This window comes from Neomonachus schauinslandi, chromosome 13 (genome assembly GCF_002201575.2).
Source record: "Neomonachus schauinslandi chromosome 13, ASM220157v2, whole genome shotgun sequence".
Taxonomy (NCBI): Eukaryota; Metazoa; Chordata; class Mammalia; order Carnivora; family Phocidae; genus Neomonachus; species Neomonachus schauinslandi.
The window spans coordinates 4,734,424-4,878,602 of record NC_058415.1 but is presented as its reverse complement, the minus strand read 5'-3'; the positions used below and the strand labels follow the sequence as shown (position 1 = coordinate 4,878,602).

General features: G+C 42.1%; 2 pseudogenes; both read right to left on the bottom strand.

The window, feature by feature from the left end:
* Positions 1-81,619: 81,619 nt before the first annotated feature.
* On the bottom strand, positions 81,620-132,748 carry LOC110584420 (annotated as a pseudogene).
* LOC123326596 lies at positions 102,796-102,990 on the bottom strand (annotated as a pseudogene).
* Positions 132,749-144,179: the final 11,431 nt, after the last annotated feature.

Sequence of the window (144,179 nt, the reverse complement as noted above, 5' to 3'; positions counted from 1 at the left end):
ATAGGGTGCGCCCGGCAGGGTAGCACCTCCCTCGGCGAACGTGGGGGACACGGTTCTCCGGCTGGACGTGTGTCTGCGCGGTCTTTCCGCACTCACTGTAAGGGTGTCTGCAGCTCCCCCTCACACCTCTGAGTCCGAGACTGGACGCGCCCCCACCTGCTCCCTGTGGCTTCCACGATCTATGCCGTTTACTTCCAGTGACTGCTTCAGCCAGAAGTCCAGCCAGGTGGACCTCTTTCAGCTCAGGCACTGCCCTTAAACCTCAGAAGCCAGACCACCATCCTTCCTCCTTCTTACACCTGCCGTGACTTTATGCCGCTAACCCTTCCCACGCCTATGTCCAGGGTCAGTAAATCGTCTGCAGAGCGCGTACATTTATTCTGCAGTGTGTGTCCCCGGAGTGAGCTAAACTTTCCACTTACCAGTTCTGTGACTTGGGCAAGTCACCCAGTGCCCCCAAACTTCATTTCCTTGACCCGGAAAATGGGGATCCAAGTTAATAGCGCTGCGGCCAAGGGGAAATGAGTTCAAATTGTAAAACACTTTGCTTAGCAAGTATTGAATGATGTTGCTGTTATTGCTGTTTTTATGTTTTCGTACTATTATTTCCAAGTCATTTTTATTTGTAAAACGAAGTACACACAATTAGTTGTTTTTTACAGAATTAAATATTCTCACACAAAAGCTAGTCTTATTTATGTATTGAAAATCAAAAACCCTCTCTGAGAAATTAAACAATATTCTTCCAAGTAATCTCCAAATCATTTTTTGCGACACAGTGTTTAGTAGGCCTTTCCTAATTCATTCTGATTGTAAAGGACTCTGTAACCCCAAAGCTGTTCCTTCATTTGGTAGTTCAAAACCAACTCTGTTCTCTCCATCTGCCTGTTCACACCTGCTCCTGGGTGCTGGTCCCCCCGCCTTGGGTGAAATCGGGGGGTCCTCTGGTTATCTTCAGTAACAAGAGAAGGTCTGGTTTCAGGCATTAAATCACACGGTCCCGGGTAGGAGTCAAAACGCCAAGCTGCATCTCAACACGAAGCTTCCGTCCTCTGGGAGAGCAGCCTAACCTCGATGGGACGCTAGTGTGGAGCCACAGAAACGCATGGACTTCTCCAGATGCTCTTGGTGCTGCTCCGTCTTCCCAGCCATGCCCACCACCCTCACCTGCTTACCCATCTCGGGTTCGGGCTGCTCATCGCAGCGGTGCCCCCAGGACTTGGCAGGGGGTCAGAGTGGATTTCCTCTCGTAGGCATTTTGTGCTGTTTCCAGAGCCCCGCACCTGCCGTTCCTCGCAGCAAGGACCAGCGCCTCGTCCAGCCAGCCCCCACGGTGCCCCCATCACGGGGCAGTGGTCTTGCTCTTCCCATGGCCTCCCCTCTCGAGCGGGGCCACGGTGGTTCCTCTGGATCGCCCTCCACCCTGGGAGAGCACTTACTCCCGAAAGCAACCCCTGGCCCCGGATGTCTCGAGGATGGTCAGACAGTCATGCCCTGGGTCCCCAAATGCCAAGGGGACGCGAGCAGATTCCCAAAGTTGGTTCCTGGATGCCCCCTGTTGTGACAGCAGTTGAGGGTACATTCCCAGCCCTAAAAACTCTCTCTAGAGAGTAGGTAGAGGTTCACATTCGACCCACGCCTCCTTTCCAGGTGCCGCTGGGTGGATTAGGGCCTCACTTTCTCATCTGGGAATCCTCACCTCCTGGAGATTGTGTCAGGCCTTTATGCTGCTGCCTTAATCTCAATTTATTCTTATTTTTTTTCTTAATCTCGGTTTTTAAGATTTTTCTTTTCACTTTTAATTAACCTTGTTCCACCTTTTACTAGTTCATTGAAAAGAGCTTTTCTTATTCTCAATAAAAAGAATTAAGATGTAAGCTTATGAAGTTTTACATTATTTGGAAATTTATTTATTTTTACTTATTTGTATAATACTGAAATATTATAAAATATTGTATTATGTAATATCATGTAATGGTTTATTTATGTAATGCTGTCACTTACCTACAAAAGTACTTGTCAGTTTTTCTTCCTTCTTTACAAAAGTCAGAAAATATGTTAAGAATTAGCTGTGGGGGGGCGCCTGGGTGGCTCAGTTGGTTAAGCGACTGCCTTCGGCTCAGGTCATGATCCTGGAGTCCCGGGATTGAGTTCCACATCGGGGTTCCTGCTCAGCAGGGAGTCTCTTTCTCCCTCTGACCCTCCCCCTTCTCATGCTCTCTCTCTCACATAAATAAAATAAAAATCTTTAAAAAAAAAAATTAGCTGTGGGGGCGCCTGGGTGGCTCAGTCAGTTAAGCATTGGACTCTTGGTTTCAGTTCAGGTCATGATCTCTGGGTCATGAGATTGATCGAGCCCTGCGTCAGGCTCCAGGCTCAGCACAGAGCCTGCTTAAGACTCTCTCTTTCTCTCCCTTGGCCCCTCGCCCCCCAAAGTAATAAAGAAATAAATTTTTTAAAAAAATTAGCTGTGAAGATGCCAATATTTTTCACTTGTGCATTTATTTTTATGTTAAAATCTCTCTTCTGAGAAAGCAGATATGAAGCTTTTGGGGGGGAAATCAGACTTAAGGACATACTAGGTGGAATCATTTAGAGTTGAGGGCCACCTGACCTTTTCAAGATGTTTTCACCAAGTTGGTGAAAAGCTCTAAAAGCTTAGGAACAGGAACAAATTGTGAATTAAAAGCCAAATCGTCAAAATGAAGAGCCGTCTGACAAGCTCATGATGCCCTCTGACACTTCTGGTGAGTGGGACCAGAGCCTGTGTGGAGGTTTCTGGGCACTTTAGAGAGGCCAGCAGGAGAACAGGGTATCCCCAGAATGGAGCTGGGCCTTCTCCCAGTGCTTCTCAGGGAGATGCTTGACTGCTGAGAGGTGACCAGATTTCACAGGGGGACCATAGAGAAGAAGCAGAGAGAGCTCCCAGGGGCCGTTATCCCTGCTGTGCTTGGCTGTGTTTTCCCTTGGATAATAAATATGATTACATTTCATTACTCGGGTACTAAAATCACATTCAAGCACCTCTTTACCTGCTGGTGAGTTCCTCGATATCGTGGGTTGGAGGACGTGTTGAGGGACACTGGTCCAGGGGACGTGTTGGCAGGATGAATATTTTTCTGAGTGATTTGACAACAATAAAAGTTCATCCAACAGAGAGACTAGGAAAACAAATTTTCTAACTTTCTAGTAGAGAAAGCATCCAGTATTATTTTTATTGAGGGATAAAAATATGTATTTGTTTAGAAGAATTTAGAAGAGCAGTGAGTGGAGGAAATGGTGCATGTGGGCTTGGCTAGAACATTCCTCCTCGGTGACTTGGTCGGGGCTCCCAGACCATCCTGGTCTGTGGCTCAGGGCAATCCAGGGGGCTGCTTGTCTGAAGGCAGCACTCCTGTCCACTCCTGTCCCTTGCTGACCAGATGGACACACAGCATCATCCACAGCTGAGAGCTGTTTATTAACTAGCTCTGTTTCCTCCAGCACAGTTCATACATCCTGTAGTCCTGTTATCACCGCCTTCTTTTGCAATCTCAGGGTGAAAATGGATAACCAATGTGAAAATCATCCTACTTGAACGACAACACACATGAAAATTTTTCCCATAATAGTGGTCTCAGTGTTATAGCCACCAAGTCTATCAGTCTGTTTCAGATTGGCTTCTTTCTCTTAGTATTATGCACTTAAGTTTCCTTCATGTCTTTCCACAGATTGATAGCTCATTTCTTTTTTAGGACTAAATAATATTCCACTGTCTGGTTGGACACCATTTATTTATCTATTCATTTACTGAAGGACAGCTCAGTTGCTTCCAAGTTTGGGCAATTATGGAAAAAGCTGCTAAAAACATGTGTCGAGGTTTTTGTGTAGATACAAGTTTTTGACTCCTTTGGGTGAAAAGGAGTCTGCAGTGGGAGCGCTGGATTGTAGGGTAAGAGTATGTTCGGTTTTGGGTGCCTGGGTGGCTCAGTCGGTTAAGCGTCTGCCTTCGGCTCAGGTCAGGATCCCAGGGTCCTGGGATCAAGTCCCACATCGGGCTCCCTGCTCAGCGGGAAGCCTGCTTCTCCCTCTCCCACTCCCCCTGCTTGTGTTCCTGCTCTCGCTGTCTCTCTCTCTGTCAAATAAATAAATAAAATCTTAAAAAAAAAAAAAAAGAGTATGTTCGGTTTTGTAAAAAACCGCCAAAGTGTCTTCCAATGCGGCTGCACCATTTTGCATTCCCACCGGTCACAAATGCAAATTCTTGTTGCTCCACATCCTCGTCAGTATTTGGTGTTGTCGGTGTTCTGGATTTTGGCCATTCTCCTAAGTGTCTAGTGGTGTCCCATTGTTGTTTTAATTTGCAATTCTCTAATGACATATAATTGTGAGGATCTTTTCATATGCTTATTGGCCACCCATGCAACTTCTTTGGCGCAGTGTCCAGATCTTCTGCCCATTTTTTAATCAGTTTGCTAGCTTGGTTCTCTGTGTATTCTGGATAACAATCCTTTATGAGATGTGTCTCTTGCAGATATTTTTTTTTTAAGATTTTATTTATTTATTTGAGAGAGAGAGAATGAGAGACAGAGAGCAGGAGAGGGAGGAGGGTCAGAGGGAGAAGCAGACTCCCTGCCGAGCAGGGAGCCCGATGCGGGACTCGATCCCGGGACTCCAGGATCATGACCTGAGCCGAAGGCAGTCGCTTAACCAACTGAGCCACCCAGGCGCCCCTTCTTGCAGATATTTTTAAGTCTGTGTCTTTTCTTCTCATTCTCTTGACATTTTTTTTAAAGAGCAAAAGTTTTTAATTTTTATGGTTTCCAGCTTACCGATTGTTTCTTTTGTGGATTGTGCCTTTGGTGTCGTATCTAAAAGTCTTGCCATACCCAAGGTCATCAGGGATTTTTCCTATGTTTCTTCTCGGAGTTTTATAGTTTTACACTTAGGTCTGTGATCCATTTTGAGGTGTCTTTTGTTTTGTTTTGTTTTGTTTTTGCATGTGGACGTCCAGTTGTTACAGCACCATTTGTTGAAAAGATTGTCTTTGTTCCATTGTGTTGCCTTTGGTCCTTTGCCAAAGATCAGTCAACTTGATTTATGTGTGTCTATTTCTGGACTCTCCATTCTGTCCCATTCATCTATTTGTATATTCTCTTACCAATACCAAACTCTCTTGATTACTGTGGCTTTGTAGTAAATCTGAAGTAAGATAGTGTCAGTCTTCCAACTTTGTTCTTCTCCTTCAATATTGTGTTGACTATTCTGGGTCTTTTCCCTCTCCATATAAACTTCAGAACCAGTTTGTCAGTATCCATAACATAACTTGGGATTTTGATTGCGATTGTGTTGAATCTATAGATCAAGTTGAGAAGAACTGACATCTTGACAATATTGAGTCTTCTTATCTATGAACATGGACTATGTCTCCATTTGTTTAATACTTCTTTATTTTTTTAAAATATTTTATTTATTATTTGTCAGAGAGAGAGAGCAGAAGCAGGAGGAGCAGCAGGCCGAGGAAGAAACAGGCTCCCCACTGAACAAGGAGCCTCATGGAGGACTCGATCCCAGGATCCCAGGATCATGACCTGAGCCAAAGGCAGACACTTAACAGACTGAGCCACCCAGGTGTCTCTAGTTAATTGTTCTTTGATTTCATTCATCAGAGGTTGGAAGTTTACCTCCTATAGATGTTATACGTATTTTGTAAGGTTTTTTTTTTTTTTTAAAGATTTTATTTATTTATTTGAAAGAGAGAGAATGAGAGAGAACACATGAGAGGGGATAGGGTTGGAGGGCAAAGCAGACTCCCTGCTGAGCAGGGAGCCCGATGCGGGACTCAATCCAGGGACTCCAGGATCATGACCTGAGCCGAAGGCAGTTGCTTAACCAACTGAGCCACCCAGGCGCCCTGTATTTTGTAAGGTTTATACCTATGTATTTCATTTGTTTTGATGCTAAGATAAATAGCATTGAGTTTTTAATTTCACATTCCACTTATTCATTGCTGGTATATAAAAGCAATTGACTTGTCTAATAAACTGTGATTTAAAAATACCAACATTCCTTCAGAAAAATTCTCACTCTCTATGGAATAAGTCAAACAGGTTGGTGAGAAGCTGAGTCCCTGTGTCAGCAGAGATCTGTCCCCACGGTCACCATTATCCCTTCACCACACCACTGGGCTGGATGCTTGAGAAACAGAACCATAAACATGTGGCTTCTGGCCCTTATAATTTATAGTCCCAAGGCTTCAAAAAATGAACTTTATTTAGCGCCTGTTTTTCATAAGTAATAAATGCTGACACATTTTCAAAATATAGAAAGCATAGGAAAAATATTTACTAACTATAATAAATTAAACTAACTAAATTATGAATTCAGTATTACATTCATCAGTTAGAACTGATGGTGAGACATTTAAATTTTTCCCAGAAAAGTCTTCTCATTCTTCACGGCAGTAAGGAAAAGATTACGACAGAGAAGACAAAGAGGAGAAATTAGGGCACTCAAAGTCTAACGTAGGAAAGAACACAGGAATACATGTCCAACCTTTCTCTTTGCAGTGTTCTCCTTCTCTGTCAGTAAGACCCAGACAGGAACACACCACAATTTGAGGAACCGCTAGGTGTCAGGCACTGTGTTAAGACTAGGGATGCAGTAGTGATTTAAAACATAATTTTCTGCTTTCATGAAGCATATAGTCCAGGGTAAAAGGCAGACAGAAAACAAATAATGTCACAGCCATAAAACTGCAAGCGTAACCACAGACCACGACCATTGGATTAAACTAAACGGCTGTCAGAACTGCCGACCTGAGACATGAATCTGCTCTCCGTCCACCCTCAGGAAGTGTGGCCGGTCAAGTTCTGGAGCAAACTGTGGTCTGTGGGTGAGACGGAGGAAACCGTTCAGTGTCCCACATCCGAAGGTGTGCAGCTGGAATACCAAGAACAAAAGTGGGGGACGGAGCCCACCAGATCCTCCGCCCGCAGTCTCTTTCTCCAGCTACTGCAAAAACCTCCTATCAATGGCCCTGTGTCCTCTCCCTTACCCCCGGCCTGCTTGCAGAGCTGCCAGTGACCCCTGCAAATGTAAGTCTGACTGTGCCATCCCCCCAAATTATCCAGTGGTGTCCCATCTGATCATAATACCCATATATGGCCTGGCCCCAGGCCTCTTGGCCTCATGCTCACCTCCTTCCCTTGCTCCTTGCACTGCAGCCTTGCTGGGCTCTGTGCTTTCCCTCAGATGCTCTGGATACTCCTTCCGAGACTCTGCACTCTGGCATGTTCTTCCCACCCACAGCACACGCTTCCATCACTCACCTCAGTGGGGTCTCCTGAGTGCCCATCCAAAATAGCTTCCAAAAGGTCTCTGTTGTCCTTGCTAGCTCACATCCCTGCCTGACACAATATTAGATCTAGTATTTATGAGTTCATAGTGGGACCCTCCTCATGAAGCCCACCAGCGCTGAGCTGACGCCCCACCACCCATGGGCCTTCCCCTGTCTTCATCCACTTTTTCCCATGTCTGCATCCTTGGAGGTTACTGTGATCGTCTGTTGATTGCCTGTGTCTAGGAAAGACAGGACCCAGTCCAGAGCCTGCCTTGGGGCCCCTGGCCTCTGGACAGAGACACGTCTGGCTGCTGGCCATCCAGGCACAGCAGGGAGCGGCTGGCTGGCCAAGAACCCGGTGCATGGGTGAGTGGGTGGGACAGGGCTGGAGGGCAGGGAGCCTTGGGGAAGACTGGGGCTTGGCAGAGCCCAGGTCACCCCAGAAGCCTTCTACACATTCTTTATAGAATGCAGTCTTATTTGCCTTTGGGCTGTGGTCCCAAACGTCCAGGCAGGGCCATGCTCAGGGATCCAGCCCAACCTTGGCTCCTCTTGCATGCCCCAGGACCTGGTCCAGCCAGGGTCAACGAAGGGGACAGTAGACCCACTGGCAAAGATTCTCTCCTTGACCAAACATTGCTCAGGCCCCTCCCTTGTGGAGTCCCATTCTGGCAAGAATCCTGCTGTCAGTTTGGCCAGATCACCCTGGGCCCTTGGTATCTGATAAGGTTCTGAATCCTCCACCATCCCCCGGGGGATGTCTGCTCTCCCTGGCCTGCCCTCAGCAAGAATCCTGGTAGGACAGTTTTGCCAGAAGCTCCTTTACTCCTGACCTTTCCTCTTAGTGATTTTCCGTCTACTTGCCCTCCCCCCGCCCCACTTTGGCTATAAATCCCCCTTTTCCTTGTTGTGTTTGGAGTTGAACCCAATCTACCCCCCCCCACTATAAAACCACATCGCAGTAAAGCCCATCTGCAGGCAGTCGGCCTGGCAAATGTCATGAATAATCTTTTCTTGACACCCCAGAGCCAACCCTGGCTTTCTCTCCGTGTCCGCGAGGCAACTCAGTCCTAAGGACCAGTCTGTGAGCATGTGGCTGTTGCAGACCCCCTTGTTCCTTCCCACAGGTTCCAGGGAGCTGGGGAGCAGGCCACGCAGGGAGTGTGGCTGCAGGCCAGCCCCAGGAGAGGGTGCGCTCTGGGGGCCTCGTTCCCACCTGGTACCGTGGCGACCTCGGTGCTGGGAGACTTTGGTTTTGTTCAGTTTTTTCCTCATTTACTCCACAGAGTTTCTGTTTCCTTAGGGGGGGTTGTCTTTGTTTCTTTTAAAGATTTTATTTATTTGAGAGAGAGAGAGCAAGAGAGAGCACGAGTGGGAGATGGGGAGAAGGAGAGGGAGAAACAGGCTGAGCAGGGAGCCCGATGTGGGACTCGATCCCAGGACCCTGGGATCACGACCTGAGCCGAAGGCAGACGCTTAACGACTGAGCCACCCAGGTGCTCCTCTTAGGGGTTTTTGATACACTCCTGCAACCTAGGCCAATCAATAGTCTTTCTTCATCCTATTCATTGTTACCATTTTACACCATACTTGGGTTCCTGACTACTTTTTATAGAAACTCAGTGGCTTCAAAGATTCTCCCTCAAAGACTCTTGTTAACATTTCTCTAGAGAAGTGTTGGTCTGATGCAAGCGTTGTTTTTTCCATCATGTCGTCAGTGGCCTCCCAGACTCTGTCCTTGGCTCCTGGGTCACACAGTCGGTGAAGTCTGCCCCTCTGTGTCCTCAGCGTATGGCCCTTGGCCTGGCAGTCGTGCTGGGCCAGCCGCACTGTCATGCTGAGCCAAGCCTCCGAGGACGGAGCACCTCAGCCCCCAGAGCCAAGGCCTCCGATCAAAGAATTTTGCCTGGATTGTATGTCAGAGGCCTCAAATAAATCAGAACGACACACTACAATTAACTCTGCAATCTGTGCAGACGGAGGGCGGGGGCAAGAAAGTGACTAGCAAAAGAAAAAAAAATGTTCCAGGCGAGGCTGCTCTCTAGGGGAAAAACGAGGGGTCTTATCATGAGATGACCTCATCTTTCTTTGGGGTGTGGAGAGGGCCCACGTGGTGGGTTCACTGGAAAGTTCCTGACTGACTAGTTAAGGCAACGTTTCTGGGGGACGTTGAAATTGAAGTTTGATTATGTATTAAGCACAAGTTTATGAACTCCATGTAAGTGACCCCATTTGGGGCCTGTGTTGTTTTTTCCTAAACAATCCAAAGACATGTACACTATCTTTATATTTAATGTCTGAAATAAATACCCTACCTACTCTTATTTCTTCCTCAGTCATTTCTCCTAGGAAAGAAGGTAAAGACAATTTTTGTGGAATTACTAGCAATTATAATGAAGTTTAGGCAATGATTCAGGAACGGACTTGAATGGAAAAAAACAAAACTAATTAAAGACATCTTTAACAACTGTAGAAAATATCTTATGAAATGCAGTATCATTAGTAATCACAATTATATTTATTAAATTTCTATGTATTTAATAGAATTAAATTAATGCTATTTATTAAATTACTGAGGTGTGGTAGTAGCCATGAGTATAAGCAAAGTATAAATTCTGTTATCTTTCTCCTGTTGACGTTACAAAAAAATCATGAATAAAATGAAAAGGAAAGATGCAAATATGAAAAATGCAAACATTTTGATCTCTTTTTATAATTTCCCTGTAACTGCCAAAGGAATTCAACCCTTGGCTCCAACTGACTACATATATTTGCAAGATATTCTCCACAAAATTACTAATGTCAAAAATCCAGAAACAGTAAAAATTAAAAGCAGATCAATAAAATAGCATTTAGTAAGAGTTTATTGTGCATATAAGAACCGTTCATATGCAACCTGGGAGTTTTCAGATTCAAAACTTTTATGAAGCTCAGGGGCATGACGGTTTGGGATGGCTTATACAGCAAAAACGAGGGAGCTGCTCACCCTTTACGGTGGTTGGTCATTACAGTGGGGGTTTCCAGACAGCAGGGGATTGGTTAAAAGTGATTGTCTTATCCATTTTTAGGACGATGACTTAAGGTTTTTTTATGATCACCAGAGACATTTACAAGAAATAACCTAGGTTAAGTATTGCTTGTGTTCAGGAAACAAGCTAGATTTGTTTTGATTAGGTGGCTTAAATGGTTGTGTCTCCCGGGGGACCCTCAACGCTGGTCTCCATCTCATTTTTTTAAGATTTTATTTTTATTTATTTGAGAGAGAGAGAGAGCGCACGCGCACAGGCAGGGAGAGGAGCAGAAGAGAGACAAACAGACTCCTTGCTGAGCACAGAGCCCAACACGGGGCCCAATCCCAGAGACACAGGAGTCCCCCTGTGCAAACTCCCCGCCATGGAAGGCCCCCAGGGCACCTGCATGGAGGCGGCGCTGGTAGATACTATGTTCATGGCTTTACCGAGGACGCCTGGAAGTCATCCCTCACTTCCGCGAGCTCGTGGGGACTTCTCACTGATGGCATTAACGATCACGGGGTCAAAGAGCACTCTTGGTATCCTGGCTCTTGAAACGCAATCTCCTATTGCCCCATGCTCATCAATACCTTTGACAACTACAATGGAGATTGCTTGTTTTGCAGAAGGAAAATTGCACCCTTTGGAGCCTCAGTTCTCCCCACCTAAAAACGGGGCTTCGGCACTCCACGGAGAACTCGGCATTGTCTGGGCGGACACTTGAGACTGGTGACAAGTCTGACCTCCCAGGTGGGCACCTGGGCAGCTCCTGCAGAAAGGCTGAGAAGCCACCTGTCAGTGGATTACAGCTGCAGCTCAGTGTGGGCCTCAGGGACACATGGGCTCTGCAGTGTAGGATGAAGCAGGCTGAACTGCATTAGGCATTTGAAGAGTCTGCTGCAGGGCTGCACGTGTGCACGGAAGGGAGCTGGGCCTGTGATGGCAGGGTCTGCGAATCAAGAGAGGCTCTGGAGCCTTATTCTGTGGCTCTGCAGCTGAGTGACTCAGGCAAAGTCACCCACCCAACTCCTCTGACAGGTTCCACACCTGTGTCCTATGGACACCGTAATTCACTTGATCCAGGACAGCATCTGGCTATTTAGCGAAGCTGTTCCCTTACCAAAACCTCAGCCCAGGGCTCGCACTCAGTGAATTACTGTCACTGATGGTGACAGCGAAATCTCCCAGGTGTGTTTGAGTGAAAAAGCACTGATCGCCACTGCCTGAGATCGCACCCCTATGGACTTCAGAATCTGGTGCCCATCTGTGATGGACTCAGGAGTGCCCCCAGCCTCGATGTGCGGAGAGTCTTTGTGCCCACAGTAAAGGCCCATGGAAAAGGGTTCCCGGGGGTGCTTGCAAAAGCAGGTGGGGGCCCCTGCACTGTAATGTCCCCCGGGGGCTGGGGTGATGCTGCACTTAGGCAGGGAGGGGCTATCCCAGAACCACGGGAGTCAGTAAGTCTGCAGGCCTTGCTCTCCAGAACGGAGCTCCAAAACTGTGATGGATTGTTCCCCATCAGAAACAAAAGACCCCCTTGCATGTGCGTATTTACTTACGCATACTTACATAAACCGTGGTATGATACACAGAAAGAAGTGCTGAGTACTAGATACAAATAAAGAAGACAAGTTGCTCGTTGCTCCAGCCGCGTTCCTCAGCGTACCACCGGCCCCAGGACCACAGCTCGCTGTGGCCAGAATAAAGACATAAACATATTTAAAACAAAAGCACAATATAAAATATTAAGCTGTCTTTAGGACTTTGATCTCTTAAAAGAAGGTGAATTTTAATGCAAAGTCTAGGAAGGGCATAATCTCAGAATGAAGGACAGGCCTTTTTAATTGAACAGGTTTGATTTTGTGAGAAACCTATCACGTCCTCCTTCCTGTCCTGATTTCCCTGAGGACCTGGACGCGGGCTGCCCTGGGGCGGGCATCCGGGAGCCACTGGGTAAACAGGGCGCGGCCAGTGTGGCCAGGAACTGGCTGGGAGTGCGTCCCCAGGTCATGTTCCTCATACTCTCCTCCTTGAGATGCGTCCTCAGCATCTTCAGAAGACATTTGACAATGGATTGAAGAGTAGAGGACCCCAGGGGCGGGTGGGATTAAACCTTCAGTTGGAAAGTGCGGACACAAATGACCTGGAATTACCAGAGGGGCTGCAGGCGGTGCATTGGGCTAGGGGCACCTTTAGTGGGTGGGGCAATAGTCCCAGCTAGGGAGAAGTTACCACTGACTGAGCACCACTGTGGACCTGCTCTGCCCTCTTTCTTTTTTTTTTTTTTTAAGATTTTATTTATTTATTTGACAGCGAGAGAGAGTTAGCAAGAGCAGGAACACAAGCAGGGGCAGTGGGAGAGGGAGAAGCAGGCTTCCCGCTGAGCAGAGAGCCTGATGCAGGGCTCGATCTCAGGACCCTGAGACCCGAGCCTAAGGCAGACGCTTAACGACCGAGCCACCCAGGCACCCCCCCCCTTTATTTCTTATTACAGCGCTCTCTTCTGAACATCCAAACATAACCTCTTTTAATTTTCTTGAAGTGAACCAGATCCAAAATAGACCATGAGGTCCATAGTAACATGTCAGAGTCATCAAAGTGACCAATCTTGCATTCACTGTTTGGAGACTCCTTTAAACAATTAGAGTAGAACTGGGCTTTTTTGAGATCTCTTTTGGGCTGCCCCAGATAGAGAGCCAAATTACTCAGTCATCCGAATGCATCAATGGTAAATAACAGCAGAGTAATGACATATTCAACAGTCTAACTTATTTTGTATCTTTGCACATAATGTACAATTCTGCAAAATGGACGTCTTTGTGGAAAGACCCTCCCCCTAGGGACATAATTAATGCTGGTGGTGGATAGCGCTTCAAAGAATAGCGATTTCATTTTCTTTCAGAGTCAAAGAAAATTGCATCAATACATCAAGTAAGTGACTCCTAGAGGCATTTTTATAATTGATAAAGATAAAATTGTTCTGAGATGGAAATATTATCATGAATATAATTGAATTGGGGAATATAATAAAAATGTTCATCCCAAACCTTCCTCACTCCACTGGTATCGATAAACATTCATGATTAAACTTAAAAGTTCTAGAAAAGCATACAACAGCCCGTGTCTGAGAGACCAGCATGTTCTCAGAGACTGTTACCTGTTGCCTTTCCAAGATTCACAGAAAAAGGAGGGTTGGATTCAAATTTTAACAGATGACATGAACAACGTGCTCACTGGAGAGGGGACTGCTCACAGGGGTGAAGGGGACTCTGAGGGATGTGGGCACCCGGGAACTGGAGACCAGCACCAGCAAGAAGATGGCTCACCCCCAGGTCTGAAGGGGCTGGAGAGGGTATGTGTTCCTGGAGCTGGACCAGAATCTGCTGTGGATGAGCCCTTGTCCCTCCATAGCTGTGGCCATATGATCCAGCCACTGCCCAGTGCTGCATACAAGCAAGGACTAGAGGGCACGGAGTGAGTGTCCTGGTTCTCTGCTCCTGCCCTCCTGACCCCCAGCACCTCCCATTGGCTGACTGAGGTCCCAGGGGCTGGGAGAAGCTCCATGGAGGCCAGCTCCCGACAGTGGGATTGGGCAGGGAATGCAGGTGGGGTGGCCGAGGAGTGCAGCATGGAGAATGTCCAGACAATGTTCCCATTGAACCATCGAAACTGCCATATATAAGCCAGAAGGAAGGCACTCCATGGCTCTGACGGGTCCCTCTCCTTAATACAAAGCCTTGCAATTGTCCTGCGTATTTAGTTTATTCCTGTGTTTGGAGCATCGCTAAGCTCAGATGATGGTTGCAACTCAGTGTGATGAAACAAAACAAAACAAAACAAAACGCCAAGAACAAGAGGCGGCATCTGATGGGGAGACATCCAGAGTTTATGAAAATGAAATATCATAAAAAGAAGCAAGAAAATTATGTATCAAAAGGAGCAGATTGTCTGGCAGATTAAGAAGATAAAGATGGAGAATTGCTTTTTAGCGAAGTCATTAATGAGAATTAACAAAAACAAGAAGGAAAAAGACAAAAGAAAACAGATTCTTTTTTTTAAGATTTTATTTATTTGAGAGAGAGCAAGCGGGGGGAAGGAGCAGAGGCAGAGGGAGAAGCAGGCTCCCTAACAGGCGGCTGGATCCCAGGACCCTGAGATCATGACCTGAGCCAAAGACAAACACTTAACTGACTGAGCCATCCAGGCACCCCAGAAAACAGATTCTTATTAACAAAGGCAGTGGATATAGTAACTGGAACAATTAACAAGGAAAGACTTTATAATATTGGACAAAATTAAACATTAGGACTGTGGATCTCCCCCAAAAAGATGTTAAAGATGTTAAAGCCTGAATTTAGTGCCCATGAATATGACCTCATTTGGAAATTGGGTCTTTGATCAAGTTAAGTGAGGTCATTAAGGTGAGCCCTAATCCCGTATGACTGTCCTTGTAAAAAGAGGAAGTTTGGACAAGAGACGGACATACGCCCAGGTGAACACCATATGAAACTGAAGGTAGAGATCGGAGTGAAGCATCTGCAAGCCGAGGATGCTGAAGACACAAGCAAACCACCAGGAAGGGGGACAGAGGCTGGAGCAGATTCTCCCTCCCGGCTTCAGAAGGAGCCAACACCCTGATCTCAGACTTCCAGGCTCCAGAACTGGGAGACACTGAATTTCCATGCTACTTTGTTACAGCAGCCCTTAGTAAACAAATACACTTCCTTTAGTGAAAAACAGAGTCAGCAGGCAAAATAGCTCTCATTAGCTTCTGAAGCACTGGGAGACCTGAAATACCTTTTCTGCCATTGTATGACTATGGAGGGGCTAAGGTTGTAAGTCATCCAGGAGAGAGGTGTTCGATCACTGGTCAAGTGATTGGCGAAAGCAGCATCTTCAGCCATCAGCAGGTGCCATAATGCAAGACAATGTGTGAATAACTTGTCAAGACAGAAACTGCTACCAGAAACTTGAATAAAGTGTCACCTGCTAGTTTTGAAAGAAGATTCTGTTTTCTAGAGCGTGCCATTGGTTATTGGGATTACCATGTTTTTGTTAGTGTAACACTTCCTTTTTCCTTTACAAGCCTATGAATAATTTAGCACTGGTAAAATACTGGCTGATTAAAACTTTGTATTCAAATTCTGAGCAGACTTTGAAGTGTTTTCACAGTGGAATATACTCAATCAGATAACACATGGTTTGTTGGCATTAGTATAACATAAAAATGCACAATTGCCATGAAAACGCTTGAAAGGGAGAAAGTAAGATCATCGTCCTATAATGTAATCATATTGATAGTGTAGAAAATGAAGGAAGCTGACATTGGTTTTAATAGAGCTACTCAAGGAGATGAGCTCTGTTATAGTAAATCCCTACGTGCAGAAACATTTGGCTGCAAACAGTGCCTTGGAAATCATTAGTCATGTAACTTTGGGCATGATAATTAAGACCACACTTAGTTTTATTTTCTTCATCTGCTAAACTGGGGACAATACCCAGAATATATGTAAGACTCTAAGTTATCGTGAAGGGGGAGAAAAGCAGATAGCATTAGGTAAAATAGAAAATGATGTCAACGAATATATGACAAATATATTCTATATTACCAACAATCAGGAAAATTCAAACTAAAACCATGTATAATTATGTTTTATTTAGAAAGTGAGCATGATTTTTAAAGTCTGGTAATATCAGGTATGCTTGGATCATAGAGAAATAGAAACTCTCATATAGTGACCCCTTTGGAGTCAGTTGAACGATGCCTATTGACACGGAAAATGTGCATATCTTACTCTAAAACAATTACATTCCTAAGTACTAACTCCAGAAAAATTACTTTTCTCAAGTGAGACGTAACATGTGCTTGTATACCTTTCTCAAAAAATTAACTTCCTATTATTGCAACAAACAGAATGTTTAATGCCTGGGAAGTATTGCAAGAGATTTCCATCCAAAGAATCATGCTGCCTTGCTGATTAATGCTACTGCCCAAGAATGTTGCCATCTAGGCTGATAGCAAAGATAGAAGGCAACAAATTCAGGAAAGGAGCACAAAGGAGCAGAAAACAAATTTACTCTTTGTGGTGTAGAGTTCTAAGTGTCTGGACAAGTACATTGAGTAGTATATCTGCCCTCAAGATTATCATGGAGAGCAGTTCCATCACCCCTCAAAATTTCCACCTGTCACCCCTCACCCACTCCCACCCTCATCAACCAGTAAGTTCCCAGCTGTCTAGTTTTCCAGAATGTCTATAAGTGGATTTCTATAGTACATAGTCTTTTGAGTGTGGCTTCTTTTGTGTAGTAAATGCTTTCAAGTCTCAGTGTGAATCCAGTCGGTTCCTTTTCATGGCTAAGTAGTATTCCTTTGTGTGGACATACCAGGATTTGTCCGTTTACCCATTGAAAGACATTTGGGTTTTTTCCCAATATGAATAAAGCTGTTATAAATATTTATGTAAAAAAACGACAGAAACATATCCAAACACATTTGGCATGGCATGCTATATTTTGTGGCAGACTCTAGTAAAACATTAAGAATCTGAAGCTGGTTTGCGTGGTTAGGTGCCACCATGCCGTTTTGGGACTGCAGAAAAAGAGGTCAAGAAATGAAAAGTACTGTGGAGTACAGACCGGCAGGGAGTCAGCCTTCATGTATATGCTCCTGCTACTGCCGAATTTGACTTTAAAATGAGTTTTGTTTACCCACTCCTTACTTAGACATATGCTTTCCATAGTACAATTTGCGCAAGCAAGATTTTTAAAAAGATACTCAAATATGTTCTTTGCAGCCTGGAGAGAATTAAGACGCTAATTAGTAAGAAAAATGGATCTTTGTTACAGGAAAAAGAATAGTTATTTCATATGATGAATTTTTATTTGATTTTTCAAGAAAAGTAATAAATTGGAGTTATGGAAATAATCAGTGTTAATAGACTCTCGTTTTTAATTATCAGGAGGAGAAAAATAACCTCTCTCAGTGTGTTAATTAGCTGTACTTTAGCATAACTGTTATAAGTATCGAGGAAGGTCGTACTTTTTAAGGTGGTTCCAGTAGCAGTACAAAGATGTGAATTACTCAGTAGGAAAGGACAAACGGAGAACAAAGACAAGGTAGATTTTCATGACGGGCGGGGGTGTGGACAACTGGGGCGGTCTTTGGAGTGATGGGGCAGACAGATGACATAGGGACAGGGGACAGATATGGGAGAGAGACCAAGACAGAACTGTGGAACGGAAACAAGGACAAACTGCCACCGACCAGTGGGTTTAGGGTCTGATTCAGTGAGACACCCCCCAAAATGGTCTCTTTTAAGTCTGTGGTGGGCTGCTGAATTTTCACATACTATCTGCACTGCAAACTTCTGTTTTTCCACCTCTACCCAGCCTCTCTGTTCAAATATTCCCGTTCCTGTCTCCATACGCCCAACACCTGCCGTCCGCATCTCACTCTCCCAGTGATGGGGCTGGAACTCGGAAGGGAGAAGGAAGAAGGCAGAATTTACTTCTGCAGCCTCTTAACTGGAGAAAGTGTGCCACAACCTGATCTCATTTTCCCCTTTCTTCATGTCTGCTCATCTCTTACTTCCCTCTCCCTCTTAATGTATCCTTAGATGCAATGACTTCATTTTGTTCCTTTGACCTGGTAGTGACCTAAACAAATAACGTGTCCTGCTCTCTAATTACTGCCGCAGAGCCCCTGTTTAGGATGTTAGCGGTCTGTCTAGGGTAGGCTTGCTCTTTGTGGAGTTTACAGAAAGCATCCTCCTGAGAACCACTTCTATAACAAAAGCTTCACCAAAACATTTTATGATGCTATGTGATTTGCCCACTATTGCCCTTCACATGACACCAAAAAAAACCCTGGGCATTGAGAAAGTCAGGGCAGTGAGGAGGCCTACAACTTGACGTCTTAATAATACCTCAGAAAGACTTTATGGGTTTAGTGTCTGGAGCTGAGTAGCTCACAGGAGCTTTGTCAAGACGGTGTAATCCCTGAGATGTAGAATTGGTGGGAATAGTGAGGTGAAGATTTTGAAGTGAGTCTTCCTAAAGAAACCCTTTTCTGATAAGCAAGCAGTTTGTGGAACGAGCAAGCTATTGCCCTAAAACAAGATTTATTTGTCCAGATAAGTTGCTTTGCAAAATTTTCCTGAAGGAAACAGGAAACTGGTTTTGAATCTTATACCCCTGGGCAAGGACTTCCCTGAGCAAATATAAAGTTAGGTTGCCAAGGGAGGGATCTTAGTTCTCACACAGTTATCTTTTTATATGTATTTGGGTGGGAAGTATGTTTCAATGTGGGGTGACCGGGAGGACATACATGGGTCCCCGTTACTGTCTGCATTTGTGAGTGTGCATGACAAGGGGAGGGCTTACGGCCACAAGAGCCCCCTTCTATTAATTAGGTCCTTGGGAAAACTAAACTCATGAAATCACCAGAAAAGGAACTTGATACTTTTTTTCCTCAACACTGCATTGGGCCTTATTTCAAAGAGAACAAGAAGGATCCCCAAACACCCATATTATTATTATTATTATTGTTATTGTTATTATTATTCCTCTATGGATGGAGGCTCTGAATTGGAACCTTGAACTATGTTTAATTCCCTTTGATAGCTTTCCAGGGTGTGTGTGGGTATAATGAGGGGGCACCGAGAGGGGCCTAAAGGCAGATACCATTGATTACACGAGGTCACCCAGAATTATCCAGTAGCCTCATGTCACCATACTCTGAGCTGGCCACCAAGAGAAACAACGTCCCATGTCTTTTCTTTAGATACCTGTGCAATATCTAAGCTGATTTTTTTTTAAAAAAAGACTTCAAAATGTTACTTTCACACTTGTGTATAGGGGCTTTCTACGTCCAAGAAATCATGGTGATTGGATAATTAAAATACTGACAAATACTAACTTGCAAAGATTCCATTGTGATGGTCTGCATAGAAATGTCTCTCAGGACGCCTGGGTGCCTCAGTCGGTGAAGCATCTGCCTTTGGCTCAGGTCATGATCCCAGGGTCCTGGAATGAGTCCCGAGTCAGGCTCCCCGCTCAGCCTCTGCCCCTCTGCCTCTGCCCCTCCCCCTCCTCGTGTTCTCTCTATCTCTATCTCTCTCTGTCTCTCAAATAAATAAATAAAATCTTTTTTAAAAAAAGACACCTCTTTCTTGAGCTTAGGATATTACCAATATTGTCATGCCAATTCACTTGCTTCCTGGGGAGCTTGCAAATATTAGAACTTGCATTCTGTGTCTTATTAAATTTCAAATTGCCTCCTCTTCCCTTCTTTCCCTGTTTTGACCATCCTTCCTTGTGTTCTCATTTATTAATTTATGAGGGAAAATCAGTAGACACGGCGATTCTGGTTGTAACCATGGTTTCTACTTTTGTGGTGAAAAGAAATTTTCACCTCAAATGAAATGACATCTACCATGCTTTGAACCTTCTAACATTAGCTTTTGACCTTTGAGTCACAAAATTCTACAACCAGAAGAAGCCTCTGTGTTCAATGTTCGTTTAGGGAAGTTTCCTGCACCCCAGAAAAATATAGAGAAGATACCAGAGGAATGTACTCTATGTGTTCAGTTCTAAGAACCTATCGATGTCAAGACAATCAGTTTCCTAACAGGGTTGAAGGAAAGGAAAGAAGCATTAGACTGAGTATACCCTTCAATGTTAAGACTCACAATGACTAGGGGCGCCTGGGTGGCTCAGTCGTTAAGCGACTGCCTTCGGTTCAGGTCATGATCCCATGGTCCTGGGATCGAGTCCCACATCGGGCTCCTTACTCAGTGAGGAGCCTGCTTCTCCCTCTCCCTCTGCTGCTCCGCCTGCTTCTGTTACCCTCTCTCTCTCTCTCTGACAAATAAATAAATAAAAATCTTAAAAAAAAAAAAAGACTCACAATGACTATAGAAAATAGTGTAAGACACATGCCTGACCATTGAAGGAATGGTCAGGAGGAAAGAACTATACTTTCTCATGAAATCCTCCATCCTTTATCCTCCTTAAAAATTTAAAGGATCTCTAGAAAAAAGTTAGAAGTTATTATTTTAGAAACAAAAAACCACAAAAGAATATGACATCTACCATTCATTGAACCTTCTAACATTAACTGAGATAAGATTTTTCTTTGTTTTAAATTTGAAGGGAAGGATTTATATAGAACCTAACAGTAGAAAATGAGTAGCATAGTGGACAACAAATTGAATAGCAACTTCCTGAAAGTCACAAAAACATTTTTAAAAGATATGCTTCTTGATGTCTCCTTATTTACTTATTTTTTCTTTACCTGAGGGTGATTCGTCAATTGGACTTACCTGTCTGCCTAGGAGGAGGGAACTCAAGTAAGGTAAGTACTTGAAGGCAGGACCTGGGGCCATGTGGTTTACTTCCTAGTTGTTTCTAAGCCTTTCTGGAAAGCGTTCCATAGATGTTTCATTAAGGAAGGTTCGAATGAAGAAAGCAGGGCTTCACACGCCCCACCTGGGTCCCAAGGCAGGAAGACCCTCAGCCTCACCCCGGCTCTCAGAGTGAGTCACTAGGTAGAGTTCCACAGCTCTGCACTGGGGCTCCTGGTCCCTAGAAGGAAGGGATGGGAGCATTTGGAAGCTCTCCAAAGATATTTTAGTAAGGACAAATCCAAATTCTCAATGTGGCATCATCTGACCTTGATCTATAGTCCTTTTCAATCACTCGCCAATGATTTAAGATCTCAGCAAGGGTGAGTTCACCTTGTCATCATTATTATGCACAGCATGAGACCGCCCCCCCCGCCCCGGCTTTCTGGCATCTCTCATGTGCTTTTACCCAGATGTGTGGAGATATTTAGCTGGTATGTCTCCCATCCCCCCATGCTCTAACGTGTCAGCTTCTGCTAGGTGCCCGGATCCAAATCTAGACAAGGGTCATTATAAGTGTAAAGGAGAGGAGGGAAGGCCAGGCACCAGAGTCAGAGAGATGCTAACGGAAAATACTTCATACAGATTTCTCTGTAACGAATAAATGAACAATTACACATTATCAGGCCTCCTGCTTGTGCATCCATCCCACCTGTCAATTCCCACGACCACTTCTCTTCCTCCTCTTAAATGCTCCCCCCCTTCCCCTCTCCCACTAGACATTATTGCAGATGAGTTTCCCAGAATACACCAGGTCACTCTTGAGCTCGGAATCTTCCAAGGTAACTCCACCTCGAGCCCGGGCTCCAACTTCCGGGTCCTGCTGTCCCTGCCCAGCCCCTCCTCCCAGCTCCTCTTCCCGAATCCCCAGGTTGGCCAACAGAACAATTCACAAGAACCTCTACACACGCCTCACAGTGACTGCTCTGCCCATTGGGTCATGGCACTAACTCCCTTGAAGGGTACCATGCCATCCAAGGTCAACAAATGCTTCTTCCTTCAATAAGCTTTCCTCTATGGCTCCAGCTGAAAATGTGAGTCCTTCTTTGCACTTCCTTGGTGTATGTGTTTCCTATTTGCTGCCATAACAAATCATCACAAACACTGGATTAAAACAATTTACAATGATTCTCTTCAGTCAGAAGTCCAAATAGGTCTTACCAGACTACAGTCAAGATGTTGGTGGGGCCACGTTCCTTCTAGAGGCTCTAGAGGAAAATCTGTTTCCTGCCTTTTACAACGCATAGAAGTGTTGGCATTTCTTGGCTGGTGGCCCCTTCTTTCACCTCCAAAGACACAGCATAGCATCTCTCTGACTCTGATGCCTGACCATCCGTCCTCTCCTTTTCACTTAGAATGACCCTTGTGATTACGTTGGATCCATCCAAACAATCCAATATAATCACCTCCTCTAAAAATTCTTAATCAAAGCTACAATCCCATTGCCATGTGTAATAACAGATTCTCAGGTTCCGAGGATCAGAATGTGAGTATCTTTGAGGGTGTTGCTATTTGACATCATAGTAATACCACCCTCATGGTTCATAGGAAATTCCACCTACTATTACAATTACTTTTGTGCACGTTTTATCTATCCTACAAATTTCTGTAGGATAAGGACAAAAATTAACCTGTACTTATCTTTGTGCTCATGGCAAAGTGTGCAGAATGAGAACCATGCCCAGAAGACGGAGAAGCTTATGGCCAAGGGAAAAGCTCTTTGGGGTGAGCTAGAGAATCATGAGTAAATGCAAGACCTATTTGATAGGTCCACTGATCCAAAGGCCCATGCAAGCAATGTTTCTTCATTAGCTGCTATTTTTAACCCCTGCCATCAAAACCCAATGCACTTGAAGTGTAGTGGTCTTCCTAAGAGCTAAATAGCAGCACAAAAGCACATTATCACTTTGTAGGTTTGTCCTCTCAATTAAATTACGAGGAACACCAAACACATTTTTTCTGTTTATAGAAAACTATGCACTCTCTATGCACCTATTATCCTGCGCCCTGTGGAATGGGATTTATATAGTTGAAAATAAGAAGAAGTGCTTCCTCACAAAATTTGGAAATAATACTCTCTCAAAATTCAAGAATTTTTCCTTTCTACATTTGATCGGGGCCCAATTTCTTGGGTCTATTCAATAGCTCTTCATCATCTAAATATTTTGTTCCTTTCTGATCACTGCTTTTCATTCATAATAAGGGTCTTCCTCTGAAAGTGTGTATTTGGCTGAATCTAAGTTATAATCAAGTGTCATATATTAAAACTTATACTTATTTACATGGTTGTATATGAATTTTTAACTATTTTCTATTTCACCTTGAGATCATGACCTGAGCTGAAATCAAGGGTTGGATGTTCAACCAACTGAGCCATCCAGGTGCCCTGATAAGTTATCACTTTAATACCCTCCCTATGTTATCTCCAAAGTTGCTTTTTATACTGTTCCACTGCACTTTCGTTCTGTGGTACATTCATGTTTATGGTATTTTGTGCACAATTGCTGTTGCAATAAATGGCATCCTAGTGGCTTCTAAAATCAAACAGGCCTTTGCACTTTTCTAACTTAGAACCAGAGAGTAGTCTTTCATTAGAGGCATAGAAAAGATGTTTTTTCTTTTGTCCGAGGTGTTTTCCTTAGGCTAGCATGTCTTTACTGAGTTTTTAAAAGCCTCTACTAATTTTTTTTTAAAAAGTTAATTCATCTAATTTCAAGTATATTCTGTAGAAGTCAAAATTATCAGGAACATCAAATGATGCATGCTTCAAAAGGTAACCATAAAAATTAGCTTCACTGGTACAGAATATACCCACAAAAAGATGGCCACTGCCATCAGCCCTGCCAGAGAGGTCTGTCTGCCTCAAAGACAATTTTCTTTTCACAATCTGTTAGTTTCCATAGTCCTCAGTCAAAGACCATGTTATTAATGCCATTTTTTGGTTCTGAACCAAAAGGAAGAGATTTAAAGAATCAGGATATGGAGTTTTATGTCCATATTCTACCATATATACTTAAAATGTATATATTTTATTTAACATTAAAAAAGTTAATCTCCAGAGTAACCAAACATATGTTTACTGAACCTTAACATTATTAAATTACAAAAACAAAGAAGAGAAAACAATATGGAAATATATAGGAAACAAAGGAAGACTTTAAACAGACCACAGGAATACAAATAAATATATCTGTCATATTAGTAGATAAAAACAGGATAAATCTGCCTCTTACGAGAAAAGTTCCTCACAAGAGACCACAGAGCAAAACCCGACTATGTCTGAATGAAACTCTAAAGACTATGTGAGTTGGAAGAGGTCAAAGATAAAAGGGTGAGAACTGCTATAACCAGTGGAGGGGAAATGGAGACAAATAGAAAACAAAAAGACAACAGAAATAAAATAATAACAAAAATAAAACAAAGTACGTTTATATTCAGGATAAAACTCAGTCACAAGATAAAGAGGAGTATTTCATAAAGACTACCATCACCCAGGAGACGGGCTGCTAGATATGAGGATGTAGAGTATCCCCAGTTGTCCCGTTATGGGGCATCTGCAGAAACCTCATACCCAAGGCTCTTGCTGGAATATTCCAGCTGCCTGATATTTTCTGGCTACTGTGGTGAGGAGACATCAGTCCACCATACGTTGGTTACCGGGATCTTGCCATGAGGACCTGTGGCATCTGAGATGACACAAGAATTACTTACAAGCATCCCTGCACTAATATTTGATGCTGTGTCTTACTTCCTGATACTCACCTTCCATGTCTTCAGAGGGGGCTGGGTCCCATGCCCAGCTCCACCGGGTAAACCACAAATAGTCTAGTCAATAAATAGATCTGGAAGAAATGGTGCCTGGCCTCCTTCTGGCGTCCTGTATGCTTGTTGATGCCTGCTTGTGAATGCCCAGAGCTGTGGCAGCTATATTGGGACCACGAGGGGGGTTAGTCTGGGTAGGACACACTGAGGATGGTAAAGCAGAAAGGTGGAAGCAGCCTGATGCTTGATGACATCGCTAAGCCACTGAATGAACCAACTCTGGAGCTGCCCTACTCTGGACTTCTTGTTATGTGAGCTAACTTTTCCTATTGTTTAAAGTTATTTCTAACTGGATTTTCTCTTTCTTCCAGCTGAAAACATTAAAACTCATACAGAGCCCTGGAGAGGTTCGTCCTCCACAACATTCCATACCAGGCACACAGTGCGTCCTAGTCAATAGATTAAGGGGACAATTTTCAATGCATGCATCTAATTGTTATCTAACAGATTTTTTATTTTTTAAAAAAAGTCTCTTTGTAAAAGGGTTGCCTTCTCCCTGTCTCTCTGGCAGGGTGGCCATCTCCCTAACTGGTACTTTCTTTTTTTTTTTAAGATTTTATTTATTTATTTGACAGAGAGAGACACAGCAAGAGAGGGAACACAAGCAGGGGGAGTGGGAGAGGGAGAAGCAGGCTTCCCGCGGAGCAGGGAGCCCGATGCGGGGCTCGATCCCAGGACCCCGGGGATCATGGCCTGAGCCGAAGGCAGACGCTTAACGACTGAGCCACCCGGGCGCCCCCCTAACTGGTACTTTCTAAGTTAGCCTGTTCTTATTTCACATCTGCCTGTTTCTGTGTTGCATTTTTTTATTTTAATGGATATTATTGATTTGTTTATCTTCTTGAGGCTCCTATACATTGTAATGTTAAAATCTTTGTCAAACTCTTATAGAGATTCAACTCCTATGCCTTCAGCTAATTCTCTGGTATTAATTTTGCTGTTATTTTTAGCATGAGATTTCTTTATGAGTTTAATAAATTTAACTTGTAGGCTCCTATGAGCAGAAGGATCTTCAACCTGTAAACTGTGTGTGTGTGGTATGTGGTGTGATGTGGTGATCTGGTGTGTGTGTGTGCGTGTGATGATATGGTGTGTGTGTGTTTATGTGATAAGGTGTGTGCAAATCTGAGTGTGTGTGCTTGTGTGTGTTTATGAGATATGGGGTGTGTGTGGTATGGTGTGTTCGTGTGTGTTCCTGGCGATATGGTATGTGTATGTGCACACATATGCATATGTATGGGGGGCGTTACCCCCAGGCTCCCAGCCCCCTCAGTCAGGACCAGGTTTTGCAGTGGTCCAGAGCTCCTGCCCTTGGTGAGGTTGGGGACTGCAGACCAGCATGGGCTTCACTCAGCTCTGGTCATGAGCCTGGTCTTTGCATCCCTGCCGCTCATGTCTCTTGCTCCATACAAGCTGTAGGCTCAAATGTCATTGGCAGCAGCCCCCCTGCTTCATCTCGGGGTGAACAGTCTCACCTTAAGCCCTGGTGTCAAGTCTTGTCAAACACACAGTCCCTGTTGCCCACATGGGGGAACCTGGTGAACACAGCCTGAGAGCGTTGGCTCCAAGTCTTCAGTTTCACTCTTGGCTTTCCCCCTTCCTGTCCATGGCATGGTGGATTTCAAGAGCACGCCCATTTATCTTTGCTTTATCCTTATGTACTCTGTCCATCAGAGTTGCATATTTGGAGCACAAAGCGTTCATCTAAGTGTTAATCTACGGATTCATTTTTATGGGGATTCCCTTTAAACTTTCTAAAAAATATATGATCACAGTTATTACCCTCCTTAAAAATTCTCAATGAGTTGTTTTGATATATAAAAACAACACTTCTTATAATGATATAAAAGGGCTTCTCTATTTTTATTTTGCAAGAACCTCCCTTGAACCTTTTCTGTCTCCCATGTTTTAGAAAAATCAATACCTTTGAGTATATATCAATACCTTTGAGTATATATAACACATGGCTAGACACAGGAACTCATCTAGAACAATTCCTGACGTGTCATGGCCACTCAATAGATGTGAGTGACTGTTGCTGTTTTCACATTTAGCCAACTGTTATTATACAAGACATCTCCATTAAAAAATTGAGATTTGAATTCATGTCACTTCTTTTCCTTTTTTTCCTCCACTAGATATTAGGATATTCTTCTAAATCTGTCAGCGCTGATGGTCATAAAATAAACAGATTGCAGGCACATTTTCAGGCACTGGTAATAAAGACAACTGTCCAAAATTCTTCTGCCTTCCACACACACCCCATGCCAGGCAGACATGACTAGTCAATCACCGCGTTCTTCTCCTCCGAGTGGAGATGAAGCTCCAGGTAGCCACAATCGATCCATCAGATTTTGTAAAAGGAATGAAGGCAATTTTCCATCCCTGCCCAAAATACATGGCCATGGACTGACTGCATGAGGGAAGCAAATGGTTTCTTTTCGAGAGCCTCTCATTCTCAGAAAGTTTAAACCTGTGGTGTACTTTCAAAAGAATAGAAACTGAAATAATGGATTTTACCAATGAAATGAAAAGTTATAGTTCAATCATGAATTCTTACTTGGAGAAAATGCTGTCTAATTTGCTGTCTAAAATTACTGATTATTTTAAACATATTTGAAGTGAAGTAATTGGTTCCATTGTCTCCCAAATAATTGTCGAGTGGGAAGTGTTGCTTGGAAGGGAAAATTAGCCAGGTTACTTGGTAAGACTAGATCGTGATAAATCGGTGCAAGCAAAGACTATGTGTAGGTGAGGAGGGATGTTTTAGAAAATCAGAATTACAAGGAAGAAGACGCTGAAGAAGGGCAAAGCTTTTTCGTTTTTGCGACCAATCGGGAATGTGTCCCACCCTTGCCCCAGCGACTGACCTGCTCACCTCCACCTAGGATTTCCACCCCTAACGTGTGAGTGTCCCAGAATCATTAAATTGTATTTTCTGTCTCTATGAACCCACCCTGATACATTTTTCTACTTTAACCAAACCCATTCCCTTCTTATGTTTGCCGCTCAGCAGTAAGAGAGAGAAATAGGAGAAACGTGGAGTAGGAAATATAGTTATTATCATCCCCAGGCTAAGAAATTAATTTGTGCCATAAACACGAAATCATGTTGTTTACAGAAAAGCAGAATAGCCAGAAAGTACTCCAGAAGTTTGAAGCAGCGACAGATGCCCCTGGAGTGGCAAGAGAGTGTTCACAGAGGAGATAGAATTCAAGCTCAGGAGAATGGGATCACTGTTGTCATGAAGACCGGTCGCCAGAGGCAGTCCCTGAAGGAGGAGGAGACAGCTTGCAGGTCTGTGTCTCTCCTAGCACAAATATGTGCCCTGGGAGCTGCGTCCAGGCCATTGCTAGAAAGCTGTAGCCACAAAGATGGTCTGTGCAGCTGGAAATTATGTGCAGGTGGAAACCATTGTACTTGCCGAGTTCCCTACTACTCAGTGTTTTATAACTTTTATGTTCTGTCTCTGTTCTTGGCATTGCCCTCTCATGGGCTTCTAAGCCCTGGCTGGAATTGGTTTTGCTGGATGCTTCCAGGAGAGCCAAATCAAGGGGAGAATAAGGATATTGATCACCCAATGGGACAAAAAGGAAGGAACGGACACAAATGATATCATGGATCACTCCTCAGATTGTATACCCGTGCTCAATCCAAATATATCTTTCCCATCTCCTCTACTGCAATGAAGAGGTAGACTCGCTGCTCCACGCACCTTGGGGCTGGCTCCGAATTTGCATTAAAAGCCCCGAGCAGTGCTTTGTGTCCTCCAGCTCAGGATAGCACCGCTGCGTCTGTCTGTCATCCTCTAGTAGCTCTCTGATGGTCCCGAGACTCAGCCTTTGAAGCACAACCTGAGCTGGAACTTTGCAAGAACATCGTAAAAACTATTTTTTTAAAAGGATATAAACCTTAAAATGAGTTTGATTTTTGTTTTTTGAAGGATGTGCAATGCAACATGACTGAAGGCATGAGAAACTCGGGAAGCCATTCCAGCCCCAAATGTCCAAAACGAAATAAATGAACGTGAATTTCATGATGTGAACTATGATTTCGGCATGTTTGAATATGCTCAAACTTGATACAAAGAAACAAGAGTCCTTGGTCATTTTAGAGAGAACTAACTCAACCTCAGAGAACGGTGCACCACCCTGTTTCTGTTTTGGTTTTGCTAGGAATGAAAATAATAAACCCCGAAATTCCTCACAAGTTAGAGAAAAAAATCCAGTCAGCATGATTGCCTTGGTTCTACCTCTTTAAAAATATGTGTATATGTGTTTGCTTTCAGATGAAAAGAAGGCAAAAACCCAGAATGTCTAAATGATATATGAGAGAATACACACGATGGCTAAGTAGCCCATTTCAGAGCTGACGGTTCACTCAAATGGCATTAACTCACTTAGGAATTCAATAAATGTCACAGGCCAACTGTCTCAGTTTTCTCCTGGCAAGTACCACACACAACCTTAGTGGCTCAAACAGCGTGCATTTCTTATCTCGGTTTTGTAGGTCAGGCGTTCAGGAGGGCTGCACTGGGCTCCGCTCTGGGTCTCATGCACTGAAACCAGGTGTTGGTAGGAAAGTATTTACTCAGAGGTTCTGGGAAACAAGGACCGTTCAGGCTTATTCAGATCGTTGGCAGAATCCAGTTCCTTTGGTCTCAGGACTGAGGACCCTGGTATCTTACTGGTTGTCACCTGGAGGGGTCACACTCTGCTCCCTAGAGGCTACCCATACTCCCTCCCACCTGGCATCCTTCATGTTCAAGGCCAGCGACGGTGGGTCAAATCCTTCCAGTGCATGGATCGTCTGACTTCTCCTTTTGCCTTTGTCTTCTGCCACCAGCCAGAGAAAGTTCTCCGCTTTTAAGGGCTCTTGTGATTGGGTCAGGCCCTCCCAGATAATCTCCCTGTTTTGAACTTAACTATGCCATACAGCATGATCACAGTGGGTCATGCGGTCATGCTCAAGATTCTGGCCCTTCGCGTGGAACCTGGGGGCCCTTCCCAGACCCACATCAGAAGCACAGAATGCCAGCATTGAAGGGAAACTTGGAAAATACAGGTTTAACTCTTCACCTAAAGCATAAATCCTGCACATGGAGAAAAGATCTTTCATTTAAATACATCTAATAATAGTGGGGCACCTGGGTGGCTCGGTCGGTCGTTAAGCGTCTGCTTTTGGCTCAGGTCATGATCCCAGAGTCCTGGGATAGAGCCCCGCCTCGGGCTCCCTGCTCAGCGGGAAGCCTGCTTCTCCCTCTCCCTCTCCCACTCCCCCTGCTTGTGTTCCCTCTCTCGCTGTGTCTCTCTCTGTCAAATAAATAAATAAAATCTTTAAAAAAATAAAAAAATAAATAATAAATAAATACATCTAATAATAGAAAACGCATTATCTCACTTTTTGACTGATTTGATGATTAAAAAGCAAGAAATACTATAATGACATTTGTTCCTGATAAACTTTAGTTTTCAAAATCTAATCTAATTTTCTTTTTTGACATATAGTGGTCTTACACTTTTTTCTATGTTTTAATGATCCTGTGACTTTGTTTCTAGACAGTTCACTGTGTCATGTCGCCCTAGTAATACCCAGTATCTCTTGTAAAATACAGCTGACAAGGAATCCAATCCTCTAAATGTGGCCTTGTTCTATATAGTTTATAGACGTTTATCCAGGTGTTTTTTTTCCTGTTACTAAGATGTCTTTCCTTTGAAATGAAACTTACTTCCAATTCAGGCTCATGCATTCTCATGAGAAGCTAGTTTTCTGAATAGATTTCTAAAGGTTTGGAAAGCCCACTAAAAACCAAAAACAGAAAAAGTATAATTTTTGTAAATGGCTTCCTGTGATTGAGTATAACCACATGATTACCACTATTTGTAGGATCGTTGAATACTCCAGAAAGCATTCAAAAATACCACAAGGGCTCCCAACACTCTGGGCTCTTTTGAGACCCTTAAAAGCAAACATATGTAAGTAAGCAAATGGAAAAAAATGTTGCGTGGGAGATTTCTGTGAGCACAGGTGCACCTGTGGGTAAACATCTGAGTATCCAACCATCCAAGAGGCCCAGGGGGAATTCTCCACCGCCCAACACCCGGGTCCTGAGCAGACGGTGCTGTGCTGGGTAGAGTGGGTTCCTGCAGGCCTGGGGATTGCCAAAAGCAAGAAAAAAACCAAAAACAAAAAAACAATAAAAAAGAAAAGGCCTGACTTCCAGTGGAGAATTAATAATTCAGGATGTTTAAAAGCTTTTGGCACATTTTATTTTTGTTTCTTTGTTCACTTTGGTCGTGAGCAATCTTAAAGTTCATCGGAAATATTTGTGTCCGTTACATTTTGAGTTGAAATACCCAGGGAGGGAAAAACAGCTTTCTGGAGGTGAAGCCATGTCCTGCAGCCCCAGCGGGGCAGCCTGCTGGTCTGTTTGTTTTCATCTGGTTATTCAATCAAATACCAGGTTATAGTCCTTTCGATACACGCTTACTCTTTGTAGAATAGCAAGAACATATTGTTGCCATGCTGAATATTATGACAGGTCGTTAGTGTTGGTGCTCTCTGAACTTGAGAAGCACAGCACATTTCCTTTGGGTGAAATCCATGTAGCGCTTAAATAATTTTCACCGGAAATGTCCAAACCTGTTTCTGCAGTAAGTAGATAATTTTTTTCTTGATGTCATGTGATGACTCCATCTAGATGGGACTTTTCGTGACAGAACTGGGAGGAAGTCCCTGCTTCCCCCAGGGTGTACCATCCGGGTCACATTCTGTGAATACGCAGAGTGTGTCGGAATCTATCATATGTCTAATTCTGAGTTTATTGGGTGATAACGAAACGGATGGGAGCAAGAAGAAGGTATGATTTATTGTCACTTGGTGAACTTCCCAGAAATCGTTAAAGCTTATGACTCCGGTGACTGGAGTCATCCTCCCACAGTTCTTTTATGTTCACCAAATGTCAGTTGATAGAGCATTAAAAGTCTGTTTCAGATCACGCCATGAGGTTCAGCATGGAATTTGGAAGGAGTTAGAACAATGAAGTGTTGTTGTCATAACGGAAGTCCTCGGTCTCCTTCAGGTTGTCTTAAGTGACTCCGAGGTTGCTGTCCTTAAAGTACTGGTGGGAAAATACGAAGAGAGCCCAAGCCCACACGCATTGCTTCACTAAGTAATTGAAATATCACCCCCAGCCCTTCCATCGTATCATGAGATGCATCTCCAGTGAGTTTTACTTTTGTTTCATGCTCCTTTTCCCTGGTACCCTTCACTACTGGATTTGTGGAGCCTGGCAGAGTTTTTTAAGGAGGAACATAACCTGCCAGGAGGAGGGACAGACAGCAGCTTTGGGACAGGTTCCCTGAGGATTGAGCGCTGCGCTCTGTTCTCTGTCAATACGGCCACATGGACACCATGCAGAAAAAGAAAAGCTCACTGTTAACAAGACCACCAAGCATTACACTTCATATTTTAGTAGAGAGGCATTATTCATTTATTTTTGGAAAAGGGGTGTTTAATTGGAGGTGTTTAATCTGGGTAAGTCCCGAGAGGCTGGCTGTTAGGCTGGCAAGGACTTAATAACTGACCGTCATTTGCTTCCACGTATGACTTGGGGGGCAGGGGGACACCAACATTCAGTCCACAGCACCTGCCCATCTAAACCTGTCCAGGGATAAGGTCACAAGCTCTAGGACCTTCCATAGCAGTGTGTCTTCAGAGGAGATCGGAGCACGTGAGTCTTTCCCTCTCGCCCGGCCAGGTGATCCGAGTTTGTTCCACGCTTTTCCCTTCCTCAAAGCCAGTCTGGACCACAAGCCGAGGAAGAATTTTTCTCATATAATTCCACACCTACAGCTAAACGTCCCAACACTTCAGCCACATCGGGTTCCGTAGATACTGCCCTCACGCGTTGACTTTCCACACTGATTCTTCCTCTGTCGCACGGAGGCTTAACAAGAATATATGTCCCCACTCTTGTGTCTACCACACGCTGTGATTTTCACAATGCAATTCACCCCCGAGCCTGTGGCACTGCCTTGCTAAACTCCAGGCGGTGCATAGCCTCACCGGAGCTGGAGGGGGGAGAGGAAAATCAGTCTCCATTACTTAAGGGTGAGAAGAAAATAAATCCACGTGAAAATTACTTTTAAAAATCTCTTAGGAGGTAAATCAGACTAATGCATGGAAGACATAAATGTATTCGTTGGTCCATCTGAGACGCGGGTCCATCTGAGAGTGGTGGAGAATTCGGACCACACTTTTTTCAATGTGTTTACCAGGAGGGAACAGCGTTCAAGGGGTGGCTGCCTGTTAGCTGGAGCCGTGCCCCACAGACAGCCTGAGCCGTGCCCACTGCCGAGGTGTGCACAGGAAGCCAGCAGCTACATGCACACCCCAAAATCACAGCTTCAAGCCCAGATTCTGCAAAATGCACCAAAGTTAACCTGTTTCCCAACTGAAAACCTAGCTTATTTGTCACTCGTTCCGTCGCCCCCTCCTGTCTGTCCGTCCTTCCTAAGCTCCCCGAGAGTGACACTGGTACAAGAGAGAAAATCCTGCAATGAGAAGAGATGACATGCAAACAGAGGACGTGCAATCTCACATTTTTTAGGGGAGAAGAAAGGGCTCGATTTTAGGTAGGACAAAGTCAGAGACAAAGACAGAAAAACAGCATTTCCCCGGTGAATTTCCAGTACTCCTTTCCGTGGGAACGTCACAAAGGTACCAGGGCACCAGGAGACGTGTTACGTACCTAGGCGCAAGCTGTTTCTGATCTTTTCAAAATAATATGTGAACAACGTTGACAAGCAAGTTTAACTCAAGCAGCCAAACCAGTGATGTGACCAGTTATCACCGTGGCATGGGAGGGCTCGGTTCCGGCTGTGCTGGAGCTGGGAGGGAAGAAGGGCAGGTGTGACTTTAAGAAGGCTCCCGCATCCACTCCTTGGACAACTATCATGGGTGCCCCCTTCTCCCAGGCTGTACCGACGTGTGCTGGGTGGTAATGCGGAGACCCGGGCGCACGCAGGTGACCCTCGGGAAAATACTGGCTGCACATAAATGTCATGTAGGTGCCCCAGCCTGGACTTAGCTGAGCTGGGCAGTGGGATCTCGCTCTAAAGGGGAAGAGAACCAATGGCTTGCAGGAGAAACACTGCTCCAGAACGTGGACATCACGGTCCCCAAGGTACAAAAGGATAGGAGCTGCTCAAGATCAAATGTGTCATTTAGCTGTTGGAGCACCAGCGTGCAGTGCTCGGGCCCTGAGCCTCCAAGGGGAAGGTGCATCAGCCAGGGGACACTTTCTCAAAAAGAAACAGAAACCAACATACACTCAGGATTTTTCTGAAAGTAGAGGAAAGAGAGGAATCAAGCTTATTGCATGTAAGAAGTCCATTCCAATCCACTAAACGTTATAATAATCCCAATACATAAATGAGCAGAGAAAAAGACACACCACAAATTTGTAATAAAAATGGCAAACATATATTAAAAATATTAAGTCTCAAAAAGGTAAGCAAAAGCATCTGTGGTTTATTTATTTATTTATTTATTTTTGGCAAGCAGGTCAGGCACCATTGGTTCAGGTGTCTGGGACTGTCCTCGTCTTAGCATGGAAAGCCCTGCGTCCCTCCCTGGCATGAGAAAGTCCTGGTGCTCAGTAATGGGGCGGGGGGGTGTGGAACTTGAGAGAAAGTATGAAGTTCCTACACAGCCCAAAAAAAGTGAGGTTGAAAGCAGCAACAGGTTTGGTGTGGAAGGGTTGCGGTAAAGATGACCACTGGCTGACATCTGGAATCATGTTCATACTTCGCGGTAGTGATCATGCATTGTTGGTTCAACCTACATGTGTTGTCATCCTCCACTATGAAAGGACTTGTTCTAGATGGAATTAACTGGCCCTAATTCTTCAACCTTCTTTGTGTCCATGCCCTTTGCCCTACAATTTTATTGTCCCTCCCACAAAAGGTGGCATGCTTCCCCATTCTCTGACAGTGGGCTCAGCTAGGTGACTTGCTTTGGTAAAAGAGTGAGCGTGTCCCTTCTCAGTCTAGACACAAGTGGTCCCCCATTTTGGCTTGCCCTCTTGTGTCTCTGAGATTGTCAGGCAAAGAACATGCCAGAGCAGCCTGCTCATCAGAAGACAGTAACTAGATTCTTGGAGGAGATGTCGATTCAACCCACATGAGTGGTCTATCAGAGCTTGAGCCACTCGGCTGAGCCTGACCTGGGCTCAGAGGACTTCTTGTCTGCCCTGACAGTTGGTAGTTGGCTCATTCTGTGCATAATTTTGGCAGCCACAAACTGATGTTAGGTAGACTGTACCAGTCCTTGACCAGGTTGCCCTCAGATCATCCCTCAACTTTCTCAGCTCTTCCTCTGTATTGTGGGGGCTAGCTCCTGTCACCTGCATTTCCTAGGCATCCAGGGTTGGTTTCTGGAGGGTTCTACCAGTGGACACATTGGTGGGAAATTGGGAAGCAGAAGGAAAGGAGAAGCCTGGTCCTCTGCTCTTGATTCCTTCGTTGCTCTAGGTCCTAGGGAACAAGTCCGCTCATGGCACCAGCTTCTGGTCACAGTCCCTGCTTCCTGGAAGCTGGGGAACACTCCCTCCTGCCTGGGCCTTATGATTTGGGGGTGACAATCCCCAGTTACTCATCTCCAGGTGGACTCTGTTTTCCATCTGGCTCGTCAGCTCCTTTGTCACCCATGTGTACCCTATCCCTGCGTGGAAGCCACTCTTTAATTTCCTTGGTGTGCTTACAAAATTTATCTTATGGACATCATGCTGTATGTTGGGTTTTGTTTTATTTTAGGGATCATACACAATACTACCACCTTCCCCAATAACTTAAATTTCCTCCGTTTTGCTTCTTTTTTTTAGTAAACTCTACCCCCAACAGGGTGCTCGAACCTACGACCCCAAAATCAAGAGTCGCACATCCTCTCTCGACTGAGCCAGCCAGGCTCCCCGAAGTCCCTGTTTGAAAGTTGAGTTGGTTTCTGTTTCTTAGTTAGGCTCTCGTTAAGCAGGGCATGCTGATACGGACTGGCATCCCACACTCCAGGAAAGAGAAAAATAAGGTGCACTGCGACTGGACTAGATCATTTGGATCTACCGCCTCAGAAGTGGAAAGAAGTGGAGATATCATCACCCTCACCTGATGCCCAGAGTACGAATGCCCCCTCTGAAGGGGGCTGACGAGTATGGCCTGAGTCCTTGTGGAAATAGGAGCTCAGCACTAGTGGAGGAAACACGTTTGCTGGCTGCACTTGAATCCTCCTCATAAACCTATGATGTAGGAGGTATTGCTTCCTCACTTTACACATGTTTGTGGTGTTCAAGAAGCTAAGTGTGAGGCCAAGACTCCACAGTGGGCCCGGCAGTCGGGCTCTGAAACCTGACTCAGCTCTGCCCTCTTCACCTTCCCCCACGTTCACCAGCTCAACAAATGAGATTGCGCTGAACTGAACTGAGTTGATAATATTCTCCAAAAATGTGAATAACTTGTTTATGCATAGAACTGAGTCAACCATGCAATCTAGAAATCTAAGAGAAAGCACACAGTGGTTTTCTTCTTATTCTAAAACTAGTTTTGAGTCTAGCTCTTTCAGAGAGTTGAACTACACTTACAAATTACCGAGCCTTACGTTTTCCTGGGCCAGTAATAGACAGACCAAGAGGGAACCATAGAAAGGGCATGGGAATGCCTTGGGCTAACTGGGTCTGATAAGAAGTAGACAGCTGTGTTTGAATGGAGTTGTCAGGGCTGCAAATTCCACCTTCAGCTCTCAAGGCTCTCCGTCTTTATGTGCAGGTCCTGGTAACATGGGCTCCTATTTCAAAAGTCACTAGGAGAAAAATATATTTTGCAGTTTAAAAAAAATACAAAGTTACCGTTAATTATTTGGTTGTGAACCAAAATAGGCAACATCCTCAAAATTCTTTTTTTTAAGATTTTATTTATTTCTTTGAGAGAGAGAGAGAGAGAGACAGCACGAGCAGAGGGAGAGGGAGAAGCAGTCTCCCCACTGAGCAGGGAGCCCGACATGGGGCTGGATCCCAGGACCCTGGGATCACGACCCGAGCTGAAGGCAGACACTTAACTGACTTAACCGCTTAACCCAGGCACCCCAAAATAGGCAACATCACCTCAAAAACCAAGACTCTACCCTACTGAGGCAGAAAAACAATGAAAATCCTAGTGCATTTCTTTCATGCTCCCCGTTCAAGCCCAAATCATTTTTTAAGAGACTGCTGATTTGTTCAGAACTAAACCTGACTCATCTGACCACACGGTTTGGTTTCTCTTCATTAGTTTTTGAAAGAGATTAAGTGACGGGTGCTCAACCAGGACCTTTTGTTTTACTTTCGTGATGATCAATGGCACCTTGGTACAGGAGTGGGGTTTTAGAAAAGGAACAAGAACTGCTCTGTTGAGCTGATAGGGAACACCTTTGCACCAGGATGTAGGGATCACTTCAGAAAGGAACCTGTGTCTGAGAAACACTCATGGAAACAAAATGCAGAAGCAGTCAAAGAAAGGCAAGTTGGGACGACTACTGCTGACATCATAGTTAAGATGGCGTCAGACGTGCCCTCTATTCCCTGACGGGATGGCTGATACCTGACGGCAAAACAAAAGCACGTGCTGAAAAGACTCTAGTCAATTTAACAATGTCAGTGAGTTGTTCGGTGCATGGTAAAACTGTGCAGAAAGCCTTTTATTGCCTCAGAATGTAAGTTACTGTGACCTTGCTGGAGCCCATGACAGTGCCTCCCAGGCAAGCCTGAGTTGTCGGGTGAAGAATCCAGAGGAAAGAAAGACTGATGTAAGCTCATGAGCTGGAGCCTCCAGGAAGAACTGTCAAGGGGTCGGTTCTGACCGGGGCTGGGAGGTGGAAAGAGCATCCCAGCCAAGGAGACTCACAGGACCATAGGCGGGGCCAAGAGAGGTGGGTCTGAAAGGGGGTCGGTGACTAGGACCCCTCACCTCTGAGGTCAACATGCAGCCCGATAAAGAAAGTCTTACCAGAGGGCTAGCGAGGTACAATTCCCTCTCCGAAGAAGCAACTTCACAAATCACTCCAGCAAGGAGAGCCTGTGTGATATTGTGATTTATAATAAGAAACGTTGATTTGGTCTTCGTCCCCATTTCTGGCACAGAGCTCCTAAAACCCTTGGTATTTCCTAAGTGATAAGAGCAGCAAAGATGTCTTGATATTGATAACAAATCCCTTTCAAACATCCCTGAGTCTGTGTTAATGTAGCGACTTTTAGAAAGCACAGAGGGTGGGTGCTGGTTGCCAGGGAAAACAGCCCTGTGGCTGGAGGGTTGGACTTTCAGCCCCAGCCCTCCAACCTTGGGGAGGGGAGAGGGGCTGGAGGTTGACCCAGTCACCCATGGCCAATGGTTTAATCAGTTGTATCTACGTCATGAAGCCTCCATAAAAACCCAGAAGAGTGTTTTCGCAGGGAACGGATGTGATAGATTATCTGTAATGCATTTGGAGAAGTGTTTATAAACACTTGGAATAACAATATTTAAAAAGTACTCACCACTTAGTAGGAAGTAAACAGTATTTTTTTCATGCGAAGAGACGCATTTGACATTCTGTGATGCATTAAGAGAAGTGTTAAAAATACATCTATTTATGATGGTTATGAGTGTTTTTTGCAAGTTACTTTGAGAAGAGTGTTATTTCAGGGAATGGAAGTGATAGCAAAAATAAATAAATAAACAAAACAATAAAACCCCAAAGGATGGGGAAGTGGGGGTTTGGACAGGCAATCCTTGAAGGGAGCATGGAAGTTCTGTGCCCTTCCCTATATGCCTGGCTCTATGCATCTCTTCCACCTGTCTGTTCCTGAGTTTTATCCTTTTATAATAAACCTGTACTCCAGTAAGTAAAATGTTTCTCTGAGTTCTGTGAGCCATTTTGGCAAATTCATCAAAACCAGGGTGGGGTTGGGAGAGTGAGAACCAATCTAGGGGCCAGAACCAGAGCACAGGGGACAGCCCGGACTCACGGCTGATGTCTGATAAGGGGTGACGGTGAGTTTTGAGGGATTGAGTCCTTAGCCTGGGGGATCTGATGCGTCTCCAGGTAGAAACTGTCAGAATGGAGAACTAGTGTTCTAGTGTTCTAGAACTCAGCGTCTGAGTCTGCAGCCCCTCAGTGAGCCGTCACTGTGTGCCCCTCCCCCCTGCACTTAGGGACCGCACAGCTGCGTGAGTCTGAAAGGCTCACCCTAATGACAACCAATTCTGACTCTAGGAGTCCTAAAATGGCATCCACTTGGAGAGAAACTGAAAAGAAGTAGCCAAAGCATCACACCGTTTAGACTTGACTGACCCAACCACCTTCCCATGACGTACATACTGCTCACAGAGCAGCAGAGAAGGTGCTGCTTGGATGCTCGCTTCTGCCCCTCCCCGCCCCCCGTCATTCTGAAGCCTTGCAATGAGGAGACGCGCCTAATTCACCCTGGAGGTGGTCAGTACCTGACGCCCACTGGCAGTTGGATACACGTTGCCTCTCGAATTTGCTTTATAAACCACTTTTCTTTTTTCTTTTTTTTATAAAGATTTTTATTTATTTATTTGAGAGAGAGGATGAGAGGAGAGAGAGAGCACATGAGAGGGGGGAGGGTCAGAGGGAGAAGCAGACTCCCCGCCGAGCAGGGAGTCCGATGTGGGACTCGATCCCGGGACTCCAGGATCATGACCTGAGCCGAAGGCAGTTGCTCAACCAACTGAGCCACCCAGGCGCCCTATAAACCACTTTTCTTTTTTTTTTTTTTTTTAAAGATTTTATTTATTTATTTGACAGAGACAGAGAGAGCAGGAACACAAGCAGGGGGAGTGGGAGAGGGAGAAGCAGGCTTCCTGCTGAGCCGGGAGCCCGATGTGGGACTCGATCCCAGGACCCTGGGATCATGACCTGAGCCGAAGGCAGTCGCTTAACCAACTGAGCCACTCAGGCGCCCATAAACCACTTTTCTGAGCTGGAAACTACAACAAGAGCAGGAGGGTTCCCAGGAAAGGGAAGCAAGGAGGTCATCCCATCTGTTGGAAGGTGGTTCAAGGGCGTCGGCAAGGACAACGGTGCTTGCTGGTGTCCACACTTGAGGAAAGGGATGGAAAGGATGAGACACTTGACACCAATTTAGTTTGAAGAGATGCCTGGTCACTAATACGGATGCATCCCAAAGTCAGATGGGGATCTGAAGCGGGAGCTTCATTGAAGATTTAGATGGATAAACCCAGAAGCAGCAGAATACCAGCCAACCCGGGAAAACTGGGGGAGTTCTGGGGAGAGGGCATGTAACCAGAGGAGGGGAACAGAGAGGTGTTCCTAAGCCCAGACTGAGAATGGAGGGGCAGGGGCCAGCACTGAGAAGAGGTGTTTTCATAAGAGGGGAATGAGAGGCAGGTGGACTGCTGCCCCGTAAGGGCTGCAGAGTCACTGCCCCAGAGCTGGTGTCTCCTTACTGACACTCACCATGCCCAAAGAGACAAGAAGCCATGCAGACACGCGCTTCGTACATGACTCTTCAACTGCCCCCCTTCATCCTGATGAAGGAGGGAGTCCCACCTCGCTTTCCAGGGAGGGCTGAGACACACAGCATCGGGCACAGGACAGACGAGACCGATGGCAATTTATTAGTCACATATACTCACAGCCGGGGGAGGAGGAGTGCACCTGGCCCCTGGGATCAGCAGGGTTGCTGGGCGGGGAGACCCTGCTTGAGGGGGCATGTGGTCAGGCCATCGGAGCCCCTCCCACTTTAACCCAATGTCAAGGCTGCACATAATAGTTTCACTGTTAGGTCCACAGCAACATGACTCTAGGAGGGGAAAAGGAGGTACTGGCAGTGTGGGTCAGAAACAGAGTGTCTATTCAGATTAAGACCTGGTACCCAGGTCAGCGTGTCTACACCTGGGAAAGTTTCCCGTCTCCACGCGCATCCTTGCTTGGCTGACCGTGATCTGATCCTTTGCAGGTCAAGTCTGTCTCATAAACAAATTTTGGCAGGACTTCTTTCACATCAGAGAGGGGAAAGGCTACCTGGGAAAAGACTAGAAGAAATAGGAGACAAGCCTTGATTGTTCAACAAATTTCAACAGCAGTGTTTTGGGCAAAACAAACCAAATGCTTGAATTTGATCCAGTAAGTAGCCGTTTGTAATAAACGGTTCTGTTAACATTGTGCTCTGATTTGTTTTGTTTTTAAAACACAGTGAGTAATGGGGTGCCTGGGTGGCTCAGTCGTTAAGCGTCTGCCTTCGGCTCAGGTCATGATCCCAGGACCCTGGGATTGAGTCCCACATTGGGCTCCCTGCTCGGCGGGAAGCCTGCTTCTCCCTCTGCCCCTCCCCCTGCTTGTGTTTCTGCTCTTGCTATCTCTCTCTCTGTCAAATAAATAAATAAATAAATAAAATCTTAAAAAAAAACACAGTGAGTAGTAAGTAATAGGGTAGATGTGAAAAATGAATCAGCACTCGCTTAGTTTAAACCTTCTTCATGTGTCTGAGCTGGTATCACCGCTGGTACATGAAAGGCAGGGAGGCTTCGAAGGCGGCCCGCTGCTGTCCCCAAAATTGTGCGTTACAGGGAGGACTCGTGAGACATGATACTCATACCTCGGATGCATCGGCTTGTCCTACTTTCAACGGATGTTTCCCGCTTCGGTCACTGCCTACAGTCTTACTATGTACAGTAAGTTTCTCAACTTACTCTTGAAAACCCACAGTGTCCCCGGTGACTGAACTGTTCCCACACTCGCGTGTGGCTTTTCACGCTTCGGTGACTTGCTAACTCAAGAGCTCCCTCACGCTGGGGGCCCTCTCCCCTCTGCTTCGCTTTCCACTTTGATCTTGCTTTTCTGCCTCTGAGTCATTTCTCAGAGAATTAACATCGATAAGGAAAAAGAGGATGGAAAATAGAAGGCCATTTTCCTGCCTCCTGGTATGGACAGGTGCCGTCCTGCCCCAACCTCCTGGGCGAGCCCTGGAGGCCAGTAGGACATGCCCCACCCAAGCCCTGAGCCGGGTCTGACTGAGCCGGGACGCATCTGTGTACCCCACTAGTGCCCTGCCTGCGAGCCCCCATCTGGGGCAGCCTTTCTGTGCCCCATGCTACAGAGCCTGCCTTCCACTGGGCCACACCGATTTCGGCTGTAGGAGAGGACTCATGTTTCGGATCCCTGGTCTTCCTACAACTTCTGTTTGGGGAATCCATTCTCTTCACGCTCCCGGATTCATTTGGCTCCTGTCTCAGTAACTGACTAGCCGGCTTTCTCTCCTGTGCCTTTAACCCCAGCCACCATCTCAGGGGACCCTGTCCTCTGACCCCTCCCCCCATCTTCCTTCCTTTCCTTTTCCCTGCAAAGCAGCCACCTTGGATTGCAAAACCAACCCACATCCAGTCCTGCCTCCCCCACTCTCCCATGGACATTGATTTGGACACTCGATTGCCCTCTTGGGAGCCACCTCTGAGGCCAGGATGTTCCATAACTGCCCCCCACCCCCCTCCCAGCAGCTAACCTTACCTGTCCCCCAGCCCTAGCCATCCACTGCTCTGCTTTCTGTGCTGTAATTCATATTTATCTTTTCTAGAATTTCCTATAAATGGGATCACAGAGTATATATTCTTTTATGTCTGGCTTCTTTCGCTCATCAAAACGTGTCTGAGAAATCTCCATGCTTCTGCGCACATCAGTTCATCGCTTTTGTTGCTGAGTAGCCTTTCACTGTGTGGACAGACCACACTCTGCACCCACTCACCTGCTGATGGACAGTTGCACTGCTTCTTGGCTTTGACGAGGACAATTAAAGCTGCTATGAATATCATACACAAATCCCTGTGTGGACGCATGCTTTCATGTGTCTTAGGTAAATACCTAAGAGTGAATGCCGGATCGTATGATAGCTGTGTTTACTTTTTAAAGAAATTAGCAAACTCTTTTCATAAAGTTTATGAAGATTGTGAAGAAAATCTTGCAGAGATGAGGAAAGTATTACAGAAATGGTGTCAAGGATGTGCCATAAAATCGAGCCTGGGTAGAAGCAGGGAGGGCTTCCCAGGGGAGGTGGCATTTGTGCCGAGACACAAAGCATGAGCAGGAGTTTGCCAGAAGGACAGGGTTGCTAAAAAGGACCCGCTGCAATGTGCAAAGAACAGTGTTTGAGACTGGTTTGAGTTTTTATAAGCAATTTCCAAAACAGAAGACTCTCATGGTGGTTTCATGACAGAGACAGAGTCGGTACCCATTTTTTAATTAAAATGATTCAAAACGTGTTGTTTATATTAACCTAAAAGCAGGGGAGTGCCAGGGAAGCAAGCTGAGATCCAATGAGAAGCATGAAAAGTTAACAACAGACCCTTGTTTTCATGGAAGCTGACTCCCAGGGAGGCAGAAGGGGAAGGAGGGCGGCAGGGCCCCCCACCCCCACCCTCCCAGCCCCCCGCTGGTGCCTCAGCACAAACCCTGCCTGTCAAGCTTCTCCGCTACAAACTTCTCGGTTATGGCCACCGTGCTGAATATGGACAGAGCTCAGATCACAGCCTGACACTCAGGACCAAACGACACCCCGCTTGTAGGCAAGGTCGGCAGGAGATGAAGCCAGGATTGATTTCTCTGCACCTGCCAGCCGGAAGCGCGGTCCGCCCACCGTGCAGACCTGCTCAGCCAGCGGTCGAGGCTCTGCTGGGGCCACGCACGGAGCTGCCGGAGCCCCAGCTGCTGGAAGCTGCAGAGCGAGGAAAGGGCGGCCAGGACGCACCCACCGTAGTTGTCACTGCGGGAGACACGCCCCGTCATCCGGGAATCTGAGAGCTGACCTGTGACATGTGACGGGAGGCGATTAACTCCCGCAGAAACCGAGAAGCGGCGCGCTTCTCCGGTCACAGATGCAAGGTCCTTCTGCTCTTTGGCTGGAAGAAGGGGACCGCTGACACTCCTGGCCCCCAATGCTTTGGGATCCAGAAACCAGACACTTCCCTCGCCCTGAGCTGGAGGCAGAGATGCTGGACCAGGGCCTGGGGCATCCCAATGCCACGCTCCTCCTGACCCCCCAGAGCAGGTGAGATCCGGAGCTGCACAGGCTCACCCGACAGCAGAAGCCCTAGCATCCTCTGCTGGGGGCACGCCGGGCACTGCACAAAATTATACAGACACAACGCCTTTCAGAACAGGGACCGGGCTCCTGGAAACAGGTATCGTCTTAGTCAGCTAGGGCGGCCAGCACAGAACACCACAGACGGGGCAGCTTCAACACCATACATTTGTTTCCTCCCAGTCTGGAGGCTGGAGGACCGGGATCAAGGTGTCGGCAGGGCTGGTTTCCAGAGGCCTCTCTCCTCGGGGTTTAGGCAGCGGTCTTTTCCCTGTGTCTTCACAGGGTCCTCTCTATGGGTGTCTGTGTCCTGATCTCTCGCTCTTATACGGACACCAGTCGGATGGGATTAGGGCCACCTTGTGACTTCATTTTAACTTCATCTCTGTAATGACCTCCTCTCCAAATGTGGTAACATCCCGAGGTACTAGGGGTTGGGACTTGAACATAATGAATTTTGGGGGAGGGGACACAACTCAGCCCCTAACAGGTGCCCAAGCTGTGGTGGTAGTTTGGTTGTTGTTACGACCCAGCCCCCATGGAGATGCCGTCACATGCAACTCACCAATCGGGTTCTTGTTACCTGGTGTCACAGCTCACAGCCCCCTTTAAAGCTAGAAAGTCTACGTGAGGTCAAGTGTGCATGAGAACAGGGCATGCGTTCCAAACAAGTGGAGAATGGGAGCCAGTCAAGCAAAGAATATAAATATGTCATGTTTAAAAGTCTGTTAAGCAAACCAGCACTAGTATTTCTGTCCATGGGGAGAGAAGGAGAGTTTTAGCTTTGGACACTGCTATTTTCTGTCGTGAATTTTCCAAGTGTACAGTATTCCTTTTACAATTAACCAAAACCAAAACGGAAAGCAAACAAAGCAGGTATTCATAATTTATTATATCCTTGTGGGCCTGAGGGACCTTAAATGGGGAACTGTAAGGTCCCAGGACCCCCAGGTCCTGCATGATCGATTCCCAGAAAGGCACGAGGAGCTCAGCTGAGCGCCCAGCAAGACAGTAGCAAGCACCCAGGAGAACTAGGGGGTCACATGCTTGATTCGCTGGGGCAGGCCTCTTCCTGTTGTGGCCTTGAATCATTACAGGGCTCCTGGCATTTTTTAAAGTCTTGGGCCCCCTCTTCTGGACAATCTACTGTCCAACTGCCATTTCCCTCTGTGAGAGCTGAACATGCAGATGAGTCTGTTACACAGACACAGAAATCCAACACATGTAAGCGTTAACCATTCGCGGCAATCCTCGCTCTGATAGCTTGGAAATGACTGCTTACTTCTCGAAGGGGCAAACTCCATGAAGCAGGAACCTCCGCGTCTGGTGTGCAGACTGGTTTCTCCACCCACATCCTTCTCTCCACGGAGGTTCAGAGAGTTTTCCGTTACTCTCCGAACAAGACAATAAAGACATTTTAAACTGATGTTTCTAATTTCAAGCGTGCTATTAAGCTTCAGCCCAAAACTCGAAGCCCCCATACCCACGTTTTCCCTCTGTCTATGTAGAAGCCAAGCAGACAGACAGACAGACAGCAAAGGGCCTGTCCTCACATGTGGTCTCACGGCCCAAACTGCTGGCTCTGCAAGGAGCGGGGAGGTTGGGGTCATGAAATCCAAGGTGAAATCCAAGGCCATCAGAGCGCACAGGCTCTGGGATTTTGTAAGGCTGAGTAATGATCCCAAAGATGTCCTAATCCCTGGAACCTGGGAATATGCTGCCCTAGGCAGCCAAAAAGACGTTGCAGATGTGAATCAGTTAGGGATCTTGTGGGGAGGTTATCCTGCTATAGCTGGGTGGGCCCAGTGTAATCATCAGGGTCCTTGTAAGAAGGAGACAGAGGGGGATCTGACCACAGACAGAGGCAGCAACGTGACAGAGGGAAATGTTTGAAGATGCTGCCCTGTGCTGGGGAGATGCGGAAGGGGACCATGGTACTGGTGCGCTCTGGAAGCTGCAAACGGCCAAGAAACAGATTATCCTGATGCCCTCCAAGGAGTTGAGAAATCCTGCCCTCCAGACTGTAAGAGAAGAAACTGGTGGTGTTTCAGGTCCCTGGGTTTGTGGTGATTTGTCACTGCAGCAATCAGGCCCTAATACAGGCTGGTAAAGGTAAAACGATAACAGCTTTGTTTACTAAGAGGAGGGAGAGAGAGAGTTTCTGTTGCCTATTGGAGATAACCGGCTAGGCGCCAGGCTCGAGGCAATCCACTGGAGAGGGAACCAAGGGAACGTTTCCGGCCCATGCTCATTTTTCTAACAGCCCAGGGGCTGTGACTGAAGCATACCTCAGTGCTAAGACATTCTGTATTTACCTCGTTCAACTTAAGGGAAGAGCAGAAGCCTCCGTGGAAACGTTTCTCAACCGGACGCGTGTTTATCTCTTCGTTGTGCCCTTTCAACCCACCCATCCCTGAACATGAACCCAAGACTCACACAAAGAAGATAAAAGAAGAGGCATTTTTTAAAAGATTTTATTTATTTATTTGACTGAGAGAGGGAACACAAGCAGGGGGAGTGGGAGAGGGAGAAGCAGACTCCCCACTGAGCAGGGAGCCCCAAGCGGGGCTCAATCTCAGGACCCTGGAATCATGACCTGAGCCGAAGGCAGACGCTTAATGACTGAGCCACCCAGGTGCCCCAAGAAGAGGCTTTTTTTTAACCCTTTCCACAATGCAGGACTCTCAGGGGCAATTCTCGCAGGATCGGAAGCAGGTAGAAAGCCGTAGAATAATGACAATAAAATCCAACATCAGTTGTTTAGTATCAGCTCAGATTACTCGAATTAACATGTGGAGAGTCTTTAATCCCATTTTGTAAAAGTACACCTCTTCGTTGGTGGGACCATCGCAGTCCAAACAAGTTTGCGTTTTTCATTTTGAATTTTCTAAGATGAAATACCTAGCATGAGCTCAGCTTCCCAGAGAACAGTACACAGAGGCAGTTTAAGGGGGATCTGCAGGGTCTTTATTCATGAGTCAAGCCAGCCCGCTCACTGGAGGAGGGAAATCCAGAAGCATCGGGGCAGGGCGTCCACCTCTGACCCCTCCACAACCGGCCCAATTCCCAACTAACCCTGAGTTTTAATAAACGCTTGCTGACTGATGAAAGAACTCAATCAAAGGAGTTATTAATGAATTCTTATGAAGGTAAAATTATGTATCTCGTTTTTGCCTCATTCACCTCGTGAATCACAAGGTGTTGGAGTTTTTTGAAGAGAACCATCCAAATAGTTTCAGTTCTGAGACTGTGGCGATCAGTCTTCCTGCTTCCCTCCTTAATGACAGAAAATGTGATTTCAAAAACCGTCACAGTAGATCTCCTTTTAAAGGAAGCAGAGAGGAAATTCAGATCCGGCCCACGTGAGAAAATGAGCATTTTCCAGGCCGCTCACTTATTACCAAAACTCTCTTTGCCAGAACATACTTCTCTTAAAAAACATAGAAATTTAAAAGGAATAAAACCATAGGTAAAGATTCCCAGAGGGGAGAAATTAATTATAATTTTCTAGTATGACCTTTAGCGAACACTCACTACAGTTTTGCTCAAAGATGAGCAAAATCGTGGCAGAACTACCAACAGATCTGTGCCTTCGTTTGAATATGGTAATGAGGAAAAAGGAATGTTTCCTCACTGCCAAGAGCCCTTAAGATCCAGCCACGGCTGTGATACTCAGGAAACAAGGTCAGATCCTCAGATCAGGGTGACGTATCGGAAAAGCAAGGATGCTGCTTGATTCACCCCTTTTCTTAAGGCTCAGAGACAAAAGGCAGAAAGCAGAGCCTTCTCCAGCCCTGGTTTTTCTGCTGCTCAGCCTGCAGCCCCACCATTCCTCTCAGGGGTGGCATGCCAAGAATCCACCTGAACAAGAAAGAGAGGGGCAGGAGGTAGGGGGTGTGCAGTGCGGGGCTGGGGTCTTCACTGTGGCAAACACCGAGGTCTGATCAACTTCCTGGCATCATCACACGCAGAAAATCAAAACACGGTAGCCTGCCGTGTGCTTTGGAATATCTAGTGATGGGTCCCCCCCGCCCAATAACACATCTCTGTCAGGAAGGATTATACTTACCAAGATGAGATATCAGAACAACAACAAAAAAAGGACCAGATGATTCCACAACAAATGTTGAAATCACAGAAGTGGAGCAAGAATAGTACAATGAGAAACTGTGTCTTCTTCAAGTGCCCTCCCCAAAGAATTTTCGTTGGTCAAAATATCCTTACCTTTTATTGACCATTTAGATGCTCTGTCAGCGTGAAATGCACACACCAGATTTTAAAGATTAGGACCACAAAGAGAAGATAAAATATATCGTTTATATTCAAAATGCCTCACTGAAATGATATTTGGATATATTGGATTAAATAAAATATTAGAATTAATTTCACTGGTTTCTTTTCTCTCTCTCTTTTTTTAATACAACTTCTAGGAAATTTTAAATTACGAAAGTGCCCACCTTCGAGACTGGTGCTGTGCTATTCTTGCATAGTTCTGATCCAAATGGAACCCGAGGACCCTCGAAGCTCTACAGCCCAGTTCCACGGCCCTATTACAGTAGGACCTGTCTGGGTCTGCTCCAGCTGCCGTAACAAAGCAACACAGACCGGGAGGTTTAAATAGCAAACTTTGCTGTCTCCCGGTTCCGGAGGCCAGACGTCCAAAATCCAGGTGAGACAGATTTGATTCCTTCCGGGGGCCATGAGGGAAGGATCTGCTCCCAGTCTTGTCTCTTTGGCTTATAGACGGCTGTCTTCTCTCTGTGTGTCTTTACGTTGTCTTCCGTCTATGGGTCTGTGTGCAGATTTCTCCCAGAGGTCCCAAACTTCAATAGTCTAAGTTAAAGTCATCTGTGAGCACACAGCAGCATCCCTCAATCCCAGTCCCCAGCTTCTGGGGACAGGATGTGGTGGGCCCAGTTTGGGACACCATCCTCCTTTCATCCCCACCCAGGCTGACACAGGATTAAGTAACAGAAACACAGTCCCCCCTAGGGGTGAGGAGTGGGGCAGCCTTGGGAGAAAACATACCGACAGGGATAAAGGGGAAGACAGAGCCAAAGCACCAAAAGTATTTACTACCATTATCTAATTCCACTCTGCCCCTCCTGTTCTGGGGGACAAAGAGGCTTTTGTAGCAACATCAACTGAACAATATGGGGAGTTCTTATCTCTCAGGCAGAAGGAAGGAAAATTCACCATCATGTCACATCTATGGTGCTCAGAGCCCTTCCTTTGTTAACTAGAAAGCTCATCGTTTTTATGAACTTGAGAATTTAAATAAATAAACAAAAGCGTCTTGGGTTAGGGTGCAAACAGTAGGTGATGCATTGGCCAGATCAGGTGGGGGAGCCATGGCGTGGTCAGGACGGCCCCTCTCCCTTCACCAGGTGCTCGGCTGGCCCAGCACACTGGCCTTTTGAAGGTAAAACTTCACTCTTCCCTTTTCCACCCTTGGTCTTCTCTTTGATTTAATTCAGTGAAGGTTTTGCCTTCACTGAATTCCAAAAATTAGTGAAAAAAAGAATAAAATTTAAAGCCTAGATTGAAATTTCATCTTTTGAAATTCAGCACTACATTCACAACCCGTATCCACTAGATGATTTATACGTGGACAGTGAGCCATAAGATTGTTATTTCCCTTGAAGGGAAAAGTGTCATCATTTCAAGGGAAATAAAATAAATAAACGTGGGCTGCTCTGGACGAGAAAGCAAAGATACCCGATTATAGTGAGGGCTGCAACCGTGGTAGCTCCTCACGGGACTTCTGCTCTCATCCCGAACCTTGTGGGGTTTGGAGTCTCAGAGCTAACAATGGAAAATACAATAAACCAGGAACACAGGGTTGAAGACAGATGCAAAATACTTGGGAGATCAGGCGTTTTGTGTCCACAGAGACAAGCGAAGAAAGTTCTCAGACCTTCCTCATTAAGACCGTGTGACCTAGAGCTCCACAACAGTATCTGAGGCACGGAAATTGGAAGTGGGAGAAAGGCAGCTTTTGATGCCAAAGGTTAGCAGCTGTACAGATAAAATGCATCAGTACAGACTGAAACTGAAAACAGTTTATTAATGCATGAAGTTTTAAGGAAAAGCAAAACAGGGGGTAATGAAATAAATCCATGTGACAACACTTGGTAGCAGAGTTATAGTGGACCGATTTCTTTGGAGAAAATTATGAAAACCTACAGGTCATCATTGATGCTAAGAACGTATTAAATGGGTCATAAAGCAATGACATGTGTCCATTCTGAAGACTCTCTTTGATACTGTCATAAACCTAATGTACTCTTCCGTTTAGTTCTCTCATTTCTTTGTGTCATAAATAATTTTCAGGAGAAGTAATGGCATCGGAATTAATGTTTGTTTTTCCTGAAACTGATACACTCAATGTCAGGTCACCATAAAAATGTCCCTGAATTTTCCAAGAATAGATACATCAGTGAACACAGCCAAGGCTATCTTGGATGTAGATGACGGATGCAATTCAGACCTGCTGTAGCAAGAGAGGCATCTTGGCTTGTGTAATCAAAATGTTCGAGATCAGGTTTCAGGTACAGCTGTATCCAGGGCACCAAAAATATCTTGGATCGGGGCTTACTCTCTCCATCCTTGCCTTCCTTGGATGAGCATAATTTTCTTCTGTTTTCTGAAATGACTCTTCTCTGGCTTTCTTCATGTGTTGGTATCTCTTAGTTACCTGTTCATATTTGTAGGGTGGAGCCATGACTGACTGGGAGCTGGTGTCTATCTCCTGAGCCCAGGTGAAAACCCTCTTCCTTGGAAGCAAATGTGGTTTGGATAACAGGATGCTGGCTCAGGATGATATGTGGAGAGTGCAGGGTGGGGGGCTTTCCTCCAGAGTGTGGGTGTCTCTGACTCGGGTACTTTCCTGCTCTAACCTGCATTACCCCCCTGCTGCACAGCCCATCTCTCTCCCACTACTCAAAGGCAAAAAGGCATGAAGGATTCTTCATTCCCCATCTCCCATTCACCCACTTGGACTTCTGGGCCCCCCACTCCACCAAACAGCCCTCCAGATGGTCCCCCCTGTCTTGTTGTTGCCATTCCCAGTAGATCCCAGGCACCATAGTACTTGAACTCCCAGCAGCAGGAGACAACTGTGACAGCTCACACCTCCTTAAAGCTCTCTCTGTGCCACCATATGCTCCCGGTTTACTTCCGGCCTCCCAGAATGTCGCAACTCCCTCCAACTACTGAGCATGTGCTTCCTGCAGGACTCAGTCCTGGGCATTCCCCTCTCCTTGCTCTCCATCCACACCCTTGCCTGCTTCCCTCATCTATGTACAGAAGATACGATACATGCAGGCACTACTGTGCTGATGAATGAATGATGAATGAGCTGCCAGGTTGGACTGAGCACTCTAGCACTCTGAGGAAGTCCTTCCAAGCCTGGGGGGCATTGACCTCTGCAGGGCCACTCAGGATACCCCACTAAGGAGCTCCCTAGGGCATGACTTGACCCCGCGGCGCCCGGAGGACCAACTCACAAAGCTTTTGTGAACCTGCGCATCATCGCAGATGTGGGATGGTGAAGGAGGGCTCATCCCTGGAGTTCTGTGTTTCCTGGGTCCTCGTGGAGAACCATTCTCCCCGCATCTTCCTCCATCCACCCGCGGACAGAGTGTGAATGACCCGGTTTGGAAAACGCCCCTTTCCCGTGTAATTATCACAGCTTTCTGAGCTGGCCCCAGGCACGCGTCATAACAATGACGCTAGTGGACCCATAGCCAGGGAAGCATGGCACCCGAAGTTCATTTCCTGTTCTGGGAAAGAGCACCTGAGAACCTGATGTTAGGTGACTACTTTATTATGTGATAAGTAAAACAATGGCACTGAATTCCCACAGACATATCACAGATGACAAAGCTTCCTTTAAAAATAAACACACAAAAAAATGTGTTTGACTTTTTGGGGTTGTTTGAAAACAAAAGTACGAGTAAATGGTGACAAATGAAATCCATTCAGAGCAAAGGCCTTTAGAGTTCTGTATCACGATAGAGCAATATAAACATGCCAGAACCTTCAAAAGCCATTCTGACATGTACTGTTATCTTTCCTGACAGTCTAAGTGATCAAGTTTGTGAATAGCCATTGTCTAAACATAAAAAAAATTTCAAATTAACTTTGTGGCTACTTTTCTAGTTGCTGAGAAAAAGAGAGTAATATATATGGAAAGATCAAGTTTTGTCTTTCATGACAAAAGAGGTCATTGTTTTCCCCTATAAATACTACAGTAAAAATTATGTATTTACGTGTCGATGCATATTATGTGTGCTCTTTGATTTTTAGATAGCGCTGCATTTTCCTTTTATATGCTGTACATGGAATTTGAAACTGAAAATATTAAGCGTTGATGTGTACAAGAACAATGAATAAACCCTTTAAAAAGAGGAAAATGAAGAATAACACTACCAGGATAATTTATCTTTACAATTTAATGTTCTGGTCATATTTACTGCTTTGAAACTTTTAATACGGACACATATTCAAAGGTGCCCTCCTCCAGAGAACTCCCGTTTGACTTTCCGTATTAAACAGTATAAGTCTCGGGGTTGCTGGCTGGCTGAGTCAGAAGAGCGTGCGACTCTTGATCTCAGGGTTGTGAGTTCAAGCCCCACGTTGTGTGTAGAGATTACTTAAAAAAAAATAAAATCTTTAAAAAAGAATAATGAAAAGTCTCAGCAGAAGGGTGTGTGCTCTACACTGTACAACACCTCCACCTAGTGGCCACATGGCTTCATTACACAGCAGCCCAAAATTAACTTCACCACCTTAAAGATAAAGTTTTTTAAAAAAATCCTACCATTGCAGTGCCTGGGTGGCTCAGGTGGTTAAGTGTCTGACTCTTGATCTCAGCTCAGGTCTTGAGCTCAGAGTCATGAGTTCAAGCTCTGTGGAGTCTACTTTAGAAAAATGTTATAAATTGTAACAATCATTAAAGCAATATATACAAAACCCACAAGCAAAGACACAGAACCAGGATATTTACATGTGTAGCACACATCAAATACATTTTAACATTTTGTGATGTGAGAATCTTTACATTCCTGAACAATCGAAAATGTTCCTTTCCTGAGGTTAAATTCCGAAAGGTGTTTAAAAGAACATTAACTAAATTACAAAGGAAAATACGCAATAGCTCTTTTTTTTTTGTATATACTGTATTTTATTTACCCATTTTCTGTTGCTAAACATTTTTTTTATTCTTATGTTAATCCCCATACATTACATCATTAGTTTTAGATGAAGTGTTCCATGATTCATTGTTTGTGCATAACACCCAGTGCTCCATGCAGAACGTGCCCTCCTCAATACCCACCACCGGGCTAACCCATCCTCCCACCCCCCTCCCCTCTAGAACCCTGTTTGTTTTTCAGAGTCCATCGTCTCTCATGGTTCATCTACCCCTCCGATTTCCCCGCTTCATTCTTCCCCTCCCGCTACCTTCTTTTTCTTCTTCTTTTTTTCTTAACATATATTGCATTATTTGTTTCAGAGGTACAGATCTGAGATTCAACAGTCTTGGACAATTCACAGCGCTTACCAGAGCACATACCCTCCCCAGTGTCTATCACCCAGTCACCCCATCCCTCCCACCCCACCCCCCACTCCAGCAACCCTCAGTTTGTTTCCTGCAATTAAGAATTCCTCATATCAGTGAGATCATATGATATATGTCTTTCTCTGTTTGACTTATTTCACTCAACATAATACCCTCCAGTTCCATCCATGTCGTTGCAAATGGCAAGATCTCATTCCTTTTGATGGCTGCATAATATTCCATTGTATATATATATACCACCTCTTCTTTATCCATTCCTCTGTCGATGGACATCTTGGCTCTTTCCACAGTTTGGCTATTGTGGACATTGCTGCTATAAACATCGGGGTGCACGTACCCCTTCAGATCCCTACTTTTGTATCTTTGGGGTAAATACCAGTAGTGCAATTGCTGGATCATATGGTAGCTCTATTTTCAACTTTTTGAGGAACCTCCATACAGTTTTCCAGAGTGGCTGCACCAGCTTGCATTCCCACCAACAGTGTGGGAGGGTTCCCCTTTCTCCGCATCCCCGCCAACATCTGTCGTTTCCTGACTTGTTAATTTTAGCCATTCTGACTGGTGTGAGGTGGTATCTCATGGAGGTTTTGATTTGGATTTCCCTGATGCCGAGCAATATTGAGCACTTTTTCATGTGTCTGTTGGCCATTTGGATGTCTTCTTTGGAAAAATGTCTGTTCATGTCTTCTGCCCATTTCTTGATTGGATTCTTTGTTCTTTGGGTGTTGAGTTTGATGAGTTCTTTATAGATTTTGGATACTAGCCCTTTATCTGATATGTCATTTGCAAATATCTTCTCCCATTCTGTCGGTTGTCTTTTGGTTTTGTTGACTGTTTCCTTTGCTTTGCAAAAGCTTTTTCTCTTGATGAAGTCCCAATAGTTCATTTTTGCCCTTGCTTCTCTTGCCTTTGGCGATGTTTCTAGGAAGAAGTTGCTTCGGCTGAGGTCAAAGAGGTTGCTGCCTGTGTTCTCCTTTAGGATTTGGATGGACTCCTGTCTCACATTGAGGTCTTTCAACCATTTGGAGTCTATTTTTGTGTGTGGTGTAAGGAAATGGTCCAGTTTCATTCTTCTGCATGTGGCTATCCAATTTTCCCAACACCATTTGTTGAAGAGACTGTCTTTGTTTCATTGGACATTCTTTCCTGCTTTGTCAAAAATGAGTTGACCATAGAGTTGAGGGTCCATTTCTGGGCTCTCTATTCTGTTCCATTGATCTATGTGTCTGTTTTTGTGCCAGTACCATGCTGTCTTGATGATGACAGCTCTGTAATAGAGCTGGAAGTCCGGAATTGTGATGCCGCCGGCTTTGCTTTTCTTTTTCAACAGTCCTCTGGCTATGCGGGGTCTTTTCTGGTTCCATATGAATTTTAGGATTATTTGTTCCATTTCTTTGAAAAAAGTGGATGGTATTTTGATGGGGATTGCATTGAATGTGTAGATTGCTCTAGGTAGCATTGACATCTTCACAATATTTGTTCTTCCAATCCATGAGCATGGAACGTTTTTCCATTTCTTTGTGTCCTCCTCAATTTCTTTCATGAGTATTTTATAGTTTTATGAGTACAGATCCTGTGTCTCTTTGGTTAGATTTATTCCTAGGTATTTTATGGTTTTGGGTGCAATTGTAAATGGGATCGACTCCTTAATTTCTCTTTCTTCTGTCTTGTTGTTGGTGTATAGGAATGCCACTGACTTCTGTGCATTGATTTTATATCCTGCCACTTTACTGAATTCCTATATGAGTTCTAGCAGTTTTGGGGTGGAGTCTTTTGGGTTTTCCACATAAAGTATCATATCATCTGCAAAGAGTAAGAGTTTGACTTCTTCTTTGCCGATTTGGATGCCTTTGATTTCTTTTTGTTGTCTGATTGCTGTGGCTAGGACTTCCAATACTATGTTGAATAGCAGTGGTGATAGTGGACATCCCTGCCGCGTTCCTGACCTTAGGGGGAAAGCTCTCAGTTTTTCCCCATTGAGAATGATATTCGCTGTAGGTTTTTCATAGATGGCTTTTATGATATTGAGGTATGTACCCTCTATGCCTATGCTCTGAAGAGTTTTGATCAAGAAAGGATGCTGTACTTTGTCAAAAGCTTTTTCTGCCTCTATTGAGAGGATCATATGATTCTTGATCTTTCTTTTGTTAATGTATTGTATCACGTTGATTGATTTGCGGATGTTGAACCAACCTTGTAGCCCAGGGATAAATCCCACTTGGTCGTGGTGAATAATCCTTTTAACGTACTGTTGGATCCTATTGGCTAGTATTTTGGTGAGAATTTTTGTATCCATGTTCATCAGGGATTGGTCTGTAATTCTCCTTTTTGATGGGGTCTTTGTCTGGTTTTGGGATCAAGGTAATGCTGGCCTCATAAAATGAGGTTGGAAGTTTTCCTTCCATTTCTATTTTTTGGAACAGTTTCAGAAGAATAGGTATTAATTCTTCTTGAAATGGTTGGTAGAATTCCCCTGGGAAGCCATCTGGCCCTGGGCTTTTGTTTTTTGGGAGATTTTTGATGACTGCTTCAATTTCCTTAGTGGTTATAGGTCTGTTCAGGTTTTCTATTTCATCCTGGTTCAGTTTTGGTAGTTGGTACATCTCTAGGAATGCATCCATTTCTTCCAGGTTATCTAATTTGCTGGCATAGAGTTGCTCCTAATATGTTCTTATCATTGTTTGTATTTCTTTGGTGTTGGTTGTGATCTCTCCTCTTTCATTCATGATTTTGTTGATTTGGGTCATTTCTCTTCTCTTTTTGATAAGTCTGGCCAGGGGTTTATCAATCTTGTTAATTCTTTCAAAGAACCAGCTCCTAGTTTCGTTGATCTGTTCTACTGTTCTTTTAGTTTCTATTTCATTGATTTCTGCTCTGATCTTTATTATTTCTCTTCTCCTGCTGGGTTTAGGCTTTATTTGCTGTTCTTTCTCCAGCTCCTTTAGGTGGAGGGTTAGGTTGTGTACTTGAGACCTTCCTTGCTTCTTGAGAAAGGCTTGTATTGCTATATACTTTCCTCTTAGGACTGCCTTTGCTGCATCCCAAAGATTTTGAATAGTTGTGTTTTCATTTTCATTGGTTTCCATGTATTTTTTTAAATTCTTCTTTAATTTCCTGGTTGACCCATTCATTCTTCAGTAGGATGCTCTTTAGCCTCCATGTATTTGAGTTCTTTCCGACTTTCCTCTTGTGATTGAGTTCTAGTTTCAAAGCATTGTGGTCTGAAAATAGGCAGGGAATGATCCCAATCTTTTGGTACCGGTTGAGACCTGATTTATGACCTAGGTTGTGATCTGTTCTGGAGAATGTTCCATGGGCACTAGAGAAGAATGTGTATTCCGTTGCTTTGGGGTGGAATGTTCTGAATATGTCTGTGAAGTCCATTTGGTCCAGTGTGTCATTTAAAGTCTTTATTTCCTTGTTGATCTTTTGCTTAGACGATCTGTCCATTTCAGTGAGGGGGGTGTTAAAGTCCCCCACTATTATTGTATTGTTGTCGATGTGTTTCTTTGCTTTTGTTATTACTTGCCTTATATAATTGGCTGCCCCCATGTTAGGGGCATAGATATTTACAATTGTTAGATCTTCTTGTTGGATAGATCCTTTAAGTAGGATATAATGTCCTTCCTCATCTCTTATTACAGTCTTTGGTTTAAAATCTAATTTGTCTGATATAAGGATTGCCACCCCAGCTTTCTTTTGGTGTCCATGAGCATGGTAAATGGTTTTCCACCCCCTCACTTTCAATCTGGGGGTGTCTTTGGTTCTAAAATGAGTCTCTTGCAGATAGCATATCGATGGGTCTTGTTTTTTAATCCAGTCTGATAGCCTGTGTCTTTTGATTGGGGCATTGAGCCCATTTACATTCAGGGTAACTATTGAAAGATAGGAATTTAGTGCCATTGTATTGGCTGTAAGGTGACTGTTACTGTATATTGTCTGTGTTCCTTTCTGGTCTATGTTGCTTTTAGGGTCTCTCTTTGCTTAGAGGACCCCTTTCAAGATTTCCTGTAGGGCTGGTTTTGTGTTTGCAAATTCCTTTAGTTTTTGTTTGTCCTGGAAGCTTTTTATCTCTCCTTCAATTTTCAATGACAGCCTAGCTGGATAGAGTATTCTTGGCTGCATATTTTTCTCATTTAGTGCTCTGAATATATCCTGCCAGTCCTTTCTGGCCTGCCAGGTCTCTGTGGATAGGTCTGTTGCCCATCTAATGTTTCTACCCTTCTAGGTTACATATCTCTTCTCCCGAGCTGCTTTCAGGATTTTCTCTTTGTCTATGAGACTCTTAAGTTTTACTATTAGATGTCGGGGTGTTGACCTATTTTTATTGATTTTGAGAGGGGTTCTCTGTGCTTCCTGGATTTTCCTGCCTGTTTCCTTCCCCAAATCAGGGAAGTTCTCTGCTCTAATTTGCTCCATTATACCTTCTGCCCCTCTCTCTCTTTCTTCTTCTTCTGGGATCCCAATTATTCTAATGTTGTTTCGTCTTATGGTATCGCTTATCTCTCGAATTCTGCCCTCGTGATCCAGTAGTTGTTTATCTCTCTTTTTCTCAGCTTCTTTATTTTCCATCATTTCATCTTCTATATTACTGATTCTCTCTTCTGCCTCATTTATTCTAGCAGTTAGCGCCCCCATTTTTGATTGCACCTCATTAATAGCCTTTTTGATTTCTACTTGGTTGGATTTTAGTTCTTTTACTTCTCCAGAAAGGGTTTCTCTAATAACTTCCATATTTTTTTCAAGCCCAGCTAGTATCTTTAAAGTGATGATTCTGAACTCTAGTTCTGACATCGTACTAATGTCCGTATTGAGTAGGTCCCTGGCAGTCGGTACTACCTCTTGTTCTTTTTGTTGAGGTGATTTTTTCCGTCTTGTCATTTTGTGCAGAGGAGAATAGATTAATGAGAGAACAAAATGCTAGCAGAGTAACAACGTCCCCAGAATATATACTCTAAACAAATCAGAAAAGACCTGAAGCAGTGGGAAAAGAAAGGGAAAGAGAGAAAAAAGAAAAAGAAAAAAAAGAAAAAGATAAAGATAAAAACAAAAACAAACAAAACAAAAAAACAACAACAACAACAAAACCAGAATGTGATCAAATATGATCAGGCTGGTATATAGATCAGTGCCACACACTCGATTTGGGGTGTATTTTGGTCTTTTAGAAGAAAGTACCTCCCAAAATTTTAAAGAAAGAAAAACTTATATATGTACAAAAATAAGGGTTGATATGATGAAGGGATGGAATATGATTGTAAAGATGGAAATTATAAAAAATTTTATAAAAGGAATTGATAAGAAGTTGTTTGAAAAAAGAAAGAAGAGGATTTAAAAAAGGAAAAAGAAAAAAAAAGGGAGAGAATGTGATCAGGCAGGGGAATAGAAAACACCATATACTAGAGATTTAGGGTATATTTTAATCTGTTAGAAGAAACTATCTCAAAATTTTAAAGAGAGAACAACTTATATATATATAAGCCAAAAATATGGGTAACTACTATGAAGGGATAGAATATGACTCTAAAAATGAAAAAAAAAATGTTTTTTTAAAAAAAATGGATTGATAAGATGTTGGTTGAAAAAGGGAAAAAGAAAAATTCAAAAAGAAAAAAAAAGAAAAAAGACAGTTAAAAAAAAATTAACTTTGAAAGACTAAAGAATCATGGTAAAAAAGCCATGAATTCTATGTGCAGTAGTCCCCTAGAGCTGGAGTTCTGCCGTTCTCATTGATCGGTAAACTTGGCCTTGGCTGGCTGTTCTCGCTGATCTTCTGGGGAGGGGCCTGTTGCCGTGGTTTCCAAATGTCTCTGCCGGAGGCGGAATTGCCCCGCCCTTGCCCCCCTCCCCGGCTAAGTCATCTGCTCGGGTTTGCTCTCCGGGGCTTTTGTTCCCTGCGAGCTTTCCCTACAGCTTTGGAGGCGGAGAGTGAAAATGGCGGCCTCCCAATCTCCGCCATGGAGGAGCCGAGAACTTGGGGCCCCACTCCTCAGTGAGCCCCCAGAGAAAAGCCGTCGGTCACTCCCATCTCCCCGGTCTCCGGCCGCACTCCGTGCTCACCCGGCCTGTGACCGCGCGTTTCTATCTCTGGCACCCGACGCCGAGTGGAGTCTCCAAACCCAGCAGATCCCTGCGGCGCACTCCCGCGCGGCTCCTCCCGGGGGAGGAAGGGGAGTCTCCCCGGATCTGCCGCTTGTTGGGTCCCTGCTGGAGGAGCAGTGGCCCGACTGTGCCGCGGATCACGGTTGATGGCCACCCCGAGCTGAGAGCCCGCGCCTGGGCTTCGTCTCTGCAGCCGGCTTCCCCGCTCCGATACCCGGGAGCTCTGCCACACTCAGGCACCCCCGGTCTTTCTGTGACCCGTGGGTCCTGAGACCACACTGTCCCGGAGGGGTCCACCCCCCGCTTAGCCACCAGAGTGACGTCCCTCGGCGGAGCAGACTTCTAAATGTTCCGATTTTGTGCTCCGCGGCTCTATCACTTGCCAGAAGCGGCCGCCGGAGGCCCCTCCCCCGCCGTCTATCCTCCCAAATATCGCCTCGGATTCACTTCTCCGCACGTCCTACCTTCCCGAAAGTGGTCGCTTTTCTGATGCGAGAGTTGTTGCTCTTCTTTTCTTCGATCTCCTGTTGAGTTTGTAGGTGTTCAGAATGGTTTGATCCCTATCCAGCTGAATTCCTGAGACCAGACGAAATCCAGGTCTCCTGCTCCTCCGCCATCTTGCTCCGCCCCCTGCAATAGCTCTTAACTACCCAAACCAGAGCTAACAAGAAGCCACATGGGATTCATTCACTTATCCAACAAATACTTGATGAGTTCCAGCCAGACGCCGGGCACCGTGTCCCGGATACACAGGAATGGGACAATCCCTGCCCTCAGGAGCTTGGCGTCTACAGTTGTCTTTGCTAGGGTGACTCTGTGATCACTGACCTCAATCTATCAGAGCTAAAAGCAAAAATATAACAAAGCAAAAAGGAAAAGAAATGTAAACTCCTGATCATCTGTGCAAAGTAATATTACTCAGTGATTTACGATCTTCTTACCATTTGTGTGTCTAACCTGCCATGAAGCATAGCAATTACTCTGCACATCTTTAGCCATTCCAAATTTAACTTTGCTGAATACACAGTGAATTCGTGCCAGCTCAGGCTTTACTGTTTCATATTCATGTGATGTGTTTGTGTCCCACAAATTTAAAGAGAGCCAGAGTAGCCACCACTGCTATCCCTTCAAGTACAAGAAATAAAAACACATTGGAGTAACAGTCAAGAAAATAAAAGCTAAAAGTAGATCTCAAAACGCTAAAATATTATGCCCAAGATGATGTTATTAGAACCTACAATGGTCACCGCCTCATGTGCCTTGGCAGTCAGGGGCTGCCAGCACTCTTCATGTGCCTTAGCATTTCAAAAAGCCATGTTTAAAATTATGACCTGGTCAACTGGAGACCAACCCTCAGAGATGGTGCTTGAGGCCCCCCACAAGTCCACACTGGTTGCAGAAATGATTTCGGGTTTGGGAATCTCAGGGTCCGGCCACAGAGCCGACCAGGCAAACACATCATCATGCTGGATAGCACATGAATAGCAATCTTTTTTTTTTAAGATTTTATTTATTTATTTGAGAGAGAGAGAGTGCACAAGCCAGGGGTGGGGGGAGGTGAAGGGAGAGGGAGAAGCTGGCCCCCTGCAGAGCAGGGATTCCCAACGCAGGGCTTGATCCCAGGACCCCGAGATCATGATCTAAGCCAAAGGCAGATGCTTAACCAACTGAGCCACCCAGGCACCCCAAATAGCAATCTTTTGAATGCACAGCTGAGCTGGAAAGAGAGCCTAGGGAGACTTCCTGCCCAGACAGCACAGGGACATTAGAATGTGACCACACAAACCTTTGCTGAGCACAAAATTCTTTCCAGCACAGAGAAAAGGGAAGCAAATGAGTTAGTAAAGCGCATAGCATGTTGGTAGTACGTTCTATGGAGAAAACAAAGCCGGGGTGGTGGCAGTGCCATTGGATATGGAGTTGAGCACTGGGAGTCAGAAGGGTCAGCAAAGGTTGCTGAAAAGCAGACACTTGGGCAAAAATCCTAAGCGAGTAAGGATAGAGTGAAGTGGTTGTCTGGGGAAAGGATGTGCCAGAGAGAGGTCGGGACAGGGATGAACACTCAGAGGAGGGTTCCCAGGAACAGGAAGTTGGCCTGGAGGCTGAGGGCTGAGTGGGGCGGGAGGAAGGGCATTGATTCGAGAGGCAGGGGGGTCCAGGTCATATTTGACCTCCTAGATCCCAGGAAGGAGATTGGCTTTGCCCCCTGAATTTATTTAAACATAACTCAACAAAACAAACAAACAAACAAAAAAGGCAGTTCACCCATTTTTCTCATTCCTCCACCCTTGCCTCAGAGGGCAACCACCCACCCAATCTGTTCTCTGCTACAGAGAGCTGTTCTTTGTTGCGGTGGTGGGTTTTTTTTTGGGGGGGGGGTTCAGGGAAGGGCTACATTCCACACAGAAGTATTTGTCTTTCTCTGTCTGACTTATTTCACTCAGCATCATACCTTCTAGCTCCATCCATATTGTCACAAATGGTAAGCGTTCCTTCTTTTTTATGGCTGAGTAATATTTTAATATTTCATTGTGTCTGTGTCTGTATATATCTCACAGTCCCTTATTCATTCATCTGTTGACAGACACTTAGGTTGTTTCCACACCTTGGCTATTACAAATAATGATGCAATGAACATAGGAGTGCAGATACCTTTTCAAGTTAGTGCTTTTGTTTTCTTCACATAAATATCCAGAAGTGAAATTTCTGGATCATACGTATCATACTTTTTTCTATTTTGAGGACTCTCCATAGTGGCTTTTCCATGTGGTCCACAGAGGAACATAGTGAATGCACTAGTCTATTCCCACCAACAGTGCACGAAGGTTCCCTTTGCTCCAACATCCTCGCCAACGCTTGTTACTTCTTATCTTTTTGAATCTAGCCAGTCTGACAGATGTGTGGTGACATCATCCTATTGTGGTTTTGATTGCATCTCCCTGATGATGAGTGATGTTGAGCATTTTCTCATGGACCTGTCGGGCATCTGTGTGCCTTCTTTGGAGAAAAGTCTATTCAGATCTTCTGCCCATTGTTTAACAGGTGGTTTTGTTGTCGAGTTGTAGGAGCTCTTGTTACAGTCTGAGATGGCTTCCTGATGTGGCAACACCCCCAGGGTCTGGCCAGCAGGATCTGGTCAGGAGGATCAAGAATTGCTTTTGACCATTCAAATCTAGAACCTTCTCTCCCTGTTCCTCTGAGGCTCTGGTGAGAAGTCACAGGCAGAGGAGCCTTTGAACCTGAACTCCCTCACCCAAAAACTTGTGACGCCGAGTACATCCCACCACCTCTCTGCACCTGTTTTATGTTCTTTAAAAAAAGAGAATTACGACGATAAAAACGAATTGTCTTCTAAATGCAGAAGCTTACACTTAACCAGTGCTTATCACTTGGCATCTGGCTCATCCTTCGCAGGTAACATCTTACTTGATGGTCAGAACGAGTGGCCGTCGTGGGCAGTGCCCGCGGACAGATGCGAACACGGAGTGTCAGCAATCTCGCACCTTGGCGCTGGTTCCTCAGCAGCAGCTAGAATTTGCCCTGGGCCCTCTGGCTCCCCGCAGCCTTCCCTGCAGACCCGCCCCTGCAGGAACCTGACCCTGGGGCAGAGCAGGAGCCGGCTCCCGCCGCACCCGGCCAATCCCAGGCCCACCCCACTCCCTCCATCCAGCGCCTTACTGCAGGAGGGAGCTTCTGGGGTGGGGCGGCTCGCTGCGGCCGGGGGCGGGGCCGCGCCTGCGCACAAGGCTCTGCAGGGCCGTCCCCAGGGTGCTGTGCGGTGAGCTCCCAGCAGGCTCCGTGTGGCCACCCTCGACGCGGCGGGAAGACACGTGGAGTCGCTGTGCGTGTCGCCGCAGGTTCCCGCGGGGTGGTGGGCCAGTGGGCTTGGCCCTGCCCCGCGTGTGGCGCCCCCTGCACCGCAGGCTGCTCTCCGGGAGGCTGTCCAGCGGCGGACCGGGGCGAGAGCCGGGATGCTTCAAACCTGATGAGCAGGCAAGCTCCAGGTGGCTTTGATGGGGGTGGAGGGCGCGAGAAAACAGTGGGGACGTGCTTCCCGGTGCGACACTGTTCTGCGCAAGGGTGGTGCGGGGCGTTTGGGTGGAAAGTAAGTAAAGCCGGGCCAATAAACGTGAGAGTCGGAACCGTGGGGCTGTCGAACAGTACGGCTGGCGCTCGCTCCTCGGCCCGCAGCCCTCTGCTTCTGTCCTGCGGGGATTTCTGAGATTTCTGAGCGCCGAAGGGACACGTTTGGGGCCATAACTTAGGTGACGGACCTTCTGAGGCAGCGTTTAAGAGCTCGTTTGTTGAAACTTGGTATTCGTTTCCATGACGTAGCCGTGGTTCCTTTCCCATGTCTGGGTCCTCCTCGTCGGATCAGACCTTCTCCCCGAGTGCTTCAGCTGTTCAGCCATCGCCTAAATGCTTCAGTTCCTTGAGGACACAACTCCCTCCCGAGCACTGGGCCACCTGCCTCCTGGGCATGTCCCCTTGCAAGCTCTCCAGTGTTCTCACACTCAGCACCTTCCACCGCAGGGTTGCTCCTTTGTCCCGTGCTCCCGACCTCAAGGCGGAAACCTAGTGGTCGTGCTTCAGTTCGTCTTCCTCACGTCCAGAAAGTCATTAAGCCCTTTATGTGCTTTAAAGCCCTGTGCATTTCTTTCCTAAAGTACTGCAAGTGCCCCATTGCTCTGCAGTCCGTCCATACTACCACCAGGGCAGTCTTTTCAAACTGTTACTCATGTTAATTCTTCAGTTAATAATTCCATGTTTTCTGTCCTGCAGGATGAAATCCAAACCTTGTTGCAATATACTTAGGACCCTGGTCTGTCTGATCTCTTGTCCTCCATTTTCCCTGGGATTGGACTCTCTCAGGAACACTGTACACTTCATTCCAGCCACACGAAAATACTTGGCGTTTTCAGAACTAGCCACAGTGCTTCACGCAACACCATCAGTATTTCTCGACCTCCACACTGTTTACACGTTGGGCCAGATAGTTCTTTGTTGTCGGGGACAGGCCTGTGCATGGGAGGATGTTTAGCAGCATACTTGGCCTCTGCCCGCTAGATGCTGGTAGCACACCGATCCCACCCAGTTTTGACGACCAAAAAAAAAAAAACCTTCAGATTTTACCAAATGTTCCCTGGAAAACAGTCTCCAGGTGATAACAACTGGTATTCCCATTTTCAAATGCTATTCGTTTTGCCTATGTATAATAGATGCCTGACAGATGATCCCAATTTGAGAATATTCAATGAAGGAATGACAACAATAAAAATAAAACAAGTTCACAAAGTGGGTCATTTTGCAAACAGCAGATCTTATCTCTTCAAAAATAATGTTAGTTACCAGATAAAACAAATCATTAAAAATCATTAAAAATGAAGACTGCCAAAAATGATAAATATGTGGGTAAATATAAATTGTTTTACCTTTTTTAAATAAGTTCTTGATAGTTTACTGTTTAAGCAAAAACAATACCCAAGTATGATGGTATAATAAAAAAATACGACACATATAGAAACAAAATGTATTACAATAGCACAAAAGGTTGGAGAGGGAGATGGAAATAGGTTACAGGTTTTTACAATATAGGTGAATTGGTATTATTTCAGGGTAGATAGTGATAAGTTAAAGATGCATACTTGTGATACTGTGATTTATAATAAGAAGTGTATATTTGGTCTTTGTCCCATTTCTGCCACAGAGCTTCTAAAACCCTTGGAATTTCCTAAGTGATGAGAGTGATAAAGGTGTCTTTTGTTATGTTAAATCAGGTGACTTTAGAAAGCACCTAAGAATGGGGGCTGGTTTCCAAGGAACTCATCCATGCGATTAGAATGTGAGTAGGAGGTTGGAATTTACAGTTCCACTCTCCTCAACCTCTGGGGAAGGGAGAAGGGCTGGAGGTTAAATCCATTACCAATGGCCAATCGATATAATCAGTCATGTCTATGTCATGAAGCCTCGATGGAAACACAGGACAAGGTTCAGAGAGCTGAACTGGTGAATACATGGAGGTTCAGGGAGATGCTGGGCGTGGAGAGAGCATGAAAACTCTGTACACTTCCCATATAACTTGTCCAGTTTCTCCCATTTGACTGCTCCTGAGTTCCTTTTATAATAAACCAGTAATAAGTAAGATGTTTCTCTGAGTTCTATGAGCCACTCTAGCAAGTTAATTGACCCCTAGGAGGGAGTTGTTGGAGCCTCTGATCTATACCCTGTATGTCAGAACCACAGGTGACAACCTGGGTTTGAGACTTATGTCTGAAGTGGAGGGGAGGGGGCAGTCTTTTGGGACTGAGCTCTTAACAGGTGCTACACTATCTCCAGGTAGATAGTGTCAAAATTGAGTTGAATTGTAGGACACCCAGCTGGTGTCAGAATTTCTTGGTGGTGTTGGAAAACTCACACATCTTAATTGGTATCAGAATTGTAATAATCTAAATTGGAGAGCAACCCCCCCCCCAAATAAAAGTGGTACAAGCAATGACTATAACAAAAATTGGATAGTAAAATACACAATTCAAAAGAATACAGAAACAAAGAAGAAAGAAAAAGGCTAAGACAAATAAGAAAGATGTTATATTTAAAACCAAACATGGCAGTGTATTTATATTAAATGTAAGGGTTCTGAATACTCCCAGTTAAAACATGGACATTATAAAACTTAATGAAAATCAAGTCCTAACCATAAGCTGTATATAAGAAACGCATAAATCATTTGACACATGTTGGTTAAGAGTGAAGGATGGAAAAATGATATACTGTGAAGATTTTAAAGTAAGCCAACCTAGAGTGGCTAAATGAATATTGGACCAAGGAGACTCCTTGATAAGGAATACTACTAAAGAGAAAGATGAAATTTTCATAATGATAAGATAATTATCTAACATAATCTAAATGCATGTGAATCCAATAAAAAAAGAACTTCAAAAATATATGAAGCCAAAATTGTTGATGTGAAAGGAAAAAAATAGAGAAATCCACAGTTAAGATTGAAGATTTTAACAGTTCTCTCTTCTTTCAAAAAGACTTGAAAATTTGAAACTTGAAAAACTTCAAAGTTTTTGGTAGAAACACTGCCTTAAACAGCCACAGACATCAAAGAAGCTCTGCCATGTTATGTATTTTTCATATGATTATGGTTCTTTTAAAAGAATTTGCATCACTTTAGAAATGTTTTTATTTGTAATCCAAAGAAGATCAGCCTGTTTTTTCTGCCTGTTCAGTTACAGAGATTATTGCCAAGTAATGGCTCATTTCCAAAGGTTATCCTAAAATCAAAGCAAAACACATCCAGAGTCAGAGAGTAATCAATGTACATGCATACACAGTACTATTTATTTGTTCACAAAATGATTATGGGACATACATTACGATGTGTATACACATTTGTTCTGTATTTATGTTATATGGAGGCTTACATACTGTATTTCGGTTATTCCACATTCACAGAGAAATGAATCGACACTGCACTTCCATTTATGCTTACTATATAAAGATTTTCTTTGAAGTTTCACAGAGAAATAAACATTAAACTGATGTGAACAGAGATTTCTGCCCAAGTTTCAGAGATTTCTTTTTCTTCCAAATAACATCAAATAACATGTGGTTGTGGAGTGGTCCTTCTGGCCCCCGTGTGAAGAGTGGTGATCACAGCCCCGTGGGCGGCCTCCCCTTCCCTCTGGGAACTCTGAAGGAATATCGCCGCTTGCTGTGGAGGTGTCGGACCATTTGCTTCTGATGATTATCTGATGTTTCAGGAAATACCAGCTCATCTCCATCTATACATATTTTTAAACAAATAAAACAGCATCCTTTAAATTGTTAAAATGCCTCCCCATCCGTTAATTGCACATTAATCTCACAATTAAGGAACTGTACAAATATACTACTCTAATTTTTAAAAGTTAAAACTGGATGCTTATGGCATCCATTATTCATTATCAAGAATATGAAGGGAGCATTAATGAACAGAATTTAATGTTCAGTTTAAACAATACTTGAAAAATAAAACTGCTGATACATAGACTTATATATCTATAAAGCAACATCATTTCTGTAGAAGGAGAGAGCAGTTGCACTGGTGTCTTTCCACTTTGGCCTTCACATGTCTATGCTGTTTTCCTCCTACCAGATTTTTGTGGTGTAAGGGCATTAGAATATTCTGTTGTGCTGCAGGGTAAAATGTAAAGGGTGAATCTTTCTATAAATTAAAACAATTACTGTAACAAAGCAAAGCGTTTCTGAGGCCCACAACAGGAGGAAGAGGTGCAGAGGTGGGGTAAAGGGGAGGTATACCTACCTACTGGAGGTAAGATGTGAAAGGAAACCCTAGGAGGGAGTTGTTGGAGCCTCTGACCTATACCCTGTATGTCAGAACCACAGGTGACAACCTGGGTTTGAGACTTATGTCTGAAGTGGAGGGGAGGGGGCAGTCTTTTGGGACTGAGCTCTTCACCCGTGCTACCCTATCTCCAGGTAGATAGTGTCAATACCTACCTACTGGAGGTAAGAATCAGCCTGTACTCTCTGCCTCTTCTAAACTTTGGGGAGGATGCAACTCTTCTTTAGACCCCTAGGAGTCCAGGGCCCACTCTATTTTAGTTCTTAATATCTAGAAGTAAATAGTACTGTCACCCAGAAACCATCAAAACTGTCTTAGACTTCAAAAAGAAAATGAGAAAGCTTGTTACAGGTTAAATTGAGTCTCCTCCCAAAAGATATTAATGTCCTAACCTCCAATACCTGTGACTGTGACCTTGTTTGGAAATAGGGTATTTGCAGATGATCAAGTTAAGATGAGGTCATTGCAGTGACCAACCTGGAGCAGGTTGTCTCTCACAGCCTTCAAAAGGGACAAACCCTGCAGACACCCTGATCTTAAACTTGTAGCCTCCAGGACTGATAAGCAATAAATTTCTGTGGTTTAAGCCACCCAGTCTGTGGTACTTTGTCATGGCAGTCCTAGCAAACTAATACTTAGCTACACTCGGCATTCCATTCTTTCAGTAAAATAAGGAAAAAAAGAAATGAATCCATGTGTTTTTTTCATACCACAAATCTAGAGTCTAAAAATATAGGTGGGGGAGGCTGAAGTAGGGCTTGGAGAGGGAGATGCTACATCTGCTTTCAGTACATGAACTGCAGCTTGGTGCACTTCTAAACCCTCAGCTTGTTAGAAAGTGAATGAGTCTGCACAGTGAACATTGTAAATGGTGATTACATTGTTTACAGGTGCTTATGTAACCTGTATTCAATCCAACCATGCCTAGATCAGTCCCACTGGAAAATAACAAGTGTGCCAAAAGTAAACGTGTGTATACAGATATGCAACGATGAAGGAGAATCACTCTTTGCCACCAGCACATTGAATCAATGTCACATCTTCTCCACCTGCTTGCTCTGTGACCTTGGGAAGTCAGCTAGAGACATGGTCCCTTAGAAGTAGTTCTACTAAGAAGAGAAGTTGTTTCTTACATGTCATCTTATTTTTGAAATAGATTAATCTAATTGTCTCCGAAAGTAAAATATTTAGGGATCCTTCACTATTCAGGGGTCGAACCTAAAATAATAAAAAGCAAGATTACCATTTCAAATAATTTTTTAAATTAAGTTATAAGTCTATTTGCTTATATATAAAGCATTAGTTAATAAAATATTCTAAGTGCCCGCCTCACAATACTTTATTCTCAAAACAAAACAAATAAACAAACAAACAAAAAATACCAGTCAAAGAGAATGGATGGTGTTACAAAATCATGGATAAAATTTCAGAAATGTGAATATCCTAGGTTAAAGAAATCTGAAAATTGGTAACAAATAGAAATACATTCCATTTTCAAGTTAACTTTTTAAAAGTTACTAGTAATAAAAGGTTATCTTCAGAAGATTCATCTGCCTCATAAATTCATTTTATCAAACAGTTAATGTGACTGATTCACATTTAGAATGCTGGAAAACTTCCATGTTTTATGTAGTTGGGCAGTCCTTGCAAAAGCTTTTCCCAAGCTGATATTGTTTAAAGTAGGACAAAATCTCACATAATTGTGGCTGCATTCTTCATCCTATTCCTGTATAAACTTTTTTTTGATACATAGCTCATCTTATGTATAAATATCCCAAAATTTAATTATTCTTAAATCTTCAGTGATCTTTTCTTACAGAATGGCAGTCTTTATTGTTTAAATTTTTATTTATGTTTGAGATCATTTGTAGTAGAGATATACATTTTTTATTATTAATTTATAAAATCCTAATTGAGAATCTTAAACACAGGTTTGGTTATATTTTTTTTTTTTTTTTTTTTCCTTAGCTTGTAAAATTTTCTTTTTCAGGATGCAAAAGTATACGAAGTGAAAATTAGTAACAAGTAAAAGAAACTAAACTGAATGTGGTATGTAGCATTTATAGTGTATAACATAAATAAATACATATAAATGTACTATTTGATCATAACAGTCCTATTTTAATATAAGTATGAATCACAAAATAGCTTTTGTACTAGTAATAAAATTAACCAATTGGGGTTTTGATGTGGATTTTCTGTTCTCAGTTCAGCCTTCAAATTAGTAAATGCACAAATGAATATTCCTGTTTCAATTTTCAGCCAGTAATTCATTAGTCACATGATCTCAATGTCAAATCACCTTCTTGAGAGGGACTGTCTGGATCCATTCCATGGAGTTCACGTTAAAGATGTCCACTGCATTTTCACTGTACACGGAGAGATATGGGGCATTGTAACCTGGGAGATGGGGAGGAGGTGACAGCAAGTGTGGGCTTCAGGATTCATTTTTTAACTGGATTTTTTGTTAAAATAATTATAAATTCACATGCAGTTTTAAGAATACAGAAAGATCTCTTGCACACTCTGCCTAGCTGAACCCAAGGTAACATTTTATAAAACTAGGATACTGACATTGACAGAGTCAACCTACCCATCCTAGGCAGATTTCCCCAGTTTACGTGTGTGTATGTGTGTGTGTGTGTGTAGGTCTCTACAGTGTTATCACCTGAGTGGGTTCACGTATCCAACACTACAGTCAAGATACAGAATATTTACACCACCACGAGGATCCCTCAGGGTTCCCTTTTATAACCCCACCCACATCCCCTCCTTCCCTAACTCCTGGGAATCAATAATCTGTCCCCCATTTCTAAAATTTTGTCATTTCAAAAATGAATGAGTGGAATCACACAGCATTCATGATAAATTATATCTGCTAAGCCATAATACATTAAAAAAAAAAAAAACCTTCAGATTGGGAACCTAAGAGAATCCCATTATAATATTCTAATTATCATATAGTTGCTGCCTCAAATATTTTTAATATGGTTAAAAGAAATAAAAACGATGATGCACATGGTTTACATTTTAAAATACGACACAGTGAAAGTCTGGCAAAAAGCTTTCTAACATTTTCATCTAATGGTAGCTTTATTAAGTAACTGTGTAACATTTCAAAATCTGCGGCTTCTAAACTAATTCAGCTCATGGCAAGAATATAGTGTAAGATTAGAAAAGTATATGTGGAGAGTGAAGTTAATGAACAAAGCAGTGAAAACTTGCAGCCACTAACATTTTTGGAACTTTCTACATTACTAGTGATAATTTATGATTATGTAAGTCTCACATGAATGTCTCCCCATTAAAGCAACAGCAATATAACAACTCTTCTATGCTCTGGTTGTGCCATCCTTCTCCCTTTTCTTACAGCCAAGCTCTTAAGAGTGCCATCTACCTTTCTTGCCCCACTTCCACACCTCAGTCTAAGCAGTCTGACTTGTGCCCTAACTCCTCCATTAAAACTGCTGTCACAGCAGGTCTTCAACCACCAATTGTTGCTGAAACCAACAGAAACTTTTTAGTCTGTCTTACTTGACTACTCAGTGATACTCGCCTTCCAGAATTATCCTTTGTGGGCTTCTTGCCCCCTGACCATCCCTCTAACATTTGTGTTTCTTGGTTCTCTAACCTGTGCCCTTTTCTCTGTTTACTCTCCCACTGGCAGTACAAACTCAGCATGTCCAAGGAATCAGGCTGACGACATCAGAAACTAGTAATCCATTTTAGCATTGCCACGAGTAGATGAGCAGATATCATGTGCCCCAATGTGCTTCAGTGTGACATACACAACACTATTAATGACGTACTCTTAATAATAGTCTTTAGAGCTTATTTTCAGTTACAGGAAATTTAGAATATAAAGGAAGAAAGAAAGCACCATGAGGAAACAGACCCAAATTGTGGAACATCCTGCAGGGTAAAAAAAATCAGCAGCATGGAAGACCACTCAAGATTAGACAATATTTAAGTTATAATAATAACAAGGAATATGTGGACCTTCTTCAAATTTTGATTCCAAGAAATACATTGTCAAAAGAGACATCTTTGTGATAATCAGGAATATTTGAATATGGACTATGTATTTGATGAAAATAAGAACCATCTGTAACTTCTTCAGGGGTGATAAAAGCAATGTGGTTTTATGAGAAAATGTCCATATTTTTAGAGATGTAATATAAAATGTATAGAGGTGGAATGATAAGGACTTCTGGGATTTGATTTAAAATATTTCAGTACAACAAAAAAGAAAGAAGTTGAATTATCACAGCCTTCATCCCCTGTCTGAGTCTACCCTTCCTTGTGTTTTATTAGTAAATATCAGTGACATCCACCCATTTGCTCAAGTTCAACATCTGAGAATCATTACTGATTGTCTTGTACCTCAGCTTCCACTGCCAATCAAGTGTAAAGTTTTGTCAGTTATATCTCTTCAATATCCCTCAAATTCTCTCCTCTCCACCCTAACTGCCTCTACTTTACACAATTTTAATCCACAATTTCTATAATGACCTCCAAGTTGGTCTCTTGGCCTCCAGTCTCACCTTGCATCATCTTTAATCTAACCATTGGAACCTAGGGATTTTTCTGAAATGCAAATCTAATCATGTGCCTACAAAACACCTTCTGTGGTCTGGCTCATGACAACCCCTCCAGCCCCATCTCTTGAACTGTCATCTTGAACTTGATGCCTGAAACACTGAACTTACAGTTCCTCACAAAGTGCAGTTTGGATGGCCTATTTCAGTTGTGACGAAGCAGCTGATGTTGGACATACCCTGCCACCATCAGTAATTATAAAGCTGGAAAAATATGTATATGAAGTAACTTTTTAGGTATTAGTATACAGCACAGGACTGCCATCCCTAAAAAAGGAGAAAGATGTGAGGTAGATCCTACATTCCCCCAGCTTTCTGCTAGGGAAAATTTCCAAACTGCTGTGCAGAAAAAAATGGAGCCCAGCAGAGAGTGGAAGTTTTGCTGGGCAGAGGAAACAGATTCTAATGTGTCTGGAATTTGCAAGGTAGAGTACACAGAGGAAAGAGCCACAAAAAAGTCCCAGACATCTGCACACCGATCCCTCAAAGTCCCTAGCCAAATCCAAAGCTGCTCATGGACAGAGCAAAACTCCGTGAGACCTGCTCAGAGCATTGAGGGATGAACAGAAATTTCATAGGTAGTACAGTGTTGGAAAGACATTAGATTTCTGACCTAGACAGAGTGGAGAGACATTGGCAAAAACCCTGGTAATTCAGTTGAGACCCCAAAAAGGCCATTCTTTAGGAGAAAGGACTAAAAGAAAAGCCAAAATAGGCCCATCCTAACAAAGTATAAGGCCAAGACTCAGCAAAACCAAGGTGACTAGTCCATCAGTAGATTGCCTATCAGAACAAAACACACCACATAATGTAGTCGAGCCCCTATGTCCTAGCAGGATAACATCCAGTGAAGCGTAAAAAAAATAATAAGATGTAAAAAAGCAGGAAAACATCCTGGAGCAAGAAGAAAAAAAAGTCAATAGAAACAGACCCACAGAGGTGCCTGGGTGGCTCAGTCAGTTGAGTGGCTGCCTTCGGCTCGGGTCATGATCCCGGGGTCCTGGGATCGAGCCCCACATTGGGCTCCCTGCTCAGCGGGAAGCCTGCTTCTCCCTCTCCCACTCCCCCTGCTTGTACTCTCTCTCTCTGTCAAATAAGTAAATAAAGTCTTAAAAAAAAAAAAAAAGACCCACAGATGAGCCATATGTTGGAATAATTATAAATAATTATTGTAAGTAGCTCAGGACTTTGTGAAAAATATAAACATATTGGAAGATAGGACAATTTCACTCACTGGAAATTTCAAAAAAATTGAAATTATAAACAGAAGAATATCTCAAATGCTTAATTCCTGGATAAACCAGGGGAAAAACATCAGTGAAGTTGAAGATGGGGTCAATAGAAATCATCCAAACTGAAGGAGAGAAAAAAGGATAAAAAAAAAAAAGCCTCAGTGACCTATGAAACAAAATCAAGAGATCTGGGGGCGCCTGGGTGGCTCAGTCAGTTAAGCATCTGTTTTCGGCTCAGGTCATGATCTTAGGGGTCTGGGATCCAGCCCCAGTTCAGGCTCCCTGCTCAGCAGGGAGTCTGCTTCTCCCTCGGCCTCCCCCACCCCACCCTGTTGGTGTGTGCACGTGCATGCTCGCTACCTCAAATAAACAAATCTTATTTAAAAAATGAAGAGGTCTGCTAAACATGTAATTTGATCCCCAGAAAAGAGAAAATAGGTTAGAAAAATTTGTGGAAATATAATGCCTAAAAATTTTCCAAAACTAATGAAAGATATCAATCTTCAGATCCAAAAAGTTCTGAAAACGCCAAGCAGAATATATACAAAAAAAAAAAAAAACTGCATGTAAGCCCATCATAGTCAAATTGCTGAAAACCAAAGATAGTGAGAAAATCTTAAAAGCAGCTGAATAGAAAAGACATGGAGAGCGCCTGGGTGGCTCAGACGGTTAAGCGTCTGCCTTCGGCTCAGGTCATGGTCTCAGAGTCCTGGGATCGAGTCCCGCATTGGGCTCCCTGCTCCTTGGGAGCCTGCTTCTCCCTCTGCTTCTCTCTCTGTCTCTCATGAATAAATAAATAAAATTAAATTTAAAAAAAGTCTTTAAAAAAAAAAAGACATGGAGGGAACAATGATGAAAATGGTTGATTTCTCATCAGAAACAATGGAAGCTAGAAAACAGTGGAATGTGTTTTTGAAGTGTTGAAAGACAAAAACACTTCACATTTCTTTAGCTGGCCTTCCCTGACCCACTGGTTTAGATTAATCATCCCTCCTGTGTGCACTTGTAGAATACTCTGCTCCCCTATCACAGCACTTTCTTAATTATTGGTCTCATCTCATGATTATAATCTCCATATGGACACAGACTAGTTTATCCTATGTTTAATATTGTGCCCTTAACCCTTGGCAGAGTAAGTTGCTCATATTAAGTGCTCAATACTATTCTCTTAAGTGAATAAAAAAGGCTGTATTTAATTTATAAAATTAACTTATAAAATTGGCCTGCACCAATAAAATATGAAGTAAGCTAAAATTATTTAGGAATATTACATGTATACTTCACATAAACTAAACCTAAAAGGTAAAAAATAGTAACTATTTCTTATGGTTTATTAATGTGTATGTGATTTTCAGTGACCATGAAGATAACCTATTTAGGAGCTTACAAAAAGCAACAATTTGGATTAAGGATACATTCAAGGTAAATTTTCCTGTGAATATAGTAAAAGATAAAGGCTAAGTTATCACATGTATGACTTAGATACAACTTCATTAGAGCTGTTCTACTTAGAAAGACTTGGAAATATCTTCAGTGATGTTGTTTCCAGAAATAAAACCTATCACTAACAATAGCAGAAATAGAAATATAATAAAAAAGGCAAGAAAGATACAGAAAGACAAGGGAACAAATTTTAAGATAGCCTTACAGCAATAAGTTGGAGTTGCAGGCCACATCAGTTCAATTGGCCTAGATCGGAGGCCCCTGCTGTCAGTGTAAATTCCAATGCTCTTAAAACATAACAGATACTCAATACTGGAGATCTCAACTGCACAGAGAGCATCCACTGGTTGATGAGCAATAAACGATAGTGTAGGATCATGTGAGTGGAGCATCCTGTATGGAATTCCTTCTCTTCTCAAAGGGTATCTCAGGAATCCTGACTGGAATCCTACACAAAGCTGTTCACTGAAGATGGCCATCCACTGGACATTGGTTGGGATTTGGAGCTCTTTAAATTTTCTGTGAGAAATTTTCTTGCTCTGAAACAGCTCATAACAAAAGACTTGGCTTTTCCTAGCTACACAGAGGCATGTATGGGCCCCTTGGCACACTGTTCCAGAAGTCAATGTCTGACACCCTTTTGTTTCTGCCAGCTTGTGAATATCAGTCTTCCGTCCATCCAAAGCTGACATGGGGAACAGCTGCACATGGTGACTTCTCCCAGAGATCACTGCAACCATCTGGCCATGGGGAATGAGCTCAATCTGATGAATCTTCTTCATGTCACCAACCTGAATAATTTCTACACAAATAAACATAGTTATAAGTCATTTTCAAATTTAAAATCTCTATTTATTTTGAATGTTCTCTTCAGTTTTATGCAAAAGCAATTGAAAGGGGTCAATAAAAATGATCTCATAAATCTTCTTAATGTTATTAATGTGAATAAATTCTTTACAAATGGCAAGTCACATTCAAATTAGCAATGTCTTCTTATTTTTTAAAAAAAAATTTTAATGAGGTATAATTGAGGTATACCATTATATTAATTTCAGGTATACAACAGAATGATTCAATATTTGTATATACTGCAAAATGATCACCACAATAAGCTAATTAACATCCAGCACCATACATAGTTAACAAAATTTTTGTTCTTATGATGATAATTTCTAAGATCTACTCTCTGAGCAACTTTCAAATATACAGTACAGTATTATTAACTATAGTCACCATGTTATACATCATACCTCCACAACTTATTTATTTTATAACTGGCAACTTGCACCTTTTGACTCCATTCATCCATTTTGCACCCTCCCTTCCCCACCTCTAGCAACCACCAATGTGTTGTTATCTATGAGCCTGTTGTGTGTGTGTGTGTGTGTGTGTGTGTGGTTTTTTTGCTTGTTTGTTTAGATTCCACATAAAAGAGCCATCATACAATATTTGTCTTTGTCAAATTTATTCACTTAGCATAATGCCCTAAGGTCCATTCACGTTGTCACAGATGGAAAGATGTTCTTTTTATGGCTGAATAATATTCCATTGTATAGGATACCATATTTTTTATCCATCCATCCATTGATGGACACATAGGTTTCACATCTTGATTATTACAAATAATTCTGCAGTGAACATGGGGTTGCAGATATCTTTTCTAGTGAGTGTTTTTGTTTTCTTTGGATAAATCACCAGAACTAGAATTGCTAAGTCATATAGTAATTCTATTTTTAATTATTTGAGGAACTTCCATACTGTTTTCCATAGCAGCTGAACCAAATTACATCCCCAGCAATAGTATATAAGAGTTCTCTTTTTTCCACATCCTTGCCAACACTTGTTATTCCTTATCTTTCTGATTGTAGTTTTGATTTGCATTTTCCTCAAGATTCAGGATGTTAAGCACATTTTCATGCCCCTGTTGGCCATCTGTGTGTCTTGTTTGGGGGAAAAAAAAATGTCTATTCAAATCCTCTGACCATTTTTAAAGCAGATTGGAGATTTTTTTGCTAGTGAGTTGTATCATTTCTTTATATATTTTAGATATATACCCTTATCAGATACAATTTTGCAAATGTTTCCTCACATTCAATAAATTGCCTTTTCATTTTCTTGAAAATGAAGCCATTTGAAAAATGGTTTCCTTTACTGTAAGAAGAATGTTTTCTTATTTTTAAATTCTCTCCCAGTTATTACTCCAGTGGATCTAAGTCAGGTTCTAATAAAATCACAGACATAATCTCAGGGTAGATTTGAGAGGGATAGAAAAGGATGGGAAGGAAAGGATAAGAGATCAAAAATCATATAGGTTCAAAAAAAGTAATTATTCCAGAAATAATATAATTGCCTTAATATTAACATAATAAAGCATAATAAACAAGTAAATTGTTATTTATTTATTTACTTATCTTAGTCAATAAATTAGCTTAATAAATTTAAGCCCCGAGATTCTGGGCAGCAGGCCAAACACCATTCAATGTCCAACAAATGGAAACATACGGCTTTATTTTTTTAAGATTTTATTTATTTATTTATTTATTTGACAGAGAGAGAGAGAGCAGAAGAGGAAACAAGCAGGGGGAGTGGCAGAGGGAGAAGCAGACTCCCCGCGGAGCAGGGAGCCTGATGCGGGACTTGATCCCAGGACCCTGAGATCATGACCTGAGCTGAAGGCAGATGCTTAATGGACTGAGCCACCCAGGTGCCCACATACTACTTTTTTAGGGGGAAAAAAAAGTGTCCTTTTTTCCTGGCACTACATTGAATCCTTTATTACACAGGTATGTGTTGAGTGGTCCCTATGTGCCAGGCACTGTTTAAGTGCATGGAGTGCAGTGCAAACAAAAAAAGACCAGTTCCTGTTCTCTTGCTGGACACCTGCTGGACCTTTCATGGGCCTCCTCAGCAGGACTGAGTCACCCACACAGCACAGGAGGCCTTCAATGCAGAACACAGTTAATGTCTTCAAATGTGGGTTCTCCTTTAGCTAAGCCATCATACAGGTGCCAGACATTCAAGAGGACAGCGGTATAGAATAGCTCTGTTTGACTTCATCTAGTCCTCCATTTCTCCTTCAAACAACTGTGAGCACCCAGACAAAAACAAAGAACTCTGCTATCTTCTCCAGGACATGCCCAATTGTATGTTATTACTCCCTGTGGTACCGATGTAATGGTGGGGGGAGGGGGTAACAAGCAGAACTGTGTGGTTTTTTTCAGGTGCCAATTTGAAGACAGTAAACTGAGTTCTTAGAGTAGACTTATTATATAAAATCACCTGTGAAGATATTTAGACTCTGGGGAATTATGGATTTCCAGATATTAGAAAAGTCATCATTTGACTTGAAAACATATCAAACCAGATCTGGAAGATTTACAGAATAAAAGAGAACAAATCTGTTATTGTTATTTTTAGCGTTATAGCAGAACAGTAGACTCTCCTTACCATCTATGGTAACGTGCACAACAAATAACCCTTCTTCATTTCCCAGAGCAATTCTTTTGTGATCTATATTTGACACATAAATATAAACGTCAAGGATTTTTTTTGGGGGGGGGTGAACATTAAGTAAAGCTATTAAAATAAACTGGACAAATTTATCAATATGGAAAAAGTTTAAAGTCAAATTAGATACATATTTAGCATATATAAAAAGGAAACAATGCACTATTTTTCTTTCAGATTATAGAAGTAAAAATAAAACATGACTTTTCTCAACAAAAAGATCATTATCTTTATGAATACTTGAAAAGAAGATAACATTTAAGTAATGGTATATTTTTTAATTTGCTATCAGTAAGTAACTGTCTCGTGAATGCAAAAAATTGTATCATTTAATTTGTCAGTGCTCCTGGCCTGAACTGTAACAGCATCGGGTGTGTGTAAGAACACACTGAGAACTAAAACTCAGAGTGCAAGGAGAGCATTTATTGAGTGAATGCCTTGAATACAAAGCACAGAACCTTCCCTATATTAGCTCACTTAACCCTCTTCATAACTGGAAAGCAGGAATTATCTGCACTCAATGCATAAGCACGTGTAACAGATTCCACGCTACACAGCAGTAAGTAGCAAAGTGGCTCTAAGGCAAAAGAAATGATGTTTGGGAAATAAAAATATTCTTGTTTATTGAATATTGATCTTAGCAATCATTCATTTGCTCATTATTTTTCATTTATTTATTGAGCTCTGGGCATTGGGAATACAGATACGAAAGATAGTCTCTGCCGCCAGGGTAGGTAGTTCACAATTACTGCACAGGGTCATACCGCTGGTGCGTTGGAGCCAGATGGGTTTGGGAACTCAGAATTACTCAGACTCAAGAAAGGTATTACTGTATATTAAAGAGACAGCATTTTGCACAGGGCCTGGGGAACCATCATAGAATCAAGTATATTAATATTTTTGCTGAGTAGTAATGGGCAGGTGGGCTGTGGGGAAGACCCCTCAGTCATGTTTGGCTGACACATGAGTTGTGAATAAAGTTATGGTTTTCAGATCTTGATCTGGAGATTGGGGTGAGGCATACGAACCTAGGGCATAAATGTTGTAAATCCATACCTATGATTGCAGCTGTCTGGGTGGTTTTGATCAGGGGCAGACTGCTATCATAAGCCTCTTTCAGCACGTAGACTGAGCGGTCTCTGGAGTGACTTTTTCTCAGCATCTTGTGCAAGTCACTCAGCACTCCCACCCACTCACACTTGTCATTCTCACTGTCTGCTAGGATTGGTACTGAGTACTGATTGCTAGGCGCCGAGAGCTGAGAAGCCGTGACCTGCAATGATTTAAGGAATATCTCAGTTATAAGAAAGCAGAACTCTTTATGCCAACCTGTTTAGCATTTTTCATCAAAATCACCATTGGTAGATGACACTTCTAATACTATTACCCTCTCCTTGGTTAGTAGAATAAATGATGTGAGAGCGTCAGAACCCAGGCCAAAAGAAAAATGTCAGAATCACTTCTATTTTAATCCTTATAAAAATCCTGGGTACTCTGTCTAAATAATATTGAACTTCATTGAAGAAAATAGTTACCATTTATTGAGGACTCTGTACCAGGAACTGCTCTAAGAAATGTACATGTGTTAATTGATTTAATCCCCATGGAAAACTCAGCAGGTAGATACCACTATTCTGTCCATTTTACAGGTGAGAAGACAAGCACAGTGGGGAAAATTGCTAGCAGTATGATGCCAGAACCCCCACTCTGAGCCTCTCTGTTTCTTCAATTCTAGACACAGCTTTATACCTTTTGATAAGTGTCTTAATTGCAATCAGGCAATGTGTCTTAATTGCAGTCATCATAATCAATTTTGATATTATGCAACATTCAGGGGTCCTTTGTTATTAAGTCACAAATACTTAGAAGTAATTATGCTTTCCTGGCTGCTACGTGCCTATAACTTACATCATTACTAGTGAAGGCAAATAAAATTTAAATTTAAAAATAGATTCTTAGCCTAGCAGCACTCTAAATTTTATGTAAAACTTTTTTGTAAACATCAATTAAGCAGCAGTAGCATAATAAATTCCTGCTTCCTAAGTCAGTGCCAATGGCCAGGTCTTTGTAGGGTTTCTTGGTGGTTGGGTAGGGTCTACATAGATTTCTATCCCTGGACTAAGGAACTAGAGGTACCTTTGTGCAGCCTGTGTTCAATACAAGAGTCATGGGTTGACTGTAACCACCTGGGTCACAAGGGGACTGTAGTCCTTTGCTTTCTCTGTCACTTTATAGATAAAGAATCACTTCCAAAATCACTTTAATTTTTTAAATGAATTTTAAAGAGCGGAGTGTTTATTTTTTCAGAGAATGCAGGGGTGCCTGGGTGGCACAACCGGTTGAGTGTCTGACTCTTGGTTTCGGCTCAGGTCACGATCTCAGGGTTGTGAGATCAAGCCCTGAGTCAGGCTCCATGCTCAGCACAGAGTCTGTGTTTCTCTCTCCCTCTCCCTCTGCCCCACCCCCCTCCGTGCGTGCACTTTCTCTCTCTTCCTCTAAAACAAATCTTTTTTAAAAAAAGAGATTGCAAAAGTACATTCTTCCTTGATTTTTTATTTTGTAATCTTGGTTTGAATTTGAATTGACTTCAAAAGGTTGCCTCAAAGGAAACAGTTTTACAAAGTGCTTCTAGTTTCAGAAGCCGCACACTCATGCTACCACAGGTCCATGGTGAACCATTGGTCATGATGACCTTGAAGGAGGTCATCTCTCTTTCTCCGTCACTGTTTTTCCCGTCTTCCTTCATACTCCCAATACCACTCTGCTTTGTAAGCTTCTGTTTTCAGCTATAGACTGACATCTGTCCTGTTAACTTACAGTGTAGAATGAATGGACCTCCTCAGGAACATCTGCATTTTAAGGCTTAGATTTAACTGAAGGATGAAAAGACTGTGGCTCGTGTAAAAAGCTCTTTACATTATCCCCAACTAGAAATAGGGGAATAGATTTATTGTCGCAACTGGGAGGTAGGAAGGGGGGACATGATCCCCCAGCACTTCTGAAATCTCAACCTTCGATGACCTTCAGCAGCACAAAGTGCTTTGACCCTCTATAGACAGCCAAGAAAGGGATGAAACAAAATGTACCATCCAGAGATCCAGTGGCAGCATGCATGCTTACTTTAAACATACGGGGCATTTCCTTTCTCCTTGCAGGAATAAAACCGGAGGGCCAGACAGAACTGACAGAAAATGCTCCATCCCTGGAGGAAAAACAAGACACTGAAAGTGAGTAGAATCACCTGAAAGTGAGTAAAACAATATATAAACATAATCATCAATTTTAATTTCATTGATTTTTTACGTTCTTTTCTATAGTAACTGATATTAATCAAAATATTGTATCAGCAGTGCTTGGTCAGCAGCATATTAGAAAACCCAAGTAGGGGCACCTGGGTGGCTCAGATGGTTGAGTGCCGACTTTTGGTTTGGTTTAGCTTGTGATCTCAGGGTTGTGGGATCAAGCCCCACAGCAGGCTCCCACTCTCCTCTCCCTCTTTCTCCCACTCACGCACTCTCATTCTCTCTCTCTCTCAAATAAATAGATCTTAAAAAAAAAAAAGAAAGAAAGAAACGCCAGTAAACTCTAGGCTGACCCCAATTCAGACAGTCCTCATGGACTGGAATAGGAGCACCTGACTGACTCCAAAGCCACCGCCTAGAATAGGGGACTTGTGCCCTCAGATCAGCTGCTTTGATAGATTTTTTATACTAAGGTATACCTGACGTACAACTGCGCATATTTATAAAGTGGACAATTAGAAAAGTTCTGATTTATGTATACACCCGTGAAGCCATCACCACAAAATGTACATGATGAACATGTCCATCACCCGAAAAAGTTTCCTGGGACTGCTTTGGAATCCCTCCCCTTCCCCGATCAACCACTGATCTGCTTCCTGCCACTTTAGTTTGAATTTTCTAGCATCTTATATAAATGAAGACATACAATATGTATTTTTTCTGTCTGGCTGCTTTTTCGCAGCATAGTTATCTTGAGATTCATCCATGTTGTTGCACAGATGAATATTTAATTTCCTCTTATTAGTTTGCAATATTCCATTGTATGGATATGCCACAACGTATCCCTTCACCCAATAATGGATATTTGGGTTATTTCAAGTTTGGAGCTATTTTAAATAAAGCTGCTACGGCTATTCATGTGTATCTTTCATGGACATATGATTTCTCTTGGGGAAATACCTGGGAGTATTTCTAGGTATTCCAGTCTCTCCAGAGAGACGGGATGATATAGTAGATGTGCATTTAACTTCTCAAGGAACTTCCAAACTCTTTTCCAAAGTGATTCCTTGATTTACAAAGCAGTGTAAGAATGTTCTAGGTCCTCACATCCTCCCAACACTGGAAATGGTCAGTCTTTTCAATTTTAGCCTTTCTTATGGATGTGCCATCACATGGTTGTTCTATTTGAATTTACCTAATAATTAATGATGTTGAGCATCTGTTCATGTGCTTACTGGCTATATGTGTATCTTCTTTGTTGAAGTATCTTTTCAAATTTTTGCCCATTTTTTGAAAATTGAGCTATTTATTCTCTTATTATTGAGTTTTAAGAATTCTTTCTACATTTTGGATATAAGTCCTTGTCAGGAGTTCAATTTCCCCCACTCTGCAGCTTGTTACTTCTCTTAACAGTGGACTTCAAGGAGCTGAAGTTTTAAATTTTGATATAGTCCAATTTATCAATTTTTTTTTCTTGTACGTATTGTGCTTTGGTGTTATATCTAAAAATTCTTTGTCTTATCCATGGTCAGAAAGGTTTTCTCCTGTGTCTACTTCTGGGTACTTTATAGTTTTAGGTTTTACATTTGGTTCTATCATCTATTTTGAGTTAATTTTTGTATATGGTAAAAAGTATGGATCAGAGTTTTTTTGTTTTTTTTTTTTTGCATACAAATATCTAAAATTCCAGTACCATTTGTTGGTAGCCTTTACAACTTGTAGAAAATATTGTATACAGTTGACCCTTGAACAATGTGGGGGTTAGGGGCATTGACCATCCCCGTGCAGTCAGAAATCCATGTATAACTTTTAACTCCCCAAAAACTTAATTGCTAGTCGCCTATTGTTGATTGGAAGTCTTACTGATGACATAAACAAGTAGATTAACACATATTCTGTATTTTATATATGTTATATACTATATTCTTAAAATAAGCTAGAGAAAAGAAAATGTTCTTAAAATCATAAGGAAAGGGGCTCCTGGGTGGCTCAGTCGTTAAGCGTCTGCCTTCGGCTCAGGTCATGATCCCAGGGTCCTGGGATCAAGCCCCGCATCGGGCTCCCTGCTCCGCGGGAAGCCTGCTTCTCCCTCCTCCACTCCCCCTGCTTGTGTTCCCTCTCTCGCTGTGTCTCTCTCTGTCAAATAAATAAATAAAATCTTTAAAAAAAAAATCATAAGGAAAAGCAAATACATTTACAGTACAGTATGATGTACTGTGTTTATCAAAAAAAAATTTGCATGTAACTGGGCTTGTGCAGTTCAAACCAGTGTGGTTCCGGGGTCAACTGTCTAACTAATAGAATAGAAAATCCAGAAATACATACACAAATACATACATATATAAAACATTTATAACATACATACAAAATATATTTGCAAATATACAAAATATATTTACATATATACATAACAGATTTGTGTATATCTTTCTGGATTTGTTCTTTTTTTCAAAGTTGTTTTGTCTCTTCTACCTCTTTGCATTTCCCTATGAATTTTAAAATTTGTCAATTTCTACAAAAAATGAAAAAGCCTGCTGGGATTTTGATTAAGATTGTGTTGAAAGTATAAATCAATTTTGGGAACAGTCATATTTTTAAAATATTGACTTTTCCAATGCATGAACACAGTCACTCTCCATTTATTTAGGTCTTAATTTTTTAATCAGTATGTTATAGTTTCAGTGTACAAGTCTTGCACATCTTTTCTCAGACTGATTCCTAATTTCTAATATGTTTTGATGCTATTGCAAATGGTATTGCTTATTTAATTTCAATTTCTGATTACTTGTTGTTAGTGTAAAGAAGTGCAGTCCATTTTTATATATTGATCATGTATCCTGCAAACTGGCTAAATTCATATATTAGTTCTAATAGCTTTTTTATAGATGGCTTTGGATTTTCTTCATAGATGTTCATTTTGTCTATGAATAACTTTGCTTCCTTTTTTCCAACCTGGATGTATTTTATTTCTTTTTCTTCCCTGGCTAGGATTCCAGTATAATGTTAAATAAATCAGGGTGGTAAGAGTAAACATCCTTTTCTTGCTTCTGATCTTAGACAGAAAACATTGAGTCTTTTGCCACTAATTTATGATGTTAACAAGATTTTCATAGATGCCCTTATCAGGATGAGGGAGCTCCCTTCTAAGAGTTCATCAAGAATAAATGTGATTTTGTCAAATGCATTTACTGTATCTTTTGACATGATCTTTTTTCATATGTTAACGTAGTAAATTGATTTTGGAATGTTAATCCAACCTTCCTCAGATATGCCCATACTTGTTCATGATGCAATATAATTTTTACATAATATTGGATTCAAGTTACTAACATTTTGTAAAGGCTTTTTGCAACTAAGTTCACAAAGAATATAGGTTTGCGCTTTTTAAAATATTTTATCTTATTTTATTTCATCATGATAAGTGTACTCTTGAATCCCTATCACCTATTTCCCCCATCCTCCCACCCACCTCCCCTCTGGTAACCATCAGTTTGTTCTCTATAGTTAGGGTCTTTTTCTTGATTTCTCTCCCTCTCTCTTTTCCTTTGCTCATTTGTTTTGTTTCTTAAATTCCACATATAAGTGAGATCATATGGATTTGTCTTTCTCTGGCTGACTTATTTTGCTTCACATTATACTCTCTAGCTCTATCCATGTTGTTGCAAATGGCAAGATTTCATTCTTTTTTATAGCTGAATAGTATTCCCGTGTGTGTGTGTGTATGTGTGGGTACCACATCTTCTTTATCCATTCATCTGTTGATAGATACTTGGGCCGCTTTCATAGTTGGGCTATTGTAAATAATGTGGCAATAAACATAGCGTGCATGTATCCCTTTGAATAAGTGTTTTTGGGTAAATACCCAGTAGTGCAGTTACTGGATTGCAGGGTAGTTCTATTTTTAACTTTTTGAGAAACCTTCATACTCTTTTCCACAGTGACTGTACCAGTTTGCATTCCTACCACCAATGTAAGATGGTTCCTTTTTCTCCACATCCTTGCCAACGCTTGTGGTTTCTTGTGTTTTTTATTTTAGCCATTCTGACAGGTGTGAGGTGGTATCTCATTGTAGTTTTGATTTGCATTTCCCTGATGATGAGTGATGTTGAGCATCTTTTCATGTGTCTGTTTGCCATCTGGATGTCCTCTTTGGAGAAATGTCTATTCATGTGTTCTGCCCATTTCTAAATTGGATTATTTGATTTTGGGGTATTGAATTGTATCAGTTCTTTATATATTTTGGATACTAACCCTTTATCAGATGTGCCATTTGCAAATATCTTCTATTCAGTAGATTGCCTTTTAGTTTTGTTGATAGTTGCTTTTGCCGTGCAGAAACATTTTTTTTTTTTATGTAGTCCCAACAGTTTATTTTTGCTTTTATTTACCTTGCCTCAGGAGACATATCTAAAAAAGGGTTACTTCAGCTAATGTCAGAGAAATTATTGCCTATGCTCTCTTCAAGGATTTTTATGGCTTCAGGTCTCACATTGAGGTCTTTAATCCATTTTGAGTCTATTTTTGCAGGTAGTGAAAGATAGCAGCCCAGTTTCATTCTTTTGCATGTGGCTATCCAGTTTTCCCAACACCATTTGTTGAAGAGAGTCTTTTTCCTGTTGTATATTCCTTCCTCCCTTGTCAAAGTTTAATTGGCCATATAATTATGGGTTTATTTCTGGGTTTTCTGTTCTATTCTGTTGATCTATGTGCCTATTTTTATGCCAGTACCATACTGTTTTAATTACTACTGTTTTCTAATAGAACTTGAAACCTGGAATTGTGATATTTCCAACTTTTTCTTTTTCAAGATTGCTTTGGCTATTCGAGGTCTTTTGTGGTTCCATACAAATTGTAGGACTGTTTGTTCTAGTTCTGTGAAAAATGCTATTGACATTTTGATAGGGATTGCATTCAGCCTGTAGATTGCTTTGGGTAGTATAGGCATTTTAACAATATTTGTTCTTCAATCCAAAAGCATGGAATATCCTTCCATTTCTTTGCATTGTCTTGAATTTCTCTCATCAGTGTTTTCTAAGGGTACAGGTCTTTTACTTCTTTGGATAAGTTCATTCCCAGATATTTTCTTGTCTTTGGTGCAGTTGTTAATGGGATTATTTTTTTAAATTTCACTTTCTACTGCTTCATTATTAGTGTATAGGAATGCAACAGATTTCTGTACATTGATTTTGTATCCTGTGACTTTACCAAATTCATTTATCAACTCTACCAGTTTTTTGGTGGAGTCTTTAGGGCTTTCTATACATAACATCATGTCTTGTGCAAATAGCAAGAGTTTCACTTCTTCTTTTCCAATTTGGATGCCTTTTATTTCTCTATGTTGTCTGATTGCTTCCTGACCTTAGGGCAGAAGCTCTCAGTTTTTCACCATTGAGTCTGATGTTGGTTGTGGTTTTTCCAAATAAGGCCTTTATTATGTTGAGCTATATTCTCTCTAGACCTGTTTTGCAGAGCGTTTTTTATCATGAATGGAAATTGTACTTTGTCAAATGCTTTTTCCATATCTATTGAAATGACCACATGGTTTTTACCCTTTCTGTTAGTGATGTGACATATGTTGTTTTGTGAATATTGAACCACCATTGTGTCCCAAAAATAAATCCTACTTGACGTGTGCTGTATGACTTTTTTAATGTATTATTGGATTGGATTTGCTAATATTTTGTTGAAGAATTTTGCATCTATATTCATCAGAGATATTGGCCTGTAATTCTTTTTTTTTTTTTTTTTGGTGTCTTTATCTGGTTTTGTTATCACAGTGATACTGGCCTCATAGAGGAATTTGGAAGTTTTCCTTCCTCTTGTATTTTTTGGAATAGTTTGAGAAGAAAGGTTTGTAGTTTTCATGTAATGTCTTTGTCTGGCTTTGGTATCAAGGTAATGCAGGTTCCATAAAATGAGTTAGGAACCTGCTCCTCAATTTCCTGGAAAATTTTATGTAGAATTGGTATTGTGTGTTCCTTAGACATTCAATTAAAAAAAAAAATACCTCAGTGAAACTATTTGGACTTGGAATTTTCTATAATGTTTAATTAAAATTGAATTACTTAAAGATACAGAGTTACTCAGTTATCTTGAGGTTTCCAGTCTGGCTGGTTGGAACAGGCACTCTTCTCTCTAATCCTTCAGGTGGTTCTTTCACTAGCGTCTGGTAGTTTCCTCACACGCATGTGCTGATCAGTAATTTGCTGACTCCTTGAATGAGATCTTCTGTAGATCCCTGGAGATTTCTCTGTCTCTCCCTCTCAGCTCCATGTCTTCAACTCTAGGAGTCTACCTGGCTCTGCCTGGAATTCCTCTTCCTGTGTTATGTCCTAGAAACTCTCACAAGGCAGTAACTTGAGGCAAATGTAGAGATCACCTCATTTGTTTCCACTTTTTAGGATTCACTGCCTTTTATTATCTGATGTGCAGCACCTTAAATCAGTTTCTTGGTTGTTTCAGAGGGAAGTTTAAATATGGTCCCTGTAACAGGGGACTCCATTTTTTTTTTAATTCTTTTTAGTAATCTCTACACCCAATATGGGGCTCAAACTCACAACCCTGAGATGGAGTCACATGCTCTTCTGACTGGGCCAGTCCCGCACCCTGAGTCCCTGTTACTCCATTTTGGTTGAAAGTAGAAGTCTGTTTGATCTGGCTCACTTGATGATTTTCTGCTGCTTCAACATCTAAAACTAACTTATATCTTTCCCCCAATATGATCATTCTCTGTTGTAACTTTACTGCTGTTACCCTTTCTTATTCTTCATGACTTAAAACCTCGGTACCATCTATTATTGTTACTCTTTTCTTCATTTTCCTTTCTCTGTGAGATCACCTTAGTAGTATTTCTTGTACCCATCTCTTCTTTTGTAATTCCTGGAGCCATCACATTAGCACAGACACTCATTCGGTCTGAAGAATGGACGATTGCAAGCTGGACTTGACTCCAGCACTGCTTTCATTTCCCATCCCCAACACCAAACACTCTCTCGCATAAAAAATAAATCTACTGCCAGACTAATCTTTCAAAGTCACCTTAAAGATAATCTGGTTTCCTGTGCCAGTTATTCAAGGTACTATCAAATTTCTGACAAGGGTGACATTAACTAGTATGAAGAATATAGAACAGAGTTTTTGAGTAAGGAATCAAAATAAGACAGGATGAATATGAAGACCCAAATAATCTGTGATAGAACATTCAGGCAGAGCATGTCATCATGGTGCAGGTGATACCTGGAGCCACAGGAAATGATGGGATCACCTTGGGTGTGTGCAGAGGGGAAAGAGTAAAAGGCCAAGGAGAGATACCCAGATACACTAAGAGGAATGTGTAAAGGGACTTAAGAGATTCAGAAGGGGGGGGGGGGAGAACATATTATTGCATTTCTTTCAATAAGATACACTTGCTACAAGTTCACTGATTCAATAATTACTTAATAATAAACAAAGAGACATCTGCAAAAATGGCAGAGTAAAGATCTCTGAAGATTCTCCCCTTCATAAAAAAAAAAGAGGGAAAAAACTGGTAAAATGAATCAAAATCAACTTTTTCAGAACTCTATAACCAAAGTTTGTGGCAATCTGAGGAGGATTTATTCAAGAAAAACGCTAAATCTTGGTGGGAATCCTGAGCTTTGTGGTGATTTAACTTGCCCTAGTTGCATGCTCCATTTTCCAGCTCCTCAGTAGCCTTGAAAAATGGCAGCCTATTTACAGTGCATCCTAGAAGCCAGTGGATACTGGGGGGAGCAGAAAAGAGGAGGAGGTATTAGAAAGAAACTGGTATATTTGATTTAACTCAGAGCTCTCCAAGTTTGAAAAATCTATCCCCAAGGGGCTCTTACAGAAAACTACCAGGAAGCATCTTAACTACACAGCTGCCTAGGCAGTGTTTAACAACTGGGGCAAAAAAAAGAGATTAATCAAAAATCTTAAAAAGATAAGATAGGAAGTGAGATGTCCATAGGGTCTTTGAAAAGCTCGGGCATATTGCTAGGAATCTAGATGTCGATGCACATGTATAGGACTATGAACATTCCTGGGGCTGTACTATACTCGGGATAGACCTGAGAAGGTCATTAAGTTCCCACTTCTTGCTGACTTGGATGTGTAGATTAATGTTTTACATCAAATTTGGGAAGTTTTCAGCCATTATTTCTTTCATTATTCTTAAGGACTTGCACAAGTAGAAAGTAAAGGCTAGGACAATGTTATCAACCGCCTGGCTGAGTACTGAAGGAGTGCCCCAATTTGCACACAAAGCCCTTCAGCAAAGACTGGGAGATAATGGATCCAGATGCTTAAAAAAATCTCTGCACAGTCATTAGCTGACCATTAAGCTAACAAAGTAGCAACTTCAGTGACCACACATGACAAAGAATAAAGACTTTACAGATTAGTTCAGAAAAGTCAAGAAAGAAACAAAAAACAATTACAAGTAACAACAACAACAAATTCTGGAGAGGAGGTGGAATTTAATTACCAGAGTTGCCAATTTCATTAATTGAAATATCCAATTTTTAAGAAAAATTTATAAGACATGCAAAGAAACACAAAAGTATGACCAATACACAGGAAAAATGCAGGCAGTAGAAACTGTTCCCCAGGAAACCCATATGTTGAATTTATTAGACAAAGATTTAAATCAGCTATTTTAAATATGTTTGAAGACCTAAAGGAAGCCACGGCTAAAGAACTTCTTGCCAAATAGAAAATATCAATAAGGAATCCAAAACTGTAAAAAAAGAACCAAATAGAAATCCTGAAGTTGAAGAGTAAAATAACTGAAGTGAAAAATTCACTAGTGGGGCTCAAAAACAGATTTGAGTAAGCAGAAGACAAAATCAGTGAACTTGAAGATAGGTCAGTAAATATTATGCAATCTAAGAAAAAGAAAGAAAAAAGAATGAAGAAAAATGAACAGAGCCTCAGAGACCTGCAGGACATCATAAATAATACTAAGATACACATCGTGGGAATCCCAAAGTAGGAGAAGAGACGAAGGGGGACAAAAGAAGTAATTGGATGAAGACCTCAACTCAGAATAAGCAGAAGGAAGGAAATAACAAAGAAAGAGTGGAAATTGATGAAACAGAATATAGAAAAATAAGAGAAAATCAGTAAAAGCAAAATTCAGTTCTTTAAAAAGATCAACAAAATTGGCAAGCTTTTAGCTCAACCAAGAAAAAAATGAGAGAAGATTCAAATTACTAAAATCGGAAATGAGAGAGGGAACATAACTAACTGACCTTTCAGAAATTAAAAGAAGTATAAGGGAATACTATGAACAATCACATGCCAAAAAAATTAGAAAATATAAAAGAATAGAAAAATTCCTAGGAAACACAAAGTATTAAAGCTAACTCAGGAGGATATAGAAATCTGAATGGATTTATAACAAGTAGAGATTGAGAGAGTCATCAGAAAACTTCCCATAAATAAAAGTTCAAGACCAGATGGTTTCATTTGTGAATTCTACCAAACATATTTAATACCAATTCTTCACAAATTCTTCCAAAAAAATAAGAGGGGAAAGAGTACTTTCCAACTCATTCTGAGGCCATTATTACTCTAACACCAAAACCCGGGCAAAAATATCTAATAAAAGAAAACTACAGACCAATATTCTGTATTAATACAGATGGAAAAATCCTCAATAAATTTGCAGCTAATCCAGTCCAGCAGCATGTAAAAAGGATATTCCTATTTTTCTCACAACATAACCAAGTGGGATTTATCCCAGGAATGTAAGGTAGGTTTTATATTTAAACATCAATCAGTGTAATACACCATAATAAAAGGGGAAAAAACCATATGACTCCCTCAATAGACACAGCAAAAGCATTTGTCAAAATCCAAAACCCTTTCCTGATAAAAACACTTAACAAACTAGGAATAGAAGGGAATTTCCTCAACCTAAAAAAGGGCATAAGCCGTAAAAAGTAATGAAATATGGATACAGGCGACATGGAGGAAACTTGAAAACAGTATGCTCAGTGAAGGAAGCCAAAGGCAAGCTTCACATATGATTCCATTTATGTGAAATAACCAGAGTGGGCAAATCCATAGAGACAGAAATAGATTCGTGGTTACCAGGGGCTTTGGGGCAAGGGAAAATGTAGAATGACTGCTGATGCCTATATGGTTTCTTTTCGGCATGATGAAAATGTTCTAAAATTAGATTGTGGTGATGGTTGTACAACCTTGTGAACATACTAAAAACTGGTGAATTGCACACTTTAAAATGGTGACATTTATGGTGTGTGAATTACATCTCACTATAAAGTGTCTGGTTTTGAGATGCTATTTCTTCTCTTGCCGTACACCCACACCCACACCCACATCCACACACACACACACACACAGACTAAGAAGATAACTTTTGGGTAAAAAACTCTTAGAAATATCGCCCTGAATTATAGTCCATACCTTGAGGGTGGTGATGCAAACTTTAGACAAAAATCTTCTATTTTGAAGTTTACATGGCAATGGAGAAAATTAGGAACTTTAACATAAAGTTAAATTTTAATGACAACAGTATTTAAAGAAAATATCAGAAGCCATTTTTATTCCCATTTTTTTTAATTAAAAAAATTCTCTCTTTCAAAGCTTACCTCATGTCAATCACTTGACTCACTACAACATTGGGTTTTGAGTCTTTTTCTTCATCCATATTATACAGGAAGAGCTTGAAGTCACAAACTATAGCTAGTGCTCTCTGCCATCCTTTATTCACCCCTGCTTTCTTTGGGATCTTTAGTTTTGATTTTAAAAAAACAACAACAAATAAAAACAATCTGAGCTGAAACATCAAATATTATCCAATTATTACATATAAAATTAAAATAATAAATGTGTTATAAATCTGTCACTTTTCTTGTTAAAGCTGTGGAACAGAACTGTGCATAACATAATTAAAATTTTAAAAAACAAGGGAATTCCTTTGAAGACTGAATATCTCTTGTGAAAATAAGATTGACACTTGTCTCTTTGTCTCTGGTAACATTAAATTCAAATTTGGTAACACCATGCCTCAAATTCAACTCAGATTTTAAATATTTCTCAGAAAGGTTATTTTACTTTTAGTCTCAAAATTTGTCATTGCTGACTGGAATTCAAGGTTCCATCATTAGTTTTCAACATTTGTTCATCACAGGGTGAGGTTTGAACAGAAAACTTAAGAGACATTTAAAAATATCCTATTGGGGACAGCTAAATTTTGTTCTCAAACTAGCTTCTTAGGATGGAACAAATATGTTGATTTGCATATGATTTGTATTATGTAATCTGTTATAAATATTATATAACTTTTTTTTTTACAAATGTGCTCACAGAGTGCGAGGTGATTAATAAACTTATCTCTAGTTCATCTAAACCCCAAATAGTGACACTTACCCAGACATGGCCTTCATAGGCTGTTCCTGTGCCTTTCTGTGCATCTAGACAGAGGGCACCTTTCTTCTGTTGAGAAGGCACTGGACAAGCTCTTGGAGCCTTTTCTACACAGGTTGTGTGACATGAGAACCCACATGCTTTTTGAAGGGAATAAAGAGACATGATAGCGGGAAACACAATGGTTTTACTCTCTCACCCCCCACTGCAGTTCTGTCTGCTCTTAGAGAGATCAAAATGCGAAAACCTACATTTTCCAGACTCCTTGCAGCTGAGTTTTGGCCCTGATTGAAGTTCCACTAGTAAGAGGACTTTCTGTGAGACTGCGTTGAGCCAGGCTGGGAGAGGTGCAGGATGCAGACCACCCACTTTACTGTATGGATCCAGCCCGGAGGGGTGTGAGGTCCCAGCTACAGTGGTGGCCTTATTCTGTGGGTGATATTCTGATTCTGCAGACTGCAAGTCGCAGGGCCTTTCCTGATCCCGGCAGAAGTAGCAGGCTCTGGGAGCTGCCCCCGTGGTGGCCGCTTCCCGATTTTGTCATCTTTTTCTGACCCTGGTAGCAGCTGTCCCAGGCTCAGCAGAGACCGAGCCACGCTGGAGGCAGGAGACGCTTCTGAGCACTCAGCTCAGAGCCTGCCCCCTTAGCCCTGGAAGGATATTATACGCACCTAATTCCCCATTTTAAATCCTGTTTTGTTTCATGCACTGGGTTGCGATTATGGTTAAGGTGCCTCCAACCATGGCAGTGCTGAGGGCAGGAAAGTTGTCCCGCTTAGTGCCATGTCCTGGAGTGAGCACTGGACAGGATTGGCTAAGGGAACCCACGGCACAGAGTCTGTTCCCTAGAAGATTTCCTCATTCCTTGTCCAAGGGCACAGTGATCCACTGTTCGGTATCTCCAAAAGCACATTGCTCCCTTACAATAATGTTTACCACAATAAATTAAATGAGTCAAATAAAGCAATTACAACTCACCAATAGTGTTCCATTTCCCTGCCACATAAACTAGTGAATTGGGTCCTCATGCTCTACCAGTGCTACAGAGAACAAAATATATCTAAATGCATGTTCTTAATAGATATGGCCCTGCCTGCAGGCTACACAACAGGACCTCCGGGGACAGCATTCACAGGCTGAAAAGGCTGGAGTCACACAGTGCCAAGGTCCCCCCAGGCATTCCCAATGGCCATGGGTCCAATCTTTCCAATATGAAACAGATCCAGAGAGATTTTTAGCAAAGGGATCGCTTTACCTGCCATGCTTCTGCAATTCAGAGAACAAAATTTTTGCTTAATAACGTATTGCAAAATTCATATGTTGACATCATATCCCCCAGTGTGGTGGTATTCGGAGGTGGGACCTGTGGGAGGCGCTGAGGACCTGAGGGTGGAACCCTCATGAATGGGCTGAATGCTCTTATGAAAGAGGCCCCAGAGGGCGCCTGGGTGGCTCAGTTGGTTGAGCGACTGCCTTCGGCTCAGGTCATGATCCTGGAGTCCCTGGATCGAGTCCCGCATCGGGCTCCCTGCTCAGCAGGGAGTCTGGTTCTCCCTCTGACCCTCCTCCCTCTCATGCTCTCTGTCTCTCAATCTCTCTCTCACAAATAAATAAAATCTTTAAAAAAAAAAAAAAGAGGCCCCAGAAAGTTCCCTGGCCCCTTCGCCCTGTGAGGGTACAAGCAGAAGTCAGCAGTCTGCCCCCCTGAAGGGAGCTCTCGCCAGAACCGGACCACACTGGCCCCCTCATCTCAGACTTCTGGCCTGTGAGCCATTCATTCCTGTGTTTATGGGCCACCCAGGGTGTGTGCTTTGCCGGCTGCCCCTGCAGATGAGGGCACGTGAGTATAAAGATGCCGGCCCTGGCCCCCCACACCTCCCTTCCCCAGCTCTTACCGTCACAGGCACAGCCTTGTCTTATCAAACCCACCATCAGAGACGTGCACTGGTGACATTTGGTGGGGACCGTGAAGGACGTGAGGAAAAACCGGTGGCTCTTACTCTACAAGACAGACCAGCCAAGCACTGAGGGTGCAGTAACGTTGAAGAGGTGGTTCTGGTCACAAATCCTTGCCCCAGATACCATTTTATGTACAAAGAAAAGCAGCTCCCCCACTTTCTCACCAGAATGGGAGATTCTTGTCCCCTCATTGCTTCATAATTAGGAAATGTTGAGCAAGAGATCCCCCCAAAAAATTACCGAGAAGAGGAAGAAGAGGAGGAGAATGATTTCATTGGTGATCACATATTCATTAATACTGTTTGGAACCAAATAAATCAAGCCTGGCTTTTATTTGGGCCAATATATCCTGAACCTTGCAAAGATGCTTTCTCGACTGACAGATTCTTCAATTGTTTCCGTATCAGTCGGTGGAGTGAAAATTGCCTTTGTGTATATACTTTAATGAGGAAGGGTAAGCAAAAAATAACATGGTTTTTATACCTTCTTTGGAGGGAAAGAATAATTTCAAAATTTTCTCTCTCTAGCAAATCATGTGTTTCATTTTCTACTGTCAATAAAAAAATAATCATGAATTGGAAGGTCCAGTGAAGCAGGCTATGTCACTCTCTGAGACAGAGGGCATCCCGAAATTTCTAATTGAAACCCCAACAAGGAAACCTGCAAATGCTGTCACAGAATTAGCAACATATCAGTCACCCACCGAGGACTATCCATTTCTTGATCGTGCCTCTTTGTTATCATAAATTAGCAATAAGGAAATCCTAACAAACTCTGGCTTCTCCAAACACTAGTTGGCAAGTTTGCTCTCCTTTGTATATCTTTTTCCTCCTTGTAAAGTGGACAGAAGGGCAGAGTCTGCAGGCCCTGCCATGGGCACTGTGTGTGGACCGGGCTCCCTGCACCCTATTCAGGTCTTCATTTTGCCCCCGTTTGCAGAGCTGCACATCACCCTCCCCTCCCGAGGCACCTGGTGCCTCCAATCCCTGAGTCTTTCTAGGCTTCCAAACGACCGACTGTCTTGTGACTCTTCAGTAGGCCCTACCCATCACTTGGCATGCAGATTTCTCAGCTCTGCTAACCTCACCCAGGCTTTCATCTTCCAACCTTATGCCGACTTATTTGCCTGTTCTTTTTTCTCCCTTTATTGGCTTTCATTAGAAAGCAAAGATGTATGCCTTTTTTAATATACTGTGATTAACCACAAGTCCCCAGGGGAAAAAGGGAAGGAAAACAAGAAAGAAGAAAATAAAATACTTTTGATATTCTAATTGATACTGCCTTATAATACATTAATTTCGACAAAATCCTCATCATGTTTATTTTTTTCTTGGTTTTAATATATATTTTGTTGATCTTGGCATATAAATATCTTCTATTTCTTTTCTAGGTATTCATTTATAACAGAGATAACCCATGTTATTTTATATATTTACCTTATGTTCAGATTACCTTATTAATTTTAGTAGGTTTTTGGTTTTTTTTTTTAAACCAGAATCTCTTAGGTGTTGTGGGCAAACAATCATACCAATCTTACGAAAGACTTTTATGTTCCAATGTTTATTCCAGTCATTTTATTTTCATTTTTATTGCATTGCTTAGGAACTACTGAATGCTAATGGTGATATGGGGTAATTCTATACCGTTCCTGGTTTTAATTGAAAAGATTTAGTGTTTCATCATTTATGATAATATTTGCTATCAGGTTTGGGAAAACAGGTTTATTGTATTTATGCATTTTCTTTTTATTGCTATTTGTTACAGCCTCTGGTTACTGATTGCTAATAAAGAGGAATGCTTTGAATATTTTGGTCATTTTAAATTATTTGTTAAATAGGCAGTATATTGAAAAAAAATAAAATAAATAGGCAGTACATTGATTCAAAAAACAAAGGCTTTCTCTCCTCCAAAATTATAAGACTTTCTAGTAGCTTTACATTTGAATTACGGCTGAATTTAGAATTTATCTGGGAGTAAGTTATGAGATACAGCATATGAATCCCTTGAGCAGATTTCAAGGCAAAACTCGGTTAATTAGTTTACCATCATCTATAATTTCTAAATGAGACTTGACAGACACAACAAAGCCCATTTAATAGAAAAGACATTCCCCTGAAATTGTCACTAAATGTTTTACCCCTGTGTTGGCTGTATTCAAACCTTAAGAAGATTTTTACAGTGGAATTTTCTGTTGTGTAAATTTTTAAATCTGATCAGATGTTTGATGAATGTAACTGCAAAAAAATTTTGGTAAATGCCAAGACAGTAACAGCAAAACCAATTTATTCTCATTTTGAAAGGAACCCACTAAGCTTATAATTAAATCACGTACCTTGGTTGGAAAGAGGATACTACTGTGATATTCCTTTCTCTTTATTGTTGGTGTGTGAACCGGTAGATGAGCAGAATCTACAATCTAAATCAAGGAAATGAAAATAAACAAGGGCAAGTTACATATATCTCCAAAATTATAAGAATTAAATAATTCCTCAAGTGAGGCAAAAGAATTATACTTGTTAATAGACAAAAACATAGTAAAATTAAAATTCTTACAGTGGCGAAAAGATATTTTAAGTAATTTAGATATATGCTTCACTTTTTACAAACAAAATATATGTATATTTTATACAATTTATTGCAGGTTGGCTATTTTAAAATATTATGTCGTAGCATGTATACTACATTAAAAGAATGCTAATCATAAGTATATTTGAAAGGGACTTTTAATAAGTAGATATATGATCAGAATCCTCAAAAGACTCTTTGAAATACCTGTTTTATAAGTGTAAATGGGGGTTTTATGGCTGTACATATATAGAAATATATTAAAATCAATTACAGAGGGTTCAGCAAGATTTTGTGAGTACTAACTATCTAAAAATATTCTTAGGTAATCTAGATCACCTTTATGTAGTTAGACTTCAACAACTATATAAAATTTTGCTGTTTATATGATATAAAACATTTCTTTCCTGGGAACTCATAGAAAATAATTCTTGAAATGGGAAGAACTGGATGCTTGTGGGTGTTACTGGGAAGTACAGCCTAGTTGTAAGGAAGATGTTAAGTGGTTGAGCAGAAGATGTAAGTATACAGATTTGATGAATGTCCCTCCTTTCAGGATGGCAGATACCATGGAGAACACATACAAGTTTGGTAGTAAATGCAGGAGACCCAGGACATTTGCCATATTTACAAAAACACTTTAAAAAGATGGTGTTTCACTCCTTTTACTATATATCCCATTAAATAGACTTTTTCATATGAATTTATAAAAACGAATATGATAAAGATTCCCTCTTAAAAATCTTAGATACATGTATTGATGAATTACCCTTGTTTTAGCTTTCTTTTGTTTAAAAAGAGACTATCTTCAGTCTCAAGAAGAGATACCACATCATACCAGTTGATACAAAAGCATTTGACAAATTCAACATCTATTCATGATAAAACTCTCAACAGACTAGGAGTAGGAAGCACTTCCTTAGTCTGATAAAAGGCCTCTACCAAAAAACAAAGGCAAGCATTACCACTCAGGATGAAAAATCAACAAAAAAACAAAGGCGGGCATTACCACTCAGGATGAAAAATCAAATGCTTTCACCTAAGAATGAAAACAAGGCAAGAATGACCACTACCACCACTTTTATTCAACATTGAGCTGAAAACCCTATCCAGTGTGCCAGGCAGAATTAGAAAAGATAGGTATACATGTTAGGAAGAAAGCAAACTGTCCTATTTGCAGAGGACATGATTGTATGCACGGAAAATTCCAGGGAATGTCAAAGGAAAAAAATCTTGAACTACTAAGTTTGGTAAGATCCTATGACACAAGGTGTATTTCTCTGTAACACCAATAAATAATGGGAAACTGATTTTTTTTTTTTTTACTAAGACAATTTTTCAGAACCGTTTAAGGTTCACAGAGAAATCGAGGGGAAAGTACAGAGATCTCCCAAATGTTCCCTGTCTCCACACATGCATAGCCTCCCCAGTTATCAACAACCCCCACCAGAATTAGAATCAATGAAATACTGACACACCATAATCACTCAAAGTCCAGAGTTTGCATTAGGGTTCACTCTTGGTGTCGTACATTCTGTGGTTTTGGACAAATGTATAGGCATGTATCCACCATTATGGTATCGTACAGAGTATTTTCACAGCCTTGAAAATCCTCTGTGCTTCGCCTATTCATCCCTTCTCCCAAACTATGGCAACCACTGATCTTTTCACTATGCCAATGGTTTTGCCTCTTTCAAATATCCTATGGTTGGAATCGTACAGTATGGAGCCTTTTCAGATTAGCTCTTTTACTTATTAATAATTTAAGGTCTCCTCATGTCTTTTCATGGCTTAATAATTCATTTCTTTTTAGTAGTGAATAATGTTCCCTTGCCTGGATGTACCATTTATCCATTCACCTGCTGAAGGACGTCTTGGTTGCTTCCAACTTGTGGCATTTATGAATAAAGCTGCTGTAAACATCCATGTATATAATTTGATATGGAGATCAGTTTTCGTTTTTTTTAGCTAAATATCAAGGAGCATAGGTGCAGGGTAGTATATGGTAAGAGTAGAAACTGCCAGACTGTCTTCCAAAGTGGCTGTACCATTTTGCACTCTCAGCAGCAACGATGAGAGTTGCTATTGCTACACTGGCATTTGGTGTTGTCAGCGTTCCAGATTTTGGCCATTCTGATAGGTGTGTAGTGGTATCTCGTTGTTTTAATTTGTACCTCTCTGATGATGTATGATTGGAAGCATATTTTCATATGCATATTTGTAATCCACCTATCTTCTTTGTTGAAGTACCTATTTAGGTCTTTGGCTCATTTTTAATTGAGTTGGTTTTTTATTGTTGAGTTTTAAGAGTTCTTTGTATATTTTGGATAATAGTTTAAATTTGTCTTTTGCGAATATTTTCTCCCAATCTGTCGATTATCTTTGCCTTCTCTTGACATTGTCTTTTTTTTTTTTTGATTTTTGATTTATTTATTTGAGAGAGAGAATGAGATAGAGACAGAGAGAGCATGAGAGGGGGAAGGGTCAGAGGGAGAAGTGGACTCCCCACTGAGCAGGGATCCTGATGTGGGACTCGATCCCAGGACTCCAGGATCATGACCTGAGCCGAAGGCAGTCGCCTAACCAACTGAGCCACCCAGGCGCCCCTCTTGACATTGTCTTTTACAGAGGAGTTTTTAATTTTAATGGAGTCCAGCTTATCTTTTGATATTGTATCTAAAAAGTCAATGACAAACTCAAGGTCATCTAGATTTTCCCCTATGATATCTTCAGTGAGTTTTATAGTTTTGCATTTTACATTTAGATCTGTGATCCATTTTGAGTTAATTTTTGCGAAGAGTGTAAGGTCTATGTCTAGATTCATTCTTTTGCATGTGGATGTCCTGTTGTTCCAGCACCATTTGTTGAAAGACTATCTCTGCTCCATTGTTTTGCTTTTGCTCTTTTGTCAAGGATCAGTTGATCATATTTATGTGGGTCTATTTCTGGGCTTTCTGTTCTGTCTCATTGATCTATTTGTCTATTCTTTTACCAATACCACACTGTCTTGATTACTGTAGCTTTATAGTAAATATTGACATTGGGTAGCATCAGTCCTCCAACTTTGTTCTTCCCCTTCAATATTATGTTGGTTATTCTTGGTCTTTTGTCTCTCTGTATAAACTATATAAAATCAATTTGTCAACATCCACAAAATAACTTGCCAGAATTTTGACTGGGATTGCACTGAATCTATAGGAAATTGATTTTTAAGTACTATTTAAATACTATTTACAGTACCTCTAAAATTTAAATATATATATATATAAAACTAAATAAGTAAATATATATTTACATATATATGTAAATAAGCCTAACAAAACATGCACAGGATCTGTTGACTGACAACTACCAAGCACTGATGAAAGAAATTAAAGAAGCCCTAAATACATGGAATGGCATATCATGTTCATGAATTGGAAGATGCCATGTAGGTAGTATATTAATTCTCATTAATCTATTCATTTAATGCAATACCAATCAAAATCCCAGAAAGAGTGTTTGTAGATACAGATGAGTAGATTCTAATTTTTATATGGACTCAAAGAAACTAGAATAACAGAAGCATTTTTAAAAAACTTGTAAAATATATTAAAATATATATATAAAGATATTTTAAAAATATTTAATATATATATATAATATAAAAGAAATAGAAGATATAAAGAAGAACCAGTGGAATTTGAGAAATTAAAAAAATACAGTAATCATTATTAAAATATCAATGGATGGCCCAATAAAAAAATGAAGAGGACAGAGGGAAGAATTAGTGAACTTGATAGAACAATATCAGTTATCCTATATGAACATCAGAGAGAAAATAGACAGGAAAATAGGACTACTACCAAAGATCTAACATCAGAATCCCAGAAGGAGAGTATAAAGGGTGAGGCTGAGAAAGTACTCAGAGAAATAATGTCTGAAAATTTCCTGAGTTTGGCTAAAGACGTAGTAGATTCCAGAAGCTGACTGAATTCCAAATAGGATAAACCCAGAGAAATACATGCAAGACACAATGTAGTAAAACTTCTGGAAACTAAAGGCAAAAAATGAAATTAAAAAAAATAATAATGAAAGCAGCCAGAGAGAAACAACATATTAAATGCACATTGCTAAATGAAAGAAGCCAATCTGAAAAAGGCTGTATGATTCCAATTATCTGACAGTGGAAAAAGCAAAACTATGAAGATAGTAGAAAGATTGGTGGTTTCCAGGATTTCAGGTGGAGGGAGGAAGGGAAGAATCAGTGGAGCACAGGAATTGTTAAGACAGTGAAAGTGCACTTATATGATACTGTCGTGATAGATACATGTCATTGTCCATTTGTCATTTATCCAGTTGTACATCTGTAAAATGTGTAATCCAAAATGTGAACCTTAATGATAGACTTTAGTTAATAATAATGGCTCATAACTGTAACAAAATGTACCACACTTTTGGTGTTGGTACATAAATTGTTAATAATGGAAGTTGTTAATAATGGAAGAAACTGGGACAGGGGCAGGGGTGGGGTGGGTGGTGGTGAGACAGGTAAGTAAGAACTTTGTATTTGCCACTAAATTTTTCTGTGAATGTAAAACTACCCCCAAATAAAGTCCATTAATTTTTTCTAAAGATTTTATTTTTAAGAGGCACCTGGGTGGCTCAGTCAGTTAAGCATCTGCCTTTGGCTCAGGTCATGATCCCAGGGTCCTGGGCACATTGGGCTCCTTGCTCAGCAGGGAGCCTGCTTCTCTCTTTCTCCCTCTGCCCCTCCCCCTGCTTGTGCTCTCTGTCTCGCTATCTCTCTCTCTCTCTCTGTCAAATAAATAAATAAAATCTTTAAAAAAAAAAGATTTTATTTTTAAATAATCTCTACACCCAATGTGCAGCTCGAACCTACAACCCTGAGATCAAGAGTTGCGTGCTCTACTGACTGAGTCAGCCAGGTATCCCTAAAGCCCACTAATTTTTTAAGGGATTTTTAAATCAAAACAGTCGCAAAATCTCTAAGAGAACTTGTCTGCAGTATACTTAGGATAGCTACAGTAAGTTCTCTACAAGAAAGGAAATGAAGGAATCAAAATGAAGGAATCAAATGGGAAGAGTGAAAATATGGGTAAATAGGATAGTGTGGTTTTTTGGGTTTTTTTTAGAAACCATTCAAAGGGTGTCCCTCCCTCTTCCTCCCCCAAAAAAGGAGAAAAATGATCATCAATGACAAAGGGCAGCTGGAGAAGCTTCACGCTCAGGAAGGGACACTGTCTCCTTCTTGTGGTTTCGAGTACTCTACACATTCAGAGAAACTTCTCTAGTAACAAACTATAGAAATGATCCCTGAAAGTATAGTCTTGATAGCTTTTCTAAATTATGTTAGATGGTTGAAGCAAACATCTTAACACTAATATCCCTCAGTGCATAGAGAGAAATATGTAGCACAATTATATTACAAATGGGGAAGAGTAGGGCGCCTGGGTGGCTCAGTTGGTTAAGCGACTGCCTTCGGCTCAGGTCATGATCCTGGAGTCCCTGGATCGAGTCCCGCATCGGGCTCCCTGCTCAGCAAGGAGCCTGCTTCTCCCTCTGACCCTCCCCCCTCTCATGTGCGCTCTCTCTCTCTCTCATTCTCTCTGTCTCAAATAAATAAATAAAATCTTAAAAAAAAAAAAAAAAATGGGGAAGAGTAAAATGATGTAAAGGGAGGTGAAGTTGACACACTTCATTTGATCAGATAAAATGTTGTTGACACAATATAGTAGTAAATTATGTATCCATAATGAAACCACTTAAATGAAATGGACCAATTTCTCCAAAAGTACAAACTACCACAACTCACCCAATATGACATAAGTAATTTGAATAGCCTGATAACTATTAAAGAAATCAAATTTATAATTTAAAAACTCCCAGAAAGAAATCTCCAGAATAGCTTTATTGAAAACTTATAGCAAATGTTTAAAAAATAATTATAAATAATTCTCTATAATTTTTTTTACAAAATAAAAGAGAATACTTCCCAGCACATTCTATAAAGCCAGTATTACTCTGATGGCAAAATCAGACAAGCACAGTACACACATGAAAATACTACTGACCAACATTCTGGGTTAATGTGGATACAAAAGTCTAAGGGTATATTAGCAAATAGAATTCCACAGTATATACAAAGCATATACATTATGAGTGTTGTGTTTACTTCGGGAAAGTAAAGGTGATCCAATATTTGAAAATCAATCAATGTTATCTATCATATTAACAGGCTAACAGAAAGCTCATGAGATAATACATTAATGCAGACAGAACTTAACATCCATTTGTGATAAAAACTCTCCACAACCTAGTGAGACACTTCCTCAAATTGATAAAGAGCATCTACAAAAATCCTACAGCTACCATCATAATTAATGGTGAAAGATTGAATTGTTTTCCCTTAATATGAGTACAAGAGATGTCGATTCTTATCAGATAGTAGTAGAAGTTCTTGCCAGGGCAGTAGGGCAAGAAAAGGAAAGAAAAGTCATACAGATTAGGAAGGAAGCTATTTTCAGATGACATGATCATAGAATATTCCAAGGAATCTGCACACACACACACACACACACACACAAACGTCCTAGAAATTAATGAGCTTATCAAGTTCTCAAGTTACAAGATCAGCATACAAAAATCAATTGTACTTCAACAATACTAGCAACAAATACATGTAAATTGAAGTTAAAAGTATAGTACCATCTACAATTGCTAAAAAAAAAAAATACTTAGGTGTAAATCTCGCAAAACACATCCAAGACTTGTGTGCTCAAAACCACAAAATGCTGTTGAGAAGAGTCCAAGAATATCTGAATAAGTGGAGAGGCATACTGAGTTCATGAATTGGAAGACTCAGCATAGGAAAGATGCCAATTCTCTCTAGATTAAACACAGGTTTAATGCCGCTTCTCTCAGAATACTAGTACTGTAAGGCTTTGTTATAGATATAAACAATATTCTAAAATTTATATGGGAAGAGGATATATGGATATTGATTCACAGATGACATGATCATATCTGAAGAAAGAAAAGCTCCATTTGTAATAGCATGGAAAAGAAAAAAAAATGCTTAGGAATAAACTTAACCATGGAGGCAAACAACTTGTTTACTGTAAACTGCAAAACATTGGTGAAGGAAATCCAGAGGACACCAATAAATGAAATAACATCCCATATTCATGTATTAGAAGAATTAATATTGTTAAGATGTCCATATAACCCAAAATGATCCACAGATTCAGTGCAATTCTTATCAAAATCTCAGAGACATTTTTTTGCAGAAATAGGAAAATGTATCCCAAGATGCATATAGACTCTCAAGGGATCCAAATAGCCCTAACAGTATTGAAAAGAAGAACAGAGTTGGGGGTCTCACACTTAGAAAGCTAAGTGTGGTACTGACATCAGGCAGTCATATACACCAATGGAATGCCCAGAAATTAACCCTCACTTATATGATCAACTGATTTTCAACAAGGGTGCCAAGACCATTCAGTAAGAAAAGGGTGCCAGGACCATTCAGATGGGGTTGGGAAAACAGGACAGCTGCATGCAAAAGAATGAGGACCACTTTCTTACACCATACACAAAAATAAATTCAAGATGGATTAAAGACCTAAATGGGAGACCTGAAACCATAAAAATCCTAAAAGAAAATATAGGCAGTAATCTCTTGGACATCACCCTTTGCAACATATTTATGGACATGTCTCCTCAGGGAAGAGAAACAAAGCAAGCATAAACTATTGGGACTACACCAAAATTTTAGAAAACTTGCACAACAGAGGTAACTATCAACAAAATGAAAAGGCCGCCTCCTGAATGGGAGAAGATTTTTACAAATGCTATATCCAGTAAGGGTTAGTATCCAAAATATATAAAGAACTCATGCAACTCAACACCAAAAAGCCAAATAATCTGATTTTAAAATGGGCAGAGGACCTGAATAGACATTTTTTTTTCCAAAGAAGGCATACAGATGGCCAACAGACACATGAAAAGATGCTCAACATCACTAATTGTCAGGGAAATGCAAGTCAAAAACACAATGAGAGACCACATTCTCACACCTGTCAGAATGGCTATTATCAAAAACACAAGAAATAAGTGTGGACAAGGATGTGGAGAGAAGTGAACCCTGATCCACTGTTGGTGGGAATGCAAACTGGTGCAGCCACTGTGGAAAACAATATGGAGTTTTCTCCAAAATTTAAAAATAGAAGTACCATATGATCCAGTAATTCCACTGCTGGGTATTTACCCAAAGAAAATGAAAACACTGATTTGAAAAGGTATACGCACTCCTGTGTTTATTGCAGCATTATTTATGACAGCCAAGATATGGAAGCAACACAAGTATCCAACAATAAATGAATGGATAAAGAAGATGTGAATATGTGTATATGTATGTATACACATATATAACAAATTATTATTCAGCCATAAAAAATGAGATCTTGTCACTTGCAGCAACATGGATAGACCTAGAGAGTTTTATGCTAAATGACATAAGACAGAGAAGGATAAATACCATATGACTTCACTTATATATGGAATCTAAAAAACAAAATGAACAAACAAAAAAACAGAAATGGACTAATAAATACAGAGACCAAACTGGTGGTTGCCAGAGGGGATCAAGAAATACAAACTTCCAGTTATATGCAACTAATGAATCATTGAACGCTACATCAAAAACTAATGATGTACTATATGTTGGCTAATTGAATTTAAATTAAAAAAATAATAAAAAATAAAACTTCCACTTATAAATAACTCATGGAGAGGAAAAAGTATGGCATAGGGAATATAGTCAGTAATTATGTAATAATGTATGTTGATCATATAAGTGAGGGTTAATTCAGTGCAATTCTTATCAAAATCTCAGAGACTTTTTTTTGCAGAAATAGGAAAATTTATCCCAAGATGCATATAGACTCTCAAGGGATCCAAATAGCCAAAACAGTATTGAAAAGAAGAACAGAGTTGGGGGTCTCACACTTAGAAAGCATTACATTTAGGGCGGTGAGTGTTGAGTAATGTATAGAATTGTTGAATCACTATGTTGTACACCTGAAACTAATAAAACATTATATGCCAACTATACTACAATAATAAAAAAAGAAAAAACAATGTACATACCTTAATTGAAAAATATTTTATCTCTAAAAAGTGCCATCATCTGAGCTTTCAGCGAGTCATAGTCACTGATCACAGATCACATAACAAATACAATAATAATGAAAAAGTTGAAATATTGCAAGAATTATCAGCATGTGACACAGAGATAAGAAGTGAGCAGATGCTATTGGAAAAATGGCACCAAGAGCCTGTTTGACACGGGGTTGCCACAAAAACCTTCAATTTGTAAAAAACGCAGTATCTGTGAAGTACAATACAGCAAAGCACAGTGAAATGGAATTTACCTGTACAAATTATCAGGGAAATAATAGACAAGTCAGTCCATGGGACTGGACAGCTATCATGCTGGCAATAGTTGATTTGTATTTTCTAGCAAGCAAAGATCTAATTTCCCAAATGTGAAAAGCAAAACCTTAAAATCTTTTTGGAACTTTTGGGATAGAAGGATAGGATAGAAATGGATTTCTCAGAAACACTAAAAAAGTGCAAGCAATAAAAGAAAGGACTGATGAATTTTACAGTGTTAAAACCATAACTTAAAAACCTCTATGACAAAATGAAAGCAATAATTAGATACCACTTTATACCCATCAGAATTACAAAATTTCAAATGTCTAGGGGCAGTGTTGACATGAATATAAGGAAATGAGAATTTTTACATGCTGCTAAGTAAGAGTAGAAGTCGATTCTCAAAAACTCTCTGCTCCAGGCAAAAGAGTGTGCACATGCAGGGTACCCTGGAGTGTGGATGCAGAGCCCACGTGGGGTGAGGATGGGCTATCTGCAGAGATGAACCCTATAATGTTGGACTGGAATTTGTTATTTATGTGTGCACGAACTCAGTTTTGATAGATAGATAGATAAATAGATAGATAGATAGATAGATAGATCATAGATAGATAGATAGATTTTGGGGCACCTGGGTGTCCAGGTGCAGCCAGTTAAATGGCCAACTCTTGATTTCAGCTCTGGCCATGATCTTGGGGTAATGAGATTGAGCCCTTCCTAGGGCTCTGTGCTCCGCGGGGAGTCTGCTTGGGATTCTTTGTCTCCCTCTGCCCCTCCCCGCGCTCGTGCTCACTCAGGCACGTGCACACTCTCTCTCTCTTTAAAATAAATAAATCTTAAAAAAAAGATTTCTACATTTAGACTGATGTACAAATTTTCTATAGTAAAAGGGCCTGGAATAGTAGCAGTGGGCACACCTAACACTCAGAGCGAGACTTCTGAATACCATTCTCCACCAAAAGCAATCAGTGTTCCTTGGAGAAATGGCTGAATGCAGGGCTGGGGCAATACCGTATGGATGAGTTGATGCGTCTTGTTCTGCCAGATAGAAAGAAGGTCCTCAGTGAATGTCAGATGGACACAGTACCAAAGGGCTCACACAGACCACATCTGCGACCGTATGGACATCAGAATAAATAATGACACGAATGGATTGTAAGCCATTGAATAAAATAAGAAACCATGAGTCCATAGAGATATAAATAAATGGAAAGTTTGGTGAGCAGTAGGGTACTTAAATGGTTTCAAAGTACCTCTCTACAAAATACTTATCAATTACCAAGGAAAAGAGAGGCTTGGAAAATCCCACCTTAGTGCAGTGGTCAAAGCAAACATCCCTCCTGGTGGGATAGAGTGAGAAAACCACAATATCACTTCTGGGGTATTCTGGCCAACAAGGCGTAAGCTGCATAAAGCCACGACGAAACAATTTTTTTTTTTTTTTTAAATGAGGAGCATTCTACTAGACATTGGCCTGTGGCTTTTGAGAGTCTCAAGGTCACAAAATCAAACAAAGACTAAGAAATTGTTGCAGATGGGAAGAGACTGAAGAGAGATGACGAACACATGCAAAGCAGGATTTTGACCAGGATCCTTTTGTTGTGAGGGGCGCCACAGGGACAACAGGTGAAACCTGAATGGGGCCTTAGGGTCAGATGGTAGGAATGCGCCACCGTCAGGCACGATGGTTGTACTGTGGGGGTATATATATATATATGCAGGAGAATATTCTCTTTTTTTTAACTTCTTTATTTTTTTATTTGAATTCAATTAATCAACATATAGTGTATTATTATTTTCAGAGGTAGAGTTCAGTGATTCGTCAATCTTATATAACACCCAGTGCTCATTCCATCCCGTGCCCGCCTTAATGCCCATCCCCCAGTCACCCCATCCCCTCACCCCTTCCCCTCCAGCAACCCTCAGTTTGTTTCCTATGATTAAGAGTCTCTATGGTATGTGTAGGAGAATATTCTTAATTGTAAGAAATACACGCTGACATATTTGAGGTGATAGAAAATCAGATGGCAGCCTTCAGTAGCCTAGGAAAAATAAATTCATATGTACCTGCAAAGTTCCCATAAAATCTATAACTATTCCCCCAAAATTAAAGCACTGTTGCCAAAATTCTACATTGAAAATACGCATATATGTGAAAATAACAAACTCTCCCATATGTATACAGACCCCCAGTGAATGCCTGAAACCACAGATAGTAACAAATCCTATATATATAAACTATATTTTTCCTATTCATACATACCTATGAAAAAGTTTACTTTATAAATTAGGAACAGTAAGAGATTACAACAATAACTAATAACAAAATTGAACAATTTTAACAATATACTGTAATAAAAGTTATGTGAATGTGGTCGAACTCTCTCTCTCTCTCCCCGCCCCAAAACATCTTGTCCTGTCCTCACCCTTCTTCTTGTGATGATGCAAGATGATAAAATGCCCCCGTGATGAGATGAAGCGAGGTGAATGCTGTGGACACTGGGACCTGGTGTTAGGGGACTGTTGACCTTCTGAGCAGGTGTCAGGAGGAGGGTCATCTGCTTCTGGACCCTGGTTGATTGCAGATGACTGAAATCACGGATTGGGGGGAGGGGGCTACCATAGAAGCAGCAGGTACCAACAGGCTCGTTACAATGGAGAAATTGCGGTAGTGAGAAATGGAATCAACCCAAATGTGCATCAAAAGGAGCATTGTCCTGTAAGTCTAAGTGTATTGATACACTGGAATACCACTCAGCAGTCAGAATGAATGAAGTGTCTCAGCATGGCTAGTTGTGCAATAATAGGGAGACTCTTTGTGTGACTGTTTTAAGCCAGCGAAGCAGTCCCCACACTTGAAGGACATGTGCACGTGTACAAGAAGGTGGCAGGAAGAATGCACACATCTGCTGGTGATGTCCGCTAACCTCCCAGGAGGGAGGAGAGTGCAGTTCACGCGTCCAGTGCTTTCCAGTTCATCTAATTTCTCTTATCTAACACAAAAATTGTGTACAACAAAAATTTAGCCCTGTTTTGCTAAATTTGTGAGTAGTAGGTATATCAATAGGTGTATGGATTCATGATAGATTATTCCTCTATGACGGAAATAACGTCTGGCCTGGCTACAAGGCACACCGAAGCTTTCCCACTAAACTATACACCCCTCCTCACAACTTGTGGCCCAGCCCCCAGATTCCAAAGGCGGGCAGGAAGGAATCCCTGCCCGGATTAATGGATTAATCGGGGTGAAGGAGATGCAGAGCAGAAGGGGAGCGGCATTTCTGAACAGGGAGCATGTGAGCTGAGAGACACCAAACCCCTCGACTTCTGGAGGAAATATTTTCTTTTGCAGCGACTCACAGTCTCTGAGTAACATGAAGGAAGGGCCAATGAAGCATTGTTTTACGTACCATTGTACAGAAGATAAGAAACTATCTCAAACCTTAATAAGCATCGTCACAAATGTATTTTTATAGCTTACTAATTATACATAACCCCAGACTTGGTGTTACAATATACTATGTCCCTGCTCTATCCTGACTCCTGTAAAGTTCAGAGTGGACACAGTCATGAAGCCTGTTCTTCAAGACCCAGTAGAAGCTTTGTCATTTGTTGCTGACTTTTGGGAATGGTGTTCTCATCTGAGTTTCAAGTCTCCCAGTGTACCAGTTAACCTTAATACCCTCTAAGGGACCGTGCCAGCCACGCAGTGTTATTTGACTAGGAGAGAAATGCCGCTCTCTTTCTGACTGGGGTTCGTTCCCCCTTTGTTTTGTTGCACGTGGAGAGTTTGGGAGCAAAGCTACCCCAGGGAGGCACCTTAACTGGGTCAGCTTCGTCTCCACCGTGAGAGGACGGAGATGTGGACCCAGAATTGATGTAAAACTTGATCTTGAGGTTCTGTTCAAATATGTTCTCAACTGGATCTGTCTAGAAAAAAAAAAAAAAATCCGGAGCTCATTGTTTAGAATTCACAGTTCTTAATGTCAGTCATGAACATTACAGTATTTCTCAGTAACAAACTATAATTTTAGTATTTTTGTTAGACGTATTTCAACGTACGAGGCTGCCGCCGCGGTGCTGCCCTAGTGAGCAGCCTGCTCCACCACGTCCTTCTGTTCCACTGCCACGTGCTGGCACTGGCCGGGGGGCGCTCGGGTCATGATCCCGGGCTCCTGGGATCAAGCCCCGCATCTGGCTCCCTGCTCCGCCGGGAGTTTGCCTCTCCCTCTGCCTCAGCCCCTCCCTGCTCATGCTTGTTCTTGCTATCTCTCAGATAAATAAGTAAAACCTATGAAGGGAGGGAGGCAGGGAGGGAGGGAGGGAGGAAGGAAAGTGCTAAGATGTCAAAAGAAGAGTGGATTCCATCCAGAGTGGGTAGTAGAGAAATGAACTAGAAACTAAAGAGAAATCTGTCTGTGGGAGTACTTAACGAAGGTATGCCAATTTGGTATATTGATTATTTTGAATTAAAGTTACTTGAGAAACAGTCCAGTGCAAGAAGGACACTCTGACCCTCCTTTGTCTTCCTGAAAACAGGTGATCAATCTCCCCTGTGAAAGGTGCCCTCCCTGTACCAGGAGGAGGGAAGACATTCTTATCACCAGAGATGGGATATTTGGAGCCAGGAAGGCTGTATAAACAAACCTCGTCTTAACTAGCCCACATCTTCCTAGTTACCTCTTCAGCACTCACCGCCCGTAGCCCCAACCCCTTTATCGTGTCAAGTCTCTTCTTTGTCTAAAAGGTGTAAGAGCTTCCTGCTCTGGTCACTTCTTGTCTCGTGGAGACTCTCGCATACAAGTGAACATTCAGTTAAAACTTGTATGTTTTTGTTTTGTTAATCTCTTATGTTAGTTTAATTCTCAGGCCCAGCCAGAGACCCCGAGAGAGGAGGGGAGAATTGTTCCTCCCCTACACTGCGTCAGGCATTAAGTGAAATACAAATCCCTGCTTATTTAGCAACACAGAAACGCGGGCACTCAAGGCCAACACTGTTCATGTTAAGAAATTTTTAAAATTGAGTTTGGAAGATCATATAATACATAATACATACATGTAATACATACATAATACATATAATACATAATACATAGTGATTTCCAAAGTTATAAAATATCTTAAAATGCAGAGGCAGCTCCAGGATTTCTGTATAGGAGGGGATCAGTGCAAAGACAAGGGGGAGCCTTCTTGGGGTTGCATGCACACAGTGTTTTGTATGATACTAGAGAAGAAAAACAGTGTGTTTTGCTATTTTCGTACACTTAATATTTACTGTTGTTAAAAAGAAACAATATACTCAAAATGGGAGTCACTTACGTTAAGCCCCACCAAGACTTCACACCTAATCTAAGTGCTGTTTCAGCCTCTCCCAGCACTGGAACTGTGAGCCAATCAGTCTGGAATTTCCTCACCACACTGTTGATGCCCTTCCTCCTAAGGGAGGGTGACCTCCCTGAGACCATCCTTTCTTTCCTTTGCTAATAACATCCTTTTCCCACCTGTTTCTGCCTGTGAAAGCCTTCCGTTTGTATTACTCATCAGAGCTCCCTTCTGTTTGTTAGATGAGATGCAGCCCGATTCGTAAATTGTTGAATGAAGCCAATTAGATCTTTAAATTTACTCGGTTGAATTTCTATTGTTTAATAATCCATATAAAATTATGCTCGTGGTGGTTGTGGTGGTGATGGCATCCTAACTGGGGATTTAGGGGTTCTGGGGGAGCTGGGAGACATTATAGAAAGGCTTACACGGCCTGAGCAGCCCTTAGTCTTGGAGCCTTCACTGATGGAAAAAAAAAAACAAAACAAAACCTAAGGCTTTGTCTGAGCACGTTCTTGGGCCAACAGAACAAACTCTTCAGAGACTCAAGCCAGATAATTAGAAGCAGAAATAATTGTTGATGTGCAAAGTAAAAATCTCTGCTTAGTAAATTACTTCCTGGACTTGTTATCAGTTCAAGGCAGCATCCAATACATGGCTTAAATCTCCAAATGCCCTGTTTTTGTTTTTTTTCCTCTCAAGTTGGAGACAGCACCTTTGATCGTTAATTCATGTGACCCTTTTTGTGAAATAGGACACACTGTTCACGTGATATTTGATTGGTGCTTTTCTGGTGTGGAGAGTTTAAAAGTCCGCTTTTGGATTGATTCCTGTTCATTAATTCCATGTTCTCTGTGGCTAATATTTAAGAAATCAGCAAGGTTCCCAACAAAGTCCTTAAGCCTGATGCTAAAGTTGGAACTCAAACCCCGGCAAGCCTGCCTGCCACTTACTGCTGATAGACGTGTTCCCTGGTAGGGCCCGGTGCCTCGCACTCCTTCAGCGGTCATCACAGTGCCCGGCACACACGGGAAACTCAGGTCCTCCCACCTCACTCGCTGTGCTCCCTTCACTTCACCCTCCCGACCTCTGATCACAGCCGCAGGGGCTCCCGCTCCTCTACCTCACCAGCTATTCCGTTGACATTGGTCCTCTCCCTCTTTGTTCAGTGAACTGTTTTTCAGCGTGAGATGTAGCAAATACAGGGGAAAGGGCCTACGCCATGTAACGGTGATTATTGTAATGCTGTAATGCGCACAACCTGGAATGTACCACCTACATCCAAAACTGGGACACCGTTGGCACCCAGGAGCCCCTCCTGTGTCCCAGTCACAGCCTCCTTCCTCCCTAAAGGAAACCATGTTGGGTACAACAGTCACCTCTTCGCATTTGTTTAGGAGTTTACCCCATTAAGTATGCATCCCTAAACACTACTACGGGTGTACGCAACTGCCATGAAACGTCTGATGGTAATTTAAATGCTTGACATTCAGCTTTTGATTGCGGAGGCATCCATTTCAAAAGACATCCATCCTGAATAAACATGCTTCCAGATGCATCACACAGCTGCCAGCCAAACAGCCAGAGAAGGAATTAGGCTGTCCCCACCGGTTAGGGTTAGGGTTTCTCGCTCAGAAAGCCCTGGGTAACCTAGACACCTGACCACTTGAGTGGCCCCGCTTCCCCCTTCCCACACCCTAATTCCTAGGCTTATGCTTTAAATTTGCCAATAAAACGTGGCCCTGGGCATGCTGTGTATTCTCCAGGACTGTCCGTGATAAATCTCAGCTCCTCAGAGTTCCCTGAAGGTTGTTGTTGAAATGAGCCTTGCAATCATAATAAGAACCACAAGGCCCGTCCAACCACAGCACTGGCTGTGGGAAGTGTCTGCGGGGCGCTCTGCTAGTGATAGAGGCCCAGCTGAGTGCCCCCAGCCAGCCTAGCAGAGAGCATCCCTGCTCATAGGCTGACCCAGACACAGCTAGAGTTCCATTTTGTTCTCTGTGTGTTCTCCTGCGTGCCTGGTTTTTTTCACTCAACGCTGTGGGTTGTTTTTTTTTTAATAAAATTTAATTTAAATTCAATTAATTAACACATAGTGTATTATTAGTTTCCGAGGTAGAGTCCAGTGATTCATCAGTTGTATATAACACCCAGCGCTCTTTCCATCATGTGCCCTCCTTAATGCCCATCCCCCAGGGACCCCGTCCCTCAACATTGTGTTGATGAGATTCATCCATGGGGTTGTGTATCGCTGTGGCTTATTCATCTTGATTGCTATGCGGTATTTCATTATATGAATACACTGCAATCCCTTTATTCACTCCCCAGTTGATGAACATTTGGGTTTCAGCTGTTAAGAACATTCGTAGATGTATTTCCTGGCATAGATGTGCAAGATCGCTCCAGCGTATAGTACAGCACATGCCGTCCTCACTACGCCAAATACCCCAGTGCTTGCTATGCCTCTGCAGTCACTGTGTCGTGCTGTCTTAGGCGGTCTAGAACTTTTAATATTTTTATTGTCTATTTGGATTTCCTCTTTTATGAATTGCCTGTGAAGCTTCTTGCCCCTTTCCTGCTGAGCTGACTTTCTCTTACTGATAGAGGGTTCTTCATATACTCTGAATATAAGCCTTTGCTCGTTGTTATGGTGCAAGTATCTTTCTCCACTCTGAGGCTTGTGGTTTCATAGTCTTTGCCCCACTGCTCTGCAGTCCTAGCTTTATAATAAGTATCCACAGATACCTTTTTTTCTGGATATTGTTCTATTCCATTGGTCTATGTGTCTATACGTTTGCCAATACCATACTGTTTTAATTAATGTGGTTCTTTTTTTAAGATCTTATTTGAGAGAGAGAGAGAGAGAAGGAGCTGTGGGAAGGGGCAGAGGGAGAGGAGAAGCAGACTCCCCGCTGAGCAGGGAGCCCGATGCGGGACTCGATCCCAGGACCCCAAGATCATGACCTGAGCCGAAGGCAGACGCTTAACCCACTGAGCCACCCAGGCGCCCCTAATTACTGTAGTTCTTTAATGTCTTGACATTTTGTAGAGCAAGCTTATCCAATTTCATCTTCAAAAACATTCTTACTTTCTTGCTCTTTTGCATTTCCATATACATTTCAAGTTCCATGGAGAAAAAATTGGGATTTTTATCATGATTATATTGAATCTTGATATAGTCTATTGAATCTTCAATCTTGATAGAATGTTGGTTGAATTGATATATGATCAGTTAAGGGGGAATTGAGATCTTTATACTATCAAGTCTTCCAGTCTAGGAATATAGTGTTACTCTCTGTTTTATTTAGGCCTTTTCAAATGTCCCTCTTTACAATTTTATAATATTTCTTCCCAGAGGTCTTTTAGCTACTATTATATTTATTTCTAAAAACTCGATTTCTTATGCTATTGTTAATGATGTCTGTTTTTAAAAAAAGGTAATTACATAATATTTCTCAGCTGCGTATAGAAATCCATTTGATTTCTGTATATCAACATGGTAGTCTCAATATATTCTGTATATACAATATATTCTATACATACAATTTATTTCATATATTGATTTTTGTATATTGATTTCTGTAAATATTTCTGTATATGTATATATATTAGCAAATCAACCATCTTGCTACACTTTTTTTTATTAATTCTAATAATATGTTGAAAAGGCCCTCCATATTATATTGAATAGAAATAGTCATAGCAGGCATCTTTATCTTGTTCCTAAATGTAAAAATTGAAATGTTTCAATACTTCACCATTAAAAATACTGCTAAAAACTGTGTGGCTGGGCGCACCCGGGTGGCTCAGTCGATTAAGCATCTGCCTTCGCCTCAGGTCATGATCCCAGGGTCCTGGGATCCCACGTCTGGCTCCTTGCTCAGCAAGGAGCCTGCTTCTCCCTCTCCCACTGCCTGCTCCCCCTGCTTGTGCTCTCTCTGTCAAATAAATAAAATCTTTGAAAAAAAAAATTGTGTGGCTGTTGCTGATACCTTCTATGAGATAAAGAAGGTTCTTTTGTTTCCAGCTTGTGTTGAGGGGTTTTGTTTAAAAGATACTGAATTTTATCAGATGTTTTATGATTTTATTGAAATTATACAGTTTAATTTTTTTAATCTGTTAATAATATGTTATGCTGATGCATTTTCTAGTATCAAACTTTGCCTTCCTAGGATAGTACCAAATCAGTCAGGCTATGTTATTTTTTTTATATAACTGGATTCAGTTCAGCAATTTTTTAAAAATAATTCTTCATGTGTGCAGCATTTCATGGGAATTCCCATTGTACAGCTAAGATCATTCAAAAGGTCAGATTTGGTGTTTCACAAAGATGTTCCACCTTTGGGCAATAACAATGAAATATATTGAAAAGAATGTATATTATCTTTGAATTGCTTCAAGGAATACCATTTCTATCAGCATGAGTGAAACCATGCATGTCCTTGTTAGAATTCAGAACTACAGCTCAAAGATGTTTCTGTGTACTCAGCCAAAATTCTGGGTTGTATACAGTTTTCTTTAATAACCATAGGAGCATCATTATTATAGGCTTACCCTCAACAGTCTTTTAAATCTGTGGCTAAAACTTAAGGCTATGTTCTCAGTTAAGACAAAAACTTGTATTTTTCACAGCAGATATAAAACCAATAAAATACTAATTTTTTTAAAAAAGAATTCTTTTTATCCATAGTAAGATTAGACTGTAATCCTTCCTTCTAATAGTGTCCTTATCAAGTTACATTAGCCACTCAAAATGATCCGGGGAGTGTTTTAGTTAACTAAGGCTGCCAAAACAAAGTACCGTAGAGTGGGGGGCTTCTGCAGCAGGAATTTATTGCTCAAGACCAGGTGCCAACACAGTGGGGTTCTGGTGAGAGCCTCTTCCTGGTTTGCAGATGGCTGCATTCTCACTTGGGGGGCACGGGTAGGCAGAGGGGAGGGAAGGAGGGAGAGAAGCCCTCCAATCCCATCAGAGTAGAGCCCCCAACCTTATTATCTCATTTAACCTTAATAATCTTATAAAAAACCCTGTCTCCAAATGCAGTCACATTGAGGATCAGGGTTTCAACATAAGAATGGGCGGGGAGACACAATTCATTTTATAGTTACAGTCCCTGTCCCCCCAAATTCATGTCCTTCTCACATACAGAATTCTTGCATTTCACCCCAACATCCCCAAAAGCCTTTACTCATTCCAGCACCACCTCTAAGTCAGAAGCCCAAGGTCCTGTCTCGGTATCACGGAAATCAGGTCTGGGAGGGACTAGAAGTAGATTCGTCCCAAGGCAAATTCCTCTCCAGCTGTCAATCTGTGAAACTACACCAGTTATGTGCTTCTAAAATACAGGCCCAGGGGAGAGAGACCTTGCAACTCCAAAAGGGGAGAAACAGGAAAGAAGTGAGGAGTGGCAGGTCCCAGGCAAGTCCAAAGAGGCAAATTCCAGTAGATCTTAAGGCTGGAGAATAATCCTGTTTGGCTCCATGTCCTCCCATCCAGGCCCACTGAGGTGACTATCCCCTCCCGTGGCCCACGTGGTACTCTGCAGCTATTCTGCCCTCTGAAACCAAGGACAGACATAGTTTTGCCCCCTGAGCTTGTGGTGAGAGCCTTTATGGGCTCTGTTTGGTTGGTTGTTTGGTTTTTTAAATTTATTTGAGAGACAGAGATAGCAACAGAGAGCTTGAGCTGGGGAGGAGAGGGAGAAGAGGGAGAAGCAGACTCCCCACTGAGCAGGGGGCCCGATGTGGGGCTCGATCCCAGGACCTGGAGATCATGACCTGAGCCGAAGGCAGACGCTTAACCAACTGAGCCACCCAGGCGCCCCAGTCCATACGGGGAATAGTGCACGTTCACAGCCTAGTAGCTCTGTGGTCCAGCCCTGTAAAATCCAGTCCTTCATTCCGTCAGCCTTGTCTGTCCCCTTCCCTTCAAACTGTCAGGGTCTCTGCTGGTTTAATGCCATCTCTGTTCCTGGCCTCTGCTGACAGGGCTGCTTAAATTTGTGAGTCACAGCCATGATGTCTTTATCAAATGGTGATTCAGCCATGCCCTTGGTGTTCTCAGGAAAAGCTTTCTCCTTTTTTGCGATATGGACAGGCTTGAGAATTTTCTAAACTTCTAATTTCTGATTCCTTTTTTTTAATTTAAAAAATGTTTTATTTCAGTTTGCAAAAGCATAGTCTATTAAATCCAGAGTTAGAAATGGATCAAGAAGAAAAGGCTTTTTTATCTACTCATCAAAACAGAACAATGAACATGTAGCAACGACACCATCCTACTTTCCATAAGAAGTGACCATAACTAGATTTCCTTCAGCACTTCATTCACTTCTTCTTAATTAATTCTCATTTCGCTGGATCCTGGGCAGAGAGCAAGCTGCTCTCCTGAGTCATCTATCTCTCGGCTGATACAGTCTTTGTTTCCACAAGGCCTTGACACTGTCCTTCACTGTTGAAGACTCAGCATGTCTGCAGTGTGTAGCAGAGGCTCGGACAAGCCTACAAGGAAAGTGGAAGCAACCTGCTGATGAAGATAGAGGTTCTAGAGGCTAGAAGTGCACAGGCAGGGCCTGGCTCCCTCAGAGGCTTTCTGAGAAGGATCCTTCCTTGCCACCCCAGCTACCGTGGCCCCAGGCAGCCTGAGCTCCCCGCAGCATAGCTCCAACATCTGTTTCCATCTTCCTGGGCTTCTTCCTCCCTTTAAGTCTCTGCCCCTCCACACGGTATTCTCCCCTCTGGCTCATCCCTGCTTGACGATTACTTCTTTCAACTCATTTCTCTCCTCTTGCAGTAACAAGGACCCAAGCCAGACCTTCAGTACTTGGCCCAGAAATCTCCTCTACTAAATAGGGCAAGTTCTACCCTCCACAAAACCCTAGAACACAGTTCAGCCAAGTTCTTTGCCCCTTTACAACAAACTTTGCCTGCCCTTGGCTTTCCAGTAAGCTCTTCCTCATTTCCATCTGAGAACTGTCTATCTATATTCCACCAGCACTCTGTCGTGATTATTTGTGTGTTCTCTAAGAAGATGGAGGCCTTCTCCCCAGCTCCCTACTTTTCCCTCCCGGCTCCCACCAGAATCATCCAGAACGCCTGTAATCTACCCACAGCCCCTTCATGGTAATCTGGGCTTTTTCTAGCTGTGCTTCAAGCCGTTCCCAGCCTCGCCCATCACCCAGTTCCAAAACCACTTCTGCATTTTTAGGTATTTATTGGAGCAGCACTTTACTTCTGGGCACCAAAATCCTTCTTGGTCAGAACTTTCCAGAGGAACAGATCCATCAGGAGAAGTACATCTATCTAGATCCATCTATCTCTTGTTGGTTCTTTACCGTAATCATGTGAGCCAATTCCTTGTAATAAATAAATATATATATTTACTTATTTGTTTATATATCTTTATATTTTTATATATGTTACTTTAACTTTGTAGACATATAAAGGTTTATTAAAAGGAATTAGCTCACATGATATGGAGACTGCAAAGTCCCAAGGTCTGCAGTCAGCAAGCTGGAAGCCTAAGAGAGCTGTAATGATAGAAGTCCCAGTCCAAAAGCCAGCAGGCTTAAGACTAAAGAAAAGACAATGTTTCTATTCAAATCCAAGAAAAGACAATGTCCAGCCCATTCGGTCAAGCAGAAGGAGTTCCCTCTTATTCATAAGAGGGTCAGCGTATGTGATCTTTTCAGGCCTTCAACTGATTGGATAAGGCCCACCCACATTGGGGAGGGCAATCTGCTCTACTCAGTTTATTCAAATGTTATCTCATCCAAAAATACCCTCACAGACAGAATGTTTTGACTAAATGTCTGGGCACCCTGTGGTCCTGTAAAGTTGCCACAGAAAATTAACCATCACAGGAGTAGTTCTTCCTTTTCTATCCTCTGGAAGATTTCAGTAAGATTGGAATTATTTCTTCTTGAATGTTTGATAGAAGCTATCTGGGCCTAGAGTTTTATTGGGGGAAGATATTTAACAACAGATTCAATTTTTTTAATAATTATAGGAATATTCAGGTTTTTCACATTTTTTTCTTGAGTTGATTTGAATAATTGATATTTTCTAATAATTTGTTGAAATTTTCCTTGCATATTGATATGAAATTTTTTTCATATTTTGAAATGGTCCAAAGTTATTATGTATTACGTTATCTTTAACTATCTGCCTCAGATATGATGTCCTTTTTACCATTTTTTTTATATTGGCCTTATGTGCCTTTTCTTCCCCTTTTTGTTTCTCAATGAGCCATCACATACTTTTGTCACTTTTACTGGTTTTTATCAAAGTTGAAACTACTGGCTTTACTGTTCCTTTCTATTTTATTACTGTTTCTATATCATGAATTTTTGCTTCTTGGTTATTATTTTTTTGCCTTCTACCCCCTTCAAGTTTAAATTGCTATTTTACTATAACTTCTAAAAATGGATGCTTAACTCATTAATCTTTCAGGCTTTCTTCTTTTATATTTTATGTACATAAGTTTTAATTACTGCTTTCACTGCATTCCACAAATACTGATGTGTAGTGTTTTTGTTATTAGTCAGTCCAAACTATTCCCTAATTTCCATTAGAATTTCTCCTTTGACTCATGATTTATTTAAAAATGTATTTCTTAATTTACATATAGGAATTCAACATATATATTTAAAATACTTCTAACTTTGTTCTTTCATGGTCAGACAACATACTCTCCATGAGTCCAACCTATTGATGTTTGTTGAGACTTAGTTTGTGGTCCGTCTGCTCATTTTTTTAAAAAAAAAGTTTCTGTGATTTTAAGAAGAAAGTGCTTTCAGCATTTGTTGTGTGTCCTGTTCTGTATTTGTCCATTAGATCAATTTTGTTATCATTTTATTCAAATATTTCCTATAAATTACTGAATAATTCCCTATCATTGAGGATTTGTCTATTTCTCCTTGTACTTCTGTCCCATAATACAAATATTTAAGGTGCACTATTTGGTCCATATATATTTAAAACTACTATGACTTCTATGTAAAAGTAGCCTTTCATTATATTATTACATGACTTTCTTTACTGCCAATAACATTTTGTGTGTTAGGTTTTATCTGATTATTTATTTAGTGATCTCAGCCTCCCTTCAGTTAATGTCTAACTGACATTAAAGCTTTCTGTAGTCTAAGTTTAGAGGTTTCCCTCATGAACAGTATGTAGTGTCTGTTAGATTTTATTTTATCTATTCTGACAGTATTTATTTTGTCCCTGGAGTGTTTTCGTTTCTTGTAATCAGTTTGGTTAGCGGTTACTGAGATTTCTTTCCACCATCTTGGTTTGTGCTCACCATTTGTCCCATCTGCTCACTATTTCTTTGCCTCTCCTTTCTTGTCTTGTTAGATTAGCTGACTTTGTGATTGCTGTTTCTGCCTTTGAACGTCTTCCTAATGTTTCTATTCTATTTGTAGTTTCCCTGGAAATTAAAGCGTGCCCAGCTAACTCCACAAACCTGAATGTGATCAAATCTTTCCCCTCCTTCCTGGGCAATACCCGGATCTTAGACTATTGTAGATTTGCTTACCTCTCTCCTGAATCAAATGTTATTGTCTCCAGTTTAAGTCCATCTTGTTTTGTTTTTCAGTTCTCTAGACATTGTGTCCACTGTTTTATTCAGTCAGTGTTAGTTTACATTAGCTTATATGTTTACCACTTTCTTTGTTCTCTATTCTCTTATGTTAGACCTATCCTTTGAGACCCGTTTCTTCTGCCTAGAGTACCTTCTTGAGAATTTCCTTCAGTGAGATTGTTTTGCTGACAGATTCTCTTCTCTTAGTTCTCATTCATCTGTAAATGAAAGAAATTCACCCTCATTCTTGAAAGATACTTCTGCTGTGCATGTATTTCTAGGTCGACAGTGATGTCCTTACAGCACATGAATATGTCTTTCTTCTTCAAGCTTCTGGTGATACTGTTAAGAAGTCACATATCATTCCATCTGCTCTCATGTTTAGGCAATCTATCTTTTTTTACTCTGGATGACATAAGATGTAGGTCTGCAGCTTCACTATGTGTCTGGATGTGAATCTATTCTCACTGATCACACCTGGGATTTGCTAAGCTTCTTGAGTCTATGGATCTACTCCTGAGTCTGAAAAAGTCTCACTGTTATATTTTCAACTATTGCTCTGTTCTCTCCACTCACCCTTCAGAGCTTGGACCAAATGCTGGTTAGACTTCTCACTTCACTTGGGCTATGTTTATCCTCTCTGCTGTATTTTCTAGAATTTTCTCTCTCTGTCCCATTCTTATTTGTCTTACAATTCACTAATTCTCCCTTGTGTTCTGTTCATTTTTCCTGCCAATTATGTCCATATAATTTTCATTTCCAGAAGATCTGTTTGATTATTTTCTGAATATGGCATGACACATTTTATTGCCTTTTCCCTGCAGTTATTTTCGAGGTCTGTCATTGGCCATATTTTACAAACTATAAGACGCACCTTTTTTTGTTTTTAACATTTTAACATCTCTGAAATAGATTTATGTATGGAAACTAATGACTTATAATTACTATCAGCCAAAAAGCAGTTATAGAGATCATTAATATGCGTACAAAATTGAAGTTAGAAATTGGTATAAAAGGGGAAAAAAAAGCATTTGTAAGATAGATAACTATAAAGCAGGTGTGAGAGGTCTTTTTCTCCAGGAAAGATAGCAGATAGGGAATAGGAGTTGCAGTTGGGGTCACCATGTGGTTAAGTTTCAATGAACTATTGCATTCTCCAAAGATCTATGTGCTTCTGCACAGAACAAACAGGCAGCGGAAGAGGACCGATAAAGACAAGTAGCCCAGCGTTTTTCAGGGCTTCGCACTGCGCTCTGCAGCTGGCCCTGGACATGGCATTGTTTTGCGTTACTATTTGTCTTAGCTTCCTCTTGCTGACTCACAAATTACCCTAAGTCGCCACCCTCCACCGGTCCATCATCTCACAGTTGTGTGCGTCAGGAGTCTGGGTGTAGCTCCTAGTCCCCTGAAGGTCTCCTAAGGCCGAAATCAAGGTGTTGGAAAGGGCTGGGGTCTCATCTGAGGCTTGGGGTCCTCTTCGTAGCTCTCATGGTTGTTAGCAGAATTCCTTTCCTTGCAGCTATCAAACTCATAGGGGCTGCATCTTCACGGTCAATGGGAGAACGTCCCTCAGACACAAACTTCTTGTAAAGAGTAATTATATTATGATTAGGTCAGGTCCAACAAGGGTAATCTCCCTTCTCATTGAAGCTGATTCGTACCTTAACCGTGGGAGTCAATAGTCTATCTTGTTGTCACTCATCCTGCCCAGACTCGGGAGGGGATCTTAGAGCATTTGTACAGCAGGTGGCATGGAACTTAGGGATCACTTAGAGTCCTGCCTACGAGACTATCCTACAAGGAATGGCCCCAGGCCATGGAGTTCATGCATGGGTCATACCAGTTTTTGAGTATGTTTATTCCCATCATATACTCAATGACTATGGAACTCACCCCAGGTTAGAGGCATGGACCACTGGGCCCACTGAGAGACCGTCCCAGGCCAAAATGTCATTTGCCGCTGAGTGTGCCACAGCTCCGTGCTGACTGGTGGACCCTGGTGGGGGGACCAGAGTGGTTCTCAGGAATTAGCGTCGACAATCTCTGATTTTGGGTGTCTCCTCTTGCCCAGGGCACGACAATTCTATAATCATCTGCAGAGCCCTGCCTGCCAGAGGTCATTGGCCCAGTCTGCAGTTCCCTTCCACACCCTGTGAACCTGCCTGTCTTCCAGGCTTCCGGGCTCTGAAACCCCAGCCCCATCCGTTTGTCTCGCAAGCCCCAGAGGTGGTAGCTGCTTCTTGCGGTTGCTGCCTCGGTGTTTGCTTTTTGCCTTGTTAGTCCTCTGATGCCTGTTTTATTTATTTTTTGTTTGTTTGTTTGTAAGATTTTATTTATTTGAGGTAGAGAGAAAGAGGGAGAGAGAGCATGAGCAGGGGGAGAGCGGGGGGAGAAGCAGACTCCCCGCGGAGCAGGGAGCCCGACCCGGGGCTCGATCCCAGGACCCTGGGATCACGACCTGAGCTGAAGGCAGATACTCAACCGACTGAGCCACCCAGTTGCCCCTGATGCCTGTTTTAAAATGTCTTTACTACATGGCCGAATGCGGAGGACATGCAAAATATAATAAGCCCATCACAGAATGATTCCACTTACATGAGGCATCTAAAATAGTCACACTCAGAAGCAGAGAGTAGAATGTGGTCACCAGGGGGAATGGGGAGATGTCGGTCAATGGCATAAAGTTTCAGTTATGCAAGATGAATAAGGTCTAGAGATTTGCTGCACAACACTGAACCTATACTTAACAATATTGTATTGTGCACCTAAAAATTGTGAAGAGGGTTTATCTCGTGTTCACTGTTCTTACCACAACAATGAAAAAGAGGCATAAGGAAGCTTCTGGAGGTAATGGGTACGTCTGTTAACTTGATTGTGGTTTCACAGTTGTGTGTGTCAAATTGTATACATTAACTATGTACATCGATTGTCTATCAATTGCACCTAAATAAAGCTGTTTAAAATAAATTTAATAAAATAAAATGTCTCTATTAAAATAACTGATACATGGGGCGCCTGGCTGGCTCAGTGGGTTAAACATCCAACTCTTGATTTTGGCTCAGGTCATGATCTCAGGGTCATGAGATTGAGCCCTGAGTTGGGCTCCGCACTGGGCGTGGAGTCTGCTTAAGCTTCTCTCTCTCTCTCTGCCTCTGCCCCTCCCCACTACCTGTGCACGTGTGCTCTCTCTCTCTCTCTCAAATAAATAAATCTTAAAATAAAATAAAATAAAATAAAATAACTGGTACAGCTCTTGTTTTCCTGACTGGAGCCAGACACATATCCAGAGTTTCTCAACAGGAGAACGGGGAAGCAAACCCCACCATGTTCATATAAGGGACCACTACACAGAGACAGCTGAACATACTATGCCCCACGTGAATGACACTCACAAATGCAACACTTGTATACAGCGTGCTTCCACTCCATGCATTTTAAAGTAGAATCCTCTGGGAGTGTGAACACATAACAAAAGGTGAGGAGGCCAGTACCCTGAGCAGCAGCCCCCGCAGAGAGGGAGAGCTTGCTACCCAGCAGCGAGCATCCCTGGAGTGTCAGCCAAGCTTCCGTGTGCACCTGAGTGCGGGTCACACAGCTGTTTAATGCACTTCTCTGTGTGTGTGTCATAGTTCACCATGTAAAATGTTTTGTCCGTTATTTTAATCGAATGACTAAAATGACTTCACATCTTACATAAACTTGCAGCCTAATTTCCCACCACACCCGTGTCTTTCCCGTGTGCTTGCGTCAAGCCTTTGGGCCTCTCACCTGGAAGGGTGTCACAACGGTTTTAGTGCAAGAGGAAGGTACGATTTTGAGAACATCAATAATTTCTGAGGAGCCTGCAAAACATCGTCCAGGAGCTTCGCTCTTACCTCACACCGAGCCGTAGCACCAGGGACCACGTCACGGAGAGCCACGGAGGGTGACCCCGGGTCTTCTTGCACTGTCCCTGGGAGACAAGGGCAAACATGTTTTAAGCTAGAAAACTAAAACTAATGTTCATGCTTTTTTGGTCTTAATCTATTTAAAATTGTTCTCAGCCTATATTCTTCAGAGATGATCTGATTTCTCATGTATACATATTTAAATCAAAATGTTTCTATTTATTCATATAAATTAAACAAATTTACTATATCTTAGAACTCTGCATCTCAAATGAAACAATTTTTAGCAAATTCATGGTAAAATTATAAGGAAAGTACAGAAATAAATTAAGTTTTCACGAATATAATTCCTGTGTGTCACATCTTTTTGCTTTCTTTTTCTTTTAAACGTAAAAGTATTACATTTAAATAAAACTTAACACATTTTGGGAAGACCCGAGGGGATTTCAGAGACATGGTCATGCGAATGATGGCTGCTTTTTCTGTACCAGCTCCCCCCCCCCAGGAATCCATTTCACATCACCCCCCCGCTGCCCCGTACGTAGTGTGTGCTTCTTAACCTACATTGTCTGTAGTAAGAACATATGCAGGTCTAGAACAAATATTAGTTATACTTAAAACTTCTATCAAAGTATCAAGATATTTATTTAGACAGAATACACTATCCAACTATGAGGTTTTTTCCCTCAGAGTTTTTTTTTCTTCTTTTTTTTTAAGTAGGCTCCATACCCAACGTGGGGCTTGAACTCACAACCCTGAGATCAAGAGTCACATAGTCTACCGACTGAGCCAGCCAGGCGCCCCTCCTCAAAGGTATTTTAAAGAAATTCCATACTTTATCATCTACCAATTGTACTAATTTTAAATATACTGTATTCAAAATGAAGTCTTGAAGTATGATTATAATTCCATTTAAATATCAGAGATGGAAAAGCACAGATTGAGACTCTAAGAAGCATACCTTTAGCAAGTGACATTGCTAGAAGTTTTTCAGCTATAAATCCTTAACATGATCGCTTAATAGTCAAATAAGGAAGTGTTTTCAGAAATGTCACAGAACACTGAACAAAGATTTTATTGCTCTGCAGCATTCAGAGACAAAATAATGGTAAAAATAAAACTCGAGGTTAAAATGTTAACTTCATAAAGCATGATGATAATATACGGCCTTTCTTGTTTAGGTTCCTTCTTAAAAATGTCAAGCCCATCAGGACTCCCACCAATCGATGTTTTGGCACCCAACATACCCCATCCAGTGGAGATCTGCAGAGGGCAAGACCATGGCCTTGACTTTGCTGGAGCAGCCGCCCCTGGGCCACCACCACCCGAAAGCTCCGCATCTCTTATCCCATGTTTAGTGCCTACTTACATCGCTCTTGAATTAGAACCTATCCTGGTTCTCATCCTCACAAGGGCCCTCGAGTTCTCTTTAACTGTTTCATCTACTGTCCGCAAAAAAGCCAAGCCACAGATATTTATTGAACAGTCACTGCTTTCCAGAGTTTGCCTATCTCAGGTTCCTTATTAGCCTGCTCCCTGCCCTCCAGAATATTCGTCAGCTGGTGCAAGCCCCCCGTGGTCCAGGCTAGTGAGCCACAGAACCATGCAGTAAACAGAAAGGAGAGCTCAGGCACATGGAAGGTCCTCTAACTGATTTGTATAAGAAATGGCCTCTGTTCAGAACACGGAATAGCCCTTCATTTAAAGGTAACATTCACTGCTTATTTTTATTAAATTCTCATATCAGTAATACTGTCATAGTGGAAGAAAATTTAACGAATTCATGTATTAAAGAGTGTGACAATTCGTAGCTTCCTGATTCATGGGAAAATGTCCAGGAAATCTTAATGGGGAAAAAAAGGGAGGGTTAATAAATTGCTGAAAATGCCCTAAAGCAGGTACTCCAAGAACCAAAAAGTGGAGGATAGTCACTAGCATCCCGATGCAAGTCTGAGTGAGTCTCCGTGGTGTCTCCCCAGCTGCACATTGTCTCCCCACACGACCTCTTACAGCTTGGAACACGCAGACACGTGTTGCCCCAGCCCTACCCAGCCTGACCCATAGCGGACCGGCAGATGGCCAGAGTGGCCTCGCCTCAGGTTGTGGGAAGTGACTGGTGCAAAATAAAAATGTTCTATCGATGACAAAAACATTTTTATGAACTATTTCATGGTACTGGAAAAATGTAGTTCCATTTAAAGCTTTTACCATGATAGAAAAATCTCTAAATTGTATTAAATTGAACCAAACAAAATGGCTCTCTCAATATTTTATCAAGAGTAGACACACACACACACACACACACACACTAACCTGGAATCTCAGGCTGCTGTTCTCCCACCTGAGCAGTGAGCTGGCTCTCACGTGGCCACAGGGACCCATGGGAGTGGAGGGCAATAGGTCCTGACCTAGGCAACGACTAGCCCCATACCCTTTTAGATCTGAGCTCCTCACCCTCATTCAGGTGTTCAATTTCTAACCACCCATCGGATTGGTACTTCTCTTTGGCTTTCATTTTACTAAAAGAGGCAGAAAGAAGGGAAGATGTCATTAAGCGCTAAGTGCTAGAGACTGACCTATAATTGGCTCCTATATAACTGGAGTGTGGGGATAATTCAGTAAGAATCCTCAGTCAGTCCAATTTTGTGTTTAAAAACATTACAAATAAAAGAGATTTGACAATTGCATCAGGGCTGTTTAATAGGGAACTAAAATAATGGAGTAAATAATGAATAATGAATGTATATATATATAATGGAACAAAAAATGAATATATATATATATATATATACACACACTATTTTCCATCTGATTCACATGCCTGCTTTTGAGCAAAGGTATGAATTGAGATGCCTTGGGCATAAGTTGAAATACCACATTTATTCTGAAATAAATAAATAAATACCAATAACATGTTATTGATAGTTCTGTACACTGTCTCATTCTCATACTGAGAAATGTCTTTTCCTTTTCACCTTTAAATAAAGGATACTGGTCTTCTTATAACTGAATCATTTGTAACATAGGAAGCTTGTGGCTTTCAGTAATTCACCTTCTTGCACTGAAGTTGATCCAGACATTGAGGACTACAGTCAAGTGCATGAGGGTTTAGGCACAAAAGTGGCCCTCAGAGGCTTGTCTTTCTTCCCATCTCATTCAGTGATTCTTTTAGAGCATGTTTATGTAGGAAACAGATGTCATATTTGTATTTTTACACTGGGTTGAATTTGGGATTTTTTTTTCCTTTTACTCGGCACTGTTAACACCATCTCAACTACACTGATGTATCATTAGCCACGATTATTGTCTATTTGTATAATTATTGTATTGTCATTCACCTTGTTGGGGTTTTATTTGCCCTATGTTTGTGTTAAGAAGAGAACAAAATTCTCTAGTAACCAGCAGAAGGGAACAAAATTCTCCACTAACCAGAATGGGGAGAGGCACCTTTTAAAACATACACATATTGCAGTACACAAGATAAATTATAAGCTATAATTAAAAATACGTGGAAACCAACATCAGTGGACCCTTCAGAAATTAAAGATCTATGGGAAATAGGCAACAATTTTTAGTTTCCCTCAATCTATTTTCATTAACAGGTGTTCTTCTACATATACAGGGTATTGCTTACAAGAGGATTTGGGTGCTTGTGAATCAGGAACTTTTACAAATAAGAAGGAAAAAACAACAGAAACCTCATTCACAAATGTATCAGTTTTCAGAAGCATTGATAGCATTTTATGGACATGCCGGATTCAGTGAATGCCTGTTGAAAGTACATATGTTAAAAGTACCTAATTGTTTTCAAATGTTTCATAACTTTTCATTTCATAGAAGAAACCTTTTTTTTTTTTTTTGAAAACTGAACTTCATGTCATAGGAAGAGACTGAACATGTCACCGCACCATAAATACTTTGCAACCAGACTCTGTGTCGTTCTGAGAATGGCGCAGTCGGGCTCACCAGTCTGCAGTGCGGGGAGCAGCCTCTGGGAGCACCTGTCCGAAAGCTCGCTCTCTGTCCAGAGCCGACTCCAGCTGAAGCATGGCCGACACGCCCAGTGTATCAAATCGCTCCATCGCCCTGGCATCTTCTACAAAATCAGTTAAGTAGGTTTTCATTTGTCTTCTATTTACGATGTTTTAAATCACATCCAGAAAAATTTAGGAGGTGCTCAGGACTTTTACTTTTCTTGAATAGTGAACAGGAAAATTGCTTGTTAAAATCCATTGCTTTTTATTAAGTTTGGACATAGTATTAACGGGTCATGTGAACAGTCTCATTTTTATACTTACACCGTGATAGCTGCCCCCCACCTCCACCCCCCACCACTGCTGGCAAAGAGCCGGGCAGATTTCTTAGGAAAAGGCTTTTTGTGTGTTGAGACCTATATATATTTTATAGTTCAGCAACTTCATCATCATGGTTTCCAGCTTTTGTCTTTTCCACCCCGTGAGCCTTGCTGGTCTGTGAATGACACCCACCCTTGCTCCTGTAACCAAGTGGGAATTTCTTCAAGACTCCACTTCTTTGGTTATTTCTAAGGTCAAGCCCTGAGTATCCTTTTCATCCCTGATGCTAGAATGTAGGAAGTAAAAGATACGAAATGCTAACGTGGAAAAAGAAAATCAACATAAATAAGGGTAGAAGCCAAGACACATGACAGTGAATCATAACATAAGACTACTGAAGGAGTCCTAAAGAATTTTTTTTACTACCAGCGAAAAACAGTAAAAACCTAGTGATGCTACCAATGCAAACGTAGAGCCCTGGGTTTTGACAAGGCTCCTAGGAAGTGCAGTGGCCGCATCAACTTAAGACACACTGGGCCGGAGCAGCCTACTTCCTGGACTCAGATCGTGCATCTGGTTGGAGAAACCATTCCTTCTTTCAAGGCAAAGAGTTTTACAGACCTGATTAAGAAAGGGCGCAATCCCAGACATTTTATTCTTAGAGATTAACTTAAATATTGGCGTAGGCATTGAAATTCTACAGTCCGTCCATCTGTGGACCAGGCGGCCGCCGAGCAGTATGTACAGTGCACACCACTGAATAATGTCACAGCATTAGGCCTCTCTTCCCAGAAGGGTCGCCCCGTCACCCCACAGCAAGTAGTGAGGCTGGCACTTGACAACCCGGGTGTGAAAGAAACGAAAGACTCGTTTGCACATGCAGAGAGAAGGTTTGCCACACACACCCTTTTCTGAAATTCCTCCAGGATGCTCGCTGGTGCAAAACAAAATCTGACTTCAGCAAAGAAGGAGACCAAGGACCAAAGAAGAGTGGCAGCCTAACTAGTCACTTACAGGTAAGTCTAAAATACTGTCAGTGAGTAATCATCTGCCTCTGATGCCCCAGGTCATTCCAGCGCTGGGGCTGGAGTGGAGCAGACACAGGCAGAGTGCAGCCTGCTCTCAGCATCTCCCACGCCCCGTGATTTCCGGGAAGCTGGCAATCCCCACAGATCCCTGCTTCTTCTGGACCCCAGCCAACACCCACCGGGAAAACTGGCGCCTTCCTCGAGGCCCTTGGAGAAAATGTGCCCTATAGAAACCAGCTACGCAATTTTGAATATTTTTATTGCTAATGAGAACAAGAGCATTTTGTATCCTTACCATAGAGGAAATGTCACAGATTCTCATATCACTGAACTTGATGTGCTTGGAGAATTTATTTCTTCAAATCTGATCTAGAGAGACTTCGTTGGGCTCAACGACGATGCTTTTATATTACATGTAACTATATTGGAACTTGTTAAAACAAGGCTGCATCTCAAATATACTTAACATGGGATACATGATATGAAAGGCTTTTAGGAGAAAAAAATACTTCTTTCCTGTGCGTTAATAATCAGAGAAGCAAACCAGGCGCAACATATGACCAAATTCTTATGGGAAATAAAAGGAAATAAGTGCCCATGAACAAATCACAATTAAAAGACGTTAGACAATTCAGACACAAACCAAGATCTGTGCAGGGAAGAAACAGAGCAGCGAAAATTGTAAGGCATTAGGCCACGTGGTCCTGAGCACCCGTTGGGTCTAGCTCCAAGGAGTTAGAGCCTAGATATAGTACAAAACATCTCTGAACTGAAACCATGAAATGGGGTATTAATGCACATATGATGGGCATTGTTATTAGAAGCATCCAAGATATAGACATATATATGTATATCTTCTGATCTTCTGATGCCTGAACATTTTGGGCACACACCTTCTTTTTTTTTTTTTTTGTATCCTGTGGCAGTAAATCATGGCATCTGCATATTTATTTATTTCCTGCATTTATCCACTCATCACAAGAACCACCGTGCTCACATATTTATGTTGTACTTTGTTATATAAAGCAACATACTTCTTTTGCTCGAATTGTTGCAGCTCTTGGGCACACACCTTCCACCGTGTATTGCTAAATACAGCCCAAGAAACAGTTAGCTTACAGAAATTGTAATTAATTTTAATCCTCATTCAAAACCTTAGACCTGATGACTCAGGAAAGTGAACTGAAGAATGTTTAGGAATTATAAATTCGATTAATTTCCAAATTCGTTAATTTCATGATGTATTTTAAACTTAGGGTGACCCGCATTTCCGAGCACCATTTCCTGTTGCAATTTGTAAGAGAAGCAAATAAAAATGTATCTTAAAAAGAGAAATACACATTTTAAAACAGAAGCCCTGATTCTCAGCTGAGTACAGACACTATTAATTAGATATGAAAGAAAGTGTGCTTAGGTTATAGTTGGTGAATTAACAGGGAAAGAACTACAGCCGTGGGCCCATGTACCTTCCTGAGGCATTCCGCAGGGGCCTCTAACCTTTCATCCTGCAGGAGGAGGGAGTTCTCTCTTTGCTCATAGTGATGTGAACACTCCCAGGGTTTCCCTCCTGGAGATCTTGCCAGACCAGGAAAGCCTAGTTGCTGGCCCTCCAACAGCCCAAAGGAGGCACTGGCTGCAGGCCAACTGATGCTCTCTGGGGGTTCCGAGGCCACCTCCTGCCCAAGCAGCAGTACCCTGACAGCTCGGCCGTGCAGACTGGACGGGCGCCATGTGTTATGGTCCAGCCTGGGGGGAAGGAGCTCATCCTTCCCTGGGTGGTAGGTGGGAGAAAGCAGGAGGGCACTCAGGAGATGACATAGTGATACCAGACTGTTCGACACAGCCTTTGAATTACGAATGTTCAGATACATATGTATATGAAGATGTATATCCAGATAGAGGTCCATATGTATGAAGATGTACATATATGAATATGTGTATATAGACAGGATAATAGGAATCGTAAGTTTCTTTATAAGTGTTTTGTTTTACTGTGAGATTTTCTTTTGGTAACCTTTAATTTTGACATAGTTTCAAACTTGCAGAAAAGTATAAGAATAGAAAAAGAGCTCCTATAAATTCTTTATCAAATTTACCATTTTAAACATTTTGCCCCATTTGCTTTATCTCTCTCTCTCTCTGTATATGTAATATGTACATGTTTTTTCTGAACCATTTGAAAATAAGGTGCAGACACTAAATACTAAAGAATAAGGACACCTCTGGGGTGCCTGGATGGCTGTCAATTAAGTGGCCAACTCCTGGTTTAGGCTCAGGTCATGATCTCAGGGTCATGGGATCGAGCCCCATGTTGGGCTTTGTGCTCATGGGGAGTCTGCTTCAAGATTCTCTCTCCGTCTCCCTCGGCCCCTCTGCTCACTCATGTGCTCCCTCTCTGTCTCTAAAATTAATAATCTTAAAAAAAAAAAAAAAAGTCAGGACACTTCCTGCATAACCACAATACCAGGATAAAAACCCAGGAATTCAGCATTTCCACACCATTGATTAAATTACTGACAAAGAGGGGGGAAATGACATTTTACTTTCAAAGGAGTAACAGTAAGATTTTTCACAAAAATTTAATTTTTTAAATTTTTTCACAAAAATTACGAAATTGAGAAAATAAATAATGGAACAGCATCTTTGAAGTGCTTAGTGAAAATAACTGCCAGTTGATAATTCTATACCCAGTATGGGATAGCCTTCCAATATGGAGGTGGTTCTACTGGGGGTCAGTGTAGAGCATGGTGACTGTGGCTAGCACTGCTGGATGGTAATGTGAAAGTTATGAAGAGAGCAGATCCCAAGACTTGTCATCACAAGGAAGAAACACCTTCCATCCGTCTGAGGTGACGGGTGTTAACTAGACTGACTGTGGTCATCATTCATCATTTCACCCCACCTGTAAGTCAGCTCCTCGTGCTCTACACCTGAGCCTTCGACAGTTGTTTCTCAGTAAAACGGGGAACCAATCGAAGGTGGTTAAGATGTTTCACACAAACAAACAAAAAATCAAAGAATGTATTTCCACAGGTCCACACTGAAAGAAATGCTAAAGGGAAGTTTTGAGTCATAAGGGAAAGAATTACAGATGGGAATATGGTAATTAATGCAGGGAAGAAGAAAAGCAGAAAGGTTAATATGTGGATAAATCTATGTAAACACCGACTATTTTTTTTTTAAAGATTTTATTTATTTATTTGAGACAGAGAGAATGAGATACAGAGAGCATGAGAGGGAGGAGGGTCAGAGGGAGAAGCAGACTCCCTGCCGAGCAGGGAGCCCGATGCGGGACTCGATCCAGGGACTCCAGGATCATGACCTGAGCCGAAGGCAGTCGCTTAACCAACTGAGCCACCCAGGCGCCCAAACACCGACTATTTAAATGGGAAAACTAATATGGCTTTAAAATACATGTGGAAGTAAAATAAATGACGGTCCAGGAGAGGCAGAAAGGGGCTAAATGGAGTTAGTGTGTCAAGGTCCTCACACTGTTAGTAAATTCTAAAATTCATACAGATTATGAATCCAAATGTGAAATGTAAAACAACGAAACATTTAAAAGAAAAATCATGAAATTATTATGACAAACAAGGTAGGCAGAGTTTCCCGAATTAAGACACAAAAAGTACCAATTATAAAGGAAAAAATGGCCATGTTAAAATTAAGAATGGCCATTCATCCTAAGACACCAGCAAGAGAGCGAAGAGGGAAGCCTCACAGTAGGAGAGATTAGTAACTGATGTGACTGTTGAAGGTCTCATATCTGATGTGTGATACAATCTATGATCTATATGCACCTGTATCAGTTATATGCATTTTATATGTAATACATATTGTGCGTGTGTGCGTGCATATGCGTGTTGTGTCTCGAGTCAATGGAAAAATGTAGGCAACACAACACAACACCACCTTTATACTCAGAGAAAGGCAAATCAAAACCAGTGTGATACTACTACAAAACCACCAAAATGGCTAAAATTAAAAAGACAAAACGTGCCAAGAGTTGGCGAAGATATGGAAGAATGAGAAGTTTTACAGATCGCTAGTGGGAGTATAAATAAGACTACTTAGGCACGCTCTTTAGCAGAATCTTCTGAAGCCGAACATATGCATAGCTTGTGATCCAGCAGTGCTGTCTCTTGGAACACAGTATAGATAGATACCTAGGTATGGAGACAAAACCTGGACGCAAATGTTCACAGCAAATTCTTTCATAATAGCCAAACACTAGAAACAATCCGGGCATCCATCAAAAGTAGGAAACATTTTTATAAGTATGATATATTCAAATGAGAAACAACAGTGAAGAAAAAGAGAAAATGTGACTACCTGCAACTCATGGGCAAATCTCTGAGATATTTGGGAAATGCAAATTAAATTATAATGAGATACAAGTTCCCATCTATTAGAGTGGCTTAAATCTTTGTAAATGTCTGGCAAGCATACAGGGTAACTGAAAATCTCACATATTGTTGGTGGGAATGTAAAATGACACAGCTGCTCTGGAAAATAGCTTGGCACATTCAAGAAGTTAAGTACATACACACACTATTTGACCCATCAATTCCCAATTCTGTGTATTCAGTCTGGGCAAGTGAAAGCCATGACACAAAACCTGTACACAAATGTTTATAGCAGCTCTCTTGATAAATCATTGTAATCACATTGTGATCATTAATCACATATTTGATAAAGCTTGAGGACATTACACTGAGTGCATTCTCAAAATGTTACATAGTATACGATTCCACTTTTTAGATTTTAGCTATTTGTTTGAGAGAGAGAGAGAGAGAGAGAGAGTGGGGTGGGGGCAGAGGGAGAGGGAGAGAGAGGATTTTAAGCAGACCACACTGAGCACAGAGCCTGACCTGGAGCTCGATCCATGACCCTGAGATCATGACCTGAGCCGAAATCAAGAGTCAGATGCTTAACTGACTGAGCCACCCAGGCACCTCCATATGATTCCATTTTACAGTAATCTGTGCATGTGTTAAGACTCACACAACTGCATACCCAAAAGAATATTGACTTATTGTTGGTAAAATTTTTATTTTTTTAAGATATGTTTATTTATTTTAGAGAGAGAGAGTGCGTGCAAGTGGGGGGGAGGGGCAGAGGGAGAGAGAGAAGGAGAAGCAGACTCCCTGCTAAGCATGCAGCCCGATGCAGGACTGGATTTCACGAACCTGAGATCATGATCTGAGCCGAAATCGAGTCGGACACTTAACTGACTGAGCCACCCAGGCACCCCCCTTGTCTGTAAAATTTTTAAATAATAAAAATTAACACTGCAGCTTAAGTTGCAGCCAAGAAACCCAAGAAGTCTTCAAAGACTCTTCATTTGATGTCTTGTTCTGGTGTCTTGTTCTGGTGCTTCTCTGAATTCTTAAAACTTCTTTTTGCCTGCAGTTGTGGGTAACCTTGGAATCATTCTCCATTTGATTCATTTCTGGCTCAATGAACTGATCTCCTTTTTGGCCACTAAAGGAGAGAAAATTCTTATTTGGGGGTTTCCTTTAGCCTTGTCCAAGTATCCTCCATTTTGACTGTTCTGAGAGATCACCAAATACAAGAAAGGAAAGGAGAAAGGAGAAACACCCTAGCCCACTGTATTTTAAGCAACTCTCATCGAATCTACAGAAGGGCCAGCCCCATGGCAAAGGTGCTCCATTCCCTTAGGGCCTCCTACTGCAACTGCCAGAAGGTCTGAGGTGATCGCACTCGACCCAAGGGAGGCTTGCTTCTCCTGGGCAGGCAGGGAATGAAGGAGGTAGAACAGCAAGGGACAGGCCCTGTCAGAAGAATTTTTCAGCCACGCTTATTCACTTTTCCACTCACTTTAAGTAATAATCAGATATTCTGCTGGTGAGATTTCTTTCCCTGAATGATTTCACAGAAAGAGCCACCACCCACCCCTCCTGAGACAAGCAGACAAAGAGGCAAGTGTGTGTCCACACACCTGACCTGGAGACTGAGCACCTGCCTCCCTCATTCGTGTCTGAGATGACTGAGAGTGATGGTATCTGATCCTAACTCCTTCTTTCTCATTCGGGACTCAGGGAGGGGAGCCACCTCTAAGAGAAACATCACCAAGTAGGAAGCATCAAAAAGCAGACACACAGACTTCACCAGACTTTCATTCCCTCCCTTGTAATTCATATAAATTGTCTCCTGGGAAGAGAATAGTCCAGCCTTGTGGTCTCCCCAAGTGACAGCTTATCAAATCTACCTTTTCCATGATGAAGGAAGGATTGTTACAGCACAAATGGCCAAAAGTTCTGTCCTGCAAAGTAGTATTTTCCATGGGTCCACTACACACCAGGCAGTCTTACCTTTCCTTAACAGAATCCCAACCATTGTCATTGGAGCTTCTACCACACTCGACTACAGCCCTGGCCTCTGGCCTCCAGTCCCCAGCATCCCCACAGGCCCTGATGCTCACATCCGTCCAGTCCTTCCTCCTCCTGTAGCCTTGCCCCAGCCCACCCATGTGCTTTTGTCTGTCCCCTTCCATTTCGTTTGCCCCTGTTCACCCTAGTGTTCTGCAGCCTTTCCTCACCCTGGCCCTCCAGTCCCTGCCACTCCTCCCCATCCCCCCTGCTCCCTTTTCACAGAGTTTTCCATCAGTCCTTTCTCTTCTGAACAGTTCTTTTCTGTTCCTCTGGTCCCTGCTACTCACCTGTTCATCAATGAAAGAGCATTTATTGAGAGAGATAATAACAAGTGTTGACGAGGACGTGGAGAAACTGGGACACTTCTGCACTGCTGGTGGGAATGCCCCAGGCAGCAGTTGCTGTAGAAAAGGGCCTGGCAGGAGAGGTCTCTGGGAAGACGAGGGGGTACGAGGCACCAGGCGTCTGTGTCCCCCCACCTAGATGACAGTTGCCCTGGCAGAATCTGTCCGATGTAACTCTTTTGGAAATCTGGTGTCTATTGAAGGCTTGCAACTTCCAGGAGAAGACTTGGGTGGTAAAGTGCATTCAATTTTGAGCAATTTCGGCTCTTAACACAGTAGCAGCTACCCATTCCCCACCCCCAGCCATGTGGCAGGCAGCTGTGCATGTATTCCTGAAGCAGCTCACACACAGTTTGCAGGACGTAGAGCAGGCAAAAAGGACACTGTCCTCCAAATATTGGGGATCCGTGCCGTGATCACTGATTGCTGCTTCTGATCACAGAGGTGCAGACAGACAACGGTTGTTGTGCTTCCCCCAGTGTTGCAAACCCATCCTCTCGGGCTCAAGAGACATCCAGGAGATTTCAGAGGCCAGTTCCATTTTATTCCCCCTTCATTTTTTTTGCTTTTCCCCTTCAGGAGCCAGACATTAAAGACTAGGACATTCAAAAACAACTGCATATACAGGGAAAAGTAGAAAATGACTGTATGCCCAAGGAAAGGCTTAGAAAAGACCTAAGAAGACATTACGTTTATCCTGCAAGCTGATCCTTGGCACAGAGAGGCTACAATTTAAAAACTTTTTTTTAATTAAAAATAGCAAACCCTGGGGAAACAGGAAATTGTAATTTCCAGAGTTACCACATTATTAAATTCAAATGTCTAGCGTTCAACAAAAAAAATCCCAGGCATACAAAGAAACAGGAAAGTATAGCCCATTCTAAGGGAAAAAGTAATTCAACAGAATCTGTCCCTGAAAACATTTAACAGAGTATCTATTAGACAAAGACTTCAAAATAATGCTCTTAAGGTTGCTCAAAGAACTAAAAGAAGGCTTGGAGGAAGTCAAGGAAACTATGTGTGAACAAAATGGAAGCATCGATGAAGAGATGGAAAACATGCAAAGAAACCAAAAAGAAGCAGCGGAGCTGAAAAGTACAGTAACTGAAATGGAAAACATGGGAGAAGCATTGGAAGACAGTGCTAGGCAGGCAGGAAAATAATCCTTGAGCTTGAAGATGACACTTGACCCATTATGAAGGCTGAGAAACAAAGGAGAAAAGATTGAAGAAAAGCAAGCAGAACCCAGAAGAACTTTGGCACCTTCAAAATGACCGACACACATGTCGTGGGAATCCCAGAAACAGAAGAGACAGAGAAAGGGGCAGAGAGAATACTTGAAGAAATAATGGCTGAAAAATTCTAAATTTGAAGAAAGACATGAACATAAACATCAAAGAAGCTCAGTGACCTCCAAGTAAGATGAATTCAGAGAGACCCACAATGAGACATTATAATCAAACTTTCAAGAGCTAAAGACAAAAAGTGAGTCAACACAGGGCAAGGGGTCCCCAGTAAGGCTGCAAGCAGATTTCTCATCAGAAACTTGGAAGGCCAGAAGACAGTGGGTTGATACATTCAACGTGAGAACAGGAAAACTGTCACCAAGAAATCCCGTATCTAAAGTGTTCTTTGTAAGTGAGGAAGAAATCAAGACATTCTGAAAGAAACAACAGCTGGCGGAGCTGTGACTAGACCTGCCCTGCAAAAAAAAAATGTCAAGGGAGTCCTGCAAGGTGCAATGAAAGGTCAAAGAGTAACTCAAAGGCACGTAGAGAAATAAAGATGTCGATAAAGATAAATATATGGACAATTATAAAAGCTGGTGAGGTTCACTGTCCCGGTATGCAGGCTCACCAAAAGACTGGGACCTCCTCACGGGGCTAGAGAACAGCTCCCCTCCCCCCACACCTCATGACCACATTACTAAAAGCTGTTCCTGGGAGTTCCTTCTGTCCAGTGCATCATGCTTGGCCATCTAGAAAAAATCGCAAGCCATATCAAAAGGCAAAACACACGGTTTGAAGAGAGAGCAGGCATCAGAAGCAGACTCAAATATGGCGGGGCTGTCGGAATTATCAGACTGGGGAATTTAAAACAACTCTGATTAATATGCTAAGGACTTGAATAGAAAGTAGACAATATGCAAGAACATATGGGCACTGTAAGCAGAGAGATGGAAATTCTAAGAAAGGTTAAAAAGAAAAGCCAGAGATCAAAAACATTGTAACAGAACTGAGGCATGCTTTTGATGGGCTCATTAGTAGACTGGACATGGCTGAGGAAAGAATCTCTCTCTGAGTTGGGGATGTGACCATAGCAATTCCAAAACTGAAAATCAAAGATAGAAAAGACTGGGAAAAAAAAAACATAAAAGAATATCCAAGGACTGTGGGACAACTGCAAAGTTGTAACATACGTGTAATAGGAACATCAGAAGGAGAAGAAAGAGACAAAGGAGGAGCAGCAAAATTTGAGGCAATCATGACTGAAATACTCCCCAAATTAACATCAGGCTCCAAACCACAGATCCAGGAAGCTCAGAAAGCAACAAGTAGGATAAATGTCAAAAAAACCCCACTACACTTATGCATATAAAAATGAGGAGGAAATAAAGACTTTCTCAAACAAACGAAAATTGAGGGAATTTGTTGCAAGCAGCCCTGCCTTGTAAAAAACGTTAAAAAAGTGTTTCAAGGAAGAGGGAAAATGAAATAGGTCAGAAACTCAGATCTACATAAAGAAAGGAAGAGCATCCAGGAAGGAATAAGTGAAGGTAAAATAAAAACTTTTATTTTTCTTATTCTGATAGCAGTTTGTTCAAAATAATAACAGCCACTGTGTATTTGATATGGATGTTTATGGATGTTTATGGATGGGCATATAGTAGAGATACTCTCACCATACAACCCAAGAATCATGCTCCTTGATATTTACCCAAATGATTTGAAAATTTATGACCACACCAAAACCTACATATGGATGTTTATAGCAGCTTTATTCATAATTACCAAAACTTAGAATCAACCACCTCGGTGAATGGATAGATAAGTTATGCTGCATCCAGACAATGGAATGTTATTCAGTGCTAAAAAGGAATGAGCTGTCAAGCCATGAAAAGACATGCAGGAAACTTACAAGTGTACCACTAAGTGAAAGAAGCCAGTCTGAGAAGGTGACATACGGTATGATTCTAACTCTATGACATTCTGGAAAAGGCAGAACTATGGAGACAATAAACAGATCGGTGGCTGCCAGAAGGGGACGGGGGCATGAATAGGCAGAACCCAGAGAATTTTTAGGGCAGTGAAACTATTCTACATAGTACTACTACAGGGCTAGAAACAGGTCATCGTCCATTTGTCTAAACCCATAGGTAAACTATGGACTTTGGGTGATTATGATGTGTCAGTGTAGGTTCACCAAATGTGACGAACGTACCATTCTGGTGGGGATGTTTATAGTGGGGGAACACAGGTGTTTCTGGGAAATATCTGTACATTCTTCTCAGTTTTCGCCATGAACCTAAAACTGCTCCCCAAAAATAGTTTATTAATTTAAAGAAAACATAACCATGAGTAACAAAGACATGAGCAGCATTGTTCTGCAATTATTTCTGTGGTGATTTCATTGCTGATTTTCCCTATAGGGAGTGAAGAGGAAGTATTTCAGGTAGGTTAGTCAGTAAATTCCTAACCACCTTTCAACTTCCTCAGGAATTCTAAAAGGTGTTAGAACTTGTGTGTCAACAACCATAGTTTGGACTGGGAAAACCTCTTACCCTCCCTAAAAATGAAGTTCCAGGATTTAAATCCACATTTAATCAGAGGAATAAACAGGGAACCCAGTGTTAAAACAGGTAGCTGTGTAGGCGTCTTAAATGCTATTGTGCAAACCTGCTATTGAGAAATCCAACTCAAAGGAATCTAGCAAAGGAGGACATGATGTTGTCAAACTTGTCCTGCTCCTGTGGATCCTGAATGTTTGACTCCAGAAACCCTGCACTTAATTCTCATCAAGATCTCCAGGAAGACACAGGACACTCCCACCTTCCTTGGTTCCTTCACCCTTTCCCACTCAAACAAGATGCACTCTGGGTTCAAGATGGCGTAGCCACACACCTGAACACACACATGTTCGGAATGAAGAAAGAGTGGTTATTAATTTCCCTCAGTCTGTGACATTAAAAAAAATTAACTCTGTTGGAGAGCTTGAGGTTGCAGGAAAAAAACACAGTCGAGTTCACATTAAAAAGCTAATTGAACCTAACTCAGTCCAGATTTGGGATGAAGGATTGACTTCAAGGCTCCATCTGGGAGGGGCTGGGCCTTGCCTTTGTAAGGCACTTTGCACCAGATGGAGAACAGACTGACTTTCCAAATGAAAAAAATGTGGGGCACGGGGAGGGGTAGTGATAGGGACTCGGAGGAGCTCCGAGCCCCCTCAGGCTGCCCTCAGCATTTCCCTGGCTCCACCACCACTTCTGTGGGCTCCTCCCCAAGCACCCTGGACAGATCAGGCCAGTTCGCATTCCAGTTAGCTAACACAGTGTGATGTTAGTTTCAGGGGTGCGATCTAGTGACTCAGCACTTCCACACAACATCCCGCGCTGCTCACGACAGGCGCACTCCTGGGTCGTGAGTCATTTTGAGATGGATGGCAAAAGCTGCCTCCTGAGTGAAACATGCCCGGCACCCATCTCGGCCAGCGGCGCGGGCCTGGTGCCACGTGGGCAACCGGTGACCACCTGGCGGGATGGGAGCAGCTCTGCCTTCTCTCCTTCCCTGTCACCAGGGAAGGTGGCCGCATGTGCCAGGAGGACAGCGCCCATCCCTCGTCCCTGCCGTCCTGCCCGTGCCCACGCTGTTCCCTCCCCTGAGAGCCTCACTCCGGACCTGCTCTCCCCTCTTGCTTCCTCCGCCGCCTCCCTAGCGGCCCAGCTCACACCTCTTCCAGGAGGTTCTCTCAGCAGCGCAAGCTCACAATTCTACTCTCCTCTTCTGAAGCTCTGCAGGACCTTCCACAGACCCTCCACTGTGATCACTGAGGTGGTTCTGAGTTGCTGCAAGAAGCAGCTCCCTGAAAGCTCCCAGCACCGAATCTAAAACATGCTGGGTGCTCAGAAATGAAGACTAGTGGGACTAGGTTTTGAAAATAACATAGAACACGAAGCAAAATAAAAGGGAATATGTAAGGTTTTTGGTAGAAATTTTTCATTTTAAAACACCAGGTTTTTTCCGATCACGAGCACAGTAAAATATCCAGTGAGCATTGGCCTCATGCGGGGCACAGTTCTGAACACCTAGTGTGTGTCAGCTCCTTTATCCCCCTGGTCACACGAGGAGGAGACTGCTGACATCATCCCTGCCAAACCAGGCACGGGGGTTTGGCAACTAGCCTGAGTTCACACAGCAGGAAGGGGGGATGTGGGGCTGGACCCCGTCCACGTTAGCCGCTCACCCCCTGTTCTCCCTGACACGATGCACACATCTTGGAGGGTCAGGAGGGACCCCATCTAAACAGCACTGCCCCTGCTCTAGGTCCAAGGCCCATGGCGATGTTCAGCTCACCGTTCTGTCTGTGTGCCCGAAGCGTTCCCGGGGCTCCCCTCTAGAACAGCTCGCCCCCACAGCCCAGCGCAAGGACACAGCCCCGCCAGCGACACACAAACGCAACCGCTTGTGTTTACTCTTTTTAGCAGTTCCAGTTCATTGTTCGGTTTGATTCCTCTGACCCCAGGTCAACTCATCTCATATTTAACTTTCTTAGGAAGTCAGATTCTGTATTGTTTTGTTTTGGAAATTCTACCTTGATTACATTTTCTTCCCGTTGGAAGAACAGAGCAGGGTCCACCCTGGAGAAGCAGGTACAATTCTCTCCACAGGAGGTGGAGGGAAATTGGGGTGGGTGCCGGGCCCGTGGCTGGCCCGATTCAGCAGCGGCCCCCCTGGGCAGCACTTCACGGGGAGGAGGAAAATCCAGGCCTGCCGCCTCGGTGAGCCCCCCCTTTGGCCCAGGGCTGCCCCCAGTGCTACCACCGGCACACTCCCCGGCCACGCAGGGCTCCTTGGACTCCGTGTGGCTCCGTGAGCCTTCAAGAGCCGGTAGGCGCTCAGAGTATTCTCCGCATACCGGATACTTATCTGATACGGCCCTGGAGCCCTTCGTAGATAACTCACCGTAGGCGCACAATAGCAATATCAAAGGTCACTGATTAAAAGAAGACTCT